Genomic DNA, 125,770 nt, shown 5'->3' with positions numbered 1-125,770 from the left:
GAGGGGAGAGGTGAATGGGAGTGCCTGGGACCTAAGTGATGCAGGGAGGTGTAGGGGTGGGGAGCAGCCGGATGAGGGGGAGGTAGTGGAAGCAGAGGGAAACTGACAGCTTAATTCTGCCCCTGGGGCTCATTTTATGGTTAATTAGGACATGCAAATAAGCTGGAAGCTCATTTAATACTCTCCCTGGCATGGAGCCCCGCCTCACACCTGGCCCACTTCCCTGGCAGGTACAGGGCCCCCCTGATTGGCCCAGGCATCTGCTCAGGCCTCCACCTGCTTCTCTGTGGCTCTGTGGCCAGAGCGTGTCTCTAGATGTTCCCTTAAGCAGGAGCTGGAAGAGTCTTTGCTGGGCCTGCCTGCTTTCCCTCCTTCTCTTCTCTTCCCAACCCTTCAGGGCTGGGATCCTCTTTCCCAGAGGGCCCCCTAAGCACATCCCCTGTACCCACCCCTCAGGTTGAGACCTGAACCCAGACTTCAGAGGAATAGAGACCTGGTTTGGCTCTGTCCCCATGACATCCCCCTGGCTCCCCGCTAGGGAGGGGGCACCCCATCTTTCCCAAGTCACCCATTTCCTACAGAGCTTCCATAAAAGCAAAATCACAGCTTGTGACTTTGGGGAGCAGGGGCCTATCTCCAGCTTTCAACGCACCTCAGGTCCCCCACACCCCCGCAAAGCAGTTAAGTCACTTCTGCCAGTACCTTGGAATAAGCACTGGATGAAGTGTCCAACAGGACAGGAGACCCATTTCTGTCCCTGTCAGCTTGAGGATGTCGCTTGATCTCTCTGATCCTCATTTGTCTTGTCGATGACATGGGGATAATGGAGGGCTGCTGCAGATTTAGAAAATGTAACACACCATCTAGAACACAGCAGAAGCTCTCACTGGACAGCCTGACCTTTGGTTTAGGCACTAACCATGTGAACCAGAGCTAAACCATTGAAAATAACAAAAACAAAAACTTTCACTGGGGCTTGGTTTCCTCTTCTGAGTGTACCCTGACCCTATTACCTCACCAGACTATAGCAAGGATCAGAGAAGACAGGTTTCTCTATTGTCTTCTCTACAATGTTTTTGTACGTGGTAAAAATACAAGCCAGGTGGGCTGTTATTTGCCAAAGGACAAGCAATTTACACTCTCTCATAGAGGATTGTGTGTGGGGGGTGTGTGTGGAGAGGGCAGCAGGCGGGGGGTAGGGGGGTGAGCACAGAAATGGTGCTTGAGGACCCCGATGCCTGAGGATGGGCTCTAGAGGACACTGACACCCCTCTGTCTTTCACAGTCCCTCTGTCCCCAGCTGTCCCTCACAGTCAACCCACAGGTCCTCACATTTCTGGCAAGCACTAGAGAGTTGAATGAGCCAAGTTCTGGAGGCTTTGAGAAGAATCCAGCCCCTGATCTGCTCTCTGCTCTTTAAGGCCTTGGTCCCTAGAGTCCCTGCCAAGCTCCACACCTCATCCCCTACCATCCCCCCAGTCACCCCGGGGGGACTAATGGCTTCAAGGGGCTAGTGGCTGTCCTGCTAAGGTCCACTCCCCTTGAGAGGGCCAGAGGTTCCCTGAAACCCTCTGTCACAGGAAGTCTCAAAGCTCGGGATGGTGCTCATGGAGGAAGGGCCTAGTAGATCCAGGGGATGGGGCAAGATAAGGACCTCAGACTGTAGTTACCCCCTTGGTACCATTTTTCTTTTTTTTTTTTACTTTTATTTTTAAACTAAGCTTTACACTCAATGTGGGGTTTGAACTCAGGACCCTGAGATCCAGAGTGGCACCGTCTATTGACTGAGCCAGCCAGGTGTCCCAGACAGCAGTCCCCCCACCCCTGTAGTAGTATTAGGATGTCCCTGCCCGCCTCTTGCTTCCTCTACCCAAGACTGTAAAACGAAGAGGATGAGAACTCTCCCAGATTCACTCTGAATTTGACAAAGGACTTCGTACCTGCTTTTCTCTCCCTGCCCGTCAAGCATCTGGACAGGCCCTCTGCCCACAGCCTCCAAGCTCCAGAAGAACTCCCCCCAAATCCTGCCGCATGCACACCCAGGGGTCACAGTGAAGTTAGTCTTGGCAGTGTCCCTGAAACATCTCAGAGTCTGCATTCTGTCCCCTCCTGAGCCCTCCTCTTTCTTCCTCCCCTTCTAGGTAGGGGCCCTGCCCCCCCTACCACCAGCTCTCTGAAGGAGAGAATCTGTATTTCTGGTCAGAGACAGGCCTCTGAGGAACTGTGAGGCAGGGAGCCCTTCTGGGGGTGCCTACCCCTCAATGCAGTGCTCGGGGCAATCACAGTCTGACAAGGGACTGCACTACTAGTTTTTGCTGCCTTTTGGCGGGGCCTGGGTGCAGGAGGGAGCAGGCTCTGCCTCCACGTACTGAGGCCACAGCTGCTGCCTTCCCTGGCTTCCACTCCACAGAATCCATTCTCCCTAGATCTGCCCCTCTGGGCACGGCGCCCCAGCTGACCGACTGCCCCATTCCAGGGATCTAGGAATCTCTGCCCCAAATCACCTCTGGTCTGCTTGGCCCCTCCACCCTCTCCTGACCACGACCCAGCTCTGGGCTGTCCTCTCTCCTCTTCCTGCCCTCTCCAGTCCCAGAAAGAAGCCCGCTGGCCGCCTCCAGCTGGTCAGGAAGGGCTGGTTCAGACACAGCAGGGGCCACCTACACCCTGCCCGAGGCTGCCTGGTGGCCCTCAGGGGCACCACTTGTTGGGGGGTGGGGTGTCTGACTCCCAGGGAAGACCGGAAGGACCGGTCCCAGGACTCCCAGGGAAGAGTCCTGGAAGAGTCCTGGGACGGGTGGCTGCGACCGCAGCCCATGGGCTGCCCATGGGAGGGGAGCACAGGGGAACAGAAGGAAATGTCTTCTTCCTCACCTGGCCTCCCCTTCCTAGGTGTCTGGAGACCCGGCCCTGCCCACTCAGACCCGGGGGGGTGGGGGACTTGCTCCTTGATCCCCTAGGGAGGTGTGCTACTCAGTGCTCCAAGTGTGGGCTCTTTGCCTCTAGGTCCTTCCATGGGCTGTTTAACGGGCACCACCTCTGTGAAGCCCTCCCCAGGCGCCGCATCTGTGCCTGTACACCCAACCACGGGACCCACTTTTCAATTGCTCTTGTGCATGTTCATCTTCCCCTCTGGATCGTGAGCCCCTCCAGGGTGGCAAGGACTCATTACTCATTTCTGTACCTCCAGGACCGAGCACAGGGCTCTCAGTTTGTTTGTGACCTCTGGACGTTGGGGTGAGCCCTCTGATGTGCCCGGCTGCTCCCAAGACTCACTTCCAGGACAGCTGACAAACTCCTTCCTAGCCCTGTCTCCAAGCTGGGGTGCAGTCCCCTCTGTGCCACCTGTTAGCTGCCTTGGCCAGTTCTGTTCTCCCGCAGGCTGCCTGGGGGACTGCCGTGCCACTGAGCTTCCCAGAGCTCGGGCCCTTCAGATGGCAACCACAGCCGCTTCTCTCCCAGGCCTGCTCCGGCCCCAGTGGGTCCCCCTTCCCGCCTGCGCCCTCTCCACCAGTCTTGCCAACCCGGCTCATCTCCTCATCCGTTTTGGCAACGACCTCTGGCCCCGGCCTTCCTCTGCCAGAGTTTTTCCCTAACTTGCCTCGCCAGGGATCCCCACCCCTCCTGGGGACATTGAGTCTGCTAGATTCTCCTTCACCCATTGTGATTATGGAGGGTCAGTCAGGGCGAGGCAACGGGGAAGGAAGTTGAGAGTTGGGCGTTCAGGCCTCCCTACCTCCAACCCTGCCACTGGCCACACTCCAGGCATTGTCTCCAGGGGACTGAGCTGCCCACAAGGCAGCATTTGTAGTCATTGGTGTAAAGTGGTGGGAAAGGGGAGGGTAGGAGGCATAAATTTTTTTTTAAGCAAACAAAACAAAACAAACAAACAAACAAACAAAAAACCCAAAAAACCAACAGAGATTCCTCCCAGTGGGCCAAGTGTAGCACCTGAAATTAGATGAACTCCACCTGGGAGCTTGGTCCCAGAAAGCCGGAAGGCCTGTGAGCACTCGCTTGAAGCCTGCTCTGCACACTGCAACAGTGCAGGAGCGGCCCAAGGAGCCGGCTCTTTATCAAAGGGAGCACCCAGCCAGACTGACTTAGGCAGGTGTTAGAATCTCTGGTCTGAGGTTCCAAGCATCTGTTAATGTAAGTCCATTTATATAGCAGGAAATAAGGGGTTAGGCCCTGCATCTGAGATTTCAAGGGCCTAAAAGAATCCCAGATCCTCTGGCCTTGGCTTCGGGACCCTGCTGGGAGTGTGGGGATCAGATACCTTCTTCAAACTTCTCCATTAAATGTATCCCCTCCTGGGAAAGGCAGGCAGAGCCCAGTGCCTGTGCCACAATTCCATGCCCCATTTTCTCAGCTGGGAAGGCTGCATGGTTATCACCCCCTTAATCCCGGTGGCTCCTTCAAATTCCCCAACCACCCAACTGGGGATACTGGTGATGCCAGGGAAGAGGTGGACGGGGGCTACAGTGTGGCCTGTGTCTTTCCTCTCAGCCACAAGGGGAGGCCTGGATGATGGGACCTGGCAGCTACCCATTAAGGAAAAGAGCCCCCTTCCTAGACTTCTCTGTCATTGGTGGATTCGGAGGGAAGGGCTGGGAGGGCCAGAGTCGGCTGTCTCCCACTGGGAGCTAAGAGCAGGGAGAGGAAAACTTGGGAGGGTGTGAGAGTGAGACTGAGAGTTGCTGCCTGCCCTTGAGAGACCAAAAGACCTAAAGGGAGCAGAATCGTGTAAGGTAGAGCAGAGCAATGGAGTTAATAAAGGACATTTTACTCTTCAATCCTGTTTAATATCTTTGCATGCCAGAGGATTAATGCTGGTTCCCTTCTAAGTTGAGCTTCTGTTTGCAAAGGATCATGAACATGACTCAGACCAGCTTCAGTAGAGATGGGGAAAAAGAATTGAGAAATGGAGACTGGAGAGACCATTTGCCCATGGGGAGTCACTCTTGCAACGCTGGCATTTTTGCCCACATCCCTTCTGAAATTTCCCCATCCCCACATTCTCTGTAACCACTGGATGAGCTGCCAGGCCCTATTTTCCTAGCTCACCCTACTAGATGGTCACCTTCTCCTTTCAAAGTCTGCCACAATATGGCTCCACTCTACTCCCCAGCCCATCACTTCCACATTAGTGCCAACTTCTCGCTCCCGTTTTCTGCATATCTGTCTGTGACACTACCCCCCGCTCTTACCTATTGAAGTGATACCCTTTAAGGCCTAGTTCAAACTCCCCTCCCTGAAGCATTTCGGCTCTCCCACAACAGAAAGCATCGGTCCCTTCTACTTCTTTATGGTACTTTTTATAAGTTCTTTGTGACCTCCCAGTCTCTGGCTGCTCACGCCGCTGTCCTGCTCAGCCCCTTTACTTGTTTGCTAGATTCCATCCTCGTGGCCCTATTCAGTTTGCCTCCTCTGTGGGCTATGCCCATTAGGGCACCAACATGTGCTGTTAGTCCACACCTGGTATCTCTAATGACCTTCACGTTCTCCTTGGCCAACCCCTCCTCATCTCCTGACCTCACGATGGAGTCCCTGAACTTCTCTATCTACAATCAATGCTAAGGTCCTAACGTTCTGTCCGTGTTCCTAAACATTCAACGTTGAATCTCCTGTCCAGGTCTCTTCATCTGAATTCCAGACACTGATCCAACTGCCTACGGTGCTACTCCAGGACCTGACCCATTCCTAACACTTAGTCTATTCAAATATGGAAATCCCAAACCTGATCCTGCCACAATCTTCACTATTTTGATTACTGGCAAGAAATCTGGGGGGTCATCTTTCACTCCTCTCAAGAGGTCTTGGTGGCTCCACTTTCTCCTAACTGCTCTTCACAGGCTATTGTCAACTCAGCAGCCAGAGTGTCCTGATGAGAGGCTGAGTCAGATCATGCTCTCTATAACTATTGCTAAAGTCCCTTCTGTGGTCCTCATGCAGCCAACGCTAGTACTTCGACACATAGGCACACGTCCACCTCATGGCATGTGAAGACCCTTCCTGACGCACGAAGGCCATTCTTTCCTCCCGGCAGCTGTGTGGGCTGCACATTTCACACATTTACAAAAAGAGGAGCTTCAGCAAGGATAGAAAGCTTCGACCCACCGCAACATTCTCTCTGCCTAGCACTCTGAAGCTCCTATCCCGTTAACTCTTCTCCACAGCACTCCTCATTGTGCGTACACACGCACGCACACGCATACACGTGTTCTGTCTCCTGCCAAAGATTCCACGAGGGAAAAGGTTGTGTTTTGTATTGTTCACCGCTGTATCCCCAACATGCAGATCGGAACCTAGCACAGAGTGGAAGCACCTAACTATTTGCTGATAGGCCCCTAAGGATCATCTGCTTTATATGTCCTACAAGAATTTTTAAATGGTTGAAAGTAAGCACAAGAACTTGCACATGGTTAAGCTTTACAAAAAGACAAAAAGACAAACACATTGAAAACAACAGCTCAAAATAAGAGTCACATCACTTCTTAAAACGGGAAGGTTTATTAAGGTTTTCCTCAAGAGGAACAGCCAAGCCCATGCTTCTTAAGAGAAGCAACTAGCAGGAAATGTATGTCACACCTTGAGCCCAGAACCACAGGAGGCTTCTTCTTAAAAAGCCAGAGCTATATCCCCCAATTCCCTTTTAAAGCTCTTCTTAATGTCTGCAAAACAGAATCCATGTCACCTCCCCAGAAAACAGAACTAGGCATCTAGTTCAAAATCTCCAACTGTTCTCAACAAGAATATTTAAGTTAAGACACGGCATTAAATAAATGGACTGTGCATTCAGCAAACCCAAGATGAAACTGCAGTAAAAAAAAAAAAAAATTTCATATTCAATGTAATATCTGTACTACATTTTCAAGAATACCTTGCATTTTTTACATTTTGGGGGAATAGAAGTACTAAAAGCTTGGTGGTTGTACTACCTCAAAGCTCACATTCATTTCCTTCCCTGCACAAGATGGGCTTTTTCCAGATCCTGGACAAGTACCCAAACCACTCTGACCTTTTATGTTTGGAGCCAAGCCAAGAGGGGCTATTTTAATACATATTTAAGTAGCACCTTAAATTAAGTACAAGACCCAAATAAAACAAAAGGTTATTTTACAAGCTATATTCTTCCTCCACATACCAATCTCTTCACACGCTGGTTTCATTACACACATACAACTTATAAGAGCATATTTTAGGTCTTCTAGCTTTCTACTGTGATTGCTTAACAAGGAAAATACTGAGGTAATCTTTCTTTCGTTTCTCAGTCCTAAAAACAAAAATCAGATACATGAACTGACAAATACGTGTACCTAATGAGAAAAAAGAGGCAAAAATATTTAAACCTGGGCAGGTCCAGGTAATGGAAAACGTTCCTATATAGAAAAAATAGCTCCAGACCAAGTAACCTGTCTTAATAATGCTGGTAATAAGGTAAAGATCAGTGCCTTCCCAAAGATTAATTTTTCTTAAGTACGTTCTAACTGCAAAGAAGCAGACTGTTTCACTGAGGGGTAAAAGGGGTCAGTTATGATGGCAGATCAAGATGCCAGAGAGATTACTTCAAAGCCGTGGGGGAAAGAGAGTAACATACCAACACCTATATTTCCCCAAACATTCCTAAGAGAATTCTGTGACCACAGTTTAATAAATTACAGCATTTTCATATCTTTGATGAATTTCTTACCTATCTTTCCTGCCCGGTAGATTGCAAATTCTTGAGGAAAGGCCTTTATGCCTTTTTGCGAAGCAAGCAGCTTTTTATATATAAGAACAAATGGACTGAATTCATACTATTCATTCAAGGCTTGTAGGATTTAGCTGATACTGAAGCTCCCCCTGGTGGAGGGTAGAATGATAGATTATGTATTTACTGTTTAAAACTAGATTGTTTGGGGACATACTAGTTAAGCCATTAGTCATTTGTTTTAATGGGAGAAAAATTATCAACTATGATATCAAGCCTCCTTTAAATTATATATGTTACTCATCTGCCAAAGGCAACGTACTTTAAGGAGTCACAAATACAAACGTCGTGTCGGTTCTTGGATACTTACGAGATTTATATATAATAGCCTTGAGGGCTTTTTGACTTTTCAGCTATAAAAAATACATCAACTACATCTTATTTTGGGGCTCTTTGCCCTCTGGAGAGAAGACTACAGAGTCCACAGGGACAAGATGAAAGCACATGCATCTCCCTTTCTGGCAGGCTACCTACCCTTATGCCTCACTCAGCAGCGGCAGGTTCCCTGGCAACAGTAACGCATGTCCCTGACTTCAGCAGGTCCTGCGGAGTGCTGCTGGGACATCTCCTCACAGTCCTATCGCATCCCGAGTGGACTGTGTAAGATGTGACCAAGGAATCCAGCACGCTTTCTCTCCCACGTTCTAAAACTGATGCTTTAATCTAGCAGATTCTAACTTGGGAGTTACTCTTACTTAATGATTTTGTACCTATCTGGCAAATAACATCACAACCTATGGAACAGGTAATATTTGGTGGTTTTTACTGATGTGTGAGATGTTTGTCTATGATTTTAAGTCCAAAGAAATGTCTGAGAGGTGAGTCTTTAAGGAGAATGGCTCCAAAGGACCTTAAAATATGCTACCTTGACCTGGACAAACTGGCCCTAATGATTCACTTATTTATTTTTAATTTGTTGCATTTATTAGATTTTTGGCCCCTTAATCCCAGGCATATGTGTAACTGGATCAGTAGATGGAAAGTATTAGTTAACTACATTTATTAGAAACTCAAAAGAATACAATTCCCCACCCCCCAATTTTTTAATTTTTATTATTTTTTCACAATATTTTAACATTTTCTCAGGTTGGTCAGAGTTTACATTTGAAATCTTATTCCTAAATCTGAATTTAGTAACCGATGGCCTGACCACATTCCTTGAAAGTCTCAGCAAGGTCTGAACACTACTTCACACCTGGTTGCAGCGAGACAATATCTAGATCCCTGAGCAGTGATGTAGACTTTCTAGGACTAGTCTTCTCCTCAGTAATCAGGGACAAGGCACAGGGTTTTCTCAGCTTGTTTCTTTCCTTCGCCAGCATAGAAATCAGTTATCCCAGCTGACAAGCTGTTCTGCTCTATCTCTATGGAGAACACGTAAATCATACTGATGCCCTAGATCCATGTCCTCATCGAGCGCCATCTTTGTAAAAACAGAAACAACTGGGAAGGAAAAGAAAAGCACCACTATATAGCCAGCTAAAATTTTAACTTAGCGATTTTTTCCATACAACGACTACTATGCTACCTCATATATAGTCGAAGCAAAAGCAACGGACACATTCTTTGTATGCCTTTTCACTTTTTCCTACTTTTCTCAAACTCTTCAATCTATTATAAAGCAAATCTGAAAATTTTTACATAACATTTCATTGGTGGGCTTATGCCCAACAAATTAACAATGACAAAAGGATTCCCTTGATGAAATTACAAGCTGTGGAAGATTTTAAATAGTAAAGTTAACCCCGGATACAGTATTAAACTTATTTTTACATATAAAAATAATACACAGTGGGATATCTTATTCAATAAGATACAATCTTTAAGATCAAGAGAGAATATACAAAACTATTCTATGTAGTCTGATGTAGTTTGCTGTATAGGAGGAATAAATACATCTAACAGAAAGTGTGAGGTCTGTTCTTAGAGAAATTACTAATGACTTAGGGGTTTAAAGCCAAGTGTTCTGTAGGTACAGGCAGAAAGGAACTACTGCATTTAAAACAATGTGGCCATTATAAAATAAAAGCCTTAAATCTATAAACAATAACAAAAACACACAAACCAAATGAAAATGTACTAAAATTTAATCATCCATAAAAGCTGTAATTTAATCTGACAGTAAAACACAAGAAGCAATATTAGAGTTGGTTTAGTATATTATATATTTTAGCTTTGAAAGCCATAGAAATCAGTTATCCCAGGTTTTTTTCCTATAAAAGACCCATTTTTCCAAAGCATTATGCACAAACAATTTTAATTAGAATATAATGACAGAATGATATTTCATAATTTTTAAATATAAAATGAAGTCAATGACTCAAAAAGTTATCTGCTGCAATGAGTTTGAGGGGAAATTTCATAATCTATATCATTACAGATATAAAGTATAATGGTTCAACTTTTAGTGCTTGACAGGGAAGAATCATGATAAAAAGGTCAATATGAAATCATCTGATTATAGTAGCAATATCTAACATTTGAAATGCATCCATGCTCTTTTGTATAATCATATTAGAGTCAAGTATATTTATTTTCACATCTGTTATAACTGCTATTGCAAAGGAGAAATACTATTGTCTTATTTTCCAAGAGATATACACAGAGCAATTTTTTTTTTCTCCAGGGAATTTGTGCAAACCAATATAAGATTTAAATTCTTCACATAATATATAAAACAGGAGAAGCCTCTTCAGATTTAATTTTTGAAGTCTGGAATGCTGGCACTTCCCAATTAGGCAACAGTTCTTCATTCCTGTAATCTAGAACATTGAACAGATATGTATTTATATATATACATACATATGGCTAACCTCTTAATGCCAGAAGATGGTAGTGAACAAGCAGATAATCATATAGAAAGCAACAGATATGGGCTGATTGTTACTAGACAACTAAATTATACTAAACAGCTACAGTAACGGGGCCATTTTAGTTTTATTAATTTCACCATATGACAGTCCTGTATGTAAAAAAGGAAAACAGTCATTATTTTATTTCTATCCTATTATCATCTTTTTTTTTTCCAAAAAGGAAATAACACCTAAGTATAAAATTTCTTTATCCAATCATTTCAGGACTATAGAGTATTAGGATTACCACGTTTTTTTTTTTTTTAAAAAGATTTTATTTATTTTAGAGAGTGAGGGAGCGAGTGTGCACACAGATGGGAGGAGGGGTGGGGAGGGAGAGAGAGAATCCCTTAAGCACACTCCATGCTGAGCATGGAGTGCCTGATGCTAGGGCTCGTCGGAGGGGCTCAATTTCATGACCCTGAGATCATGACCTGAGCTGAAACCAAGAGTCAGATGCTTAACCGACTGAGCCATGCAGGTGTCCCTAGGATTACCACTTCTAATACAGATTAGGACCAGAAGAGATGACACAGAAAGAGCTGACCCCCATATGCAAGGGCAGAAGGCTCCACATTAGTTGTACTGCTCAGCAGAAAAGAACTAGGTTAAAGGAAGAATTTCCTCTTCGTGTCTTTAGAAGTGGGACATACTAAAAAGAGATTAACATGTTTCAATACAATCTTGCTTAAAGGGCAAGGTCAGATACACTGCCCTTATGGTTCATGTACTCTTACTAAAAACATACACAGCTACTTAAATTTACCCCTTATCTTGGTACTTTTCAAGTGGAATCAACATGGCACTTCCAGTCTATAATCACTCTGTGATTTCTTTGCTCTGCCAAGTATTCTGACTGCTAACTGACCCATCATCTGGTATTTTCAAACACTCATGGAGATCTCAGGTGACTTATTAAATATATTGTTAGGCCGAGTTACATATCATAGCCTAAGAATTTATACAACCAGGATGAAAATCTTATTTCTAGATGTACAACAAGATTTCTCTTCTCTCAGGTAAAACACAATACACTGCAGGGTATATATGAATGAATTTTCGAAACAGGCCAGGAGATGGCACCTCTTCCTTTAAATATAAGCTAGAACATTTTTTAGAGAACTGGAAATTAAACTAGGGTCAGCTAAGGTAATGGCATCAGCAAGTCAATCAATTATAGTTGACTTAAGAGAGTTAGGTGAGGTGATAGAGCTCAGAATAGGAACTGGAGTCCTATTATCCTTACCTTTGCACCCTTACCTAAACAAACACCAGCAAAGTTTAAAATAATCACCTTCAGGGAGCTAATGATTTATAGTTATTGAGTCAAGATTTCACTTAAAGCGTAAAGCAAACACCTGACCAGAATCTGTCTTTCTTAAATCCAACCAGAAGCAATCCCATGCTGTTCCCTCCTTTCTCCCCATTTTCCTTGACCTTCATTTAGGAGGGGAGGGTACCAAGAAAATTAAACTAAATTAAAGGGGGGGTACAATTACACAGTGTTTCCCTGAAGAGAGAGATTCACCTAGGTCTCTAAGGAAGCACATATTCATTAATTTGGTGCTCTGGAATAGGTAATCTGCTTGATGGACCCAAGAGACTAACAAGACTAAGTGTAACCAACTCTCAAGTGAGAACAGTAGGCGTTCCTCTAACTGGACCTAGATTAGTAATGTGCACATAACCAGCATCAACTGACCTCACAAAATCACTTCATGAAAAACATTCCATTACGGTATAGTTTGTAGAGTTCGTGAAGATAAGTAGACACTGTTCAGGAGATTTCATATACATAATTAGAGAAAAACACATGGTTCCTGCAGGGCGTGGTTTTTCACTTGACAGGCAGCTTCAATGCTGGCACTAATTTCTCTCCATTGGGTTCACTTTAATGAAAACTTAAATGGTACTAAAGTCAACTATACTTAGAAGTCTACAGACAAAACATTTCAAAGAAGTCAACCTAGACCTGAGAGGAAATGACTACCAAAACACAGCATCAGACAGCCAGCAGAATGTCTTGAGTTAAAAAGACTGACAATACCAACTCTGGGGAGGACGTGGAACTCATCCGCTGCTAGCAAGTGTATAAATTGGTCTAATTGCCTTGAAAAACCTTTGAGCAGTATCTACTAAAGCTGGCCCTATACAGAAGTGTATAGTCTGGCCATTTTGTCCCTAGGTACACACCAAATAGAAATGATGCACGTGAGCATAAAGACTCAAGCAAGACTGCACAGAATTATCCATATAGTTCTCAAAAATGTAATTGTCCATCAATAGCAAAATACATAAACAGACTGCTAGTACAGTCACACAATAAAAATGAGCTACTGCCATACGGTACTGCAGTTGCATCTTTATTAAGATAATTTTCAAAAACATATTTTTGAGTAGAAGCAGCCATAGTACCTGTTTTTGTTAATGTTAAGTTCAAAGAGAGGCAAAACCAATGATGGTGTTGGGAATCAGGGAAGGGGTTACAGGGGGAGGAATGACTATTACTGATACACAAAGGTGTGTTCACTTTGAAATAACACATCAAATGTGCAATTAAGCATTTTGTTTCAGATAAACCACATTTGACTTTAATTTGCCAGGAACTCAGGAGGGACCCTGGAAGGAATTCTATTTTTGGAATACTCGTTCTGTAGCCAGCACTGGGGACACAGCAGTGAACAAAACATCTGTGGTCCTCGCCCTCAGTCAGCTTACAATCTCATAGGGAGAGAAACAAATTAGCAATAGATGAACACATCTACAAGCTATATATCACATTTACAAGATGCAGAAACCTGGAAATACCCTAACAAGTGAAATGGGAAGTGGTTAGGGTTGGGGAAAGCCCAAAGTTAAGAGCATGAGCAAGGCATTTGTTCTGTTTTCAGTATCTTACCTGGCTCAGAGCTGCTGCTTACTGTGGGTCTAAAGCAGCAGACATGATTTCTTTTTAGGCTTCTTCTTTTCCACTGGTGTTTTTCTATTTATCTGTCTGACCAGGTCATAAAATATCTAAAAAAACAAAAACAAACACACACACCCACACACACACACACACACACACACACACACACACGAAAAAAAGTCTTATTCAACAAACACTTGAGCTCTTGCTCTACAAAACCACCTTGGTTCTGTTAAATGTTATTCTGCTCTTGGATCTGTATTTTGCTGCTCTAACAGCAGGTTTCTTAAAACGTGGCTCTCGGTCAGGGTAAAGCAAGACTTATCAACTTACCATGAGGGAAAAAACTTGCTCTTAGATATTCAGTATCGACTTAAGAAAAAAAATTAGTAGTGAAAAACAAGGTAGTGAAAAACAAGGTTAAAAACTTGCTCTTAATTACTCAATATTAACAAGAAAAAAATTAGTAGTGAGAAACAAGGTAGTGACGTTTTATTCCTCATGGAATCTTACATGCTTCAAAACATAATGATTAAGGGAAGAGTTGATACTCAACTTGAATATGAACACATTTATTTTTTAAAAACTTCAAACTTGGGGTGCCTTGGTGGCTTAGCTGGTTAAGTGTCTGACTCTTGATTTCAGCTCAGGACAGGATCTCAATATCCTGGGATCAAGCCCCATGACTGGCTTCCTGCTCAGCACGAAGTCTGCTGGTCTCCCTCTCCCTCTGCTCCTCCCCTCGCTCTCATGTGTGCTTGCTTTCTCTCTCTTAAGTAAATCTTTAAATGAAAATAAAAAACTTCAAACTTACAGAGAAGTTGCAAGAATACTAAGGACTGGTTTATATTCTTTACCCAAATTCACCAATAGTAACATTAAGCCATATGTACTTTATCATTTTTCTCTAAATACATTCTTATTTTCTAAATCATCAGAGAGTAGTCTGCATACAACAGAGCCCTTAGTGGTTGAGTGTATATCTTCTAAGAGCAAGGATATTCTTCCATAACCATGTTACAGTTATACATTGAATACATTTAAGCACTGATATGTTACTTTGTGTCATCTACAGTGCAGACCTCAATTTTATCAGTTACCCCAATGATGTCCTCTATAGAATTCCTGCTCCCCACCCTCAAAGGATCCATCTAGGATCACATACTGCATTTAATTTTCGGTCACTTTAATCTCTTAAAATCTGGAATAGTTCTTCAGTCTTTGTCTTTCAGGACATTGTCATTTCTGAAAACAGATGGTTAGTAACTTTATATAATTTCCCTCAGTTTGGGTTTGTCTGATCTTTCCTCATGCTAAGATTTATGTATATTTTTGGCTAGAACAGGACAGAAGAGATACCATGTTCCTCTCAAGATACCACATGTAAAAGCATACGATTTCTGTTTGCTGTTTCTGGTGCTATTAATTTTGGCTAAAGTGAAAAAGAGAAAAAGTGTGTGACCCCATCTGAAGTGACAATCTCAATATATCTTTTTGATTCATTTTGGATGAAAAATCCAAGGCATCAAAGACACAAATACAATAGTATTTATTTCACAGAAGCAGATTATTTTAATTCTGACATGTTTATATGTTTCATAGTGCTAAGTATGCCCAAATATTGGAACAATTAAACAACAGATAAGATGAATTTGGTTCTTTGCTATGAAATGCAAATACTTACTTACTAATGACCTGAGAAGCAAATATCACAGAAACTCTTTACTATTACTCATCTGTAATAAATAGCGCTTTATAAAAGTATATCAAAAGTGGGGCGCCTGGGTGGCTCAGTAGGTTAAGCCGCTGCCTTCAGCTCAGGTCATGATCTCAGTGTCCTGGGATCAAGCCCCACATCGGGCTCCTTGCTCAGTGGGGAGCCTGCTTCCCTCTCTGCCTCTGCCTGCCTCTCTGCCTGCTTGTGATCTCTCTCTGTCAAATAAATAAATAAGTAAAATCTTAAAAAAAAAAAAAAAAGTATAACAAAAGTTATAGGGACAAACAACAAAATCTCAATATGCACTGAACAGGGACTGTGCAAATAACAATTTTCTTGATTTTAGTAACTGCGTTGCGGTTGCGTAAGAAAATGTCTTTATATAATGGTACATACACTAACATATTTGGGAGTAAAGGAATGTGATACATAAACACTGACAGAATGTTAACTGGTGAAATCTGAATGAAGAGTAAACAAACTCTTATTGTTCTTAAATACTTTCAGTAAATTTTAAAAGTAAAATAATTTTTAAAATCATTTTTTAAGATAATCCTCAGATAAAACCATTTCATGTATTTTTAAAAATGGTCCTAAGATTAAAAGGCTAATTATTAAAAAGGAAAAAAAAAAAAGCCACTATTGAGTGATTTGTCTCAAAGCTTCAAGTGATTCATTTATATTCCTTTCTTTCTGCTCTATCCTTCCACTGCCATCTTCTTCAAATCATTTAAGTTCTCTATTATGGTATTTATAAGAAAGCTGAAAACACTGGATTTGAAAACAAAACAGCAGTCTGTTTCACAATTCTGAAACCCTCTAAGAACTTAATATGCACAGCCACGAACAAGTTCTCTTTTGTTCCCCAGCCTTAATGCATAAACTGTAAGATAAAAAATTAAAAGGATAAACTAAAATAGTCAAAGAATCAAAGCCACATGTTTCTTCATGCCAGCCAGTTTGGGGTTTCTGTACTACACTGACTGATTTCGCAGTGATATCCTCAATGACTTCTTTGGCAAACGAGGCCTACCTCACTGCAACAGCTGGTTCAGTGATGAAGGCAAGTTCAAGCAATAGTAAGTATTTGGTTAGACATACTCAGAGGCCTCCACCTAGGTTCTTCCTCATCTCTCTGATTCACAGGAAAATCTAAAGGGAACAAAGAATACTTGCCCAATCCTTCTGCCATTACTCAACTGGGATGTCTTGATTCCAATTCTGATTCTAGCCTCAGCAAAGAATTGTGATTCTACTTTCAGAACACAGCAAAAATGGCATGCATAAGAGTTTAACATGTATATTCTGCTACAGGTAGCAGGAACTAGAGGGCTATTTAGCCAAGCAGTATGTCCCTGTGTGATCTGAAATTTGAATCCAACAGAAATCACATGTATATTCACAAAGCATTAGCTGTCTGAGGAACTATTAACTATCAAAGAAACTCTGTAGCTGGATTATCAGGCTAAAGAGAAACATTAAAAGAAACTCAAATATTATACGCTACTTTAAAGTTTGTATTTCCCTCACAAGAGTAAAGAGCCTTAAACAGCTAACTTATTCCATATTGTTTTACTGTTCTCCACATTTAATAAATCTTCACATCAAGGTTTAACAACACTGCTGTGAAAACAGAGCCCTGGGGCACTGGAAACTATAATCCAGGTGGCTTAGCAAGTAGCAGAGGAGTTCCCACAAACATAAAAGTAAGGAACACCACCAACCCATGGTGCTCAGTGGATCCTGACCCCACCCAGCTCCAGCAGAGCCATCTCCTGTGAACCTGGTGGGCAGGTACCAGTGAGGGTGAGAACAGGAATAGCAAGGAACCAGATCCCTAAGGTCAATCATCCTACAGTGGTGACCCTGCACTACTGTTTCCCTAGCCAACCTCATGCATCATCCTAATGCTTTTTCCCCCCAAGATTTATTTATTTGTGAGACAGCGAGCATGCAAAGATGCATAAGCCCCCTCCCAATGCTTTTTATCTCCATTTTCCTTTTCTTTTTCTTCCTTCCTTCCTTTTTTGAAAAAAGACTGTATGAAAACTTAAAATTTTAGAGGCTCAGTTGGTTGAGCATCTGCCTTCAGCTCAGGTCATGATCCTGGGGTCCTGGGATGGAGCCCTGTATCAGGCTCCCCGCTCAGAAGGGAGTCTGCTTCTCCCTCTCCCGCTGTCCCCCCACCTTGTATGAGCGCTCTCTCAAATAAATAAAATTAAAAAAAAAAAAACTTAAAATTTTGTCATTAGTCACATTTTTCAAAATAACATCTATAAAACTGTAATTTCACAACAGAGAAAGCTAAAGCTAAAAACATATCATACTTCCTTTCATTTACTTGGCAATGAAAAAGAAATGACTGCTGAAGATCTCAGTAGGACTTGTTCCCCACTAGGATGTAAACTTCTCTAGGGCAGAAACAGTGTCTATCTGGATCACTGTTACCCCAGTGCCCGACACACTGCCAGACACACAGGCACACAATTAGTATCTGCTGAATAATGAAATTTATGAATGTTTTATGTACTTACAAAAATTGGTTTTACCTAACAAAGCAAGCTTTAACATTCTTGGTTATTTAAAAAGAGAGGATGTGAAACAAGCTCAATTTTTTGCCTGTCAGATGTTTAAGATAACTTAATCATTTTGAAAGTCAAACAAAAGCCTACCACCATAATATTAAGTCAAGGAAAAGTGACCTACAGACCCAAAGGCCAGAGAGGAACAGCAAACAAAAACACAGGATGCTGATAACCTAAGGCCCTTGTAACTCTCACATATGTTATGAGTGAGCTGAGCTGACGGATTACCTGTGATGCCACAAATGACAAGCAAACAGGCCAGTGAAGACTTATGCATTACAGGGAAAGGAAAGAAGCCTCCTCTGATTGGTTGGTTCATTGTTTTAAAAAGGTTATGTTAAATATGTTAAAATTAACAAAAGCAAAGAGAACGTCTTGAGGTTTTGGTCGGTTGCTGGTGCTAGTTGGAACTGCACAGATCTTCAGGGATCCAGGAGGGTACTGGACTGACACTCAGGCAGTGGGCATGCTGATTACGCATGTCCTGTCAGAGCTACATTCTCAAGATGGTTGGAAGGCTTAAGTCAGAGATGAAAAAAGCCTTGAGCACCTGCCTCATCAGGCCTCAAAGAGTGGGTGAGTTCTAGTTCCACGTCTATGCTCAGATTCCTCCCATGAGTCAGAAACCAAAGGAAGGCCCGACTCAAAACACCAAATTCTGGGATACCCATGAGGTATTACCTCATATATCTTTCTATATAACCTAAGTTCATAAGCTCAATAACTACTTTGATTTTTGTATTTTCCTACTTGACTTTACAACCTATTTACACACATGTGCATAGGTAACTGTGCAAGGGTGATAGAACAATCTGCACACACTACCTTCCGGCATATCATTCAGAAGCTTAGCAGGACTTCAAACACATTCTTTAACTTAAACTTGCTCTTGCAGTAAGGTAAATATGAGGGTCTTCATCACAACCATCAAAGTGATTTTACGTAGTGAGGAAATATGGTTTCTAGGAGTTACTTAGTGTTCTCTGTATGCTGATAGATTCAAAACCAATTAGAAGAACAATTTTTTTTCTTCAAAAAATTTGGTTTTGGCTATTACCTTAAAAGAAAGATAACTAAAAAAGGCACTTATTTGTGCTGTCTAGCAGCTGTAGGTTACCTCATTAACGTTGATCTTTGACTTTGCAGAAGATTCTAAAAAGGCACAGTTACACCACTGTCTTGCTAAGTTCTGACCCTGTTCTTTGCCAACTACTCGTTCATCTTCCAGGTCACATTTATTGCCAACCAAAATCATTGGAACCTGTGGGAAGGAAAAAACACAATATGAGCACTAGCATACTTGTTCCTTAGTAACTTTTAAGTAAGTAACTACCTGTCATCAACTGAAATCTATTAGTTAGGACAATAAGCTTCACCAAGTGCTTAAAAAATTCTATGTATGCATATTGGGAGAAAGAAAGTAGATAGAACAGGAAGAGACAGAAAAAGTATGGAAGAGATGCTACTATGCTCAGTAGCTAAATTATTTTAAGGATATAATGGTATAATTCTCATGTGGACTACTAATAATATAGTTGAATTCCAAGTATAAAAATCTGAAGAAAAAGGAACCTCCTGCAATGCAGAGAAGAATGTATTCATTGGGCCTAACTGTGGTTTAAGTACTTCATCTCCCAGGTCCAACAGGTTCCAAAAGTAGTTGGCAAGACCAACAAGGCAACAAACTCTACTTCTATATTTGACATTAGATCTGAAGACCAGTTTAGGTGAGATATTAAGAAGCAATAACAATTAAAATAGAGCCACAAAGCAGCTATGCCCTCCCTTTTCCCCCGTATCAGAAATGCAGCCCCTATTTGCAATAAAACAAGTTGCTAACAAACTGTATAACATCCTTAGATAAAAGGTGTCCACAGAAGAGTCATTTGTGAGGTGATGGGCACTATACACAAAGAAAGGATTTAAGGGACATGGTGGATCTTGTACTTAAACCAGGCAATTATGTTAGATGGCATACTAGACATCTACAAGTCCATCTTTTTAAATTATGACACGAGATGAAGAGATTAACATTATCAGAGTTCAGTGATTTGCATGTAATTGCCTATGAAAACAGAAGTCTCTTTGATAAATTACTCATGAGAAGGAAAAGAAGTATTCACTAGGTTATGGATGATCTTGAGTCATTTGATAGAAATCTCTCCTGCCTACAGGATTACCCAAAGTTAAGGTCCTGAGCAGGTACATATGTTCCCATTAATAATGAGAAAAAACATGCAAAAACAGAAAGAAAGGTACAAATGAAATTTTATATCCCAATTTATACAACTGAAAAGGAACTCTGTAGTTCAAAAGTGAGGTAAACATATAAAATATAATTTCATCCTTGCAAAAAAGCACAACAGCAATGATGTTATTCATTAAATAAGACAAGAATTCTGCAACAAAAATAAAATTAAAAAATACAAAACCCAGTGAATTAAAATCTTCAAAATAATTCAAAGGAAAAAAACTGTAAGTACAAACTATACCAAGAGAATTATAGAAGTGGAAAATACCATTATGGCTCTTACTAATGTTCTTTGAACACTGTTTCTGAAACATAACTACCACCTTTCAAAGCTCAACTCAAGTCCCACTTCTACCAAGTACTCTGACTCCTCTTCCTTCCCTACTGCACTTATTAACAAACAGCACAATGAACACTTTATCATACATGCCCTCTATCTTAGCATATAATTTGTAGGTAAATTTAGAAAGTTGTAAAATTTTTTTGATCATGACTTTAGAGATGTGGTAGCTACCTTCCAAATCCTCTTAATAGAAAACGAGACACTTTTCATTTGGACACAGAGAGATATGTCTTACAGTGAGAAGAATAGGGGCACTTGGGTGGCTTGGTCGGTTGAGCATCTGCCTTTGGCTCAAGTTATAATCTTGGGGTCCTGGGATCGAACCCCATGGGCTCTCTGCTCAGCAGGGAGTCTGCTTTTTCCCTTTCCCCCTCTGCTCGTGCTCTTTCTCTCTCAAATAAATAAATACAATCTTTAAAACAAATAGAAAAATACTTACATCTTCTGTGTCCTTAACCCGTAAAATCTGTTCCCTCAGGTCCTGTAAGTCATTAAACGTGGACTGAGCTGTAATAGAATATACTAGTGCAAACCCTTGGCCATTCTTCATATACAAATCCCTCATTGCTGTAAATTGTTCCTGTAATAAAAAATGTACAATTATAAGTATGATTTCTTGAATGTACAATGGAACAATTTAAATCTGAATAATCATATATAAGCTACTGAATTTTTTCTTACATGTTCTTCTCATGACAAGAATATAAGACCTATTACACAGTTTTTAGAAACTTTGAGGTAGATGTTCCTGTTCCCTACTTAACACAACTAGAAGCAATGACAATGAACTAAGGAATTAGAAGGGAGATCTTAACCACCTTATCATGTTATACCATGGTTTCTCTGTGGTTTAGGAAACTGTATATAATTCCTTTTTACATATAGATCCTAATTAAATTATTCTGACGCTAATAAAGATGACCTCCAAGAAAGTACTGTTAGAAAAGAGAAGTCCAAGTACTGAATCCTGAGGCCCTCCAACATTAAGGGGTTGGAAAGATGAAGACAAATCAGGAAAGGAGATTTAGGAATAACCAATGATGGAGAAAACCAAGCAAATGTTGGTTCCTGGAAGCCAAAGGAATACAATTTTTATAGAGGATAGTGATCAACTGAATTGGAGGTTGCTGAAAAGTCCCAGGGAGTTGAGGATATATTCAGAGGACTGATCATAATGATCAGGCCATGGATTTGAAGCTATGTAAAGAGGGGGTCAGGATATGAGGACAATCAGAGATGGTGGGATACATGGACTGAAGGTTCCAGCGAAGCTTAAAGTATAAAAGGAAGTGAGATAAAACAACAAGAGGCGGAGAATAGCATACCTAAAAGTAAGATGAAGGTAGTATTCATACAGTCTGTTATTGGTAATCATATAGTCTACGTAAGACCATGGGCAGGAATGGCTGAAGCAGTATGGAGGTCAATAAACTGGTAGGCTGAGCAAATGGATCATCTATAATATCCATACAGATTTTATTTGAATTTTAAAATCGCCAAGAATTCTGACTGAAGCAGTGATGAAGAGAATGAGCAAAAATCTTCAAGGAATAAGGAGTGATCTGGGACACAATTAATGAGGATCAACTACTTTCCAAGCTTTATGGAAGGCCCTGGGGACACAGACAACTGAACAGGCAACTATGACCCAGTACATTGAGCACTGGGAGGGAGAATGACAAGATATTTAAAGGCCCAAAGAAAAGATCTCTATGGTAGGGAAGAAATTCCTTAATTTGGACAAGAAGAACAAAGACCTCCTTCACACTTGTGGAGATGATGAATGGAAAAAGGAGAAAAGTGCTCTTTAACTCTTAGCATATCTGGAAACGGAGGGGAATGACTGCTGATTCAGAAGCTAAGGAAATAGGGGGGTTGGAATGGCAAAAGGGGGAGATATTTTGGGTCAACAGATATAAGAAAGATGTAGTTCTAATGATCCCAAGCTTCCTACTGGAATCAAGATCTATTTTCCCACAAAAGAATGGAAAAATACAGTATCATTAGCACTACAACTGCTCCAGTCTACTTAAAGGGTTTTCCTAATGACATGAAACTTTCTCATTATTTTTTATAAAATTACATGGAAAATTTGTGCTAAATTTTAAACAACTTACAACATTAAAGAATACCATCTATTCTAAAGCTGAGAACTGCCCAATAGGTGAAGTCTACATATATGGAAAAAAAAGAAAAATCACTTAACATGTGCATTTATGGCAGTATAACAGGAAATCATCAGTAATTAATAACAAAATTATCAAGGAGATGACAAATGAAGGCAATGAAAACACCTGGAGCTCATATATATAACTATATATCACTTGTGCCAAGGGATTTATAATCACTATCTCATTTGATCATCAGAAGAACCCTATGAAATACTAATGTCATCATACAGCAGTCATTTAAAGTTGAGAAAAATGAGGCTCAAAATAATCCTAAAGATTTTTGTCAGAAAACATGTATCTGTCAACAGCCCCTTGAGATGTTAAAATACTAATAAAAGGCAAAACCAATTTTGATAAAAATTAATGACTACGGTGCCAAGAGACAAAATCTTATAGAAATTCAGAGAAATGCCTATTTTAACTAAAATTCTGGATTTAAAATACCCCTCCCCCTTTTTAAAAAAGCAGTGATAGGGTAATCCTTTACCTCAATATAGAGAGAAGATAAGCAATGTACACATTCTGTAGGCGAACTCGACACAATGTTAAGAGTAGTATGTGGGTATGAAGTACAGCACAGATGGCTGGAAGCACATAAGAAAATTTAAGAAACTCTACTTTTAGATAATTAGTTCTTAATCAGAACAATTACTTTTACTCAGAGGAATTATTCAGATGATAAAACCTGCTCACCAACTAAAATCTATCAGAAAAAGAGAAAACATCCTTACTGTTCCTGCTGTGTCCAGGATTTCAAGCATACACTGTTGGCAATCTACTTCAACTTGCTGTTGGGGAAGGAAGGAAAAATAAAGAGTAATATCAAAATCAAAACGTCAGTCTAATTTCCTGCCACCTCTTCACTCCAAGTACCTATTAACAACTACAAAGCCTTTTCTCTAGGAATTTGCTATACTGGCTGAGATTTAACTTGGTACTATAATAAAGAACAGGAGGTCTCAAGCATGTTCTATTAATACTACAGAAGCCAGGACTGTTAATGCTGAGTTTAGATATTTTCTGACCACTATAAACTGAGTAATGATTTTTGCTATTATAAGGCAATAGTCATATCCTCTCATTTAAGAAAAACTGCAACAGTTCTAATAGAAATTTTAAAATATAGAAAATTATGTATATATTATCTTCAAAGAAAACAAAGCACAAATGTATTAACTAGCTCAAAATGCAGACAAGATTTTAAAGAAAATTCTGCCAATTTATCACGTTCCAACTACTAAAGTTTTACCAAAATATGCCCCAGATTAAATACACAGAAAAATTTTAAGAGATAAGGGGAATGCAGAGGTGCTAAAATGAGTTAACACTGAACTCACACAGTCCTCAATGAGACTTTAAAAAAAAGGTATGCCTTTGGAAGAGCTATGTGCATTAGGTGAAATTTTATATTCTAAATTTATATTATAATGAAATTGTATCTCCTCAGTGTTTTATAAAGTAAGAGAAGGTTGGCCTAACGAAAGTATCAACTATGAACCTTGTTGAACATTTTAAATAAAGAAGTAACCAAGAAAAGTGTCCAATCTCCAACATTCTAGGTACAGATCCGTTTGTAGTTACAGCTTAGCCAGCAGCGTCTTGGGGGGCAATTTTAGTACTGAAACATTGCCTTCTAAAAATAAACATATTGACATAAGGCCTATTTTCAATGCTTCTGTGTCAGCTCAGGGATTGCTGAGAAGCACCATGAGCAGTGCTACAAAGCCACTGTGGCACCACTTACAGGACTCCTGTGGGGACCTGCGCAATCAATCAGGAAGTGCGCATGCTCAAATGAATAATGAGTTAGGTCTGTAGTTTTTCCATGTACCTAGAACACAATTTTATTTCCAATTTGCAGATAGCAAAACTGCTCTGCTAGTATGGCTAGATGAGCTTATATAATTTAACAAAACTTATGACACCACTAAAGGTAAATTCTACAACATCTAACAAAGTAATCCTTTCCTATTAGTTGAAAGGTTTAATTCTCTGCTTCCCTCCTTAACATACTTGGGAAATAAAATTATGAAAATTTCCCATAATGCTAGACTAAAATGAAATAAAATAGTATTTTTTGGTCAAGACTAATTTTTTTCCTTTGAATAATCTTTATGTTTTAGAACTCTGGCATTAGAGTCACAATAAAACTGAACAGAAAATACAGTGTTTCCATATACCCTTCTCCTACTCGCCACTAGCCTCTCCTACCATCAGCCTCCTACACCAGACTGGTACATGTATTACATTTAGCGAACCTACGTAGAAACATCATTATTATGCAAAGCCCATAGTCTACTTTATGGGTTTACTCTTGGTGTTGTATATTCTATGGGTTGGGAAAATGTGTAATGACATGTATCTACCATTATAGTATCATACAGAACTCAATATCAAATTTCTTATTGTCTTAAGATATATAGTCTAAAATCTCTTGAAGTTATTATGAAACTAAACCAAAATAAAAACTTTTGGTCACTGGTTAAATTCAAGCATAAAAACGATCTTAATTTTCACAAAAAGAGTTGTCAAAAATATACCTAGTCTACATTAAAAATACCCTCTACCAGGACAATGTGTACACTAAAGAACAGATTACTAATCAGTAACAGAACACAGAGCTCTCTGTAGCTAAGTAGTATTTTATGAGAAATATTCTGTCCTGGTAAAACTTTTAAAAACAGTTACAGAAGATTTATATCACTTTGCAAAAAAAGATTTTTAAAAAGCAATTCTGTGGATCAAGTTTTAAAGTCCTAAGGAACTATTTGTAAGCATGTGTACACAAGTTTCACATTTTACCTTTCTGTAAGAATCTTCTATCGTTGGGTCATATTTTTCAACAAAAATTCCCTGAACAAACTGAACTGTCTAGAAAAAAAAAAGAGCAAAGAAAAGTTAAGTACTTAAAAGAAAAATCAACTCTTCCATAATGATACTTATACCATTATAAAATGATAAAGACTAAATGAAATTACGTGAAAATTTTGGGTAAATATGCAGATGTATGGTCTCATTATTTTTCAATACAAGGATACACCCATACCTAAGTGGGCACATTGAGAAAGGAGATGGTCATGTTAAAGGCTGTCAGCAATGTTGCAGCCAACTCCCACTGTGAAATAATTACTATATTGTTTCAAAACACAACAAAGATACAAATAAGGTCACAGATCCTAATTAATGAAAAAAATGAAAATTTACTAGTATTTAAACTCCTAATACCTCTTTATGTATCCATAGTAACTTTTATTTCATGCTTTTAAAGGAATGAGACAAAAGGTTCTAAATCTTCCAAAATCTTAAAACAGTCTCATTGTGGGGGAAAAGAGAAAAGGAAATTTAAAAGTACCGAATTTACTAAATTTATAGTCATATCCAAGTTCTATGTTTTCCCTAGAAGTAGTTATTTTTCCCATCTGCCAGCTGAGATTCCAAATATACAACCTTTTTGCTTCCGAAGCCTTACTTTTTTCATTGGAAATACTGCTTACTCATCTTTTCCAGATTACCTACTTCTCCCTCTAAGATTTCTAAAAACACAGACTTCACACTAGGTATCTTATCATTTGGTAAATAAAAAGAAGTACTGAAGATGGTTGTGAAATACTGCCTGGACAACTTTAAAATAGGGTCTGGTACACTGCCACATAAAAGGAAGGAAGGGTAAGAATGTGGCCTGAGGTCACCAACACTTAAATTATGCACTATTTTAGCTTGAGCTAAACACATTAACTGGAATATAGTAAACTTCAAACTTCTTCCTCTTACTAAGCTCCTGTTCTTCAAAGGGGACTCAGGATATAATTATACCAAAAACTTTATTCATTATTTTTATCAAGCATTTTATCACCTCATCATCTTAGTACTATGTAGAATTCGATCGTAGAAAATTTCCTAATATGCTTATACCAGAACAGAGGTTTTCAAAATGTGGTCCAGAGCAGATATTTAGGGAAAAACCTACTGTCTTCATTATACCTTGACATAGTTGCTTTCCTCATAAATTTACTGTGTTTTTCCAAAGGGTATATAACATATGCTATAGCTAGACACTAGATGCAGAAGCTGGTATGAGAATCTCAGTGCTTTCTATAAGCCCGTTGTTAGAGACTAGCACAAATAAAAAACAATCTCCCACCTTTCACTTCCTTCTTCATAAAGCAAGCTTTCATTATTTCTCTGAATCTCATCTCAGTTCTCAGGGACATCTCATTCAATGATACCGACTTTTATTTTATAAAAGTCCTCCTTTACCTTCTTTACCTACTGGTCCTTTCCGTGTTAAAATCAAAATCAGAGACAAGTCTGAAAATTCCCTGAGCAGATAAAACCAGTTTAGTCATGTAAACAAAGCTTAATTTAGCTTATTTAGCAAAGCTAAATTGATCTGGAGGTCATTTCTTGCTTATGCCTCTGGAAATCAAAAGCAAAACATACAGTTTGCCAAGGTTGATAAGAGGTAACCACTAACCAATTCTCTATCATTTAAAGAAAATTCTATCATGATAACCAGTCACTGAAGAGTCACTGCTTTCTCACTCTATAAGCTGCTTTATTATAACAATATACCCCTGAGACTCATTCCATGTTCTGGTTTGAAGTTTCCCGGTTTGCAAACTGTCTTTTTGGTGTGTGCACAATGAACTTACTGATTGTTACTTCAATGACTCTTTAATTTTACTTCTGTTATTTCTTGAACTTTTGACAACTGTAACAATTACTCCCTTCCTCTCCAATATCACCATTGCCCTTTCCAGGGGATTACTGCCTCCAGCACACAAACATTTGCTCTACCATCTCCCACTGAGAAATAAAAATTTCCCTTAACTCCACTACTCCTCCAGCTTCACCCCCCTCTCTCTGCTCCCTCTGATAATCAGACTTCACCTGTCTCCAATCATGGTTCTGTTTCTTCAGCACTCACTCACTACACAACCTACCCCAGCACAGTTATGGCACTATTGCCTTACTGAAGCTTGCTTTGATCAAATCCAGCTACCTCTGTGTTTCTGTATCATCTCTTTCCTCTCTCCTTTACCTGACTCCTGGGGAGTCAAGTAAAGATGCTTTCCTTACATTCAAGTATAAGATGTACTCTTCTATGCTGGATCCTTCAATCCTATCTACTCTTTAAAGGTTGAGAGGTATTCAGAGCTCAGTCCTGAGTTGTTCTTTCTCTAATCTCTCCCTTGACAACTTCACTTATTCCTATGGCTTTTTTTTTTTTTTTTTTTAAAGTTAATACCATAGGCACAGGATAAAATACAAAAGACACAAAAGAGTATGCAGTGGTAACCAACCCTATCTATCACCTTTGTTCCCAATTATCCAATTCTACCCCCAAGTAACCAGTATAGTTTATTTAACCTTGCAGAGATGGTCTGTATCTACATTTTATACTATCTTACTTCTCACCCTCCCTTTTTCTTTGTTATCAAATGATCATCTGCACTGTGTGGTACCTTCTTGCCTCCTAAGTAATACATCTTAGATATCACTATATATCAGTATATACAGAGCTGCTGCATTCTTTTTAATAGTTATATATTATTCTACTCAAAATATGCATTAAAAACTTACTTTTAACCAACCCTTACTGGTAGACATTTAGGTTGTTTCCAAACTCTTACCACTGTAAGGAATGTTGCAATCGATAATCTTGACCATGTTATTCTGTATATATGAACTTTTATGTGAAATTTCAAGAGACTTGCTGAATTAAAGTTATATACATTTAGTTTTTTAAGTTTTTGTTTTTGTTTTTTAAATTTAAGTAATCTGTACACCCAGTGTGGGGCTCAAACTCAAAACCCCACGATCAAGAGTCACATGCTCTTCCAACTGAGCCAGCCAGGTGCCCTGAATATATGCATCTAAAATGACAGATATTCTCATTCACCACAGAGGTACTAATTTACAGGTACTAAATTTAAAAGTAACATAATTCTCATGAAATTAAATACTGCTGATATATACATGGTGCCCCAAATCATTTAAGTCCCTTTTAAGGTTATTATCTTGAGGAACTAATGACTTATTTGATGTATTTACTTTAACATCTCACATAACCAAATTTGACAAGACTTTTGATTTTTACTTTCAGATCTACTCATTCTCCAGTATTTCGCTTTTACTTAAATGATCCATCCATAAAATTAGTAGTTCAACAACTAGAACTTTGGGAATCATCCTCAACAATTCCTTCTCTCCTGGTCCTCACACCAATCCAGCACCAAGTTATTTAATTCTCAAAACATCTACTCTTCTCTCCTTCACTGCCACAGGCCCAATATAAGGTTCCACAAATAATCTGGGGTTCAGCATTAACTCCCAACTGGTCTCGCGTGTCCACTCAGTTTCTCTTCTAAATCACTCCACATTGAACAAAGTATTCTCTTTAAAACATGTGTCTAATCCTGTCAACACCCCTCCCACCTCTCAGCCCCTGAAAAAAAACAAAAACAAAAACACTTTCAATGGGTTCTCACAACATTAGGAGTAAGTGTCAAGTTTTTATATGGCCTTCAAGTCATGATGTGGTCCCCGCTTCTCACTTCATTTCCCTCTACTTGCCTTCCAGTTCACTCATGCCACAGCACCTGGGACCCATTCTTAGTTGTTCAAATGCGAACTGAGGTTCATTTGTCATAGCAGTCTCTCTTAACAGTCTGTACTTTTCTTTCAAAGTATCTCTTTCACAATTATAATGAGGTAGTTCTTCATTTAACTTTGTAATTACTATATCTCTTCCACTACATGGTAAGCTCTGAGGGACTGTGACTGTTTTTGTTCATTATTGTCACCCTAAAGTCTGACAGTATAGAAGCTCAATGAATATCTACTAAATAAATACAGCATGTCTACAAAAAATAACTTCATTTCACTTAAGTCTAGGGTGGAAGTAGGGTAGGACTTACTTCACTAGTATCTGAAATAATCAGTATTCCCCCACTGGAATATAAGTTCCTTAAAAAATGAGAACAATCTTATTCCTCTTTGAATTACAGTCATAGAGTGCTAAGCACATGGTAGGCAGTCAGTAAATATTTGCTTAAGGGAAAGACTGAATGAGGCACCATTGTAAGCTACACATCTGTGGTTACTGAATGAATCTTTGTCCCCTGTGGGCCAAATACTAGGCATATAAAAAATACTGCCACCTTTTCTCACTAATGACTAAAAGTCCAAGACAAGCAAATATCAATGTTCTTCTTATATTATACTAATTAAGTTAGAGTTAAGTGGCTAACTTACCAGAGCAGACTTCCCCACGCCTCCTGAACCAAGGACCACTAGCTTGTACTCACGCATGATGTGGTCTGTTTAAATACTGACAATCTGGGGAAAAAAAACAAAAATCTAAAGATTAATAAACTTGCCAAGAATAGCCTAAGAATGTGCAACTGTTACATGAAATATATAATGTATTTTGTTTTTTGTTTGTTTTTTCCCTTAAGGCTATTAAGGGGAACAGAGGAATACAGTAAAACCATGCAGATTCTAAGCTAAGTTTACAGAACCACTGCCAGGCATTTTAATTCATTAAAGATCACCTTTGACTAGGCATCAGTCATCCTTAGGGCCTTTTCATGTTACTTGTCAGAGTGTTTGACCAGAAAATAAGGTGATTAAAACTAGTAGTTGTCTTGGGGTGCCTGGGTGGCTCAGTGGGTTAAAACTAGTAGCTGTCTTATAACAACAATCACAAACCTAATTCTTTACAAAGCTGTTGTTTAAATGACTTAACACACTTTTTTGAAAAGTTCACTCATTAGCATTAATGTATATGCTATTTTATTTACTTAAAATAACATATAGTAATTATATATTACTTTGTTCATTATTCTATTATAGCTGAACCATGTAAAATGTTACTTGAAAATTATTAGGATATGAAAGGGATATTAATGAAACTGCTAAAACTCTATAAGTAGGGATTAGCAATATGCTCCATAAGGCCCAAATTGCTAGAAAGGCAAAAAAAAAAGAAAGAAAGAAATATAAACTTTATTTTTTATCTCCATAGTTATCTTAAAAGCTAATATGGCAGGTAAGAATTTCCAAAGGCCATGATGGAATAAGTAAGAATGGACTTTCTATTCCACAGTAAACAGCTAAAACACCAGAAAAAAATACGTGAAACAACTGTTTTCAGACATCTGACAATAAGCAGTATAGGAGGACTATGATCTCTGAGTGTTGTAACAAGATGAAGTGAGGCCTACATCTGCCGTGCCTTTATGTTTAGAGGAACTTTTCAGACTGTGGTATAGGGAGGAAGAACTCAAGCAGAGACCAAAATGTGCATCAGAGAAGAGGCAGTTAAGCACAGAAAATTCCAGAAATCTGCACAGACGTTCACTTGAGTCTCTGGCCAAACATTAAGCAGAACATGCAGGATGAGACTCCATGACATAAAGGCAAAGACTAAGTAGGGATCTATAAGCTGAACAATTCTAGGGTGCTGAGAAATATTGGAAATTTGGTCAAGAAAGTTCCCCTTGTTGAAAAACAGGCAATTTTCTAGAAATCCCAGAAGATTCAGACTTCTTGAGAAGCTATGCAAGACAGAAGGAAATGGAGTATCTTTAATGCTTAAAGAAGGGGTGCCTGCGTGGCTCAGTTGGCTAAGCATCAGACTCCCGATTTCTGTTAAGGTCATGATCTCAGGGTCTTAAGATTGAGCCCTGTGTTGGGCTCTGTGCTCACTGTGGAGTCTGTTCCTCCCTTTCCTTCTGCTCCACCCGCCCCCCACCTCTTATGCATGCTCGTGCATGCTCTCTCTCATAAATAAAATTTTTCCCCAAAAAAATGCTTAAAGAAAAAAATGGTCAATCTAGAATGCTAAATACAATGAATCTATCCTTCCAAAATGAAAGTGAAATAAAGCTTTCTTTCAGATAGAAAAGAAAGGGAGGGAGGAAGGAAAAGGAAATGAAACAGAAGAAGGAATGAAGGGAGGAAGACAGAAAAGCTAGAAAAAAATTTCATCAGTACCATTTAAAAAAAACAAAGTAAGTTCTTCAGGTGGAAGAAAATGATAACAGATGGAAACTTGGATCTACATAAAGGAATGACGATTATAAAAGGAATAAAAAGTACCAGAAATGGTAAATGAGAGTAAATCTTCAAGAGCTTTTGACTACTTAAAGCCAAACTAATAATAATGTTCTACAAGGTTTTACACCACAAACAGAAGTAACAGCACAATAATAGCACAGAAAAGGAAGGGGACTGGAAGCCTGTTGCTCAAGGTTCTTACAGTGTATTTGGAGTAGTATAATATTATTTGAAGATAAACTGTCAGATGCTGAAGATGCATGGTATAAAACCCAGAGCAGCCAGTGAAAAAAGACTGATTCATCAAAAAACCAAAAACAAAAAAAAAAAAACAAGCAAAAACACCCCCAAAAAACCAAAAACAAACCAGCAGAAAAAATAGAAAAGCAAAGCAAAAAAGAAGAAAGAGCAGGGGAGCAGAATTAAAAGGCAACCACACCATCACATTAAATGTAAACCATCTATTACAATATTCCAACATTTCAATTCAATGCAATCCTAATCAGAAGGATTCCTTTTTGTAAAAATTGACAAGATGACTAACATTTTTTGAAAATGCAAATAACTTAGTATAGAGTTCTGAAAAAGAAAAAGTGTTACACTACCTGATTTTAAGACATAAAACTACAGTAATAAAGATATATTTTTTTAAGAATTTATTTTTTTATTTGACAGAGAGAGATCACAAGTAGGCAGAAGGCAGGCAGAAAGAGAGAGAGGAGGAAGCAGGCTCCCTGCCGAGCAGAGAGCCTGATGCGGGGCTAGATCCCATGACCCTGAGATCATGACCTGAGCCAAAGGCAGAGGTTTAAACCCACTGAGCCACCCAAGTGCCCTACAGTAATAAAGATACTGTTATACTGTCAAAAAGGCAAACAGATCAGTGACACCAAATTAAATCCAGAAATAAAACCACATATATATCTTTGGTTCAATTTTGATAAAGCAACTGTCATACCCATCCTTCAAGATAACCCCCCAAGGATCCTGATCTCCTGGTATTCATAACTTATACTGTTCACTCTCAGTTTTCATATATCTTGTGTAGTTTCTTCCTAAGATTGGGTGTGTGACCACATATCCCAATAGAATATGGCAAAGTGACCATATGTGACCTCCTTTAAAAGGCACTGCAGCTTGTACCATGGTTTCTGGTATCACTCGGCCACTCCCCATGTCATGAGAACATCTAAACAGCAGCCCTTCAGAGAGGCCCAACTGGGGAGGAACTGAGGACTCCTACCAACAGCTGGCACACTTTACCAAACATGTGAATAAGCCCCCTTCAGAAGTATATTAGTTAAGCTTTTTTTTTTTTATTTTTTTTAAAGATTTTATTTACTTATTTGAGAAAGAGAGTGAGAGAGAGCATGAAAGGAGAGAAGGTCAGAGGGAGAAGCAGACTCCCCATGGAGCTGGGAGCCCAATGTGGGACCCGATCCTGGGACTCCAGGATCATGACCTGAGCTGAAGGCAGTCGCTTAACCAACTGAGGCTACCCAGGCGCCCATTAGTCAAGCTTTTAATTCAGAGGACTACAGTCTCCTGGGACCATGAGCCAGAACCTTCCAGGCAAGCCACTCCCAAAAGGCTGGTCCACAGAAGCTGACAATAAATGATGAATGTTGCTTTAAATCCAGAAAGAGTTGTGTTAATCTGTTACACAGGAATGGACTGTTTAAGAGAGGGCAAAAGTAATTCAGTATGTAAAAGACAGGTTTTTTTTAACAACTCAATCGAGAAGAAAAATGAACTCTTATTTTTGTTCATAACAGCCAAAATTTAAAAACAACCCAAGTATCCACCAAGAAATGAATGGATAAATTGTGGTATACGCAATCAAGGGACTAATACTCATTAATTTAAAGAAAAAGAATAAACTACTGACAGATTCAACAAGATAATACATCCCCAAAAACCACTCAGCAAAATACACAAAAGAGGGAGCACTATATGATTCCACTTATATAATATAACTCTAGAAAAGACAAAACTAAGTTACAGTGCCAGAAAGTTACTTGGGGCCAGTGGTGAGGCAGGGATGACTACAGAGGAGCAGAAAGGAATTTTTCTGGGTGATGGAAGTGATCTGTACTTTGACTATGGTGTTGGTTACATGGGTATTTCCATTTATCAAATTTTACTGAATTGTATATTTTTTGGGAGATTTTTCATTTTTTTACTTGAGAGAGAGAGAGAGCACACAAGCAGGGGGTGGGCAGGGGACAGACAGAGGGAGAAGCAGACTCCCCACTGATCAATGAGCCAGACGCGGTACTCCATCACAGGACCCTGAGAACATGACTTGAGCTGAAGGCAGATGCTTCACTGACCAAGTCTCCCAGGAGCCTCCTTTATGAATTGCACATTTAAAATAAGTACATTTTAGGAATCCTCATGTACTTTCAGTGGGAATGAAAACTGGTGCAGTCACTCTGGAAAACAACATGGAGGTTCTTCAAAAAAATTAAAAACAAAATTACCATAATTCCATTACTGGGTATTTACCCAAAGAATATGAAAACACCAACGCAAAAAGATACGTGCACCCTCATGTTTATGGCAGCATTATTTACAACAACCAAATTATGGAAGCAATTGAAGTGTCCATCAACAGATAAATGGATACAGAAGATGTGGTATATGTAGAGAATGGAATATTAGTCTTAAAAAAGAATGAAATCTTGCCATTTCCAACAACATGAATGGATCTAGAAAGTATAATGCTAAGTGAAATAAGTCAGTCAGAGAAAGAGAAATACCATATGATTTCACTCATATGTAGAATTTAAGAAAACAAAATAAATGAACAAAGGAAAAAAAACAAAGTAGACTCTTAAATACAGATAACTGGTGTTTCCAAGGGGAGGTGGGTGGGAGGATGGGGGAAATAGGGAAAGGAGATTAAGAGTACACTTATCAAAATAGCACAGAATGTACAGAATTGTTGAATCATTGCATTATACACCTGGAAACTAATACAGCTCTGTATGTTATACTGGAATTAAAATTTAAAAATAAATAAAATTTTAAAGCTTAAGAAGGAAAAAGGGACATTTTATTACATGTAAACTGTAGTTCAATAGAATTAATTTAAGAAAATCCAATGGGGGAAAAAGGGAAATTTCTTAGAATACCAGTTACATATATAATCTTATAAACTGATTGTGTTCCCTCAGTGTGATGATATTAATAGGTGGGGCCTGTGGGAGATAATTAGGATTAGTTGAAGATTAGATGACTGGATTAGTGCCCTTGTAAGAGTTCAAGAGCTTACTTCTCTCACTCTCCACCAAGTAAAGATATAGACACCTACTTATAAGTCAAGAAGCAGGTCCTTCTCAGACCCCTGATTTTCCAGTGCTTGATCTTGGACTTTCCAGCCTCTAGAACTATGAGAAGTCAGTCTGTTGTTTAAGCCACCCAGTCTATGGTAATTTGTTCCAGCAGCATTTATTGGCTAAGAAACATAGTAAGGATGAATTATAGCAGACTATCCAACAGACATGGCTGCAGGTATGACTGGTATTCTGAATCAAAAAACAATTACAGGGGCGCCTGGGTGGCTCAGTGGGTTAAAGCCTCTGCCTTTGGCTCAGGTCATGATCCTAGAGTCCTGGGATCGAGCCCCGCATCGGGCTCTCTGCTCGGCAGGGAGCCTGCTTCCTCCTCTCTCTCTGCCTGCCTCTCTGCCTACTTGTGTCTGTCGAATAAATAAATAAAATCTTGTTAAAAATAAATAAATAAAACCAAACCGAAATAAAACAAAAACAATTACAAAGTATCTCCCAGGTACCAGTTCTGTATTAGGTGCAAGGGACACAAAAATGGAAAGTATGTTTCCCATCTTCCCAGAGCTCCAGTTGGAGGCAAAACTAAGTAATTACAATATTATGTGAACAAAGCTTTTACAGAGCAGAGATTAAAGGGTTGGGGAAGGAAGAAGAAACAGAGGAGAGAGCAGATTTAGTTTTTCATGGAGGTTACCTAAGAACTAAATGAAAAACTGAACAGGAATTTTCCAGGTAAGGAGGAAAAGGCATGAAACAGAGAAAACAGCTTGAAGAAATACTCTAGATCATTAAATTCACAAGATCAAGGGACTACCACAAAGCCGGGTGTGGCCAGAAAACAGGGTTTAAAAAGCAAGGTATGGAAAAACAGAGCAGGGTTCGGAGACTGGGTTATGCCTGCAAAGGCACTTACCATGTAAAAGAGTCTATAATTGATCTAGTAAGCAATGGGGGAGAAAACAGTGACTTTTTAAAAAGATTTTATGTATTTATTTGACAGAGAGAGATAGCACAAGCAGGGGGAGTAGCAGGCAAGGGAGAGGGAGAAGCAGGTTCCCCACTAAGCAGAGAGCCGGATAAAGGTCTTTCCTGGGATCGTGACCTGAGCCAAAGACAGACACTTAATCAACTAAACCACCCAGGAGTTCTGAAAACAGTGTTCTTTTTGTTTGTTTTTTTGTTTTTTAAGTCAGGTGTATATTCTGGAAAGACAACTGTTCATAGTATATAAAATGGACTGGAGGAGAGACCAGAGGCTGGGAGAATAGTCAGGAAGCTACTGAAAGAGCTCGGGTGGAAAATGACACAGGCCTGTGCAGCAGCACTAGGACTGATTAGGGGACTGTGGTTTTCTGAAGGTAAAACTGACAGGCCTCTGTAGCTAGTTACAGATTATTATTTAGGGGAATGAAGAGGAATAAAGGATAACTCCTAAGTATCTACTCAGGGCAAATTAGGTGGCTAAAAGGAGGCTTAAAAAGAAAGTCAATCAGGGAAATACAAATCAAAACCACAATGAGATACCACCTCACACCAGTCAGAATGGCTAAAATAAACAAGTCAGGAAATGACAGATGCTGGCGAGGATGTGGAGAAAGGGGAACTCTCTTACACTGTTGGTGGGAATGCAAGCTGGTGCAACCACTCTGGAGGTTCCTCAAAAAGTTGAAAATAGAGCTACCCTATGACCCAGCAGTCTCACTACTGGGTATTTACCCTAAAGATACAAATGTAGTGATCCGAAGGGGCAGGTGCACCCGAATGTTTATAGCAGCAATGTCTACAATAGCCAAACTATAGAAAGAACCTAGACGTCCATCAAAGATGAATGGATAAAGAAGATGTGGTGTGTGTGTGTGTGTGTGTGTGTGTGTGTGTATAATGGAATACTATGCAGCCATCAAAAGAAATGAAACCTTGCCATTTGCGACGACATGGATGGAACTAGAGGATATTATGCTTAGCGAAATAAGTCAATCAGAGAAAGACAACTATCATATGATCTCCCTGATATGAGGAAGTGGAGATGCAACGTGGGGGGTTTGGGGGTAGGAAAAGAATAAATGAAACAAGATGGGATCGGGAGGAAGACAAACCGTAAGAGACTCTTAATCTCACAAAACAAACTGAGGGTTGCCAGGGGGAGGGGGGTAGGGAGAGGGTGGTGGGGTTATGGACACTGGGGAAGTTATGTGCTATGGTGAGTGCTGTGAAGTGTGTAAACCTGGCAATTCACAGACCTTGACCCATGGGGCTAATAATACATTATGTTAATAAAAAATTAAAAAAAAAATAAAGTTAATTTTCTTGCCCAAAATTAAGTCTGAAATTCCTATGGGAAAAGTAGGTAGTATGCGTATTTAAAACTCTTTAAGTCTGGAAGCTCAGCAGAAACCAAAGGGCTAGAGGGTACAGACTTAGGAGTTGTTGTAAGAAGTGTTAGGAGTTGGAACCACAGCAGATGAGATCAACCAAGAATTTATTCAGTGAAAACAGAAGAAAGCTAAGAATCGAGCCCTGAGAAAAGACCACATTTTTGCAATGTAGATGGACAGGAAAACAGAGGAAAATGTGACTTGGGAGAGATTTGTGCTGGACACTATACCTCTATCTGTATCAGGTGGTTCTCTTATTTCCACGGAAACAAAATAAAAACAAACACACACCTTGATTATTAAACACAAGAGCATACATACACACACACATATAGACAGATCTATGCCATCTGTAATCTTGTTCTCAGGTCCCTGGTGATTCTCAGCTGGGGACCACTGTCATTTTAACAAGATGTAAATGTATCATCTGATCCAAAAATGTGTATCTTTCATGAGGGAATCCTAATATAGCAAGGCTCATTTATATTCCCCAAATTGCCTCTTTGGTCAAAGGAATTTGGGAAAAGCACTCAGATACAGCCAAATTATTTTAGGTATTCTGCAACAACAAACTATTTGGCCCCTGTTCCTCAACTCAAGTAGTAAGATATTCAAATCTCAAAGCTTTTTCATATATACTATATGTACAGAAAATTATTTTCTTCATAACTGATAAATACCATTGGGTCATGAATGTATACACATACAGATACATGCAAATATAAAAATAATATAGCTCAGATAAGAAAACACACACACACACACACACAAATACCCAAAAAGGAATAATGTGGATTAATATTTTCTTTTGAAAGGAGTTAGTTCTAACTCATTACTGCCAAGTTAGAAAACCACTATGTTCTTCCAAGCAAATCCCATGCCTTTTTATGGAAATCTCTTATGCCCTGCACTCCCAACACAGCACCAGAAAATTTCTCACTCTGGTTAAGATTCCCTGACAAATAGGGAGGACAAGAATAAACATTACACTATGTTTAAATTTTAAGTCAATCTTCAGTTCCTAACATTATAGTCCGAGCTATAATACAATTTTTTCATTCTTCCTTCAAGGAAAACTACTTCTAAATTTCACAAAATAACACAATTGCCTTTATGACACAAATCAATCCCAATTTTGTTGTTTCAGTTTTTAAATATGTAAACTAATTAATTACAAGATGAATTAGTTTCTCCTACACAAGTGAACCTACAAAACAAAATTCATTTAAGGAAATTTGGTGGTGATGAGAAATTTCGGAGAAAAAATTTTTTACATTAAGGAACACTGAAGGTAGTTTCTTAACAAGCAGTTATACTGTTGATTATACTTACAGAAGCCATAAATATTTTATTTTGTCTTAAAGAGTTATTTACACATTTTAGAGAAGGAGGGAGGGAGAGAGGAGGCAGACTCCCCTCTGAACTTGAAGCCCAACAGAGCTCTATTTCATGACCCCAAGATCAGGACCTAAGCTGAAACCAAAAGTCAGACACTCAAACAACTAAGCCACCCAGCACCCCAGAAGCCATGAATATTTTAAAACTGATAACTGACCATACATGCTGATGTGGTGGTTCAGTAAATACAGAAATAATGGTAAGATTTAATCTTTTAAAATAAAGAACAAAAGGGGCACCTGGGTGGCTCAGTGGGTTAAAGCCTTTGCCTTAGGCTCAGGTCATGATCCCAGGGTCTGGGATGGAGCCCCAGAGCCCCACATCGGGCTCTCTGCTTAGCAGGGAGTCTGCTTCCTCCTCTCTCTGCCTGCCTCTCTGCCTACTTGTGATCTCTGTCTGTCCAATAAATAAATAAAATCTTTTAAAATAAAATAAAGAACAGTGTTCTCATAATACATCATAATAGAAATTCAACTTTTTAAAGATTATTTATTTGACAGAGAGAGAGAGAAAGATATCACAAGTAGGCAGAGAGCCAGGGAGAAAAGTGGGGGGAAAGCAGGCTCCCTGCTGAGCAAAGAGCCAGATATGGGGCTAGATCCCAGGACCCTGATTCAATTTTTTTTGTCACATGAAATCATATTATTATCTCATTGCAAGAATCTCTTCCTTGACACTTTCTTCTTTTGTTCTTCTCAAGATTAGCACTTGTTCTTCTCAAGATATACTTTAGGATGTATATAAAGTGATCAGACATCACATCCTTGCAAATGAAGTTTATAAATTAGTCTTCACAGTCTAAAACAAGGCACATTCTGCCCAACAGCATTCCTACGCCTTCCCATAATGAAAGGAGATAAGTTCTTAAACATGTAAGAGGTCAACAGGGATTCTCAAGAAGAACTACCACAGATTTGAGGAAAACAATTTGACAGAAGCAATGAATTCAACAAACAGAAGAACAAAACCCAAAGAAAACCGTTAAGAGGACCTATAAAGCACTGGAAAATAAATTAATATCCCTAAAGAAATGTATGAAGTTATCAAGTCTATGCAAAAGATACACTAGAAATTTAGAAAATAAAATATATGATCACCAGAAAAGAAATCAGTGTATGGGGTGAAGTAAAAAATGGATATAGCTAAAAAGCAAGTCAGTGAAGCAATATACTGAACCTATCCGAAGAGTACAGAACAAAAGGACAGAGAGATGGAAATGTATGAAAGAAAGAAGGACAAATCTCAGCTATCTGACAGGATATCTAGAAACAGAAAAATTGAAGAAATAATAAATAGAAAAGAAATAATAGAAAAAATAAAAATAATAGAAAAATAACCAAATAACAGAAAGACATTTCCCAAGGTAAACTAAAAAAATTAGTAATCTTCAGATTTAAAGTGCTCAATGAATGCCACACATAATGACAACAACAAAAGATATTCACGACTGGACATAGAGGAGCTGAAATTTCAAACAACTGAAAGTAAAGGCAAAAATCCTAAAAAGCTTCTAGAGAGAAAAATATATTCCCCTCCCTCTGAATATGGGTAAGATTATTATTTTTTAATTTTAAATTCAACAATTAACTAACAGTGTATTATTAGTTTCAGATGCAGAGTTCAGTGATTCATTGGTTGCGTATTAATACCCAGTGTTCATGACATCAGGGGCAGATTTATTAAACATATTATAGCAGAAGTGATGTTGTCTGACTTCTGATGCTAGGAAGGGTGGCCAGAACCTCCTTCTGGATCTCTCTTTTGGGAGCCATGCCATGGGGCCCAGAGCTGTCAGAATGCCCTGAAGCCACCACTCTGGAGAGACCAATGGGAGAGAAAGAATTATGTGAGAAGCCCTCACAGTTTCAGTACCCACAGATCTGTGAATAAGAAAGATTTAAGATGATCACAAACAGCCACCATCTGACTGCAATACCTTGAGAAGAAACCTTAGGCCAGATCCACCCAGCGGAGCCACTCCTTACTTCCACACTCTAGAAAACTGATGGGTGATAATACATGGTTACTGCTTTAAGCCACTATAGTTTGAAATGGTTTAATAACAAAATATAGCAGGAAGAAAATACGATATAAAGGAACAAAGAACAGATGGAAAAACTGAAAATAAATGGAAAGATGTCAGACAATGCAAATGTATCAGTAATTACATTAATAAATATTCAATAGGGAAGAAAATTAAAACACAAAGCAAAATAGATAATGTAAAAGTGACACAACTAAAGGGAAAACTAGAGAAATGCACAGCCATGATTAGATTTTAACACAACTTCCAGCAACTGACAGAAAAGGAAGAAAAAATCAGTAATAATACATATAAGATTTGACCAAATAATGAATCAACTTAACCTGAGTCATATATATATAGAACACTATACCTAACAACTGCAAATGACACATTTTTTTTTTCTTTCTTTTTTTTCTTTAAAGATTTTGTTTATTTATTTGACAGGAGAGATCACAAGCAGGCAGTGATGCAGGCAGAGAGAGGCAGAAGCAGGCTCCTGTTGAATACAGAGACCCATGTGGGGCTCGATCTCAGGACCCTGAGACCACAACCTGAGCCAAAGGCAGAGGCTTAATCCACTGAGCCACCCAGGTGCCCCAACACATGTTTCAAGTGTACGTGGATCATTTATTTTTATTTTTTAATTTTTCAAAAAGGTCTATTTATTTTAGAGACAGAGAGTGCATGCATCCGTGAGCAGCAGGAGGGGCAGAAGGAGAGGGAGAGAATCCTCAAAAAGGCTCCCTGCTGAGCCCGGAAGCAGGGCTCAATCCAGGACCCTGAGATCATGACCTGAGCCGAAACCAAGAGTGAAATGCTTAACCAAATGAGCCACCCAGGCACCCCATATTTTTTATTTTTTATTTTCCTAAGATTTTATTTTTAAGTAGTCTCCACACCCAATGTGGGGCTCCAACTTATAACCCCAAGATCAAGAGTCACACACTCTACCGTCTGAGCCAGCCTGGTGTCCCTGGACCATTTACTAGTAAGGCCATGCTGGGCTCAACTAATTTCAAAGAACTGAAACCACACAGAGTATTCTAACCATAATGCAATCAAACTAGAAATCAATATAAAAATATAACTACATAAACACAGAATATTTGTAAGTTAAATACAATTCTAAATAATACACTGGTCAAAGAAGAAATCAAAATGGAAAGTAAGCAATTAGAACTAAATGACAAAAAAAAATCAAAACTTATTTAGGTATGCCAACAAAAAAAGGGAAAATGATTCAAGAAAAGGTATAAGAATAAGAAATCATGCCAAGCAGATAAATGATTAAAAATTGTGGCTAGAAATCTAATTATTGCTGTAAAACAAGTACAAAAACTTGGAAATAAAAGTCTGTGATTATCTCCACATTGGTTTGAGAGGAGTTAGGAAGGAAAGTAAAGGCATGTTGAAGTTTTTCCCTTACTTAGGGGGAAAAAATAAAAGATACCAAATCTCTTTATACATCGAAAAAATGTAAATCGAGACAGGTGAAAAATGCAATGTAAACAATGAGATTACATACAATTTAAAAATCACTAGAGGAAAAACAGGCAAAGAACACTTGACCAATTCAACCAAGAGTTAGAAAATGAAAAATAAACAATAGGAAAGGTAAACAAAAGATAACAGGAATAAAACAAAACAGATTAGCAGTCCTAAAACAATAAAAAGAAGTCCTAAATCCTAAATCTGCAAACCACAAATGATAAAAGCTTATTTTATGAAGTCTAGGATGACAAATATAAAAGACTTGTTAAAAAGATACACTTAACTTCCATGTAGCAAATCTTATGTCATGTTGTACAAATAGCTGGGTTTGTCTTGTCTTGTTTTAAATAGTGAAGTCAGTATTCAACAACAGATACCTGAATTGTAGTAGGTGTTTCTTTTCTGGAAATTCAGTGTAAAAATATCTCTAGATATGGTCATCTAAGCTCTTTGAACTTCACCTTCACAAAATAGTCCATTCCATTTCTGGGTAACCTAATCGTTACAATGTTCTTTACACCGCTCTATTTCTTTGTAGTGGACACTTACTGGGTCTGTCCTCTGATGCTAAACAGAATAAAAAGAATTCCTCTTTGTAAGTCTATATCCCTCAAATATTTGAAGACAGTTATTCCATCCCCCATCCTCTTTTTCAATAAGCAGTCCTATTTCCTTTTTCAAATGGTAAAGTTCCAAATTCTATAATCATTTTGGTCTCTTCTGCAAAAGCTTTAATTCTTACTCTTTCTTAAAAGTAGTATGTGCTAGTTAGTACTATTAGCAGGCATTACTAAAGAGCTTAAAATTAAAAAAAAAAAAAAAAAAGGCAGTCACTGTATCTCTTTAACTTACAACAGCTATTTCAAACTTCTAGCTTGAGTGTTCTCTTCCATATTTCTTTTCTTTTTAAAAAATGATTTATTTGAGAGAGAAAAAGCACATGATTGAGTTGGGAGGTGGTTGTGGTGGTACTGTGCAGCAGAGGAAGAAAATCTCAAGCAGACTCCCTACTGAGTGAGGAAGCCACCATGGGGCTCAACCTCAGGACCCATGAGATCATGACCTAAGCCAAAATCATAAGTTAGAGGCATAACCAACTGAGCCACCCAGGCGCCCCAGTAACACTTAAAAAAAAAAAAACAAAAAAAAAAACAATTTTAAGAACACAAGGCTTCTACAGTTTCTTACGTTCTTGCATTTCCTTACTGAGTGACACGTCCCCATTTTTTTTATATATTAGAAAGGGAGACAAATTCTACTGTTTTAAAAAAAGTTCATCTGTCAATTATCCCCAAACAAATCTTTACCAAAATCTTAATACTGTACGACTTAAGTTTGACTAAGGCAATCATCCCATTCACTGCACCCTTGAAATTTTCCAAAAATTCAAGTGAAGGATTAAAATATTTAATCCAGGGGTGCCTGGGTGGCTCAGTGGGTTAAGCCGCTGCCTTCGGCTCAGGTCATGATCTCAGGGTCCTGGGATCGAGTCCCACATCGGATCGGGCTCTCTGCTCAGCAGGGAGCCTGCTTCTCTCTCTCTCTCTCTCTCTCTGCCAGCCTCTCTACCTACCTGTGATCTCTGTCAAATAAATAAATAAAATCTTTAAAATAAGATAAAATAAAATATTTAATCCAAACCTCTTATTCAGGAAAGCAAATTTGACAAGTGGTCTTTCTTTTTTTTTTTAAAGATTTTATTTATTTATTTGACAGAGAGAGATCACAGTAGACAGAGAGGCAGGCAGAGAGAGAGAGAGGGGGGAAGCAGGCTCCCCGCTGAGCAGAGAGCCGGCATGGGACTCCATCCCAGGACCCTGAGATCATGACCCGAGCCGAAGGCAGCAGCTTAACCCACTGAGCCACCCAGGCGCCCCTTGACAAGTGGTCTTAAAAAGCTTAATATACTCTTATGGCAATGCATGCAATAATCTGTCATTTGAAATTATTCCTTAAACAAAAAGTTACTTAGGTATACTTTTTTATAATAATCCTATAGCATCTGTGGTTGTGGCTCCTTTTTCATTCTTATTGTTTATGTCTGGGTTTTGGGTTTTGTTTTATTTTGTTTTTTGATTGATCTTACCAGGTTTGTCTTTTTCAGGGAATCAACTTTGGTTTTGTTGATCCTTTACTATAAACTTGTTTTTTTATTTCTTTAATATCGGCTTTTATGTCTACTTCTTCATCCCCTTCTTTATTCTGTTCTTTTTCCAATTTAGCTTGGATGCTTGGCTCTTTAATTTTCAGCCTTTCTTCTTTTCTTTTCTTTTTTTTTTTTTTTTTAAAGATTTTATTTATTTATTTGACAGAGAGAAATTACAAGTAAGCAGAGAGGCAGGCAGAGAGAGGAGGAAGCAGGCTCCCTGCTGAGCAGAGAGCCCGATGCGGGACTCGATCCCAGGACCCTGAGATCATGACCTGAGCTGAAGGCAGCGGCCCAACCCACTGAGCCACCCAGGCGCCCGCCTTTCTTCTTTTCTAATTAATATCTCAAACCCTCCATCAGGGATCATTTTCCTTCTACCTAAAGTATGCCTTTTTGAAGTTGTCTTAGATGTTCTATTGGTAGTAAAGTCTCTCAGTTATTATTAACTGAAAACTTTAAACTACCTATACTCTTAAAGGTATTAACTACAGATCTTTTAAAAACAATCTATTTTCTCTCTCTGGTTATTTTTGAGATCACTCATTGTGTGCAAATTAGATTTTTATTTATCTTTTATTTGACTTCTTGAATTTGTCTTTTTGCAGTTTTAGAAATTCTCAATCATAATCTCCTCAGACATTCTTTCTATTTCATTTTTCTTCCTATCTAGATTCTGCTTAGATTTGTTAGATTTTTCTCATGCTCCTCTTATATTAGTTAGGACACAGACTAGGCTACTATAATAAGAGACCCTACTGTAATAAGAGGGCTTAAACAAAATTCAAGTTTTTTCCCTCTCTCGTATGACAGTCAGAAGGGATATAGTCCAGGGGGCAGCTTAGCAGTCAGAGAGCTAAGTTCTTACATCTCATTGCTCTGTTGTCTTTGGAATACTGCCCTCTTCCACAAGCTAAAAATAGTTCACTACCATGTACGCATTCCAGTCCACAGGAAGGAAAAGGTATATCTCTTTCCTTTTATAGGTATAATCTATAAGGTTAAAACCTAGGCATGCATACCTTCCATTTCCATCTAAACTGCCCAAACCCTGTCATGTAGTCAAACTTCAATATCAGAAATGAAGTGAGGTGGAAGCTGTAGTGGCACAGCAAAGCATCCAACCAATCCATCCATTACTTAGAGATAGTAATTAAAGAAAACTAGAAATTACTATTTCTCTTTTCTTCTCTTACCTACCTCCCACCCGTCTCTTTATTATGGTTAATTTAGTTTTCAGATGGTCTCTGACTTCTAATTCTTTAAGCTAATCTGTTGTTAAAGCTATCCATTAAGCCTACCATTTTTAAAAATTTATATTATTTCTAGAAATCTCCCCCTCCCTTTATCTACTAGTAATTTTTTGTAATCTCATTTTCATAAGCAATACAGGGAAATGTTTAAAGCCTGAACTCAGGTTCCATATTGCCTGGCTAGAATTCTGCTCTACCTACTACTGACCTGACTACATTTTTTTTCTCCTAAACACTGGATATTGGAAATGCCTCTCATTAAGAAAGGAAGGGAGAATATCAAAGTACTCAAAAATATGCCATTCTCTGTGTCTTTGGGTGCTGATATACACTGTGGAATCCAGGATTTATTAAAAAAAAAAAAGGTGAATGCCCTTTAACAACAGCATAAATCATCAAAAAAAAAAAAAAATGCATCAAAGGGAACCTCTTTTTACATGTATGACCATCTACTTAGTAAAATGAATATTCTTCAGCAACTGTTATCACCACAGGCAAATAACACAATTGCAAACCATGAAAAAAAAAATGTTACAGGCCGTGACTAATATTTTCTAGGTTGACAAAAAATTTTTTCCTTAAAGATAAGGTTTACCAAATTGGGTTTACTAATTTATGCTAAGTATAGCTAATTATACCAACTCTGAAATATTGATACAGTTGCACAAATAGACAAATTTACTCTAACATTTTCCCCTTAATGGCACTGACATATAAATTATATAATCATAATTTAAGATGTAAGACTAATATGAAAACAAACCACAGCTAATAAAAAAGTATGAATTTAGAATAATTTGTAAAGCAAAACAGCGTAACTTTCACGAAATTTCTGATATCTCTATCCTTTAAAGATTATTTCACTTCTTAGCATCAGCTGAAATGTTGTGACCTTTCCTAGAAAACAAGATGATGTGACCAATAGCAACTAAACTTTATACACCATTTTATTATTTACAAAGCTCTTTCTTTTTATTGTTGAGTTCACCAAATCAAAACTGTGTATCATTATCCTAATTATGAAAATGAGGAAATCATGCAAGGTTTAACTCCGGTTAAATGACTCAGGCACAAAATAACTAAGAGGTTATATTCAAACTGATGTCTCCTGATTTTAAATGCCATTCTCTTTCAATATATTGTGCTCTGTTATAAAACAACAACACAACAATAATATAATAGCATACATTTACTGACAGCTTAGCACATGCCATGCACTGTTGTAAGAAATCCTCACAAAGAGCTTATGAGGTAGTACTTTGCCCAAACCATAAACCTAGGAAGAGCTGCCATCATTCAACCTTAGGCAGCCTGGTTCCAGAGTTCACATTCTCTAATAAACTTGCAAACTTCCTTCTAACTCATGCATGTACACGGAAACTTGTAAATGCACAGACTACCTTTAGAAGAAAATTGAGGAATAAGGGGACATGGAAAGAAGGGAGATTTTTCACTGCATGCCCTGCATGTTATTTCTTGAAGGTGAGGCAGAGGAAGAGGGTAGAGACATAAGCAGTATTATAAACATGGAATACCATATAAAAAGGCAGACTTAATAAAATGAAGAGTCTAATAGAAAAAACGATTTAGAAAAAAGGCTGGGTGGCTTGAATATTTTCAATGAAAGGCAATGGGAAAGGAATGAGTACAGACATTAAACAGTAAGCTAGCAAGCTACCGAAGGCCCTGTTTGATATTCTAAGAACTTGAACCTTTCCTAACAGTGGGGGAAAGCCACCTAAGGCTTTTGAGAACAGAATTTGAGAAAAGAAAAAAAAAAAAGCTCTATGAGAACTGTGTAGGTTGGAACAAAGGAATGAGAAATTGGAGCAGAGAGATCAGTTAGGAAAGCAGGGAATAGGGTTGGGATTTGAAACAGAAAGAGGGTTAATCTTAAAGTAAAGGACATAGCTCAGCAATGGTGCTGTGGACACCAAATAAGATAATATATATTCAGCCCTTAGTATAATGCCTGGCAAATATTATCCACTAAAAAATAACTACCATCACTGCTTTATTACTGTATCTAGAGTGTTACCGGTATTTTGACAAGAATTGTGGAAAGGTAATAGAGGCCAAGAGTGGATAGCACTGTCAGATTAGGAATCCCAAATCAGGAGACAGATTAATAAAATTTATTGATTCTGAACCTTTGAATTCAGGGTCCCACAGCTCTTTCAAAACCATAAATACATAAGGGTAGTAGAGCCGAAGGAACCCAAATTAACACACCTGACTGAAATGAAAGATCTTTCTGCTGGCATATCTGGATCCAAAACCAACTCTATAAAAATTGCATGAGACTGGACAAATTAACTGCCCTCATTAATATGCAATTTTCTTATTAACAAAACAAAGCTGGATTCAGATGGCTTGTTCCTGCTAATTAAACAATACAACATATTTCAGGCACATATAAAATAAAATGCCTTGCATGGGAGAAGTTAAATGCTTTTCCCTCTTAAAAGTGGAACAAATATAGGACCAACATTTTGGTTGATGAAAATACTGCCACATTAGAAAACTACTGTTAGGATCCTGGTTTGCTAGTTTGCTTGCTTAAAGATCTTTAAATCTATCTTAGCACGGCTAGAGTTGTCCTGAGTTTCTGATTTTCATAAACTCTGAAGTTCTACTCAGGTTCCTGTTGCCAGAGGTGACTGGATTCATGACAAGAAATACCACAGACAATCATCCTATTCTCTTAAAAATCCCATTGAGAACAATCTTAGTCCTAATCAGCTTCTTGATTTTTGAGATGAGAAGTGGTCAGAAAAAATATAATAAAATTACTTAAAGCCTTGTTTTCATGACAGAGAAATCAATTTGATTGGGTCTAGAAATCGGCCATTAAAATAGGAATAAATAACTTAATTAGAGATCTTTGATTTTGTGCCTACCACAAAGAAATACATAAAAAGATATAAAACTATTGATTTTCTAGGATCTACTTAAAGAGTTACATTGGGTGAACAATTTTATTTTCTCATAATGGAATCCAATGGAGATCATGTAAACGGGAGCTGTTAAATCCGCCAATCAGGAGTTATAAACTGCTGACCAAATATGTTTGTAAGTAGATTCTTTCATAAGAATCAAACAATTCCAAACATTCTTTTCCATATGGCCACCAGCCCCGGTCAGATGAGCTACCATCAGCTTATACCTGGATTACTGTGACAGCCTCTCATCTGGTTTCCCCACATCCAGTTTTCTCCCTCCAATCTTTTCTCCACAATGAAGCCGGAATGATCATTACAAAAAGACAAATTTAATCATGTTATTGACCCTCCTCCCAAATCCCTCCAGTTAAGGTATTTCAGTGCTTTCCCCACTATTTTTAAATAAAGATCAACAATGTTAAGATGGCCTACAAGGGTCTGCACAATTTGGTCCCTAACTCCTACTCCAGTTTCACCTCACAATCTGTCTCTCTCATTCTCAGTGCTATAGCCAACTGGTTTTCTTTAATTTTCTCTAATGTGCCACGTTCTCTCCTGTCAAACACACAGGTCAGCTGGTAAAAGTGTTCTGGAAAAAAATTAGGCAGGAAAGGAAGACGGAGTTCATGGGGCATGGAGACTTATAAGCTGAAAAACTGGTATTTGAATGAGCACCTAACAGCAATGGGAAGTTAGACAAGAGTTATGCAACCTCTGAGATGTATGCTGACTTCCACAGGGCACCCTAACTGGAGTACGGTGTGATAGTCGAAGATAAGGTAAGAGACAGCTAAATGCAGGCTTTCAAGCCATGGTAAGTTTCAGCTTTTACTTGGTCTGAGATGGTAAGTGACTGGACCATTGTGAGCAAAGGATGACAGGTTCCCACTGAAATTTTAAACAGATATCCCACTGTTCTGTGGTCAAAGGAAGGAGGAAGTGAAGGGCAGAGGTAAGGAGAACTATGTGAAAGCAAATGAAACAATTCAAAAGATGGTAACATGGACCAAAGTAGTAGTGGTGGAGTGGTTAAGAATTAGTTATCTTCCAGATATACTTTGAATTCAGGGCCAAAGGGAATGAGGAGTTGGGAGGAAAAAAATAATTGGTAATTAATAAATAATAATCAAAAGACAATAATAATAAACAGAAGGTACCAAATCACAGAACCATGATGTTCAGAGAACATCAAGCAGAATAATACCAAAAAATCTACACCTAGGCATATATTCAAGCTGCAGAAAATCAAAAACAGAGAGAAAATGTTGAAAGAAGCCAGAGGGAAACAACACCCTACTTACAGAGGAGTAAGGAGGAGAATTACATCCAAGTTCTCTTCAGAAGTTACACAAGCGTAACGAGAGGGAAGTGAAATATTTAAGGTGTTGAAAGAAAAAGTCCACTAAGATACAGTTCTGTATTCAGTAGAATTATCCTTCAGAAGAAAGATAAATACAGACTTTCTCACACAAAAATTCGGAGAATTTGTTGCCAGTAGACCTGCCCTGCAAGAAGTGTTAGAAGTTCTTTAGAAAGAAGGAAAATGATTTAAGGCTGGTCCTTGGACTTAAATATGAATGTATAGAAGGTAAAATAAAAACTTTTATTTTTCTTATCATTAACAGATCTAACAGATAGTAGTTTGTTTGGAATAATAATAATAACAGTCTATGACCATTCTACCCAGAATGTGCCTGATCTCGTTCTGGAATAATATTAACAATGTATTAGGCGACTATAGCTTATGGATAAGTGAAATGAATGACAGCAAAGTTGTAAGAGACTGGTGGGAGGAACTGGGAATACTGTTATGATGTACATGTACAACCTTGTAAGGTGGTATGGTGTTGTACGAAAGTGGACTTGGGTTAGCTGTAAAGGTATATTTTAAATTCAAAGGCGACTACTAAAAAAAGTATAATTGATGTGGTAAGAGAGGAGAAAAATGAAAGTATATAAAAGTTCAGTTAAAACCAGAAGGCAGCAGAAAAAGGAGCAGATGACAAAAAAGAAATAATAAGGGCAATGAATAGAAAACAGTAACAACTATGGTAGCTATTAATTCAACGTGTCAAAAATCACTTTAAATATCGTCTAAATACACCAATTAAAAGAAAGACTGCCTAGTGGACCAAGACCCAAAATCCAACTATATGTTGTCTATATGATACCCATTTTGAATATAAAAACAGATAGATTAAAAGTAAAGGAGCAAGTAAATGGAGTAAAATATACCATGCTAACGCTTAAAAAAAAAAAAAAAAAGTTGAAGTAGCTCTACAATTTCAGATAAAGCAGATTTCAGAGCAAGGAAAATTATCAGGGGTAAAGAGTGACATTATATAACGATAAAGGAGTCGATTCTCCAAGACCTAACAATCCTTAATGTGTATGTGCTTGACAACAGAGCATCAAAATACACGAGACAAAAAATAGAACAGCAAGGAGAAATAGATTAATGTGCTATTATAGCTGGAGACTTCAACACCCCTTTATCAGTAACTGACAGATCCAGTCATTGACAGATCTGACATATCTGAGCTGAACAATACAGTCAATCAATTGGATCAAACTGGTACTTATAAAATACTTCAACAACAAAATACACATTCTTTTCAAGGGCATATGGAACATTTACGAAAATAGACTATAATCTATAATCTAGACTATACGTCTCAATAAATCTAAAGGAATTTAAACCATTTACAGTATGTTTTCTGACCACAATGGAATTAGCCTAGAAATCAGAAAAGGACATCAAGAAAATCCCCAAATATTTGGAAACAAAATAACATGTCTCTAAAAATCCATGATTCAAAGAAACAAAAATGGAAATTAGTATTTTGAAGAGAACGAAAATGAAAATACAATGTAACAAAATTCGTAGGATAGAGAGCCCAGAAATACACCCTTAAATAAATGGTCAAATGACATGAAGAAGGGTGCTAGCTAGTGCCATTCAATGAGGAAAGGACAGTCTTTTCAACAAACTGGAACTGGGTATTCACATGCAAAAGAATTAAGGTGAATCCTTACCTTACAGTTTATACAAAATTAATTCAAAATGAGTCAAAGACCTAAATGTAAGAACAAAAGTATAAAACTCTTAAAAGAAAACATAAGGGAAAGCTTCATGTCATTAGACTTGGCAATGATCTCCTGGATAGGACATTAAAAGCACAAGCTCCAAAAGAAAAAATAGATAAATTAGACTACATCAAAACTGAAAACTTCTGTGAATCAAAGGACACAACCAATAATGTAAAATGGCAACTGATGGAATGGGAGAAAATATTTACAAGTCATACATCTGACAAGGGGTTAATATCCAGAATATATAAAGAACTCCTACAACAACAAAAAAACCAAACAACACAATTTTAAAATGGGCAAAGGACTTGAATAGACATTTTTTCAAAGAAAATATGAAAATCACAAATGGCCAATAATGGTTTCAATGGTAAATTTATGTGTATTTTACCACATGGAAAAGATACTGAACATCATTAATCATCAGTGAAATGCAAATCAAAGCCCTAATTAGATACCACTTCACATCACTGCTAAAACAAAACAAACGAAACAAACAAATGAGGAAACCAGCAAATAACAAGTACTGGTAAGAATGTGGAGGAATTAGAACGCTTGTGCACGGCTAATGAGAACGTGGAAAACAGTATGGCAGTTCCTCAAAAGATTACTTACAGAATTACCACATGATCCAGCAGTTCTACTTCTGGGTATATACCCAAGAGAACTGAAAGCGAGACCCAAACATGTATTTGTAGTATATCTGTGTTTATAGCAGCATTATCCACAGTAGTCAAAAGTGGAAGCAACTCAAGTGTCCATCAATAGATGAACAGACAAAATGTGGTATATACATAAATGGAATATTCAGCCTTAAAAGGCAGGAAATTCTTACACAGGCCACAACATGGATGAGTCCTGAAAATACTATATTAACTGAAATAAGCCAGTCATAAAAAGGCAAATACTGTATGATTCCAAGGTACATAAAATACCTAGAGTAGTCGATAGTCAAATTCATAAGACAGGAAGTAGAATGGTGGCTGTTAGGGCCTTGGAAGAGAGGGGGAATGGGAAGTTAAATGTTTAATGTATAGAGAGTTTCAGTTGGGGAAGATGAAACAAATTCTAGACATGTATGGTGGAAAGAGTTTCACAAAAATGTAAAAGTACTTAATTCCACTGAATTATATATTTAAAAATGGTTCAATGGTGAATTTATGTGTATTTTACCACAATTTTTAAAAATATATATTTCATCATATTAATTTTTAAAAAATCATAGGTAGAGCAGTCGGCAAAGGAGGATAAGAAGCAGGTGAGGAAGGGAGAAAACGATGTGCGTGGCTTCTTGGAAGACAGAGAAGAAAACATCTGAAATAAGTGATCAACTGCTAAATGCTCCAGATGACCAATAACAGGTGGACTGGAAATTGACCACTGGGGGTCACTGGAGACTTGAGGAGCCCATTTCAGTGGACTAACCTAGAGACAAAAGCCTGACTGAATTCAGGAAAGAGTGAGAAAGTGGAAACAGAATGGTAGAAAATTTTTTGAGGAGATTACTTAAAGAACAGAGGAAAGAGTGTTTACTACTACAATGGAAAGAGGTTTGGGGTTCAAGAGGTATTTTGTGCTATTTACTCTTTTTATAATGGGTAGATATTCAGTACATTAAACATTTAAGAGCTACTCAATAAATGTTTGTCCAGGGGCGCCTGGGTGGCTCAGTGGGTTAAAGCCTCTCTGCCTTCAGCTCAGGTCGTGATCTCAAGGTCCTGGGATAGAGCCCCGCATCGGGCCCTCTGCTCAGCAGGGAGCCTGCTTCCCCCTCTCTCTCTGCCTGCTGCCTACCTGTGATCTCTGTCTGTCAAATAAATAAAATCTTAAAAAAAAAAAAATTTTTGTCCCGAATGAACTACTGCTTCTCAAGACTTCGGTTAACCACCTGACACAGATGTTAGTGCTGTAATTTTGAATCTTGCTTCCATCCCCCAAACATTATCTCATCTTTTCTCACGGGCATTAAAATTTTTAATGAAAACTGTTCAACAAATAATACTGCAATAAATGTACAATAATTTAACTATTCTTTTGGCCAGATATGTCCAGATGTTCTCTATTATAGATAATGCTGTAATAAATCTTTGTATATAAATTACTATCCAAAGTTATCATTTTTTTCTGGGTTACATTCTCAGATGGATCATTACTAGGTCTAAGAGTAGGATCATTCTTAAGGTTTTTCATGGAGACTACTAGGTTTATTAATTTATATTCTTATCAGGAATATATGGTCCTGTTTCACTATATCCCTAACAGCACAGAGTTTCAACTTAAATTTATTTATTTATTTATTTATTAGGATTTTATTTATTTATTTGACAGAGAGAGATCACAAGTAGGCAGAGAGGCAGGCAGAGACAGAGGAGGAAGCAGGCTCCCTGCTGAGCAGAGAGCCCAATGCGGGACTCGATTCCAGGACCCTGGGATCATGACCTGAATCGAAGCAGAGGCTTTAACCCACTGAGCCACCCAGGCGCCCCTCAACTTAAATTTTTTAAATTATAACTTAAATATCCTTGGTTTAATTGTATCATCAAAACTGTATTATTCTAAACTTAAATTTCTCTGACTAACTTGTGAAGTTAAACTGTTTCTCAGGTATTTATCAGTCATATCTTTTCTCTTTTGCAAACTGCCTACTCTTTTCTCACTCGTCTTTAAAAAAAAGTTGTTTTTCTTATCAATCAGTCTTTTCTGCTTATTTATTAAGGACAGCCATCCTTTTGATTATCCCAGGTATCTTTCCTTGGTATTATTTGTTTTTAATTGTACATTTTATCATATTCAAGTTAACTGTTAACTGTGATTAAATCTATTATTTTGCTTTATCAATTTCCCTCCAAGGTTCATAATTTGGTTTATAACAGCTAAGGACTGGATATCAGTGGATTAAAGCAAAAAACTGGGTTTAGGAATGAAAGTTCTATTGTAAAGAGGATAGAAAATCTCCTGTGTTATTAATATTCCATTTATTGTCTGGTTTCCATGAAATGGAAATTTTAGAAAGTTTATAAATGTATGGCTAATAAATAAGTATATAATAAAATCTGGTAAAAGCAACTAAAAAAAAACAGACTTGGATTAAGAATACCTGTAATTAAATGCTAGCTCTACTGCTTATTAGCTGGAAGACTTTGGACTTTTTATTCTCACTCAATTCTTATGATCTATAAATAATAGCAGAACACTGAGGGCTAACTCTATGCATCAAGCAAGCATGATTCTAAGAGTTTTACTTCTATAAGTTATTTAAATACAACTTACGATATTATAATCACCATTTTGCATAAAACTTATAACCTACAGAGGTTAGAGTAACTCAAAACTCATACATAATTAGTAAATGGCAAAACCAGTATTCCCACCTAGGCATTGTGACTCCAGTGGCCCCATCCTACCTCAAATCACTTTATCATATGGCCTCTTGCACCTTTAAAATGGGAACAATACCATCTATCTCACAGGTGTGGTGAGAGGATTAAATGAGGCAATATACAAGAAAACTTTACAAAGTGTACAGTGGCAAGTATAATGAACCATATTATTAAGGATTTTTGTTCTGAATAACAACAAAAAAAATCAGAAAATACTTGTATGACTTAAAATTGGTTAAATAAAAAAACAAAGCAAAAAAGGAGAAGCCTCTTTACACTGTTGGTAGGAACGCAAACTGGTGTGGCCACTCTGGAAAACCGTATGGTGTTTCCTTAAAAAGTTAAAAATAGAACTACCCTGCAACCCAGCAACTGCATGACTAGGCATTCATCCTAAGGATACAAATAAAACTAATTCAAAGAGATACATGCACCTGATGCTGATATTTATAGCAGCATTATCAACAATAGCCAAAAGTATGAAGAGCCCAAATGTTTATCCACTGAAGGATGGGTAAAGATGTAGTGTGTATAAACACACACCGGAATATTACTCAGCCATCAAAAAGAATGAAATCTTGCCATTTGCAATGACGTGGACAGAGCTAGAGTATTATGTAAAGGGCAACAGAGAAAAACAAATACCATATGATTTCACTCCTATGTGGAATTTAAGAAACAAAAAGGATGAACATAAAGGAAAAAAGAAAAAAAGAGGGCAAATCAGAAAACAGAGTCTTAACAAGAGAGAACAAACTGAATGTTGCGGGAGGGGAGGTTAAGGGCGGGGGTAGGCTAAACAGGTGATGGGTATTAAGGAGGGCATTTGTGATGAGCATTGGGTGTTATATTTAAGTGATGAATCACTGATTTCTACATCTGAAACTAATATTACATTATATGTTAGCTAATTGGAATTCAAGTAAAAACTTAAAAAAGAAGAAAAAAGATGGTAGCAAATTCCTCAAAGCATATACTGAGAACTAAAATCCTTACAATAACCTGTTAAAAGTACGTGGCTCTTGCTTTCTGGCTGGAATAAAAAATTCCTGCTTTGGCCTAGAATACACAATTTATTCCATAAAAATGGTAGTGCAAAGCATGATTCCCTAGCAGGACAAATCCGTTAAATATGCCAGTTTAGGTATCTCATGGAAATAAATTCAGCTTGTCTTTCTTCCTTAGTCCTGCCACTTCTTCCTCTCCTGTGAAGTGCCAAAATTTTAGTTTATACCCACTCCTAAGATCTGTAATGCTATACCTACCTACTTCCTCTTTTTCTATCCAAATTCTCCAGGCCCTCTGAGGTACATTTCAAGCCCCAAATAAGTCTGTATCAATCAATGCATGCCTTCTTTACCTGACCTCTCATTACTTCTTTTATAAAACTACTTAGTCTCTGGTTACATTTTCTTTTGTTGAGACATAATTCACATTCCATAAAGTTCATCATTTTAAAGTGTATAATCCAGTGGTTTATATTATACTCACAAAGCTAGCTGTACAATCACCACCACTAATTCCAGAATATTTTCATTGCCCTAAAAAGAAACCCTACAGGGCGCCTGGGTGGCTCAGTGGGTTAAGCCGCTGCCTTCGGCTCAGGTCATGATCTCAGGGTCCTGGGATCGAGTCCCGCATAGGGCTCTCTGCTCAGCAGGGAGCCTGCTTCCCTTCCTCTCTCTCTACCTGCCTCTCCGTCTGCTTGTGATTTCTCTCTGTCAAATAAATAAATAAGATCTTAAAAAAAAAAAAAAAAAAAGAAACCCTACATCCAATACTAGTCACTCCCAATTTCACCTCCCCAGCCTCTGGCAACCACTAATCTACTTTCTGTCTCTATAGACTTGCCTATTCTAGATAGACATTTTTATAAATGGAATAACAGAATTTGTGGTCCTTAGTGTCTGGCTTCTTTCACACATAATGCAAGGCCCACCTATGTTGTAGCATGTATTAGTGCTTCATTTCTTTTTATGGATGAGTAATATTCCATTGCATGGCTGTACCACATATTGGTTATTCATTTATCAGCTGATGGACTCATCGACTATTGTGACTAATAATATTATGAACAAGTTTTTAATGGAACACATGTTTCTATCTAATTCTCTTGGGTTTATACCTACAATGGAATTGCTGGGTCATATGGTAACCATGTTTAACTTTTTTGAGGAACTTCCAGACTATTTTCTACAGTGGATTTATCATTTTACATTCCCACCAGCAGTGCATGAGAATTCCAATCTCTCCACATCCTTGTCAACACTTGTTACTGTCCATTTTTAAATTACAGCTATCCCAATGGGTATGAAATGGTATCTCATTGTGTTTTTGGCTTGCATTCCTTAATGTTTCTAGCTATACTTTATCTTATGTGATACACATGCCTCTAATTCACAGTCAACAAACCTTTTCTGTAAAGAGCCAGTTAATATCTTTTTGCTTTGCAGACCATATATGGTCTATGTTACATATTCTCCCGTTTGTTTTCTTAAAACAACAAAAGCAAATACCATCTTCGCTTAATTGCCATATAAAATCAGGCCTTCTATTATAGTATTGCGGCCTCTACTTTGTGTCATAATTAGCTTTGCCTTCTCTATCAATGCTTCAACTTTGTTAAAGCAAGGTAAGGACTATTTCACATTCCTTCATAGTGATGTGCATAGAGCCCATGAATACAAGAGCAAAGGATCTAAAAATACTTTAGCTGAACTTCTCAAAGAATGTCCCCAGTCAAAAGAAATATGCATCTCCCCATTGGTATTTACACAATATAAAGTGTACTACTAGTTTTTAAAATGATCGCTGAAAGTAAAAAGTCATTTTTCTTTTGAAACTGGGCAACTTGACTAAGAATATTGTTAAGAATCTGAGAAAAAAAACCTTTCACAATCCCCTCAGAATCAAAATTATATTGAGAGTTAATTAACTTATTAAAATAACTTTCCAGCACCAAATGCAGTTTAAGGATATACTTCCACATCAAGTATCTCTAAATCCTACAGCTTAAATAAGATTAAAATTATAGTAATTTATATATATATATATATAGTAAATTATATATAATAAATATATATATAGTAAATTATGGCAGAACTTGATATTTATTATTCTAACTTGATATATAGCCAACAAAACAAAAAAACAAAACAAAAGGTACATACTTCTGGCAAATGTGAAAATCCAGTAATTTCAACAATTCGAGTTTTACATTCTATAAATTATAGATTGCTCATACAGAAGGAATTGGTTCTGCAAAGAAACTCTTTGATATAGCAGAATGAAAACTAATGTAAGAGACAGCAGACATCACTATCTCTGGGCAAGTCACTGAACTTCTCTGAAGTCCAGATTTCTCATCTTTAAAAGTAGGAGTGATTCCATTTGTCCTACCTTTTCCACAAAATTGTGAAGATCAAATGAGACAAACTTTATGAAAGTCTATAAAAATCACTCTACTAATAACATTATTAATAGACTGTTAGAAGAAATAACCAAAACCAAGCTTTCATTATTAAGGTAAGTATGAATATGAGTTCTCTGGATCTTCATAGTTATAACAGGTATTTTTCCTAATGGTCCTAATGACATCATTGAACATTTTGGTGATTCGTGTTTTAAGACTAACAGAGGAATGGAAATTGGCACAAACTGGTCTCACATTCTGAATGGCATAAAGGTTAACCAAGTGCGTAAAAGTATTCAGACCGGTTCTCCAGGTCTTAGGAATCTAAGACAACATTCAATCTTTTGCATCTTTAGCTTATTCCATTTAAAAGGAGAAATGTACTAAACAGTCCTTTAAACACTAAACTGCCTGGTAAAAATTCAATGGGAATCAAAGAGTAACCTCAAAAATCAAGTCAGAGTCCATAGTAAAGTTTTGATCAACAAAAAGGCATAATAAAACAATGATAATATCTAATATTCAATGCTAAGTGCTTCATATGGACCATACCATTTGATTTTCATGACTATAAAGCAGGGCTATTGTTACAATTGTCCCATTACAGCTAAAGAAGATGAGGCTAAGAAAAATATCTTAATCAAAGATTGCACACAGTAATTTGCACTGCTGGAATCAGAATTCAGGTAATATGACGCCAGTGCCCACATTCTTAACCAAAACTCTATGCTCTCTTCCTAAATTGTTTATCAGATTTTATTTTCTACAGTAAAAGCAAAACAACATAAAAAAGAAAGAAAATTTCTAGCTATGTGTTTCATCCCATTTTCTTTCCTCGTCCAACTATTACAAAACTGATTAAAAGTAGTTAATGGCCCAGAAGCCTATAAGACAAAATAGGGTGATGAATGAAGGGCTGAGATAACAATTCTATATATACTTATTTTAATATTGGCTTCTATTTAGTTTTTTTTTTAATTCAAAATTAAGCCTTGTTTAATGGTTTAATGGATTACATTGCTCACAGTGGCTACATTCTTTTAAGAAAACCCATTCCAATGACTGTAAGTCTAAGTTACTGTGGCTGAAATATGCTAGACTACCTGCCTCAGAAAACAGTACTTCAAATACTATTTGTCGACCGAAAGGATCACCAGGAAATACTTGTCATCATCCAGGTCCACCTACATTCCATCAGCATAACCAACAAATCCCAATTCCTCTTTCCCTACTCCCATTTTAACTTACATATACATCAATGTAAGGTCTGGTACCTAATGAGTCTGCATGTTTTAAGAAACCACTATTTACAACTGAACATGCAATTCTGACTAATGTTTTAAAATACTTTCCACTCTGAAAATTACAACATTTTTGCCAGGAAAATTCTAACTAGAAAGAATATTAATCCTGCAAAATACCTGCTCAATAACAGTATCTAATTCTATTTTTTAAAGTTATGTCTGAATGAATTGTTGTTTTTTTAAAAGATTTTATTTAGTTATTTGACAGACAGAGCTCACAAGTAGGCAGAGAGGCAGGCAGAGGGGGGTGGGGAGCAGGCTCCCTGCTGAGCAGAGGGCCCGATGCAGGGCTCGATCCCAGGACCCTGAGATCACGATCCCAGCCAAAGGCAGAGACTCAACCCACTGAGCCACCCAGGCATCCCTGTCTGAATGAACTGTATCTTTCTTCTATCTAAAAAACATCGTATAAGGGGTAAATAATCCCCAAACTTGTATTTGAAATCAGAATGTTAAAAGACAGTGACCAGGGGTCACAAACCTGGAAACATTTAAGGAGATTAAAAGAACTGCCCAACTCCCCCCAACATTTAATAAAATAATTAAAAATACAAAAATAAAATATAGGGGTATGAGAGCAATCTTTAAATTGTCACAAAAGAAATATTTCCATGATAGATGATAAAATTTCCAAGTAACCACATACACAAAATACCACAAAAAAATTACACAGCACAGGTGAGCAGTAATTCTGTTATAAAACACCTGAAAATATTATTACAGAGGAATTTCTATGTAGAATTCTTGACAACCAGTATACCAGCTATTTTCACTCAAGAATAAATTCTCAATATAGTACAAACTAAAAGATTGATAGGTTATCTACAACATTCATACACATTCACATTGATTAGAAATTTTTCAGTTTCTAGACGTATCTCAATCCTTTGGTATGTATGAAAGTATCAAATAACAGCATATGTAAACTGTGAAATCTGAACAATGCTACATACAAATTAATTATGAAGTAACCTACTCTTAACACTGTGCCTTCAGTCTAATACTTTTGGACTCACATAATCCTCAAATTCTACAAAAATGAATTACTACAATATTTTGTTGATCACAATTTACCAATTTAAATAACTGCACATAAGTTAAAAGATACCAATCAATAATAACTATCAAAATTCTCTGTAAGTATAAAGATTGATTGATTGATTGATTGATTGATTTAACTTGACAGAGAGAGAGAGAGAGCACGCGCGCGCACAAGTAGGCAGAGTGGCAGGCAGAGAGAGAAAGGGAGAAGCAGGCTCTCCACTGAGCAGGGAACTGGATGTGGGGCTGGATCCCAGGACCCTAGGTTCATGACCTGAGCTGAATGAAGGCAGACACTTAACGAACTGAGCCACCCAGGCACCCCAAATTCCCCCACAATTCTCTGTAAGTATAAAGAGTTTACTTTGAGGCCTAGATTTGAACTAAGCTTGTTAAATGGGAAAAAGTATTTACAGTCAAATTGAAAGCCACCTGACTACAGGAAAAACTTGATTACTAAAGCCTTGAGGGTCAGGGTTCAAAGGCCAATACTACAATTAACCATATATGATTAAATTTTCTAGAGGCTAAAATCTCAACATCTAGATCTAGTCCTGTTTTTAACAATGACTTTCATTGGCTAGAAGCAAATAATTGAAATTATTAGCCCAAATCAATCTGTAAAGCATACCAAACACCAAACATTAAATTTAACTCGGTATCTAGATTAACACAGGGGAAAAAAACAACAGCATTACAGAGGTCCCTAATGCCACAAATACCCATTATGTTGATCTACTAAGAATATAAGGCAGTGAGAGATAAAGGAAAATAAAACCAGTTGCTCATATTTTGTAAGATAAAAATATTATAATGTCTTTCCTCAAAGTGTTAATTTGATTAATTTATCACTTACTTATATCGCTTTTAGGTAACAACACCATTGGAAAAAGCCAAACATTTTTTGAAAAAGGAAACTAGTTCTATGTTGAAAATGTACTCCCCTCTGAGGGATGCATTCATTTTTTATTCCTTTAGTCTGCATTTGCAGAACTGTATTTACAAACTGGGTACCAAGTTAAAAGAGGGGAAAAAAAGGAAAGATAAGGAAATCTGATGGAGAACTTAAAGATAGAGAGACACATGCTGTCTCTCCAAATTAGAACAAAACATCTCTAGCTTTAACTGGCAGGGCTCCCCTACCTAAGAAGCAGTACAGTGGATATAAATACACTAAACTGAAAAAGCCTGCCAAATTAATGTTATGAGAGCAAAGAGAAAGAGTTGAAAAAAATCTGGTCATTTACTAAGGTTCTGTCAAAACCGGGGTGATGAAGCATACAAAAGGCAACAGAGAGGTTTACTTTTACAAGAATATCTTACTATCAGCACGTAAAAACGAAGCAAAGAACTGTGCGGTCCAAATATAATTCATGAAAAAGGCTCCTGATCATTAAGAATTACTAGTAAATGTCTAAATTAATTTCCTTTTTTGCAATACCTGGCCTAGTATAAATGGTGTGTGTTTGTATCCGTAATCTGAGGAAAACCCTAAGCACAAGTTTTCCGCTGCACTAAAATTTCAGACACTGATCCCTTTACCATCTTCCCGCCTATCATCTCTCTTCTCCCAAACCTGGATTCCAAGAGTGAGCATCAGTGTACCTTGCTAGCTAAGCATAGACTTTGGAAACTAAATTTTGAGTCTGAAGTCCAGCTCCATTACTAACTTGCTCTGTAATCCCAGGCAATGTCTTAACCTCTCTGTGTTTCAGTTTCATCTCTCCCACTAAGCACAGAGCCTGATGCAGGGATCAATCTCAGACCCTGATTATGACCTGAGACGAAATCAAGAGTCAGATGCTTCATCGACTGAGCCACCCATGTGCCCCAACCACGAATGGATCTTAAAAGTCTCTCTTTATTGCTGGAGAAAAGACCACTAGGTAACTCAAGTCACTACTACAAACTCCTGGTCTGAAATCTCACTTGGACCTTCGGTACTGCACAACATGTTTTTACCAATCATTGCTTTACTTCCTCCCTCATTCCCTCCACCTCAATGGTAAACTTATCAAGTCCAGTCATTACATCTTTTTCTTTTAAATAAACATATAATGTATTTTTATCCCCAGGGGTACAGGTCTGTGAATTGCCAGGTTTACACACTTCACAGCACTCACCATAGCACATACCCTCCCCAATGTCCATAACCCCAACAACCCTCAGTTTGTTTTGTGAGATTAAGAGTCACTTATGGTTTGTCTCCTCCCAATCCCATCTTGTTTCATTCATTCTTCTCCTACTCCTTAACCCCCCATGTTGCATCTCCACTTCCTCATATCAGGGAGATCATATGATAGTTGTCTTTCTCCGCGACTTATTTCGCTAAGCATGATACCCTCTAGTTCCATCCACGTCGCTACAAATGGCAAGATTTCATTTCTTTTGATGGCTGCATAGTATTCCATTGTGTATATATACCACATCTTCTTGATCCATTCATCTGTTGATGGATATCTAGGTTCTTTCCGTAGTTTGGCTATTGTAGATACTGCTGCTATAAACATTTGGGTGCACATGCCCCTTCGGATCACTACGTTTGTATCTTTAGGGTAAATACCCAGTAGTGCAATTGCTGGGTCATAGGGTAGTTCTATTTTGAACATTTTGAGGAACCTCCATGTTGTTTTCCAGAGTGGTAGCACCAGCTTGCATTCCCACCAACAGTGCAGGAGGGTTCCTTTTTCTCCACATCCTCGCCAGCATCTGTCATTTCCTGACTTGTTCATTTTAGCCATTCTGACTGGTGTGAGGTGATATCTCATTGTGGTTTTGATTTGTATTTCCCTGATGCCGAGTGATGTGGAGCACTTTTTCATGTGTCTGTTGGCCATCTGGATGTCTTCTTTGCAGAAATGTCTGTTCATGTCTTCTGCCCATTTCTTGATTGGATTATTTGTTCCTTGGGTGTTGAGTTTGCTAAGTTCTTTATAGATTTTGGACACTAGCCCTTTATCTGATATGTTGTTTGCAAATATCTTCTCCTATTCTGTCAGTTGTCTTTTGATTTTGTTAACTGTTTCCTTTGCTGTGCAAAAGCTTTTGATCTTGATAAAATCCCAATAGTTCATTTTTGCCCTTGCTTCCCTTGCCTTTGGCGATGTTCCTAGGAAGATGTTGGTGCAGCTGAGGTCGAAAAGGTTGCTGCCTGTGTTCTCCTCAAGGATTTTGATGGATTCCTTTCTCACAGTGAGGTCCTTCATCCATTTTGAGTCTATTTTTGTGTGTGGTGTAAGGAAATGGTCCAATTTCATTTTTCTGCATGTGGCTGTCCAATTTTCCCAACACCATTTGTTGAAGAGGCTGTCTTTTTTCCATTGGACATTCTTTCCTGCTTTGTCGAAGATTAGTTGACCATAGAGTTGAGGGTCTATTTCTGGGTTCTCTATTCTGTTCCATTGACCTATGTGTCTGTTTTTGGGCCAGTACCATGCTGTCTTGATGATGACAGCTTTGTAATAGAGCTTGAAGTCCGGAATTGTGATGCCACCAACTTTGGCTTTCTTTTTCAATATTCCTTTGGCCATTCAAGGTCTTTTTTTGGTTCCACAGTCATCTTTTTTCCTCAAGTCCCATTCAGGGGATAAAGCCCCTCCTCACATTTAAGGTCAATCCCTCTATCTGCTTTCTACTAATTCTCTCAGCAATTTTCTGTCATGCAAGCCAAAAACATACATGGCCACAGACAATCAGTTTCCCAAATATGATCAATAGCTAAGTCCTGCAAATTTTATCTCCTAAATATTTCTTAAAATTGTTTCCCTTTCATCCCCATTATGTCTTTATTAATTGAAACCCTCAACATCCCTTAACCAAATCTTTCCATGAGCAATCAGAGATTAAGGAGAATAGAAAAAATTGCAACTACTGGTAGCTGAGGGAAGAAAGGTAATTTTCTGATTGCTTTTCAGCCTCCACCCAGCCTTATACCCCTCGAATCCACCCTCCAATTCAAGCCTGTATGATTTATTTAAAATGCAACTCTACTGTGCTTCCCATGCCTAAAATCCTTATGCAGTATATACCACCCTCTCCCTATTAGTTCTTAACCATTCAGGTTAAGAGACTGGCCCTTCTTCCCACCAACCACAGTAGGAGAATCTTTTGAAATGCTATGCAAAACAAAAAACAAAAACAACCCCCCCCCCCAACCTTTTCTTAGAGAGAGAGAACAAGTGCAAGGGGCGGGGAGGGGGGAGACAGAGGGAGAGAGAAAATCTTGAGCAGGTTCCACACCGAGCACATAGCCCAATGTGGGGCTCCATCTTACAACCCTGAGTTCGTCATCGGAGCTGAAATCAAGAGTCAGATGCTTAACCAACTGAGCCACCCAGGTGCTCAAAAAACAAACCTTTCTTGGGTCCTAAGTATAATTTTCTGAAGAAAGGAAGATGGTCCAAAATTTGGCCCCAAAATTTCAAATTCTCTCTAGAGTAGACTCCAGAAAAATTCCTTCTTCTACAGGATTAAGGCCCAAGTGGATTCCTAAGGCCTATAAAGTTTTCCATGATCTGGCCCCAGTCCGTGCCAGCCTTACCAGCTGTCCTTCTATGTGGGCAGATATAAAGAATTGGTGAAGTAGACATCTGGTATTTTTGCATTAGTCTAGTATCCCTTCCTCCTCCTTTTGTTAACAGCATCCTGACTCTCTGTTGGGAAATAACCTCATCCCCTCACTGTAGTTTTGGTGGAAATGTCAATCAAGATGTCCCACCCTCTACTGGGCAAAGAAGATCTCTTACCCAAACTCAAGACAGGCCAATCAGGCAGAATCTCTTAAGAAGCTGAATCTTGAGCAGAACGACATGAGGATGGGAAATGGTTAGTGCAGATTCATTCTGAATGTGCTAAACTAAAGACACTGTCTATTCCTGCTACCTAGGTCTCAACCCCTTTAAACTCTCCCAGTGCTTCCTGGGGCTTCCTTCGGCCTGAATGCTTATTTCCTTTTTTTTTTTTTTTTTTAAAGATTTTGTTTATTTATTTGACAGAGATCACAAGTAGGCAGAGAGGCAGGCACAGAGAGAGGGGGAAGCAGCCTCCCTGCTGAGCAGAGAGAGGGATGCAGGGCTTGATCCCAGGACCCTGGGATCATGACCTGAGCCGAAGGCAGAGGCTTTAACCCACTGAGCCACCCAGGTGCCCCTGAATGCTTACTTCTTAAATTCTGTTATTCAACATCCTTCAAATACTGTCTTCTTCTGCTTCAATTAACCATCTTAGCCATTTGTTCAACCTTTTAATGGAAAAATATTTATTGAACTATGTGATGGTTAGTTGTATGTCACTTGGCTAGGATATAGTAGTACCCAGTTATTCAAACACAAAAATCTAGGTGTTGCTATGAAGGTATTATGTAAATGTGGTTAACACCTATCATCAATCCACTTTAAGTGAAGGAGATTATCAATAATGTGGGGGAGGCTCCATCCAATCAGCTGAAGGCCCTTAAGAGCCAAACTGAGGTTTCATGAAGAAGAAATTCTACACAAGGCTGCCAGAGAGTTTCCAGCAGCCCTGCCCTATCAATTTTGGACTTGGTAGGCCCCAAAACAATTTAAGCCAATTTCTTGAAATAAATCTCTCACTATACACACATACATACAAATTGTGTATGTACACTAGTTGTGTGTGTATGTATCCTACTGATCTGTTTCTTTGGAGAACCCTAATATAAACACCTACTATGGTGCTGAGAACAATACAAAATCTGTTTCTGTTGCCTGCAACCCAAGAACCCTAAGTACTATTATATGTGTCACTGAGGAGAGGAAAGCTCACAAAGAGGTCCCCCCTTCACACATGTACTTATCGTTTAAGATCAGAGCTCAAAATAGAATTTTTCAATTCTAAACCTGATGGCAATAAAAATAATTTTCTAGACTCCTAGTACAGGGAAATTAAAGAATGAAGGCATGCTTAAGAAAGAAAGGGTGTCTAAAATAGTCAGAATGTTGGGCGCCTGGGTGGCTCAGTGGGTTAAGCCGCTGCCTTCGGCTCAGGTCATGATCTCAGGGTCCTGGGATCGAGTCCCGCGTCGGGCTCTCTGCTCAGCAGGGAGCCTGCTTCCTCCTCTCTCTGCCTGCCTCTCTGCTTACTTGTGATTTCTCTCTGTCAAATAAATAAATAAATAAAATCTTTTTTAAAAATAATAAATAAATAAATAAAATAGTCAGAATGTGTGGATTCCTTTACTCTAGTTCAGGAATCAGCAAACTATGACCTATATGCCAAAAAGGGCCCACTGCCTATTTCTGTGTGACCTGTATACTAAAAACGGTTTTTACGATCTTAAATGTCTTTTCTTTAAATCAAAAGAAAATCAGTACTTCATGACATGTGAAAATTAGATGAAATGCAAACTTTAGTGTCCCTAAATAAAGTAGACACAGCCCTGCTCATTTGTTTACACATGGTCAATGGGCTGCTTTTGCCCTGCAGTACTGCAACAGAGACCATATGGCCCTACAAACCAAAAACATTTCTTATCTGGCCCTTTACAGAAAAAAATTTGCTGACCCCTGCTCTAGTTTACTAAAGAAAGCATTAATTTATCTCCAGGAGTGGGCAAGAAAAGGGTAACCTTGTTAGAAAAGAAGACACAAGAAAAGGAATACATTAATTGTACTATTAATTGAGTAGTTACCATATAAAATACTGTTTTAAGTACTTTATATATTAATATTTCTAATATTCACAGTATCCCTATGAGGTATAAACTATTATTCCCATTTTATCGATGAGTCAGAGAGGCTAAAACAAACTCGCCTAAGCTCAGCAGATACAAATTACAGAACCGGGATTAAAACTCTATCATCTGTGCACTTACCCACAACACTACACTGCTTCACCACTAACCTTGTCTACCTCATCTTCGCTGCATTAATGAGTTGATTTTCCTTAGAATTCAAGTATTACAAACTGTAGATGAACCAGTACTGGAATAAGTGAAGAAGTTTGGGCAGTGCATTCCTCTGAGAACTTAGGGATTATAAAGATCAATGCCTATCACCCTTCTTAAAGACAGGAAACTGAGGAGGACACTCCTTGGACTCAATCATTGCTTTCCCCGCTCCCAAACTGGAACTCAAAAACTCCAGCAAGCTTCCATATGCAGACTAAGATAAAACACATTCTCCTCCCACACGTCTTGCCTCATCATGACCAATTAAATAAGAATCTTTGCATAGTGGAGTCAGGATGTGGTTATTTCTCAAAGCTCCTCTTTTAATTTTAATGTACAGCCCAGCCAGAATGGAGACACACCACATCAGTATACCACTCTCCTTTCAAGAAGAGTGATGATGAAAAAAGAATCCAGGTGAGGGGAAGAGCAAGGGCAGAGATGGGGAACTTGACAAAACCTGTCTCTGAAGAATGGAATTTTTATTTAGTATCACAGCATCATGGTAAAGAACATTTCTAGTCTTCATGTTTCACCTCTCTATCTGAAAATTTAAAAAAAAAAAAAAGCAGATAGGAAAACCAAACACTATTCATACATGAACATGTTTACACAGGAATTTTAGCAAACTGGTAACTATTATTTTTGCCCTATCTATATTTTTTACTTGAGCTGTATTTTTTTATGTGACCTGTTATTTCTTTTTATAATGTATTACTTGTTTAGTTAAAAACAAGGAGTTCTTTTTTTTTTTTTTAAAGATTTTATTTATTTGACAGAGATCACAAGTAGGCAGAGAGAGAGAGATGGGGGGGGAGGGAGGAGAAAGCAGGTTCCCTCCTTAGCAGAGAGCCTGACGGGGGGCTTGGTTCCAGTACGCTGGGATCATGACCCAAGCTGAAGGCAGAGGCTTCAACCCACTGAGCCACCCAGGCACCCCAAAACAATGAGCTTTTTAAAAACAGCATGACTAGAAAGATATTCAAGGATTACTTTAATTATATTTTGAATAGAAAAATAATTATATAAAAAACTAGTAAAAATTACTTAATGCTTTCCTGAAAAGCAGTTTACTTTCTGTCAGGGCACAAAACTAGAATCTCCCTACTTCTCTCTTCAGTGGAGATCTATATCCTGACAAATCTATTGACAAATCTTTTCCACCAGATGGTTATTACTAATTAAAGTCTTACTGGTACTAATTTATCACAATACTTAGTGTGAGGAGAAAATAGTTTAAATAAGAATAAAATGGAAATATTTTGAAGTTTTACAAACACAAAAGTCTATCACACTCTAATTTTTACAATCATTTATAGTAATCTCATATAACATTTAATTAAAACAAAATATCCTCCTTAGAAGGACTATACATTTAAATTAATTCTAAGTTTTTCATATGGCTTCAGGGTTCAGAAAACAAAGCAGTAGGCAGGGTGGGTGGTAAGGCAGTACCCAAGCCATTATACAGCTTGACCAAAGGTCTAAGGTCATAATGAGTTAATGCTCAAACACATGTTGTCATATGTTTGCTGCTGTGATTCTGAGTAAAGAACACAGTTTCGTGTATATTCAGAAAGTGTTTAAATTCTGTACCACAGAATAAAATTTCCAACCTGGTTAAATGGTAAGCCTCAACAGACAAAATCACATTTGAGATGCTAATTTTTCAAAACATACCATCCAAAGAAAAAAAAAGAATATTACCATGAGGGAAAGCAAATGGTTTTTCAAATCACTAAAGAAAAAACCACGACCCAAAGCACAGGGAACCTCTGCAATGAGCCTAAGTTAACTGTGGGGACTACTCAACTCCAAGAGAGGCCACTCCTAGAAAACAGACCTGTTTGAACTGCCTAGGTAGAGTACTGTTTATTATATTTATTATGATTAGCCTTCACCCTAGTGGTGAGTGTAGTACTCTCAGGAGGGATTTTTCATTACAAAGGTAAATAAACTCTTCCAGAACACTTAGAGCATTTGAAAGTCTCACTCAAGAGTGTGTCTTAAAAAAGAAAACTAGCTCATATAATTATAGTAGGGTCAGAATCAACATTTAAAGATTTTTAGTAATGGTGTGAGCACTTAAATTTAAAGGTGAAACTACCTAAGAAAAGCTAGCCCTATTTTTTTTTTTAAAGAGTTTATTTATTTGTGAGAGAAAGAGGGCACAAACAGAGGGAACAGCAGGCAGAGGGAGAAACAGGCTCCCCGCCAAGAAAGGAGCCCAATGAGGGATTGGTTCCCAGGATCCTGGGATCATGACCTGAGCCGAAGGCAGACATTTAACTAACTGAACCTTCCAGGCATCCCAAAATTAGCTCTGTTTTTAAAAAACAAAAATATTTCTACTTTGAAAACCAAAGCACAATTCTTTTGCAATGTTTAATGGTTTTCCATAAGGAAACCTGCTTCAATCTAGCAAAAACACTAGATTAAGATTCTGTAAAAATCAGGTGCTAATTCACAGATATGGCCTAATATAATAACTATTCTGATATATTTTGAACTTTATGAGATTCTAAGACTCAGAAAAATGTATAAATAACTCTAAAGACAATATATAAAGGAATTCTATAAAAACAAGCAGAAACAACATAGTAGAGCATACCTAAAATAAGTACTTAACAGAAACGTAAAAAAAGAGAAGGAGAATATATTTTAAAAGGACAAAAAGTTAGATTGCAAACAGAGTGTATGTCCAAGATACTGCAATCAATAAGCCAAAGATTAAAAGGCATACTTGACAGAAATGTTGTGGTTCCAAATATTCCAGAAAGCTCACAGCCCAATAGCTTTTTTTCTTTACTTTGCAACTGTGAAGTGCTTTTAGAGTTCTGAATCACTCCTAGGCACTAAAAGTTCTCAAGCCTAAAATTGTAACTCCTCAAAAATCTGTATTATTCTAGTCTAGTTAAAATACCTATGCTTGTCTTCTAAAAAACAAAGAAAAAAAAAAAACAGCCAAACTTAACTGTAACTTGTAATCGGAAAAATATACAGACACACTTACTTACTTAATGGAACATTTTATATTTCCAGATATAAAAGCACAACAGTACAAAGTTACAGTACCAAAATATAGTAGCAACATCAGAATAGGCAAATAGGGAAAGCCTTAAAAAAAAAAAAAAAAAGCATGTAAAGTATTCCAATTCTTTTTTTTTTTTTTTTTTTTTTTTTTAAAGATTTTATTTATTTGACAGAGAGAGATCACAAGTAGGCAGAGAAATAGAGGAGGAAGCAGGCTCCCCGCTGAGCAGAGAGCCCGATACGGGACTCGATCCCAGGACCCTGAGATCATGACCTGAGCCGAAGGCAGCGGCTTAACCCACTGAGCCACCCAGGCGCCCCATTCCAATTCTTTTTTTAATTTTATTTTCTTTTAAAGATTTTATTTATTTATTTGAGAGTGAGTGAGTGAGAGCATGAGGGGGGAAGGTCAGAGGAAGATGCAGACTCCCCATGTATGAGGGAGCCCGATGCGGGACTCGATCCCAGGACTCCAGGATCATGACCTGAGCTGAAGGCAGTTGCCCAACCAAATGAGCCACCAGGTGCCCTACTATTCCAATTCTTAAATGACCCCAACAATTCTCACACAAACAGAAATTTACGATACAGAAAAATACAAGCAAACAAAGATGTATGCCAAAAGCAAAAAACCAAAAACCAGGAAACAAAAGGTCTTTCAATAGAAGAATGGATAAATTACTGCACATCATTAATGGTGGTTGTCCTTGGAAAAGGGGCTTTCATACTCTAAGCTATACATGCCAAAAAATATTTAAATGTACAGAATAATATAATTCTATTTCTTGGAATTTACCCTAAGAAAATAACTGAGAATGCATGGAACAATTCAACTGCAATGATAAATCAGAGCTTTGGTAATTAAAAAAAAAAAAAATCCGTAAAAGTACAAGTAATCACTTAAAGAAATGATGGCAAATTCATGTAATAGGAGACGCACTGATAATTATCTTTAAATATTATTAAAGTATGCTCATTTTCACAAAAAATTCACAATATATTTTTTCAAAGGGAGATGAAATATTATGCATCTGATCTCATTTTTTAAAAGAAAAAACAAGTATGCATTGAAAACCCCTGTGAAGGTTGTATACCAAAATATTAATAGGCTAAGGGGTAAAAAGAATTTTTTTAAGCTTATTGCATATATTCTCATCAGGGCAATGTTACCCCCATGCGGGTGAAAATTGGCTGAGGGGCAAAAAAAAAAAAAAGAAGAAGAAGAAGAAAGAAAGAAAAAAAGAAAATGAAAACTCTTAGCATATAAAGCACAAATTAACAAACAATGCCTAAACATAGAGTATATCTGTGCTATTAAAATTTCACAGGGGTACAATTAAGAAAAAATTACTAAAGACTGGGGCAGGGTAAGCAGGCAATAATGCTAAAAGTTTGACAAACATTTCTTCATTAGTACTCTCAATTTTTCTACAATGAACTTGATATTACTTGAGTTTTTTTTTTTTTTTAAGATTCTATTTATTTGTCAGAGAGAGAGCAAAAGAGAGAGAGAAAGAGAGCAAGAGTACGAGCAAGCACAGCAGCAGGGGACATGGGAGCACAATAATGGAGGAGTGGCAGGCAGAGGTAGAAGTAGGCTCCCTGCTGAGCAAGGAGCCAGATATGGGACTCCGGATCAAGCCCTGAGCTGAAGGCAGGTGCTTAACCAACTGAGTCACCCAGGTGTCCCAGTATTATGTGAGTTTGGATAGTTATATATATACAATGAACTAATTATAAAGGAATATACAATGAAAGTTAAGACACAGCATTAATTTTCATTTTTAAATATCAAATTTATTCTATAGTCCTTTAAATCTTTAAAAACACAATGCAGACTATTTGTTAAATATAATACTAAAATGAAAATATAAAGAAAATGAGAACGTACTGCATCAGAATCATCTGGGATCACTTGGAGAAGTAAACTACAGATTCTGCAGTAAACTAAATCAACTGACAAGTAAACTACCTTTACTAAAAAGTAATCTACATTACTACAGACCTAATAAAATCAATATTTCTATGAATGGGGCTAGTGGCTTTTATCCAATGAGGCATACTTGTATCATCATACTGCTCCCATGGAAATATGTAATACCGATACATTTTAACTTGGCCTAAGGGATTTTTAAAATTATGTACTGAAGTGATAAAATTAAAATAAACTAAGAGCCTGGAAATCTAGGAATCCCTACTAAACTCTTTTCCTATAAGGAACTTGGAAGATTCACATTTCTTCACAAACTATCAAACACCCTATTACTCACTGTCTCTACTGGGTACAAAGCACTGTGAAGAATATAAAAGAAAAAAGTAGTATTTGTAAATTTTGCCACTAAAATAAACTCACTTTAGTTGATTCTGCAAAAACCAGCATTAACCACTGGCTTTCTCAAGGCACCATCAGTCACAAAGAAACAGTTTCTAATCTTATGATGCAAATTAAACCAATAAGGAACAAAAGTCACTGTTGGATAATAATAACTAGGATGCAGTCAGCTACACTCAATTCTCTAGTTAATATACTTTGTTGGCACATCAGCCTTGAAATACCCAGAATTCAAAATTTTGCCGGGACCAAATTAAACATCTCCCATGTTAAATATATGGCTTAAAACATTAAGCCACCAATACCAAGATTTATTGCATACATAAATAATGAAACTACCTAAGTGCATAGCTAATAGTTCTATTTAAGGAAAGGAGAATACACAGAGAATATAGTCAAAGCAGTGGATACAAAGTGTCAGATACTGCTCCAGGCCATAGCAATCTTCTCCAAATTCTTCTGGTCATCAATGCCACCTTTTGGTGGTGGTAATAATCCTGATAGTGGAAGCAATAATATTTAAGCACTTTTGGTATGCCACATACACTTATTTAGTCCTCAAATATGTCTAAGAAATAGGTACTGTTCTTTTTCCATTTTACAGATGAAAAGACTGAGAAATAAGAGTAGGAACTAGTAGGTACTATGGGCTATCTTTCACTGAGTGTTTTGCCAAATATTCTGTGAGATTTGGCACATCATCTGTATGAATAAATTAAAATCTTATAATTAAATAACTATCCATAAAAGAGCATAAAAATGAATATAACTGAAGCAAACCTGAGTTAGAAGAATGGAACAAAAATTTTCTAAGTCATCATATCAAATAGTACAATGCTTTTCCAGTTTTTTTTCTTACTCCTTACACCCAAAAAATGACAACTTAATTTTGCTTGTTTTAAAGTACAGATTTTATCATTATACACAATTCCATCTCAGAATGCATCCTGTTTATTAATTTATTTGTAAAGCCTTTAAACTAATTTTATCCCTTAAGACTCTTCATCTTTAAAAATTTCATTAAATTTCGGGGCGCCTGGGTGGCTCAGATGGTTGAGCATCTCCTTTGGCTCAGGGTCCTGGGATCAAGCCCCACATTGGGCTCCCTGACAGGGAGGCTTCTCCCTCTCCCTCTGTGGCTCCCCCTGCTTGTGCTCTCTGTCTCTGTCAAGTAAATAAATAAAATCTTTAAAAAATAAAAAATAAATAAAAAAATAAAAATTTCATTTCACATTTATAATGAATTCATTTAAATTATAAAATATATGAATGATATATAAAAATTCAGAAAATAAAGATCACCTATAATCCCAAATTCAAGGTAACAACTTTAGTCTTTCGGTATTTCCTTTTAGCCTATATATGAATAAGCATTCTGTAAAACTAAGAAGTGATATTATATAAACATTAGTAATGTTTATTTCTCTCTTAACAATACAGCACTTCTTAAAAATAGTACAGACAAATACAGTTATGATTGATTTTCTACAAAACATTTGGGCTTACTGGACTTAAAAAGTAGTTTGTTATACTGAGAAAATTAACCGTGGTGGAGAGGAAATGGCTAGTCCTTGATAGAAAGAGCTCTCTCTCTTCCAAGTATTTGATTATTTTTAAAAAATCATTTTTAAATTTCACTGATTAAATAAGCATTTTCTTTTCGTTACTGAAAAACTTCACACATCCATCTTCAGCACATCAAAACATCAAAAACATGGTTATGGAAGTGTTATGGCTACAAAAGAACAAAACCCAGTACATGGAACCTAAGCAGAGCCAGCTAAAAACACAACGACAAAGCGATGATTCTTTATATCCAGTGTTGAAGGCCTATTGCTTACATACCCATGCAAGCAGATGGTACTGAGTAGTGACACAATCTCAAGCTTGTTCTGCTGACGACAGTAGTCCAAGTCTAAAGCATAATGGGAATAGCAGAATGAATACATCATCTAAAACCCCTCTACTCATGGTTTCACTTGCAGATTTGGTTGGTTCTTACAATTATAATGCTGTCATATTCCAGTGTGAAAATTATGACACTGGAGTACTATAAGAAGTCAATGTATATTTATTTAAAATTCAAAGGGATGTTTTACAATGGCATTTGTCCTAAATGTGAAACTCTACTCAAAAGACACAAAATGTTTTCTAAAAGAGAATACTATTTGACCAATTTTGAGTTACTCAAATTTCAACCTTACCATTTGAATGTAAAAGAGACAGCATCAAAATAACCTACCATCTGAAATTCTAAACAAAGGTGGGTCTGAGACATAAGATTCACTTTCTAAGCTCATTTGCCCATTGTTTTTCTTAACCTTATATTCTCAAATAATTAAATTAATAAATGTTTCACCCATAATTTTCAGATATACACATCTATAGATCTGTTACTTGACTTTATACGCAAAACAATTTCCTAAAGCATGAAAATATCAGTCCAGGAGTCATGTATACCCTTACTAAACCAACTATATGACTGGATTAAAGAGCAGCAGAATGTACAGTAAAGCAGTCTAAAAGTTGTCATATAGGAATCTAGCAAAAAAAATTCCAAAATAACAAAAAGCATTTCAAGGATACCAAGAAGCAAAATATCATACAAACTTACCTTTTATACACCTTTCACAACCTTAGTCTCAGACAACTGGAAACATATTTTAAAATATGTTCCTTCTTCACAAAAACAACCCTGTTCATTCTATTTAGATTTACTGTACTGTACTCCCAACCCAAACCAACAGACAGAGATCCCATATCCCATGAAATAATGATACTGCCACACATGGTAAGATTCATCATATACTCTCTGAAGGTCCTGTAGGCCACCATATCTGACCCAAGTGTTCTTTTTACTTGTTCAACATTAATTTATCTCATAGCCCATACTTCATCAATTTCATTTGCTTTTGTGAAAATAAGTTTCTTTTCCAGTCTATATAGCAACTTCCATGTATTACCCATTCTCCTACAGTTAATCCTGTATCATAATCCTTTCCCTTTTGAAACCTTCCACTAAAATAGCTTCTTTTACTCTTTAGATTTCCTGCATCTGCTTTCAACCCTTAGGCATCCATTCTTATTAGGTATGCATTTGAAAGAACTCTAAACTTAAATTTATTAGGATATTAATTCATTTGAAGGATTAGAAGAACCTTTATAAATAAGTAATTCAGAGATCTCATACTGCCTAAGTATGCCCTCCCACATCACTGAAACAGTCCGAGATTAGGTGGACAACTTATGTTGGCTACATAAACATTTTCACTACTGTTTTTCCACCACCTCAGTACAGAAAACCATTATAAATTTTTAAGTTAAAAAAAAAATTAAGAGACACAGAACCAAAAGATGGTATCTTGAATGTGAATACAAGAGATGGTATCTCGACTGCTTAAAAATCTAAAAACATTACAAACTGTCAGTTAATATCTAACTGAAAATTACACTTTCCAAGTTTGTGGTCTTTTATTTCCCTCAGGATTTGTACTCTGTGATTGATTTAAATGACTTACACCTCATGGGTGGTAGAGGGGTGAATTTTACAGGGGAAAAAAAGTGAAGCCAATCATTTCTGAGTAATTTTCTAGACACATTTAGAAGAAAAATGATGTGTTACATTGAAGAAATGATTATAAGGATATAGGGATTTCAGCTACTCATTCATGTTTGGATATAAGCAAGATACAAATATTTATTGACCACCTATTGTGTGCTTTGTAATGCGGCAGTCCCTTCTGGAAGTTTGGTGTCAGCATTATCTTTTACCATTAGAGTTTGTTGATTTTTTTAAATTATACTTTGAGTTTTATCATCTGCAAAAAATGAACAATATCTATTTTTCTGATTTGCTGTACAGATTAAATGAGATGTAGTAACTTCATTTTCAAAAAAATATTACTTCCCTTCTCTCTGTAGGTCCCTCTACAGATTAGGACACTGATCAGTGGTTTTCAACCTTACTATGAAAAATCTCTTTTCTCCACAGATTCCACATCTTTATAGACTTTTGTCTATTAGTTGCACTGACATTTAATTAACTGGATAAGAAGAGCTAATCAGAAGTCTCAAAACTGTCAGACATAGATATTAATGAAAATGTTAGGTTCTTGAGGTACCAGTGTGATGTCTTATTTCATTAATAGCTTGCAAATCACAATATATGATAATGATTTGTGATAATTAGCCACAAAGATCTGAGTTGATATAATTATTGGTCAAAGCAAAGATATATAGTATTTTACCTGTTTAAATCTATTGTGAGAACATATATAATTTTCATTAGGCTTTTTACAATACTGAGAATAATTAATTCCTTTCTCTGCAGACCACTGAGAGAAACATAATTTATATATCATGTTAGTGATTTTCTATGTCTAGAGAAACTACTGGTTACCCTACTGATTTAAGCCAGTATCACCAGTAACACCAACTTTAAATTCAAAAGTTAGACATTATTTATCCATAAAGGTAAGTATGTAGTGATATCCTGTGTCTTCCTTTTGTATGTATAAGAACAAAATCCAAGTGCTTCACCAAAGACCTATGTTGATTTGTCTCCAGGCAACCCCATTTACCAGTCTCTCAGCTTATCAGGATGGCTTTCTCAACTATACCGTGGGGCTTCTCACTTAAGGGCTTTTGTACTAACTGGGCCCACTGCCTGGTTCACTCTTCCTGCAGATCATCACATCTAGCTTTTTGTCATTCAGGTCTCAAAATAAGTATTAACAGCTGAGTCTTCCCTCAACACTCAATCTAAAGCTTCTTCATGGCATTTGTAACCTCTGAAATTATCTTGCTCACTTATTTACCATCTCTCTACCACCACCAAACTCCACTTGTATAAAGAGTTCCATGACAGCAAGTCTTATTCATTGCTCTATCTTTAGTTCCTAAAACGGTACGAGGCACCCAATAATCAAGCAATAACTATTTGTTGGATCACTAACCAAAATGTTTTAAGAATGTTTTGGGGAAAAACCGATTTCTTAGTCAACAACTTATATTTAGCATTCAAAATTGCTAACCCAAAGGAAGTAAGAAAAAATGTTTTTGACTAAAAGAATTAGAAAAATGTATATAACATTCTATTCAACAAGTGAACTTCACTTTCTTTTATTTCTATCCTTTTGGATAGACTATGAAAATCTATTAATGTTTCACACACTTCACGTGTCACCTCATATAAAAAGAAAATGAATTTTTTATTTCAGCTTTACTGAAGTATGTAATGTATAAAATCGTGAATTTTCTTATAATCGTATGCCATGGACTAACAGCCACTCAATCTAATAACTTATTTTTCCTGCCAAGATGCAAGCAGGACAGCTTCTAAGAATGTAAAACATACAGACTGGGAAGGCCAGAGTTGCAGTAACAGTGACAGTGCCAGAATGGCCCAAACCAGGGAAGCTCTTGCTCTCAGCTATGAGGGGAATGAGGGAACAACAGAATGATCAGACCTAGGGGAATAACTGTAGCTCTGATTCCTGTTAACAAACAGAAATATCTTCAAACCAAATCAAAAGAGATTCAACTAGAATCTTATAATTCAAGACATTAAATAACTGTTTTGAATACCTGAGGTCTCTTTAGCAAATGAAATAGCATTCAGTTGACAAGAGAGGGGCTTTTGCAGTTTCACATAAGAAAAGCACAGTATTTGTAGTAAGTAACACACACAACCCCAATACTATGTGCTACATTTGCTTACGAACTTAAAAATATTTCTAAGAATACTTTTAAAAGAAGAGATTTAAATGAAAATAACTAATAATAAAGCTTTTATTTCTGAGTTTGGAAAATAATTGAAAACTAAAAGAAACATTAAAGAAAGATAAAACAACTCACTAGTTTAAATAATGCAAATACCTTGAAAGTATCACAAACCCACGTATACTTTTTAAAAATCGGGTGTTAATTCTTTTCTCAACTGGTAATTAAAGGAAGACAGCAACCAGAAAATTCACAGCCCATGTGAGTTTACTTACCAGGCACAAAGAAACATTAATATCAGTCTGTAGAGTAACCTGCTTACTTATTATTCAGCCAAGTGGAAAGTACAATTTAGCACAGAGCTAGAGCCAGGTACCAAAATGACTAAGAATGGCACATGTAAACTTCTTTTTTTAATTAAGAAATTAAAGAAGAGAGAAGTATTAAACATAGGATTTCCTCTAAAGATCACATACTCAATTTTCTATTTTTCATTGCTCCACATTTCACTGGCAATATTCTAAGCTGCTTAACAAGAAGCCTATATTTCACTTTTCATCACTTCTGCTCACATAACTGATGCTTCCGAAGTCCAGTGCATGGACAAATGCTCAAAAAGACATGCAGAATTTAACCTTACAGTGAAGTATTTTAAGATAATACCTCCAGAAATAGAATGTCTAAAACTGAGGAGTCTTTGTTAACTAGCGACTCAAAATGCTAAATAAATAACATTTCTGCAGACTATGCATTTGTCGAAGAGCATAAGCACACATTTTTCACAGATCAAATAATGGGAATTTTTTACCCTTCAATTAAAAAAAAAGTAGCAACAACCAAAGGACAGCTATTCCTATTCTCTCAGTGGTTCCTAACTCCATGTAGCCTATCCCTTACGCTCAGATTATTTCTTTTGAATTTCATCTCCAAACTGAGTACACTTAAAGACCCAGAGACTTTGACAATGACTCCCAGAAACTCTCCCCAAAACCTACCCTCTTGTTTTCCATTAAACCTCAGATTTGCTTTACCTTTGTTATTAAGCCAGCCTCCTTGCCCTCAGTCTCTTTCTTCCTCAATTCACTCAGTACTTTGTAGCCAAATTCATCTTCAAAAAGATGAATGCTCTGACTGGGTCATTTTCCTCATGTCAAAACTTCTTGTGCTCTTGAATAAAAGTCTATACTTCTCAACCTAGCATTCAATGACTTCTACAGTCTAGCCCAACAAATCTTTATAGTCTTATCACCGTATTTTCTAATTATACAAGTTCAGGCTTCTGTCAAATCAATCCCCTGTCCTCCAACTTGTCCTGAACTTTCTATCTTGGCTCATGCCATTCCCACCATAAAGAATGTCTACCACTCCCCTCCAGCTGCCACTGTTCATTGCCTTTTGCATCTCTGCATTTATTCATGTAAACAAGGACACACAAATGATATCTGCCCTACCCCCCAATAAGGGCAATCCCCACCCAAATTTACAATAACTGGCTCTTATTAAATGCCTACTATGTGCCAAGCAGTCAGTTTTACATATTATTTCTAACCCTCTCAACAAAATCATGAAGTAGGTATTATTATTCTCTTTGTAAAGATGAGAAAGCCAAAGTTCAGAAACATCAAATATTATATTTAGAAAGTCATCTCACATTATATACTCAGTATGTTGCCTCAAATCATAGACTTAGTAAATGGCAAACATGGATTTGAACCTAGGCTGCCTAAGTCCAGAGCCATTGCTCTAAACCCTATGTTGGTTGGTTTTGTTTTGTTTTGTTTTGGTCTGAACTATGTGACTACCCCCTTCATCTACCTGAAATCATTTAGTTTTACACGATATCTCCACTTACCACATACTAAACAATAAGCTTTCTCATGTTTGCCAGTTTAGTAAAGGGAGAACATTAAAATTCTACTTCTTTCCAATAAAAGAACAGTGCTCAAATTGCAACTTCAAGGAATGTCTTTTTTTGTCACAAAGATTATTTTCACCTAAAAGATTTTCAAAGAAATTCATTCCAACCAACTTTTTCAAAGATGACTGCAAATTACCAATCATACACTATGATGGTTTTACAGATTATTAATAATAAGAGAATTTTGCGATTACCACCCATGTATTGTAACAGATATCTATCAAATTGGCAAAGATTGTAAAAACTGACCTACTCAATGCCATTGAAGGTGCAGTGAGACACACACTCTTATACACAGGGTAACCACCCTCTGATCCAGTTATCCCACTTCTGGGAATCTATCCTAAAGGAAGAAAAAAAAAACAGAGATGCAATCAAAGATAAATGTACAAAAATGTTTGCCCCAGTGTTATTTAAAATAGCAATTTATAAAGAATCAACCTAAAAGTCCCAAACTAGGAGACCAATATCCTGTTTAGAGAAAAACGCAGGCACAAAACAGTATATATAAAAGTACAATTCCATTAAAAAAAAATTTGTACATGCAAGGAAACAACTAGAAAATGTACATTAAGATGTCAGTAGTAATTATTTCTGGGTGATAGGTTTATAGATGATTTTCAATTTCTTCTTTACATTTATGTTCTTTTCAAAATTTGCCACAATGGAACATGAATTACTTTAAACAAGAAAAAAAAAAATGTAAGCAGCTATAGTCACTGAAAATGATCCTGAACCTATAAAGGCATGTTACTTGGAAAAGAAACATTTCCCAGTGCAAAGAAAATGTCAAACCTGTTTCATTTCCACAACCTGTTAGCTCACACTTACTTTTAGACTGTGTAAAGAATGTTACCCAAAATTCAGTGGTATTCATGAAATTGCACAATGCTCACTATCTAAAAGTCAGCCAATGCTTCAAAAGAAAGCACCACAGTTAAATGAATTGTTTTATTGTATGTCTATTGAGAATAATAAATATCAATTAATCCTAACTCAAAACATGCAAAGGGGAAAAACCAGAAAAACTATTCTTGTTCTGCAAATTAACTATGTATACTGTTGTTGCCTTATAAGCCCAGCATAGTTAGGTCTGGAGTGGGGAGTAACTTGAAAATAAAGCTGGCAAGCTACCAATATTCACTAAAAATGCACATAGATGCATTTTTTTCTACATGCACATTTCTGTTCTAGGGCAGAGTTAACTTTAGTGGCAAAAGATGATTTTTATCAGCGTAGAAAAAAAAGATTAAGCTGTTCTATGAAAAAACAAAAGCACAACAACGAAACCTTCTTATATTAAACACAGAACTAAAATTGCCAGCTGAACCAGGTGGGGGGAAAAAATCCCTACCTTTGGCATATATGCAGAACAGCAATTTGCCAAGCAAAAACAAGTCTCGAAGTCAAACGAGCATTAAGCAAAAAATTCTTATTTTACTGTATTTTAAACCGGGAAACTTGTTTGCTTGTAATACTAAAATGCTGTTAGAAAATAAAGCCGTGGGGGGTGGGGGTGAGAAAATAGTATCACAGAAATAGTCGTTGAGTAACTAAGAGAAAATTTAAAGTATTACATTGATGTTACTTAGAAAATGAGTATCATTCTATTTCCATTCTACCATGAAAATACAACATTTATTTATAAAACATATGTCAGGTTCTGGCAAACAAAATAAATTACTAGACTCTAAATTCCTTATAATAGAAGCTGCAGTCTCACATCTCAGTTTCCATCAAAGAACCTAATATTGGGTCATGCGAACATCTGTTCAATGACTGAATCTGAAATCTATTAATAAAATCATGCAAAGTCTTTACATGCATTCAATGAAATGGAAAAGGTAGATCAAAAGACATCAAAGATTTGGGATAGATACTGAAAACTACATAAAATCCAAAGATTAGTGTTAAATTTCAACTGCTAAAACAATAAAAGTTATGGTTGCTTGCTTAATGTTTTATAATACAGCCAACTTGTCTAGAACAGAATGATCCCATTTATAAATGCATTTTTAAATATCACTGAAAATACAGTGTATGCATTTACTCTTCAGATTATACATCTGACTGATTTGAAATGGTCAGTCTGCAATAGGAGATAATTTCCTACTTCTAACTTAGAATCTTACAAGCCGCATTTGGGATTTGGCCAAAGAAACAACTGCACCCAGTTCTTTGTGCCTCTCTTACTTTTACACTTCTGTGGTTGATAACTAAGCCACAGTTCTATCCTGAGCAAAGCTATTTCTCATAACCAGAATAAATGTGTATAGCACAGCACTGCAAACAACCATGAATGTTACAGGTATATATACTTGTGAATTCAAATTAAGTTACTTCATGCTTTACTTAATAGAACAGTATCTTTTACCAATTACAGTGTATAGTTTAGCATATTCTATTCTTATAAAACATGGACTAACTTAAATATATTCTAAAACCAAACACAGAGTTATGTATTTAATTCCAAATTTGGTTGACTTTATCATTCTACACTTTGAACCAATCTCTAGCAATGGAGACTACATAGGCTAGAGACAGAAAAGTGGGTATGCAAGAAATTTTTTTCCATATTTATCTGGAATTAGCCTAAATAAATAAGTCATCTGTACCTTTATTAAAAAAAAAATTAACTTGTCTACTAACTGAAGTTTATTTCACGAAACACACTTAATCCTCTCTGCGCATATCATGTATTTCTGAAAAGCATATTAAAACCATTAAGACCATTTACAAAAGTACATTATCTTTTGTTTCAACTCCACCTTAATCATCACACACAATTTTCCTTTTCTTATTGGTGCATGCACGTACCTTCTACGTCTAAAAGGCCTATTTTCAAGTGTAAATGAGAGCATGGCATAGTTCTCTGCTGAACTGCTTTGTTGATCAGTACATCATAAGCTAAGCTTATAGGTCCAATATTCTTCTGGATCATTTTTACTTTGAAACAAACTGGCCTCTTAACCACTCATCTCAAAACTGTGAGAAGGGGACTGTAAAGAGTATATGAATCATTCAGTGTCCTTAATCACTATTAAAAAAAATTCATAACCCGAATGGGGCAACATTATCTTTGTACATGAAAGACTGAAAAGCATAAGAAAACTACCACTTGTAATTCCCAAATTTCATGCACAGAAAAAGGGGGTGGGGGGTAAAGGATGCTTCATCTCAGCAACATAAGAAAGCTTAAATATATTTATGTTTAACACTAATCACTTCCATAGGATGTGAATTTGGCATTAAGTCATGCAGCAATATATGACATCAGAACGGACAGAAAATACTTGGAAATATGCCATAACTCTTTTTAAAATTAATGAGTTTTAATCTGAAAAGGAACATCAGGAGGAAGTACAATGATGTTCACAAATTTAAACTCACCACAACATTAATATATAAACGCTTTATACAAATTTTTAAACTGAATTTCTAAAATAAGAGAATTTTACAACTGGGAACTTAGAGGTTATTTGAGGTTCAGTGAACATCTGCTGGATCCCTAGCATGTGTCAGACACAGTGCTAGGTGCTTGCAGGTAACTCAATTATTCAACTCACTCACTTTAGAGATGGTGGAGTTCCCTGCTCCTGCCAAATCAAGCCATCTAAATTTCAGAACCAGAAATGCTGAGCAATGCCCTCACAGTAGTGAAATTTCTATCAAAACAGATCTATATCATTCTCCCTTATAAACTTAATAAAATGTCAAAGATGCAATGCTAACCTTATTTAACAAGAGTCCCCGTGTTTTGAATAATTATAAAGAATTACAACAAAATTCAACTAAGTACTTAGTTGCATAATTTATTCCAAAGAACAAAACATGGGTCTGTTAGTTGTAAGATTCTAAAGACATACAAAACAGAAATAAAATAAATTACAAATATGATTTTAAAATTCCTTTGTAAAAAAAAGAAAAGTAATTATCAATATGAAAAATTAGATGCTTGATTGGAATGTCTATTTTATACAAAAGATCATCAGTCATATAATAACAAAGTTCATGGATGGTAGTAAACTTGGGCAAGGTTGTAAAGTTATTTGACTATTAGATTCTGAATTAGGACAGAATGTAAAAGTTCCTGAGGACAAAAAGCCTGTCTAATTCATCTCTGTATCCCCAACAATTAGCACTCTATTTTTATATGTTGGAGAGGTGAACTAACATATGAACTCTAAATTCAAGTAACTGGAAAATTCAACCTAACAATCTAGAAGGTTTTTCTTTTATAACTCAAATAATTTCTTCAACTATTAAATAATACTCAAGTCACACTGCCTTAAGCTAGATCAAAAACTGTGGCTATCACTTTAACTAGTAAAACATACCTCATTGAAGGAATTCACAGATACATCAAGAAGACAAGTAAATTCATACACTTTGATTCAGCAGTCCTTCCTCTGGAAATCAATCCCAAGAAAATATGCCAAAACATTATGTTGCATACACAAAAGTATTCATTTCATTGTAATTTTAGTAGGGGATACAGAAGCTACCTAAAAGCCCAGCAACAGGTAGACTATTTTGCAACATCCGAAAATGGCTTACTTAACATAAAGATTAGCTCCTAATTGGTCTTCCTGCTTACACTCTTGCCCACCCCAACTCCCCACCAAGTTGATTTCTACAGAGCAGCCAGAAGGATTCTCACAAACTCTTCTACTTAAAATCTTCCAATAGTTGATTGGTAATTTCATTTGAAGTAAAATTCAAAGTTCTTACCATGACCTACGAGGCTCGGTGACTTCTCTAACCTTCTCTCACTTCTTCTTGCTTACTATCTTCTCAAAAGGCAAAGTACTCGGAGGGGATCTTTGCACTTGCAGTCCCCTCTGCCTTTAATCTTTCCCAAGAGAGCACACCTAACTCACCTTCTGCAGAGACATACGCCTAACTCACTTCCTTCAGGTCCCTGCTCCAGTCACATGTCTTCGCAGCCACTGCTTTTCTCTTTCCCCTCACCCTACTTTATCATCTAACATATTCTGCATTTATTTGGTTATGGCTCACCTCTCCTGATGAGAATATAAGCTCTCTGACAAGAACTTGATTTTATTCACACAATAGGCATTCAAAAAGCATTTGTTGAATTAGTATTAAATGCTGATACAATAATTATTAACTACATGAAAAATCATGCATATAAACAAGCTCAGAAGAGAACAGGAAAAATGAATAGTTTGATTTGTGAATGTTTTCAAGCTGATCATATTACTAAGGAGTTTGTACAATAAAAATTCTAAGTCTGTTGTGATTATGATTTTGGGCTGCCAAAAGTAACTACAACAATTTTATTTCCTTGAAAGCCATTAGTATATTAGCTTAAAACTGGCTGGTAGTAGTTATTAGTGACAAGTTTTCCTCATTAAATTGTAGTAACAATTATTCTTAAATCTTGTTCCTAAAGACCCAAAGTTTAGTCTGTTAAGTATTGACACTGTTATTCTTGAGGTCACACAGAAAGTGAACAAAGGCTTTTAAACAGTTTTAATATGGAACTGAATAATACTCAGGGATTCCAGTTTCCTTTTGAAACAGGTATCTATGCTTGGCTTCAGAGCGATCCTGAAACTGAATGCAAAATTTCGTGCATAAAAGTCTATTACTTTTTTTTTTCCTGAGGAGAGAGACTACATATTTCATCATAATCTCAAAGGTGTCAGTGGCCTAGAAAAGGTTAAGAATTACTATTTTATATTGGAAGTAAAGTAGAATATTCTAATATAAGCCACCTCTCAAAAGGACAGAAGATACATAGTATCTAGCCACATCTTCGTAATCACTCAATTCATCCACAAAATATCAACTGCCTACCTTGTGCCAGGCAGGTGTGATCCTCAATACCTTACATCTAATCATATTTTGCAGTACATAATTGAAAATACCAAGGAAACAAGGTTCAGTGAAACACCAGACTAAAATGTAATTTCAACCAAGGCAAATATAATTTCGAAACAGAAAGTGTTACAAGAAATCATAGTAAAGACAGAAAGGGGCTCCAGGCCTCATTTAGTGTTTATTATGTCAAAATACTGCAGATCTCAATTACATCAAAAGGAAAGAAAAACTACACATACGCATGCCCGCCTCCACACACTGACAGGAAACCAGAAGAAAGTTTCCAAATCCTGTTTCCAGCAGCATCCCTTCTGAGACTGGGCCTGCAGAATGCTTTTGAAGGTAGGCGCCCCACGTTAAAACTATGAGCTGCTACTTTACTCTTACTGTGATAAAAACAGAAAGAATCATCATCCCACACCCAGGAAGCAGAAAACTGTGGCCACCTGTAAGGCTGTGGCCCATTAACCTCCTGCCCTGATATCCCTTTTTTCTCCTCCCTTCAAAGCAGTGACAAAACCATCTTCCCTCCCAAAAAAGGAATACATAACTCAGCGTTAGTTCTTTTTTCCAAGAGGTTAAAAGGTCGTCCAAACTCCTGGCACTTAGCCCTGTGAGAAGATCCCATTTTTTCGGGCACAAGTGTCTTCCCTCACCTTCTCCCGGTAGCAGTAGATTACACAATTCCGCCGAAGACACGGTCCTTAACTTCCTGAGGGGACAAGCGACACTCCTACCAGCCCCGGTCTGAAGGAAGCCAAGAATCACACGGTGACCCCTTCCCTAACAAAATTCAGGGAAGCAGCAGAGACCCAAGAAGAGCAACGCTGAAAAGGCGAACACATGGCAAGCTACGGAAGACGTGAGGGAAAGAGGGCGGGAAAGGGGCTGGGAGGTGGAGTGGTATGTAGAGATGTCAGCCCTCTGCACCGGGGGAATAAAGGAAGGAGAGGGAGACCCTGACCCTGACAGAAGTGAACGCAGAGAGAGCAACCCTCCCGTCTACCCGCACCTTCTCTAGCGCAGGAGGGCAGAAAATTCACCCAACCCTCCAACCCCCTCTTCGCGTGACCCCCAAGGGGAGAGCTGGGTTTGCGGGAAGGTCTGACCCTAGTCTGGGGACATGCAAGAAGGGGGAAAAGGCAGCAATGTCCAGTCCTCTGCATCTCTCGGGCAGTGAGTGGCGAGGGCACTGTGTCCGAGGAGACGGCGAGGGAAACGGGCTTGTGCCATGACACCTCGGGGAGTTGGAGGGTGGGGGGACACAATGTCCTCTTTCTCTCCCACACCCGGCCCGGGCCCCTCCCGTCCGTCTCCCGCAGGCCCAGCCACAGTCGACCGGCTCGGTCCGCGGGCGTGGTTGGCTCTGGCCCTGGCGGCGGCGACAGGGCCTCCCGGAGCCCCGGCCCCTCCCGCCGGCCAGGCCCCCGGGCCGCCGCCCCGGACACCGAGGGAACGCGGAGGAGGAAGGGGGAGCCAGGGGACTGACCGGCGACATGAGCCGCCTCAACCCTGGCTCGGCCGACCTGCGCCCCCAGCTCCCTCTGGGGCCGACTCGGGCTCCCCGCCCCTCACTCACCCCCCCGGTCCGGCGCCTCCTCCACCTCCTCCTCCACCTCCTCCCGCCTCTCGGCCGTGGCTCCTGCTCCGGCTCTGCGCGGCGACGGCGGCGGCAGCGGCTGCGGCGGCCTCGAGAGCGGCGGCGGCGGCGGCGGCGCCTCCAGAACGCGCACGCACGCAGCACGCAGGCTCCGCCTCCAGCTCCGCCCCGCCCCTTCGAGTCCGCGCTGGCGAGCCTTCGGCCCCGCCTTCCCTGCGGCTTTCCGGAGTCCGCTTAAAGGAGCCGCGCAAAAGAGGGTGGTGAGAGCTGAGAACGTTGTAGGAGAAGCGGGGTTTGGGGGCCTTGCGGAGGGCTGGGTGGGAGCCTGCCTAAGGCGAGAAACGAAATGAGGAAGGTTCCGAAAATTCTGGAGGAATAAAATTTTGGAGGGAATGAAATCATTCAACAAGTGCTAATTGAGCACCTAGTAAGTGCCAGACGCAGTTCTAGGTTCAGGGGATAACCCCATAGGCAAGCAGAGGTCCTCCTGACGCTTGTATTCTGGTGGGGTGGGAGAGAAGAGACAGAGAACAAACAAGTAAACAAGAATTTCAGGTAGTGATAAGTTGTGTGAAGAAAAATAAAGCCAGGAATGGGGTGACTTTATAGCTGGTCAGATACTGCCCCGCAGAGGAGACCTTTCAGCACCTATCAAATACATACGATAGGAAGGAATGAGCCTAGCAAATACCTAGGGTGTGTGTGTTGGTGACGGGACAGATAGTAGGGGGGTGATTGGTGGGGACAGCCTTTCCAAGCTGAAAGATAATCACCCATAAACTGAGTGGTGAGAATAATACATGTGCTAGATTGCAGGAACAGCAAAAGGCCAGTATGGCAGAATGGAACCAGCTAGCCAGAGAGCAGCGGTAGTGAAGCTGAGAGGTGTGGAAGGACTAAATCCTGTGGAGCCTCGTGGCCTGTCCTAAGAGCCACTGAAAGCCGTGGGAGGGTGAGCACAGGAATGACCACATCTGATTCACATTTTTAGAAGTTATTCTTGCTAATATGTGTAAAGTACACAATAGGGAAGCACAAATATCCACAAGAAGACCACAAAGGATGTTGTTGGTGGTAATTTGGAATAGGATGGCACTAAAGGAGTGAGGCGGCTATTCAGATACATTTTGAATTGGAATGGATTTGGCAGAAAGCGTGGGAAGGAACAAACATCATGTGTGATTCTTAGATTCAGGTCCTGAAGGATGGGTTAATGGTGGTGCTGTTACAAAAGATGGGGAAGACTCAAACAGAAATTTGGGGATGGGGAAATCAGGAGTTCTGTTTTGTACATGTTATACATCTACATGGAATGTTGAGTACAACGTTTTATATCCAACGATAGTTGGGTATAAATTTGGGATTCATCCGCCCATAGATGCTTTTTAAGCCTGAAGTCTACATAAAAGCTCTTAAGGACGGAGAGTAGCTGGAGGAGAGGACTAAGAGGAATCCAACACTCGGGAGATTAAGTAGAAAAGGAGGAGGAGGAGCTACCAGTCAGATCAAAGGACTACTAGGAAAGGGTGAGTGACTGAAGATAAGAGAATTGTTTCTGGATGGTGGGAGTCATCACTCTTATCAAATACTGCCGAAACTACTAAGCTGAGGACAGTTTGAACACTGGATTTGGCCAAATGAAGGTGACCGATGTCCTTGATGAAAGCAGTTTCAATGGTGTCGTCGGGGAGAAAGTCTGATTAGGGTGTGTTAACAAGAGCATGGGAAGTGAGGAAGAGAGAGTGTTTATAGCAAGTCTAAACATCTCTTGAGATTTGCTGTAAAGAGCAACTGAGAAAAGGGTAGTAGTCCCAGGAGTATTTGGGATCGAGAGAGAGTATTTTATTTCTTTTATTTTTTGAAGACTTTATTTATCTATTTGAGAGAGAGAGACAATGAGAAAGAGAGCATGAGAGGGAAGAGGTCAGAGGGAGAAGAAGATTCCCCGCCAACCAGGGAGCCCGATGCGGGACTCGATTCCGGGACCCCAGGATCATGACCTGAGCTGAAGGCAGAGGCTTAACCAATTGAGCCACCCAGGCACCCCAAGGGAGAGTATTTTAAAATGGGAGATGTTCCTTTGTTGGTATGTTGGACCAATTTAGAGTGGTAAATGTGTTGGAACAGAAGGCAAGAGGAAACGAGTGGAGAAAGATTGTCCTCAAGAAGATGAGAAACAGTGATACCTAGCATATAAGTGAAGGGGGTGACCTTGGATAGGAGCCAAGGACAGTATGTTCACACACTATTTGGGAGCAGAAGGCAAAGTCTGAGGGTGCAAAAGGAGGTAGGTCAGGTGGTGCATTTGGTGACGGCATGCTCAGGCCACTGTGGAGCAGAAGGGGACAGACAGGTGGGAGCTAAAATCCATCCCCTGTTCTCCCCACCCAGCTGTGAGCTACATCCACCTGGAGGAAGGGGGGGGACCTTTTGTAATTACTCACTGGAGGAGTGGTGCCTTTTAGCCATCCTCCCAACCCTCCTACACATACACACACTGCACATTTTCCCAGATTGTACAAAGTACTGTATGTGCTGACTACCTCACTGGGTCTGAGGAGACAGAGCTGGGCTGTGTGCTTTCCTGTACTCTATGCATGAAGAACTGTGAATGGGGAGGGGCTGTTGGCTATTTAAGGAGCTAGAAGCAGTTGAGCAAGAATTCCCCTGAAAAGTGGAAGAGTTACTAGAGAAGTACAGTATGGACAGCACTGAGGGCCTTCTTCAGCTGGTGGTCCTATGTTAAAAGTGAGACCATTCAGTAAGGTTGTGTGCTATTCTCCAGCCACATGCTGTTTCTTGGGGGACTGTAGGAGGGTTGGACTTGACCAGGGCTAGGTTTGCTGATGAAAGTCAATGAGGGGGTAAGGGAGTCTACACCAGGGAGTGGTTATCGTGGCAGACCTTGGAATCTCAACTGGGAGGGGAGAGAGGCAAGTAAAAAAGCAATGGGGGGTCAATGGTTTGGTGTTGCCTGTGAGAAAGAATAGTTCAGGAGGAAGAAGTCAAATAAGTGGGGAAAGGGGACTTTCCAAGGATCAAGCATGGGGAAGGGTGAGTGAGGTGGTTGGGAAAGAGGAAGCCAAGGCATCTATGAGAAAAGTGGGTTCAGGGAGGAGCCGTGGAACTGAGGAACCAGCGGGGCCTTCGGGCTCTTGCCCTTGTCACAGCATTCTTGAGCCGTTGGTCTGGGGGAGGTTGAGGGAGCTGCATGAGCTGGAGAGAAACTAAATGCAGCAGGGGATAAGCCAACTGGACCCTACTAGGGCCTCTCTACAAGCCTTAGGAGAGCCCACTGAGGCTTTTACTTTACCTTTCTTTTTTTCCTCCCACCAAGAACACCCATGCATTTGTGTCCACCCTTTATTCTACCTGGTGTTTGACAGAAACTAAATGACATCTTTGCTCCTAAATCCTTCTCCTGATTTCCCCTTTTCTCATCATGACACTACCTTTCTCAGTTACTCAGCCACCTGCAGCCTCAACCGCCTGCAATCTTCCCCATCCCTGTGCCCCATCAGTCCCCAAAGTGTAACAGTCTGCACCATCCTATGGAACATTCTGCCATGCTCTTTATGTAGTCTGGTGCACTAGCTCCATGGCTATGGAGCCCTTGAAATGGGGCTAACATAACTGAGGAAATGGATCTTCAATCTTTTTTTTTTTTTTAAGATTTTATTTATTTATTTGACAGAGAGAGATCACAAGTAGGCAGAGAGGCAGGCGGTGGGGGGGGGGGGGGGCGGGGAGGCAGACTCTCTGCTGAGCAGAGAGCCCGATATGGGGCTCAATCCCAGGACCCAGGGATCATGGCCTGAGCTGAAGGCAGAGGCTTTAACCCACTGAGCCACCCAGGTACCCCTGGATCTTCAATCTTATTTAACTTGAACAAATTTAAATTAGACTGAAATAGGCACATATGACTGGGGGCTCCTGTATTGGACAGATGGGTAAAGGTCCTTCCTATACAACGTCTCTTCCACCTCCCGCTCCTCTCTCCCTCTGCTGCCATGACTGATTACCCCCCAGTCCAGACTTCTCCTGTAGTCTCCTCTTTGGCCTCCTGCTTAGTTCCTTCCCCCTACATCCATCCTGTGTTCTTGCCAAAACCACCTTTCTAAAGCAGTGGCCAAATCAGGACTCCACCCTATTTTTAAAATTATCCCCGTTTCACCATCAATTTCAAACTGGCGTTTGCCCAGGAATGTGGCTCCATCCCACTTTTCTGGCCTCACCTTGCTGGACACCCTTATTTAGAAAGAGCTGGTTCTCAAGCAAACTTGAACTACTGGCTGTAGTTCCTACAGACTTCTCACAAAGGAGCCAACCCTTTGGCCTAGATTGTCTCTACCTGGAGCAATGCCTTCCCCACACCCCTTCTTGCAGACCCCAACTCTGTTGAAATCCTGGAACCTTTTCTGATTTTCCTTCTCCTCTGAAATCCCATAGTTTGTTTTTTCACCTCACCTGTGACACTGACATGCTGCCTTGCCCTATGTTTTGTGCAGCCATTTTATACCCATTACTAAATATCCCTTCTTGTAGATTACTGTATGTTAATTACATTAGTGCTCCGGTCAGCCTTGCAGCTCATACATATGAGATACTCCTCAACCAGCCAGTGGATTGAGTTGTACACTTTCATGGAATCTGAAGAGCATTTATGCCTCTATCTCTGAGTGCCATCACCAATCTCAAAGAGAATGTCCTTGTATCCTGGGAGAAACAAAAAAGGGCAAGAAGCAGAAGAAACTGAAAAACAATTATTTCATGGCACTCCTGTTACAATTGAGAATTTCTTAAGTCGCAACGCCAGGTTTGGGGCAGCGCTCTTAGAAATTTAGAAGCAATGAATGAAAGAAGAAGAATCAACAGGGAAAAAGTGAAGTGGGGAACAGCTTTTGAAACAGATCATAATCATGACACAACTGATAGGCAGTTCTTGGAGGATGCTAGAAATAGCATGGAGGTAGAGGAGTCTTTGCTCCGGGAGATGGATGTCCCTGGAGCTGCATGTGACAACGATCTCACCTACGATCCCGCTGACCCGAAGAGTGACTGGACTGGTGAATGGATCTTTCTGTTTCCAGAGTTGGACTGCCACAGTGTCTTTGGCGATGCTGTGCTGAGAGGGTGCTGATTTGCCTTTCTTTTTTTCTAAGAAAAAATCATTTTCAGGGGAATTTTTTTTTGAGATTTTATTTTATTTATTTGACACAGAGAGATATAGCGAGAGAGGGAACACAAGCAGGAGCAGCAGAAGGAAAGGGAGAAGCAGGCTTCCTGCAAAGCAGGGAGCCGGATGTGGGGCTCGATCCCAGGACCCTGGGATCTTGACCTGAGCCAAAGGCAGACCCTTAATGGCTTAGCCACCAAGATACCCTAGGAGCAAATTCTTTTGATAGTTTTCATCATTGGGCTTAATGAACTTACTTTAAAATTCAAACAACAATATATCCATGACATTTCCTACCATAAAATTCAAACTTTTGAAGAAACAGACGAGCTATACTTCTTTTCATGCTAGGTTTGCTGAGAAGTTCTTCCAAAGGCTTCCCAGACTTAGAGCACTTTTCCAACCCGGTTCTATCTCGTAATCCTAGACAGCTCAGGCATGCTTAGAACTAGCAGGACTAACATAGCTCGCTACTCCGACAGTCAGTTTATGAACAGGGCCCTTAAAGCATTCAGGTTGTGATACAAATCCATAAAAAGAAGCTTCCATCCAATCAGTGTTTGGAAAATGTGTTTTTAGACTAGGATTCCTGGAAACGTGTAACTGAAGAGTAGTATGCCCCATAATACCTAATACACTTTTCCTGTTGGTGCAGTGGTTTTAAGGATTTGAAGAGCTGGCATATTTTACACAAAAAATATACCTCACACATAGAGGCCCTTACACACATTTAGTCACAAATCTTAACTGAGTGTTTGCTTCTTTATGCTGTTGCAAAAGATACAAAGGACCTGGTATTGGTTTACCATTTTACAGTTTCCAGAATGACTCCACAGGACCTAATTTAATCCTACCAACAGTATCATTAAAGTAGCTATAAGTCTCATTTTGCAGAGGGGAAAACTTGCTCAAAGGAATTAAATGAATTGCACAGAAGCACAGAGCTATTAATTGGCAAGATCTCAAAGTGGAACCCAGACCTTTGTGTGTCAAAACATTGGATGGGAAAAAAAAAAAAAAACAAAACATTGGTTGGATTAGAATATAAGTTCCTTGAGGGCACAGACTTGATCTGTTTTGTTCATTACTATAGTCTCAGAACCTGAAATACACGAGACATATTGTAGGTTTTCAATAAATATTTCAGGAATATGTGTGTGTGTGTGTGTGTGTGTTGTAGAGGGAGGGCTAGGAAGAGAATATAAGCCAACCATCCAATTCGTTAACATATTTGTATTTTAATTAATTATATGCTAAGCTGATCCTTTCTTTATTAGTGCTATTTAAGTATGGTTCACAAACTGGTCCACAGGATTTTTTTATTACCAATTGTCTTAGTTCATTCAGGCTGTTGTCACAAGATACTACAGACTGGGTAGCTTGTCCACAACAGAAATTTATTTCTCAAGTTCCAGAGGCTGAAAGGCTTGAGATCAAAGCATCAGCAAGGTCATATTCTGGTTAGGGCCTGCTTTCTGGTTTGCAGTGGTGCCTTCTTGTTGTGTCCTTACCTCGTGGAAGGGGCTAAAGATCTCTCTGGAACCTTTTTTATAAGGGCCCCTGTCCCATTCATGAGAACTCTATCCTTTTGACCTAAGCCCCTCCCAAGTCCCCACCTCCTAATACCATCATCTTTGGGGATGAGGATTTCAACATATGAATTGTACGGGGATACAAACATTCAGATCATAGCAGCAGGTGACATTAAGTACAGCAAAAACAAGAGTAAGCATTTAGAATCCTTTGTGGCGACTTGAGATCGCTGTGACATACAACCGAGTGAGTGATTGATCAGTAGACTTGTCCTGTTGCGCAGGGCAGAAACCAGTACAGGTGTTGCCTGACTGACTCGTGTGGTGAGTCACGTGTGCTGTGAGTTGGGTACTAGTCATACAGCATCCAGTTTGCTTTTTAACCTTCTGACCCTCTTCACCTGCTTCTACTCTCCTACCCCCACCTCTGGCAATCACCAATTTGTTCTCTGTATCTATGAGCTTGGGTTTTGTTTTGTTTTTTTTAGATTCCAAATATGAGAGATTTTATAGTATTTGTATTTCTCTGACTTATTTCATGAGTGTGTGTGTGTGTGTGTGTGTGTGTGTGTGTGTAAATTTCTTTAAATGTCCATCCACGGACATTTAAGTTGCTTCCATATCTTGGCTATTGTGAATAATGCTGCAGTGACCATGGGGTTGCAGGTATCTTCTGAGGCAGGTTTCCATTGACTTTGGATTAATAGTCTTGGAATTACTGGATCATATGATAGTTGTGTTTTTCATTTTTGAGGAACCTCCATACTGTTTCCCATAGTGTCTGCACCAGTAGACATTCCCACCGACAGGGCACAGGGTTCCCTTTTCTCCATATCCTCATCAACACTTGTTTCTTCTTGTTTTTGTTCTAATAGCCATTCTGACAGGTGTGAGATGATATCTCATTGTGGTTCTAGCATGTATTTTCCTGATGATGAGTGATGTTGAACATCTTTCATGTACCTGTTGGTCATCTGTCTGTCTTGTCATTGTTCTTTGGAACAATGTCTATTTAGATCTTCTGTCCATTTTTTAATCAGATTGTTTGGTTTGTTGTTGTTGTTTTGCTATTGAGTTGCTTGAGTTCTTTATATAGTCTGGATAATAACCCCTTTCAGATGTAGGATTTGCAAATCTTTTCTCTGAGTAAGTAGTTTGCCTTCTTATTTTGTTGATGGTTTCCCTTTATGTGCAGAAATATTTTAGTTCAATGGAATCCCACTTGTTTATTTTTGCTTTTGTTGCTTTTATCTTTGGTGTCAGATTGAGAAAAATCATCACCAGACCTCTGTGAAGGAGCTCACCTTCTATGTTTTTTCCTTTTTGGAGGCGGGGTGAAATTGTAAATGGGACTTTTTTCTTAATTTCTCTTTCTTATAGTTTATTATAAGTATAGAGATTTTTGTGGGTGTGTATTGATTTTGTATTCTGCAACATTACTGGATTCAATTATCCTAATAATTTTTCGATTGTACTCTTTAGGGTTTTCTATATGTAATATCATGTCATCTGCAAATACTGATAATTTTACTTCTTCCTTTTCAACTTGGTTACCTTTTTTCCATTTCTTGCCTAATTGCTCTACCTAGGACTTCCAAACTGTATTAAATAAAATTGATGAAAGTGGGCATCCTTGTTTTCTTACTGGTTTTAGAGGAAGAGCTTTCAGATTTTTCACCACTGGGTATGATACTAGCCGTGGAATTGTCCTATGTAGCCTTTATGTTAAGGTCCTTTCCTTCTCTATCCTCTTTGTTTTTATCATAAATGGGTGTTGAATACTGTCAAGGACTTTCCTGCATCTATTGATTTTGTCAATGTGGTGTATTATTTTGACGGATTTCTAGACGTTGAACCAGCTTCGCATCCCTAGAACAAATCCTACTTGATCATGGCGTGTGATCCTTTTAATGTGTTGTTGAATTCAGTTTGCTGATGTTTTATTGAGAATTTTTACATCTATATTCTTCGGGAATATTGGCTTGTCATTTTCTTTTCCTGTGGCTTCCTTGTCTGATCTCGGTATCAGGGTAATGCCTTCCTGGTAAAATGAGTTTGGAAGTGTTCCTCCCTCTTCTTTTTTTTTTTTTGGAAGAATTTGAGAAGGATTGGTATTAATTCTTTGTATAGTTTGGTAGAGTTCACCAGGGTAGCCCTCTGGTCTTGGACTTTTGTTCATTGGGAGGTTTTTGATTACTGATGCAGTCTCCTTACTAGTAATTGGTCTGTTCAGATTTGCTGTTTCTTCATGATTCAGTATTAGTAGGTTGTATGTTTCTATGGATGTAGTCATCTAATTTAATCCTAACCAGCTTGGCTACTTTCCCCCCACCTTCTTCTCCTCCTGGATATCTTTTACTTTTTCAGAAAGAGAACCTCTGGAATGAAAGAGTTAACAACAGATTTGAAATTAAAAACTAAACCCAAACTGCTTTTTCACCACTGAAGCTATAGTTACTGATCTTATGTCATGGAGGCATTATTGCTCAGTAATTAAGCATATGGTCTCTGGAGTGAGACTTCATGGGTTTAAATGCAGGTTCTGTCATTGACCAATAACAAGGTTCTGTGCAACCTTGGGCAAATTGCTTAACCTCTTGCAGCCTCTTGTGTTCTTATCTGTAATATAATAAAAGTACAGAATTTCACAGGGTTTTGGTAAAAATTATCTGATTGGGCATGTACAGTGCTGTCACGGAGCCTGTCGACATAATAACAAGATGTTATAATAAATATTATCTATCAGTATTTCATCCTGGGCTCATAAAAATTCACACCATTTGAAAGATTTTAAAAACCTGGATGATCAGGGTGGTTTCTGTATCTATCCAAGTTTGTAAATATGTGGGTCACTTTTCAATTATTCACATTATTAAAAGATTTTAAAAATGAGCTAATTCCAAAGCCCTTTATATTTGTTTTTTAATGCATTTTTGATCTGAAGAACAATCCCTGTGTCTCCTAAGTGGCCATTAAAGCAATTTCTATTTCTGCAGCTCAGGTCATTTGGGTGGTAACAGGAGTCAGTCAGGTGTTTGTCGTGCATTGCAGGAAACTACTCTGGAGAGGAGAGTGAACACACAGATAAGCAAGAGTTGTTTATTTGGGGATGTGTGCACTACCTATTTGCATGTTTTATATGACAGACTTTATATGCAGGGCCCGTTTCTGCTAAACTGTAGCCAGCTCCTTCTTTTCCATTACCTTCTGGGAACACTATCATCAGGAAGGGAGCAGCTACACAGCCACGCGGCACTGTAACTCCTAGAAAGAATCAAGGATTTCTGCCGCAGGGAAGTTGGATAAGGATGAGCCCAGAGAGGACACTGCTGGCCACTGGAGGAAAGCCCAATGTAGGCAGGAGGCCAGAATGCGCCAACAGTAAGCAAAATTTTTTCTTATCAGAAGAGGAAAGCTTGCGCTGAACTGCCATATCAAGGAGACGGCTGTCCCCAGCCGTCAGTAAATGGAGGGAAAAGGAATCCAAGAGGGCTTGCCACAACTTTGGGGATATGAGTTGATGTTATTTATTCTGTAATAAAATTCAAGCGTATGTAAAGCTCTGAATTAAGCAGCCTGGATATAGATAGAAATTTATAGAAGGCAGAAGAGTGTGCTTACGTTCACTAGATTTACTGAGCAAAAAGAAAAGATGTCCAGCTAAATTTGAATTTCAGATAAACAACAGATATGCTTTTAGTATAAATATGCTCCATGAAATATTTGGAGTTTGTTTATCTGAAATTCAGGACATTCTGTATTTTATCTGGCAACTCGAAGTGTGATTAAACATGTAGGCTCTGGAATCATCCTGTGTGAGTGAGTTCAAATTCTAGTCCTGCCACTCTTTCAGCTCTGTGACCTTGGTCATGTTACTTAACCTCTCTGAGCCCGAGTTTCTCTGACTATAACATTTACCTCATTGAATTGTTGTGAAGATGAAATAATATGTAAAAATTCACAATGGTAATTACACGTAGTCAATGCTAAGGAACATATTCATTTGCTGCTTTTGTAGGACACATAAATGGTTATTTACTACCTCCCGGTTTTTCTTGAGTTGACATTATGATTCCAGGTACCTTTTTAAAGGTACTATTTTCATAGTACTTTCATGGTACTTTCAATTTTGTTTACAACCAATTAAGTGAGGATAACTTTTAGAATCTATTAGCCTAAAGGAGCATGCAACCAGCATCTTACTATCAGGCTTCCTGTTCCTTTGCCTGACACTTGGACCCAATCTTAAAGATGTCCTAAATGCCAAATTTCCACTAAGAAATTTGTATTAACTTTTCATGAAGTATCACTTGAGTATTTACTAGATGAAAGCCAGGAGCCAGTGCCAGCTCTGGAATGGGGTTGTGTCAGAATGGTATTTGCCATAAATGGATTTTGGTATTTTGTGGGTTCCTTAAGAGCCACCATCTTGTACAGATTCCAGTTCTTGCATATTGGATTCTTCTTTTTTTTATTTAGATTTTATTTATTTGACAACCTGAGATCACAAATAGGGAGAGAGGCAGGCAGAGAGAGAGGGGGAAGCAGGTTCCCCACTGAGCAGAGAGCCCGATGGGGGGACTCAATCCCAGGACCCTGAGATCATGACCTGAGCCAAAGGCAGAGGCTTTAACCCACTAAGCCACCCAGGTGCCCCTGCATATAGGATTCTATTAGCATATAGTTAGGGAGCAAACAAAAGGAAACATGATGAAATGCAAAGAACAGTAGACCTTGTATCCAAAAATCTGGTTCTACCACTCAACACAAGTCACCTTCGTAGCACTTCGAAACATTTGCTTCCTCATTTATAAAATGAAAACATCAATTATTACCTGAAAGGGCAAGAATTAAGTTAAACGAGATTATATAATGGACAATACAGTACTGGGAACAACAGAAGTGCCTGATAAATATTTGTTAACATTCGCTGGGCATGGGCTTGAACTCAGGACCCTGAGATTAAGACCTGAGCTGAGATCAAGAGTCAGATGCTCAACTGACTGAGCCAGCCAGGTGGCCCTTGCTACCTTATATGGCTGAGCTAAAACAGTAACTCCTTGCTTTGTCCCTGTATGCTTCTGGATGAGAACCAATAACTTCCAAACAATGATACAACCTAAGGGGAATTCAAGCCAGGACTGCATCTTTCCCTTCGCTAGTAACTCCACATGGGAGAGGGTGGGGGAGTGGGGGGTGTGGGAAGTGGGCAGTGGTGAGATAGGGAAAGGCCAGGGAAGGAGTTAGAAATTTCTTTTTCATTTAATAAATAAGTTGAGGAGTGTCTGGGTGGCTCAGTAGTTAAGCATCTGCCTTTGGCTTAGGTCATGATCCCAGGGTCCTGGAATCAAGCCCCACATCCAGCTCCCTGCTCAGGGGGAAGCCTGCTTCTCCCTCCCCCACTCCCCCTGCTTGTATTCCTTCTCTGCTCTCTCTCTCTCTCTCTCTCTCTGTGTCAAATAAATAAAATCTTAAAAAAAAAAAAAAGTTGAACCAGATACCAATCTTTGTGTGTAAAAAATACTAGTTTGAGGCCAGAAAGTAGGAAACATGCTTCCAGTAAATTTATAATATTAATTTTGACTTGCAGGAGCAAATCCCAAATTCAAACCAGATTCAGAAGCTATGACCTCAGCTTTTCCAGAGTTTGTACTGATTAGGGTTGTTACAGATTAACCAGAGGTAGAAAGTATTAGGGGAAAACCTAGGAGAGAAAAATAAAATTCATGAGACCATCCAAGCTCAGAGAATGAAATTTCCTGTCGGTGAGACTACAGTGAAGGAGTATAGAATTTTCTAAGGAGGAGTAAGGGGGTGAGCATTAGGATTTTGCCAAGGGGAGTACCAAGGGAGTCAGTTGTTCTGGACTGGAAGGTCATTAAGAATAATACCAGGATGATGGTAAACCAGGGGGATAGAGCTGGTAGTTGTAGAATGAGCTCGATGACTATTTTGAAAGTCAACTAATCAATATTTATATGTTAAGTATCAACTATTTGTTCAATAGCCTAATAAGCTTTCAGGGGTACAGTGACACGTAAAGCACAGACAGGTGAGACCTAAAGAGGAAGAAGATAAAAGGAAGGCTCTAGAACCAGCAGGTTAAAAAATCTTCAATGAAGGATGTCTGGGTGGCTCAGTCATTAAGCATCTGCCTTTAGCTCACGTCCTGATCCTGGGGTTCTGAGATTAAGCCCCACATCGGGCTCCTTACTCAGTGGGAAACCTGCTTCTCCCTCTCTCCCTCCCCTATGTGTGCTCTCTCTCTCTCTGTCCTATAAATATATAAAATCTTAAAAAATAAAAAATAAATATTTTACTGACTAACAATTTGCTACCAAGGAACAGGATGCCTGACAAAATTCCTGACGTGTCAGGTGGTGGGGGTTGGGGGAGGCATGATTGGAGGCCTTTCTGAACTTTGTACTCCTTCGATGGCTTTTCCCTATCTCAAGGCCTTCCCTTGCCTCCTGTAGAACTGAAGTGAATGGTTGCAAGGAAGGAAAAGCCAGAGCATGTGCATCTCTGGACAGGCGTCTGAAACAAATCATAATCTTGCTGGGGGGGGGGGGGCGGTTATAGGGTCCTGCCACCCCTCTCTTCATCCCCCGAACTGTCACTACCAAAATGAACAGATTATCACAATCTCAGCCTACACAAACTCTCCCTAATGCTCATTTGCTGACTTTAATGAGTTCCCAAACCAATCTGTGATCTTACAGTTGGCTCAGGTTCACCCCTGAGAGAAAGGGCTGTGAGTCTCGTTAGGGAAGCCAGCTCTGCGGAATGCAGATACACTGACAGGAAAGTATAAACTCAAATGAATGCTCGTAGGCATTGTAAGGCCTTCCAGTTCCGTGATACCGTTCAGCGCAAACATGTTCGGTGTTGGATGTCCTGAGGAGCCGTCAGGTGGCCCAAAGCTGTCTTGCGAACTGCATTCATCTCCTTTTGTTCTCTCTTCACATTTCACAGCTTCCTCTGCTCTGCCTAAAAAGGAAAACTCACATCTTCGAGCTGTTACAATAAAACTATTGGCAGTGTGTAAAGTGAGAACAGAGCCTTGCCTTAATTTATGGCACCATGTAGATTTATTATTACACATCAGGGTAATAATAACAACACCACGACTTGCTGCCTGATAATCTCTGATGCTCCAATAGGGGTGCAGGGGTCGGGGGAGCTAGCAGGCCCCGAGCAGCCCCTGTATGGGCTAGGCCCTTTGGGCATGCTCCTGGCCCCATGCCACCAGATGAGGAGACACATCTAGATGAGTTTCAAGATGGGATGCAGAGCTGGGGAGGAGATGTAGTGTTTGGACAGAATACCCTGGAGGCCATTTGCCAGGTCTGTGAGTGGTGTTTCCATAGTAGCTCACTGCCAGCAGAGGAAGGGTCCCCAGCTACTTTCTCATATGTCAGAGGCTCCCCTACCTGAAATCTGAGGGGAACCCAGACTGAGAACCTTTGTGGGCATTTTACCCGCCTTCAGTTGGTACCACACTGAGAATCTGGGACCTTCCAAGTTAAATTTGTTCAGTGTCTGAGGAAGAGTTAAAGATATGCAGGGTTAAAGACAATCACCCCTCAGGCCCAGGGGTCTCCTTCGGGGTGTTGGCCTCGCTTCTGGGTGCTTCTCTATCTGTTCATGGCTTCTGAGTTGGGGGTGGAGAGGGGCCCAATCCATCCTGGCTGCTTCCTGGGAAACTGCTCTGAGGAGCTCCGGCCCTCAGCCTGCCCACCGTGCCAGTGACATCCTCACAGAAGACAGCATTCATCAGAGGTGCCCTCCTGCTGCTCCACTCGCTCTGGAAGCCTCTCATTAGGGTTTCTAATTTTTAAGATAATGGGAACTTAATGGGGATTATTTTGATTTTCTCTCACCAGCCGAGGCTTTTGTCCCCGAAGCCCTGCTGCCCCCAGCTGTACTGTCTGAACAAATTGCATTCTGAGCAGGCAAAAGCCGAGGCCCAGGAGACTGTTGACATGACCTCAGAAACACACAGTCCAATGCTATGGCCCAGTTTTCTTTGCTCTTAGGCCAAGACTTTTGCCCGTAACAGTTTTTGGGTTTCTGGCCATCTTGGCGACTACTTTGGACCCACCTGCCTCTCCCCACCAATTTTTAGAGGGAAATATCTTTAAAAATCATCAGTGGACTAATCAGTTAATTAATTCTAAGCATTGGAGAGGCTCAGGCTCCTACTGCTCTTCTTCCTCTCCTTCCATGTTTTATAAAAACTGGGAATTTAGTCTGCCCACGATCTATTACCTGGCTGTACTCCAGGACAGAGATTTACCCTCCAAGGACCGTGCTGAAACTGAAAGGATTGGAAAATCACATATGATTAACCCTCAGAATAATCAAATGACCTCAATAAATATATTTTGAGACCATGAGGTCCTGGGGATCCGAAGACATTGTCCCTGTCCTCTGCCAAAGCTTTGGTTTTCTTCTCAGTAAAGAAAACTTGTTTGTTTTTGCACGGGTAGGTGGTGGCCAGTTGGGTAAATTGGTCCTTAGAGATTTTTATCCTGCCAAAACGATGGCAAAACCATAAAAATGTGCAAGCCACCATGCTTAGCAGACCAACCGTGCCCAACACATTATAGAATAGCCTCATTTGGGGTATCCCCTTTCCCCTGGAGGTTGCTAGCTATGACAGCCACCTAGCAAATCCCAAATCTTGGAAATCACTTCTGTGCTGTGGTTACTGATGACTGGCAGGTAAGAAACCATGTCAGCCTTCTGTCTGAGGTTTAATGGAGTATTATCACTGCTAACTTGAACCTCTGTCAGTAAGTCTTCCTCTCACAACTAACCCCACGGCAAACCTCACAGCATGGAGACCAGAGTTAGAGAGGATGATGAGTCACAGAACGAGATGAAGATGGCCCGAGGTCTGTTCAGAGAGGCAACAGGTCTGGATGTTTCAACACACACTGCTGCTCACTTTTGACATAGGGCCCAAGATTGTTGCAACTAAACTTGTTTTAAGGCTAAGTTTCTCAGACCAGAAGCTCACTGCTCAACCATTTTGTGGAATGGTCATGCACGGGTCGGCCCAAAGGGAGGAAGAAGGAAAAGGATACCAAAGAGAGCGAGCAACAATGCAAGATGGGGATGTAGGAAGAGTGATGCTGTAAACAAGTCAAAAAATCAAAATGACTTAAGGGTAGAGGCTAAACGGTGGACATCCTGACCCCTAGGGAACAGCATGTACCAGGGACCCAAAGAAGACTATGGATCCAAGCGCTGCATTGAGGGGGAGCACGGAATAGAGAACGAGGCAGAGATTTCAGACCCATGAGAACCGACTTCTGACCCCAAGTGTCTGGGGACGTTCTGACAGTGTCCAGGACTGCAGACAGCGTGCAGAAATTCGGTTCGTTGGCCCCTGATGCTGACTGCTGTGGCAGTTTCCCTGTGGGGCACCAGGCACACGCTTCTTGGCTGTCCTCAGCCGCCTGTAGGTGCTGACTTGGCTGATAGTCTCCACCGCAGCCACCGGGTCTCTTCCCACTTCCTCTTCTTAGCGCGGCTCTTGGGAGCCCAGCACCCAAGGCCTCCTCTCGCCTGCTTCCCCTTCTCGGACCCACACCCAGCTTTGGGATGGCCGACGGCAAATGATCGCTGCCTTCTTTTCCGTTGTGCTCTTGAAGTTTGAGCGGAGAGGCAGCCAAGGGGCCCCCTAGCAAACAAACGGCCACATTTCCGAAATGAGCGTGAAAGAGCCCAGCTGAGAAAAGCAAAGGCAACTTTCAGGCCAGAAGGTGAGGAGAGTCTCAACCCCGCAAATTTTACTAGTTTCATTAAAAAGAGAAGGCCAGAAAAGAAAGAAGCTAGATACTCTCTCTCCCCTTAGTCGGTAGGCATGGGATGAAGACGGGTCGAGAAGATGTTCACTGTGTTCTGCATTCGCAGTCCTCAACAGTTCAACTGGGAGGAGCGGGCTTTGTATTCCAACACAGCTGTTCACGCCCCCAACTTGGAAGGAGTGAGGTGGAGGTATTTCACAGAGGATCGAAGAAGATAATTGTTATCTAAAATATTCTACCTAGACAAGAATTTTAAGTTCGATCGACCAGATAAAGGAACAGTCTGTCAAATCTTCACGGCTCTCCAGCTAACATCCTATGGCTTGCCTCAGCCCTACGAGGTAATTTCGTCACCTTTTATCTCAGAATACACGGGAAATACTCTTTAATCTCCACAGCATTCTGAAGTTGGTCAAGTCAGTCACACTTAAGAGTGATGACAGGTGGGGTAGTAGGTAGCAATTTTCCTTTGCTATCATTATCCTTCCCACATGCTGGGAAACAGGCATGGAAGGCTTCCAGGTTCTGGGCCAGATCAGTGGTAGTCCAGGATCCCAGCATTGGGTACCTCTGTCCTCTCTGGGAAGTGGCTTCTGCACTCAGCAGCTGTTACTTTTCCATGTCAGGTCCTGCGTGTGTCGGCAGCTGAGATGACTCTTGTCCCAGGTGTCCCGGGTTTTTGGCCTCTGCTCCACCTCAGAAAAATTCTCCGGTGGTTGAAGAAAATGGAGCAGGTGGGGAAATAGGGTGGAACGCTAGTGAGTTTGGTGATTGGGTGCTTGAATGGATCCGAGGAGGGACAAAGGGCTCTATGATTGTGAATTAATGCAGCTGGAGGGGACTAGTGACCCACTCAGCTTTGTCCTCAAACTCTTGGAAGAAGCTAGCAGGCCATGTATGACCTCTTCCCTTGATAAGGAAGCATCATGGTGCTGAGGCCGAGACTGACCCCTGGCCTCACCTGTCCAGGCCTCTTGGATTTGTGCATATCCTGCAGAATTTGGGAGGGGCCGTACTGGGGTAGATTTTCTTGAGGCCTTATTTGTTTCCACCTTAATGGAGAGCCACAGGACACTTTTGCACAGGATGATCTTAGAGTAGCTAGATAAATTCAGTATCAGCTGGACTTGGATTTTTTTTTTTAAGTACTGGAAGAGAAAGGTGGACAATTTTCACCAGATAGAGAAGATTAGAAGCATGGGTGCTTGTCTCCTCCCATCTTCATGATCTCTTGCCGCAGCAAAGTGGGAGGAAAATAAACTGACGCATTATTTGATGACTGCCCCCTCCCCACGTAGTAGGCTGACTGTATCTCAGCAGGAAGTGGAAGAAGAGGAAGTGGGAACTGACATTGAGTGCCAGCTCTATGCTGGTTACTTTATAGAAATCATTTCATTCTCCCTCACCGTAGCCTACTATGTAGCTATTATTAGCCCCACATTGTTAAAATTTTGTTTAATTTAAATTCAATTAATTAACATATAGTATATTATTAGTTTTGGAGGTAGAATTTAGTGATTCATCAATTGCATAAAACACCCAGGGCTCATTCCATCAAGTGCCCTCCTTTTTGCTTTTTTAAAAAAAGATTTTATTTCTTTATTTGATACAGAGATAGAGAGAACAAGTAGGCAGAGTGGCAGGCAGAGGAAGAGAGAAAAGCAGGCTCCCCACCCAGCAGGGATTCTGACGCAGGGCTCCATCCCATGGCCTGGGATCATGACCTGAGCCGAAGGTAGATGCTTAAAGGACTGAGCCACCCAGGTGCCCCTCAAATGCCTTCCTTAATGCCCATCACCCAGCTACCCCATCCCCCAACCCTACCCCCCTATTTTTTTTTTTTAAGATTTTATTTATTTATTTGACAGAGATCACAAGTAGGCAGAGAGGCAGGCAGAGAGAGCGAGAGGGAAGCAGGCTCCCCGCCGAGCAGAGAGCCCAATGCGGGGCTCCATCCCAGGACTCTGAGATCATGATCTGAGCCGAAGGCAGTGGCTTAACCCACTGAGCCACCCAGGTGCCTGCCCTCCTACCCCCCTATTTTTTAAAGACAGCCCTCTTCCACTCTTGTTAGGAAGCCAAGAGACCAACATTTAAAACCCAGCATTTAAAACTGACTCCACATTCCTTCTGTAAGTACTGTTGTCTTGCTGATGCGCCCATTTTGAATGAAGACTGGCCTGGTCCTGAACTCAGCCTTCAGCAGGAAAAGGACAATCATCCTATACCCTCTTCTGACACAATAGGGTTATCAGAACGTCCAATGACATGAATGGTCAGGATGTCAAACTCATTTTGAAACCCTCTTTCACTGAAGGGTCTCAATGAACACCTTTTTTTCCAGGGTATGGGCTGCAGGTCCCTGCAAAGGTCATTGGCCTATGGAGGGAGATAGTCTACGACTTGTTTGTTGAAAAATCCTCTTAGAGTTTACCCACATCACTTGTCGATAAAGAGAGGGATGCCCTAAACTAGATGAACCTGCAAAATCATACTAGTTTTACCCTTGCCAGAAAAGTAATCATCGCCAAATTGAATGAGAGCCTACTCTGTGCCAAGAACTGTTCTTTAGGCTTTATAAGTATTGTTTATTTCTCTAACAATCCTATGAGGAAGGTACTATTAGTTTCTCCATTCTATAGATGAAAGTACACATGTACTTGTAAGGTGTTCAGAGAGGTTAAGTAACTGGCCCAAGGTTACACAGGAAGGAAGTGACAAAACTGGGATTTGAACTTCCCAACCTGGGGGTCTATCAACTACACTTTCTGCTGCCTATCATCAGGGAAGATGGGCAGAGATAGGAAGGCTCATTCTGGAACCTGGAGAAGAAGAGACTTTTTTTCACATTTTTCATGTATAGAGTAACGGCAGACTTCTTGCACAAAGAGCACTAGGTCCTTCTACCCGCTAGATGTGTTAACCCTCGAGAGGCCAACTGAGACTAACTCTTCAGCCATTCACGACAGCTTTGCTCCTCTCTTTCCTCCTCCTCAGGGGGGTCTTCAGCACCTTCCTCTTGTGATGGGAACGAGGGGCACTTCAAACCTCGGGTCTTCATTCTCAGTTGGGGGTTTTACCCCTGTGGTAGCCACAAAGTGGCTGCCATTCTATTCCTTTTGGACCCAGAGGATGCCACCATCACCGCTGACCTCACCAGAAACGGACAGGCAGTTTACCCACACTGAACATGGTGGTTGAGGTTAGTGAATGTGCTCTTCCCCCCCCACCACCACCCCCAGGAATCTCTGCACTCAACGTGGGCTCAAACCCATGACCCTGTGGTCAAGAGTAGAATGCTCTACCAACTGAGACAGCCAGGCACCCCATCGAACGTGTTCTTTTATTGCCTAAATATAAGTACATGGACCTCACTGGGGAGAGACCAGACCTTCAAAGAAAGGTCTCGGGGATCCCACCCCGCTCCGCTATGGAGAAGGGAGGGAATGAAGCCATAGGAGCCTCTCTGCTTTTGATTTTGACTGCTGAAACTCACATCTGCTTACCCTTTCATGTGTAAACCAGGATTCGCAATTACTCACTCCACTCAGATGTGTAAAGAACACATAGTTTCTTTTCTCTCTGAATCACTCTGATATCTCTTACGAGCCTGCACCTGCTGGGTATCAAGAGGGAAAAAACTAATTTTAGTTCAATAGGTTTTAAAATGTAGTCATTCAGTGATTTAAACAGTTTCTTTAGGCCTAACTCTGTGTCTTTGGGTTAAGGTGCAGTCTTTCAGTTTCTTCCCATCTTGTGCTTGCTTCTCTCTAAGTGGGGTTTGTGGTTGGGAGACCAGACCCCAGGCTTGCTCTAGTGGCTGCTACCCTATTTTAAACATGGTGTCCTAACAAGGGATTTCACAGGGAATGGGGAAGAGCTGTCTTGCTTTGATTCTCCTAATTTATTTCATTCTCCTTCAGGCAGAGATCTGGATGGGAGAGGTCAGGAAAGGGTAAGGGGACTCCAGGCCTGGCATGCGGCCTGCCACTCCTCCTGGCATCTGGTGGCTGGAAGAGGAGGCCTGCCAGCTTCTATCACAAGCAGAGGAATCTGTTTTTGTACTAGGAGGGAAACTCTGAAGTCAGAGTGCTTGGTTCTTGAACTCCTCAAGAGTGTAGAAGACCGAGGTTGTTTTTCAAGTTTGTAGTAACAGTCCTGACCAGCCTGAGGCATGACGCCTCCAGGCAGGCCTCTGGGATGTGAGCTGTAAGAGGGATTAAGAGGGATTGAAATGCTGTGTTTGCTGGATATTATCTGTAATATATCAATGTAAGCTTGGGGTGGTGAAGGGGAGAGTGGGATTCTAGAATGTGCTTAGAAGGGCTCCTCAAAGGAGGGGCAGTGTAGTCCAGTGTTTATAAATGTATAGACTTGGGGTCCAGACTGGGTTCTGCTATTTCCTTCTAATTTGGACAAGTTTATTTGTTTGGAAACTCAGTTTCCCCATCCTTAAAATGGAGGATTAGATAATAGCAACATCTACCTCATAGGATGGTTACAAAGTTACCATTTATGAAGAACTCTGACTTTCGCCTATCTCCTAATGCTAGCTATTTATTTTTTTAAAGATTTTATTTATTTGAGAGAGTGTGTGCACAAGCAGAGGTGGGGGAGCTGTAGGCCGAATGGCAGAGGGTTAGAGAGCCCAACACAGGGCTCGATCCCAGGACTCTGGGACCATGGTCGTTGCTGAATGTAGACCCTCAACTGACTGAGCCACGGAGGCCCCCCCAAAAAAAATGCTAAGTATTTAGATAACAAACACCTATAATAGATTTTAAGCCGTAGAAGCTTCTTATGTATGATATAGGGAAAGAGGTTGGATTTTCAAAATAACCTGAATTATATGATATCAAGCTAATTATTTGGCCACCGTGATACTGGTTCTGAAAAACGAGGATAATCGTATCATAAGAACTGTCAGAAGGGTGCTTGGGTGGCTCAGTGGGTTAAACCTCTGCCTTCGGCTCAGGTTATGGTCTCAGGGTCCTGGGATCAAGCCCTGCATCGGGTTCTCTGCTCAGCGGGGAGCCTGCTTCCCCTCTCTCTCTGCCTGCCTCTCTGCCTACTTGGGCTCTCTCTCTGTCAAATAAATAAATAAAATCTTTTTTAAAAAGATAAAGAAAGAAAAAAGAAAGCTGTCGGAATTAAATGAAATAATGTGCCTGAAACACTTAGCAAAAATTTTGGCATGGAGCACCTGGGTGGCTCAGTGGGTTAAGCCTCTGCCTTCAGTTCAGGTCATGATTCCAGGGTCCTGGGATCAAGCCCCGCATCGGGCTCTCTGCTCAGCGGGGAGCCTGCTTCCCCTTCTCTCTCTGCCTGTCTCTCTGCCTACTTGTGATCTCTTTCTGTCAAATAAATAAATAAAATCTTTAAAAAAAAAAAGTTTGGCACACAATTGAGGCTCAACCGAAGTTTCTTCCCCTTTCTCCTCATGTCAGTGACATGTTCTCTTATAATTATTTACTGTTACATCCTCAATCAGGAATTTTAAGCTTTTATAATCTCCTAACTTCCAGCACAGAGAAGCTCTGTGGACTCACTGACAGATTCAAATGAGCCTTCAGATCTAGGGCTGAAGACCCAAGGTTTCTCCCCATTGAGTGTGGCCGCTCAGAGGACAGTGGCTGTCTTCTGATCTTTAACTCTTACAGGTATTTTTCTCTTCTCTTTATTAAAGTGACACTATGGTCCCTTGGAGGCATTTACGTCTGCTCCACTCACATTGCTCAACCCACACTTGGAGAGAAATGTGTTTGCATAAATACTAGCAGATGAATTTTTTAAATATCACTTTTTCTTTCCTGGCACTCTGTGAGAGAAATGAGCAAATATAAACAGAAGAGTATCACACCAGAAATACAGCAGATGGATTCCTGCTGGAGATCTGGACTTTCCTGGAGTTTACACATTTGGGAGATGCAGGATTATGACAAAATCCACTTGTGATGTTCTTGCTTTTTGTTTCTTGGGCACAATATTACTTGCTTAATGAAGACACTTAATATATACGTTCAGCCCAAATTTCCCCTCTGGGGAGGAAGCAGGATGCTGTAAGCACTCTCTGCAGGAGAGATTCTCTTCCTCAGCCTAGCATAGATCCAGTTTGATTGAGGAGTCAAGGACAAGAGAAGAGGACAATGTTCATCTTCACTCCATGCTGCAAGAGCAGGGGCGAAAGCAAACTCCTCACTTCCCAAATCAGGTAGCTACATGCTTCCCAGCCAAGACTTTATTATGAATATTTAAAAAAATAGAAGCTGATTGCACACCCTCTCTGATCAATCCACCTCAATTCAGATGATACATACTAAGAAACGCATCTATACCTGGGGAGTTGATCATGAAACATCCTGAACTCCGGTCAACACCTTTGACACAGACTTGGTGAGATATTATATTCATTCATCCATTTAGTAAATTTTATTGAGAATTTACTGTGGTTGAAGCACTGTATTAGGAGTGAGAATATAGCAGTGAAGATGACAGGTATGGTCCTTGACTTTACAAAACTCAAGTCTAGTGGGAAAATACATTATGATCTAATCATTCTGTTAGAAAGGTATTAAAAAGCACAGTAAATCAATTGTTTCCATTTCTGTCAACATAATAAGTCTCAAGGACCGGCCTGGGAAAAAATATGGGAGGAAGAAGCTCCCTGTGGGCTCCCGTTGTCAGAGGCCCCAAGGGTCATTAAAACCATCCTTATGCCTGGATGGCTCAGTCAGTTAAGTGTCTGCCTTCTGCTCAGGTCATGATCTCAGGTCACGATCTCAGGATTGAGCCCCGCATCAGCTTTCCTACTCAGTGGGAGATTGTAAGCCTTAGAAGCTTCTTATGTATGATAGAGGAGAAAGAGCGTAGATTTTCAAAATAGGCTAAGTTATATGATGTCAAGCAAATTATTTGGCCACTGTGATACTGGTTCTGAAAAACAACCATGATCATATCATAAGAGAGCTGTCGGAGTTAAATAAAATAATGTGTGTAAAACAGCAGTCATGCCCGCACTCTCTGTCTCTCAAATAAATACATAAAATCTTAAAAAAACAAAAATAAAATCCCCTGATGGATGAACTCCTAATCCACGGTTGATTTGGCTGACCCCTGGTCTTCATGGGTTGTCCTTGGGGTCTCAAGAAAATGCTAGGAAGGATCCTACCCGTCCATAATGATGACTTCCGGAACTCAGGGAAAGCCCCATCTTTAATCAATGAGTGTGAACTCATCTTTCATGTTTATCTATTAGGTTTAACAAGGGAGGTGGCATGATATAATGCACAGGCCACAGACTCTGAAGTTAGCCCTGGGTTCTAATCTTGGCTCAAACATTTATTAGCCATTTTCCCTTGGGACGATTATTTCACTTTTTTGCGGTTTATTTGCCTCATGCAAAATGGGGAAAATAGCACTTAGCTGGGGATTGTTCACATTCCTAAGTGAAATAATCACTAGGAAGTGCTTGCTATGCAGCATGTTCTCCTCCATGATGCTCGGGAACTATATTCTATATGACACAGGTCTTGCCTTTGAAAGAATACAGCATTTGCGTGAAATATTTAATGACAACCATACACAAGCGTGAGCTATTTGGTAAATGGTAAATTAGACCCACAGCTGACTCTGTCCATCCCGAATGCTGCCAACTCTTTCTGCTTCTGTCGCCCCAACTCTGGTGCTCAAACCGTACCTCTCCAGGAAGTGGCCCCACCAGGAAAGCCCCAAAGAAATCAGAATGCTCCAGTAAGAAGTTAGAATAAGAGACAGACACTCTGTGTTTTTTTAAACGAGATCCTCAGCTTTGTCACACCAAGTGTAGCCCCCATCCTCCATTTTACTCTTCTTTCCATTTACTGGAAGTATTTTTTGTTATTGCCAAGATGCAGGAAAATATGGAGCTGGAGATGGAACCGTGGCCACATCTGGCAGGGAAATATACAGCTAGATGCTAGTGACATTGCCTGAAGCAATTTCTACATCCTTCAAGACCCCTGTACCAGAAATCCATGAACCTTACAGCTCAAGACAGGGGAGATCTGCCATCGAGTCTGACGGGCAGCTCCTACAGGTTGTCTTGTCCTACAGGGACCTCCTCAAGCTCTCAGGTGACAGAGCCAGAGACTGGAAGAATTTACTGCATGGCTAAGTGATGGGCTGATGGGGAAATCTCTAAATTATGTACATTAATTAAATAAACACTCAGTCCTAAAAACAGGAAATAAATAGAATGTCCTAAACAGAGCGGGTGATTAAGTTAACTCTATGGGTTAATATAATTTTATATATACAAGGAAAGTTATGTAACCATAATTAATAATTTTAATAATAACAGAGTTATTATGTATATTACATCTATATAACAGAGTTACATATGTATATAACAGAGTTATATATATATATAATAGTAATTAATAATAACATAATTTTCCATATGAAAGCAGGAAAAAAGCCAGTAAGATATATTTAGCAAACAGCGGTGTACAAAATTCTATATACGGAATGAGAGTGACTGTGTTAAAAGAATAAATCTATGCCTGTAAAAAAGCTGGAAGGAAGCACTTTAGCATTTGAGTGTTGGAACTGTGGCTAATTTTTTGTGTCTATGTTTATTTTTATAATGAGCATATATTGTTTATATTATAGCATCTTAAAAAAGCGTTTTGAAGTGAAGACTTCTGAGGCCAAGAATATGGACTTCGCGGAGGCGATTTGCCTGCATCATTTCCAAGAAGGATATTCAGTAATTCACCCCTTGCCTCAGCTGGTTGAAGGTCAAAGTGAGCAGAGATCACACTTTTTAGGAACTTAAAGGGAATCAGAAAGTTTGCCCTGATCAACCCTTGAGTTCTGGTCTTTTTTTACAGGGACTGCGTTTGTTTTCTCTTTGGCTGCCAAGCGTCCCTAGCTTTAAGTCTCCCTACTTCCTCTGAGATCAGGCTTTGCTCTTTCCAAGTCCTGGCATCTGGTTGTGCACTTATGCGGGATAGGGGCAGGAGTGCTGCGGGAGATGAAACCCAAGGCCGAGGCAGGCCCCCCAGCAGGGTCAACTGAAGCGGAACTTGGCTGCAGGCATTAAAAAACCCAAATCAACTTAATTTGTTTTCCTCTGTTCTTCAGCTAGTCTCCACAAACTTCCTGGTTTTGTCCTAAAACGAGAACCAGACAACTTGTGAGCAAATCCTGTCACCCCCTAATCTGAGACAGCCTATCTCAGAGGACATTTTATACATTTTTTTTTCTTTTTCCAAAAGAGTCTTCTAGAGTCCCACATTAGCGGTACTGCGTGCTTCTTGGCCCTTGTTCCTTGTGCACGTGGCTTTTCTTTCTGGCTTCTTGAGACAGTTTGAGAGTCTTCGAGAAGGATTATGGGCTGGCCAGCCAGATCCCTGTGAAATCAGACCATTAGACATGTTCCGAGGGCTCAGCCTCCTCTCCTTTTTTTCCACTTAGATAAGTGTCAAAAAGTAGGAGTCATGTCCTAACCAGGACACATGCCCCTGTGGCTTCTTAGCGAAGCCCATCCTGGTGGAGCAGCGTCTGCCAGCGTCGGGCGTCGGCCATCGTGGTCACCCCCATCCTGCTCGCCGCCTTAGCCTTGGGCCGGCATCCAGTTCCACTCTTACACTTCAAGATCAGGGCTTAGGAAAATAATGCATTCTAAAAAATCCCGACCGACTAAAAAGTACCAAGAAGTCAATTGGGTTACACCCTGACTCTTGTCACCCAGATACCACATGACCAGAAAGAGAATGTCCCTGGAGCAACATCATTGTGTCCCTGATTAGCAGCCTTGCAGCAACCTGAACAAAGAATTCCAAGCCCCAGGACCCAGAACTTGTAAACAGAAGAGGAGAGCAGTCAGGTGACTTATCCAGCTGAGTTATACCAGACAGCCCAGTATTAGCAGTTCCTGAGGGGCCTGCTCTGAGCCTGAGTCAGCCAGGGTGTGACAAGCCACAGGGCTGATCTCACCTTTGCAAGCCAACCAAGTTCCCCGCCCCCTCCACCCACTCAGCGGCTGTCAGCCACCTCTGCCAACTTGTTCCTTTAGTTTCTATTTTTCTCCCTCTCTTTCTCTGGGCAGCCACCCCCTCTGCTATTTATCTCCTAACATATCCAGCCGATCTTCAGAGCTCTGCGGGTTCAAGTGTGGTGACTCATTTGTTACTTAAGGTATTTTGGGTTTGTTACTTCTCAGCCACTTTACCAAGAACCACACTGAGCCAAAACAGAGAAGGGAGGAAATGGGGGCGTGCAGATGGGGGTGGGGGGTGGGGCAGAAATCCAAAGCTGCTATGGAAAAATTCAGCTGAGGTGCTGTGGTCAAAGCCTGGACTCAGAGAACGAGGCCATTCCAAAAGCAACAACGGGAAGGAAACAGTGCTTTGATTAGAACTTCATTGAGAGGCCTGAACACACACCCGGTAGTTCTCCCACAACAGAGATGGTGTGGTCAGGAATCCAAAAGAATCGTCATTGCTCTTTGGGAATATCTATGAACAACCACACCCAAACTGTGTCCACTTGGCCAGTGCAAGGTGGAAGGGGGCAGCTGGGGGACAGCCAAACACCACCTGCAAAATATAATCGAATCATTTGCCCCAAGCCTCAGTCTCCCCCTCCCCAATACCCATGTGCCTTTGGCTCAATCATCTAGATCTACTTTGTGGACAATAGCCGTGGGGAGTTGCTGGTGTCCTGAGTAGGCGAGGCTGATGTGAACAATGGAGAAATCACATGGGGCAGGTCAGCCGGAAGATCCATGAATGTATATGTTGAGAGACTTCCAGAAAGTCGTTGTTTAGAAATTAATTGTCTCCCTGGCCTCAGCCCATGCCGTACACAACGCTTCTGCCTGGACTGTAAGTCACTCGTGTTCTAGTCCCTGCAGCTTCAGTAAGACTATTGAATTGCTGTTTGCAACATTTGCCAACCGTTTCTGGTTTGGGGCTTGCAAGAGGAGCCTGCTGAGTGTTCTCATTCCTTTTTAATTATTCATTTTTGACTTTGACAAATATTGCCTAAATGCTTAATGTTGGAGGCAGGCCTTGAGGTCCAGAGCTGGGGCATGAGAGCCCAAGCTTCCGAACTCCAGCTGGGAGGAAGAAGCTGATGAGCAGAGGGAGAGGACAGCTTCATGGATTTCATGACAAATCTCATGATTGTTCAGTCTGGGCTGTCGAGTCTTTCTTATGCAACAACGGTACGTTGTACCACAGCTGCTACGTGCAAACCATCTTCCTGGAAACAGTGAGAAGTACAAAGAAGCTATGTGATGGAAGTGCTGTATCAGGACAACAGAGAAAGACGGAAGGATGCTGATCTCCGACGGCATCGTGAAGCCATCTTGTTTCAGCCCAGATGACAGCAAATCAGTGTCATATAGATCACATCCTCTGAACTACAAGAAAACTTACTTTAAAAGTTACTCTTTAAAAACCCTTACTTTCATTTTCATAAATTGGGAAATTTTACAATACTTTTTAAAAACATTAGGAATAAATCATAACTAATGGTTTAAAGAAATACATATTTATAGCATCTTATATATAACTAAGATTAGGTAATACAGAAGCAAAATAAAATATATTTCAAGACTTGTTTGATGCAGGAAAAGCTACAGAGCAATTACAGAGAGAAACTACAAAAGCTTTAAAAAGCTTACTTAGAAAAGAAAAAAGTCTAGAATTAATGAGCCATGGGTCCAACTCAGGACATTGGTAAAAGGAACAATAGCATGCACACAAAGGAAGTAGAAGAAAAGAAATAATATGGAGGAGAAATTTATTAAATAGGAAACAGAGACACCTGGGTGGCTCAGACAGTTGAATGTCTGCCTTTGGCTCAGGTCACGATCCCAGAGTCCTGGGATAGGGTCCTGAGTCAGATTCTTTGCTCAGTGGGGAGTCTACTTCTCCCTCTGACCACCCCCCCCCCTTCTTGTGCTCTCTCTCTTTCAAATAAATAAATAAAATCTTTCAAAAAAATTAAATAGAAAACTAAGTTAAAATGGAAATGATCAAGAAAACAGAAAGCTATTGCTTTGAAGGACACTGGGGTGGTACAGTCAGTTAAGCGTCTGACTTTTGGTTTTGGCAGTGCAGAGTCTGCTTAAGATTCTCTCCCTCTGGGGCACTTGGGTGGTTCAGTGGGTTAAGCCTCTGCCTTTGGCTCAGGTCATGATCTCAGAGTCCTGGGATTGAGTCCTGTATCGGGTTCCCTGCTCAGCAGTAAGCCTGCTTCCTCCTCTCTCTCTGCTGCTTCCGCTGCTTGTGCTCTCTCTCCTTCTCTCACTCTCTGTCAAATAAATAAATTCTTAAAAAAAAAAAAAAAAAAGATTCTCTCCCTCTGCCCCTCCCCAAATGCTTGTACTCTCTGTCCCTCTCTTAAATAAATAAACGTTAAAAAAAAGAAAGCTAGTGCTTTGAAAGACTAATAAAATTGACATATTAAAAGGGGGAAAATCACTACATATGTAGTAGAAATTTTTTTTTAAAAAAGAGAATGTTAAGGGGCGCCTGGGTGGCTCAGTGGGTTGAGCCGCTGCCTTCGGCTCGGGTCGTGATCTCAGGGTCCTGGGATCGAGTCCCGCGTCGGGCTCTCTGCTCGGCGGGGAGCCTGCTTCTCTCTCTCTCTCTCTGCCTGCCTCTGTCTACTTGTGAACTCTCTCTGTCAGATAAATAAATAAAATCTTAAAAAAAGTAATCCTGTTAAAAAAAAAAAGAGAGAATGTTAAAATGTCATTCAACTAAATTTGAACAATTAGATGAAATGTCCAGTTCTCTACAAAAATGAAACTGACCAGAACTGACTCAAGAAGAAATAGAAAATCTAATTAGAGAGCTATAGCTATTTTTTAACAGTTGAAATGGTGGTTTAAAATCTACCTACAAAAGTGAAACAAAATACAAAAGGGCTAGAGCAGTTTATAAGCAAATCTGACAGAGATTTGTCACTTATGAAAAAGAGAAGCATAATCCCAGGCAATGTGTTTCAGAGAACAGAAAAAGAAAAGATGACTACAACTCATTATAGAATGCTGACAGAATTTTGATATCAAAACCAGACAAGGATAGATAGAGAAGGAAAATAATCGACCTATCTCTCATAAATACAGATGTAAAAATCCTAATTATCTAGTAGAAAATTAAATTCAGCAACACACTGGAATTAATATTTATGATCTGTTTGGGTATATCCCAGAATACAATACTAGAACATTAGAAAAGTATTAATAGGGGCGCCTGGGTGGCTCAGTTTAAGCTTCTGCCTTCAGCTCAGGTTATGATCCCAGAGTCCTGGGATTAAGCTTCTCTTCCCAGGGAGCATTCTTATCCCTCTCCTTCTGCCTGCTGCTCCCCATGCTCGTGCTCTCTCTTTCTGTCAAATAAATAAATAAAAATCCTTAAATATAAATAAATTGCTCTAAAGGCATTAGAAGAAGGTAAAATCGCTCTCTGTGTCAAATAAATAAATAGTATCTTTAAAAAAGTTTTCACTGTAATTAGCTACATTTATATATTAAACCAAATTATCATCATAATGGAGGCAGAGAAAACATTTGGTAACATTTAATTCATGGTAGAAATTCTTAACCAATTCATTATGGAAGGAACTTCTTTAACTTGATAAAAGGTGTCCACCCAAAATTTATTGCAAACAATAATGTTTGTTAGAAGCATTCCCTTTAAAGTCAGAAATGAAACAAGCATGTCTACCATCACTACTTCTATTAAATTGAGTACTGGGGAAAAAAATTGAGTACTGGAGAGCCTAGCAAGCAACCTTAAGATAAAAAGAAATTAAATGTGTAAGGATTTGAAAAGAAAAACAAACCATTGTTACTCCCAATATATGTATTATACAGGAAATGTGAGATAATCTACAAACTATTAAAATAAGAGAATCCAGGGGCGCCTGGGTGGCTCAGTGGGTTAAGCCGCTGCCTTCAGCTCAGGTCATGATCTCAGCGTCCTGGGATCGAGTCCCGCATCGGGCTCCTTGCTCAGCAGGGAGCCTGCTTCTCCCTCTGCCCTTCCCCTGTTCCTGCTCTCTCTCATAGTCAAATAAATAAAATCTTAAAACAAACAAAAGAAACAAACCTGCCCATTCAAAGGATATAATTCTTAGGAAGGCATTGTAGGAAACCCCTTTTATGTGTGGTCAGGAGATCATGGCCAAGTACGCCTCTTGTTTCAAAGTAGCAGCAAGTCGGAAGACGACAGATGAATCGGTTGTAGAATGTTTATACAGTGGAATAACGTATGCCAGTAAACATGCATGAGTTAGAACAGTCATGTATCAGTACATCATATGAATCTCTGTATTAAAATATATTTGTTTGGAATATGTCATTAAAAGAGTCATATTTGGACTGTCTTCGAAGGGCGGAAACATGTTAAATAAAAATTTTAACATAAAGTCACATATGATAACTTATTGTAATTTTTGCTATACGAAAGTTTAAAAAGTTAAATTCGATATGCTAGCAGGTACAAAATGGCATGAGAGTCCCGAGAAAGAAGACATTAATCTCTCCAAAAGGAATCAGAGAAGTGCTCACACCTGAAGCTGCTCTTAGTATTTAAGTAGTTGGAAATGGAGGGAAGGAATGATGGAAGGAACAAGGCCGAGGTGGGGGAAATACAGCGCCAAGAAAATGTGGAGCGTTGAAATTTAGAAGAGCAATTTGATTGGAATATAGGCTGAGTACAGGGGAGTGGTGAGAAACAGTTTGGGAGAAGATCCTGGAGATATTTAAATCGAAGTTAAAGTGCTGGGCAAGAAAACCAAAATGTCTGAGATGTCTTGTGGTGCCTGGATTTCTGCTCTGTACTTAGGCCTCCCTTGGATTTATTCCCTTGGGTGATCAGGTTAAGGTATTCTAATGATTTAGGTTTTGTTTTTGTTTTTTTCACTTAAAAATGAGAATATCAGTAAGACCTTAAAACATTAATAGCAACTGTTTTAACACATATTTAAGGGAATAATATATCCTATTTGTTTATTTTTAAAGATTATTTATTTATTTGAGAGAGAGAGAACGAGCAGGGCAAGAGGAGGGGTAGAAGAAGGAGAAGCAGACTGCCCCACTGAGCACGGAGTCTGACTCGGACCTTGGTCCTAGGACTCCCGGCATCATGACCTAAGCCGAAGGCAGATGCTTAACCAACTGAGCCACCCAGGCACCCTGGGAATGATACATCTTAGGGAAAGATGTTAAGTGTGTGAAGATCTCTAATTTAATGCGTTGCTTTTTTCGTACTTCTTCCACTGTTGTCACTACTTAATTTATCCACACTCTGCCCCCGTCTTGAGTATAAAACAACTTTTTATTCACTTGGACTTGTTTTTGAAGGCTCAGTGACTCATTTGTTCATTCATTTCCTTCTACTAATATTTATAACAGCTTAAGCCAAATAATACCTGGTCTTGGCTTTCTTGGAGCATATTTTCTAGTACCAGACATATGAATCCATTAGCTATGATGACAGTGGTGATAAAGGTGTGCATAGGAGGGCCTCGTGGAACAGAGGAGAGGCAGTTAATCGGGGAGGTAAGGAAGGCTTCCTAGAGGAAGAGATGTTTGAGGAGGATACTTAGCAGTTAGTCAGCTGGACCACTGAGAGAGATTAGGAGAGCGTCCGAGGAGGAGGCCCAGGGGCATGAAACAGCCCATGCATGTGGTAAGTATGACTAGAAAAAGGAAAGTGTTGGGGTGCTTAGTGGAATAAAGGCCAGACATGTAGGCAGGGGCACATTATGAAGGATTAGGTGTTTAAGGGGTTTTAATTTTATCTTGAAAGCTACTGGGGAGCCATCAAAGTATTTTAAGCAGGGAAATAACATGATCTGATTTGCATTTTAGAAAGATTATTCTGGCAATAATGTGGGAGGTAGATTGGAGAAGAAGAAATTAGCAGACCACTCTAATGATCCTGGTGATGGATGACGAAGCCCTCACTAAAGTAAAAGCGGTGGAATTGGATTCATGAGAAGGTAGGAGAAGGTTCTAGAAGCCTAAGTAACTGATCAGCGGGACAGGCAAGAAAGGGATGAGAACATGGGGGTAGCCACATCTCTAGCTTGACAATTGTGTGGATGGCGATACTCATCACTAAGGCAGGAGGAGGACCAGGTTTATGGCGGGTTTAATGGAGCCCCATTCTCATCTCTCCAGAGAGAAGTTTGAGTTCAACAGATTTGGAACAGATTTGGGGCTGAGGTCATAGGTGGGAGCTGCAGCTGGATGTTGGATTGAAGACCACCAAAGAGAGGTCATATGTAGACTGGGAGAACCAAGGGCTGAAGAGAGAGCTTGCTTCTGTCTGGTCAAAGAATACAGAGAATGATGTGCAAAAGGACACAGTGGGAAAAAGGGAAGCCGTATCAAGGAGGGAGATTCGATAGCATTGCGTGCCATCTGGAGATGAAGGGAAATGCCCACTGGCTACGTGGAAGTCACTAGTGACCTTGGAGAACAATTTTCTTGGCCTGCTGAGGATGTTGCCAGATTGCAGTAGACCTTCAGGTGAATGGGAACTGAAAGCAGAGACAACGGGAATGGGTAAACTTTACAAACTTGGCTTTGGAGGAGAGGGAAGGGGCTATTGCTAGGAGAGAGCATACTGTGGAGGGGAGGAGGCTGTTTTTTAAGAGAGCAGAGATGAAAATATTTACATGCTGTCAGGAAAGATCAAGTGGAGGGAAGCTCGGAGTGAAGGAGGTAGATGGGATGATTAATAGAGCAAGCGTTTCCTGAGGAGGAGGCAGAGGCCACATGGAGGGATTAGCCTTGACCTGGAGAAAAAGTCACCGTGGAACAGGCGAGGAGGGAAAGATGGAATCAGAGGTTTCCATGTTTAGGTGCGGGGAAGGGAGCCCAGGGGCTTCCAATCGGGGGGCTTTCCTTTTCTCATGTAGAAAGGAAGACAGTTTTGCTGAAAGTGGAGATGTTGGGGGTTGGAGGGAAGAGGGGAGGGGTGGACGGGCTGCTGGGAATGGCAGAAGAACAGGTTAGCACAGCCTGAGTGCCACCTGAACCTGGGACACATGAATGTGTGGGATGGCTGGTAGCAACCGGGGGGCCCAAACCCAAAAGGCAGGACTGTCCAAGATCAAGGCCAGAATGTTATAGTGACTAAACTACAAGGTCAAGGGGGAATAGGGTTGGTGGGGGCCACTGCAGAGAAGAGAGCCAGGCCACTGGCCTTGAGGAACCAGGGGACTGTAAGACCACGGGACACGAGTCTTCCATGTGGATATTGGCGTGACTGGTACAGGCCTCAGAGGTAGTGAGGAAGGACAGGTGGGAAAAGGAAGGCAGACTGGATGCCAAGTCCTCCACGACGTCTGGGAGCCTTGGGATTCCAGCCTACTCCGGTGGTCCAAGACTGCAGGTTAGGTCACCACCCAACAGGAAAGCCTGACAGAAGGCAGAGAGCTGGCCCTCCTGCCTTCCCAGTTAGCTGCTTGTTGCTTTGTTCACGCGTGACTTCACCTCCACTTCCCTTCCGGTCCTTGGACAACCTGGAAGTGCTTCCTGAACATTCACTCTGTGCCAGACTCCCATGGCTGGAGGGGAGCAAGGCCTGTCTCCATCCATCAGTTCTGGAATGCGCACCCCACGCCAGCCCAAAATTGTTTCACGTCTCTGAACTCAGCTGGGATGCTTGTTTCTGCTGAGGTCAGCCAGGCTGCCGTCAAGGTGTGGTTGTCGTGGTCTGCCCGGGCTCAAAGGTCGTCGTAGCTCTTCATGTGGTCAGGACTTCAGTCGAGTTAAGCACACCATTCGTAATAACACGTTGAGCTCTCTTGTTGTTGAAATTGCAAAACTTACACTATCATTTGGCATTGAAATGAAAAGTTATTGTACTTGTGGAGGGCGTGGAAATAGTGGGGCATGAATCTGATATTAGAGAAGCAAATACTTATTTTGGAGAAATGATCACAGTTCCATATATTCTCGTGAACAACAACAAAAACACAACAGCCAAGTGTTTTAGGGGACCCACAGACAAATAAAAATTGCTTTACGTTTTGTTACTGATATATACACAAAGTAATTGCCTAAGAAAAGCCAAGCAATGCAACTGAAGGCAAGGAGAATTGTCCCACATTTTAAAACTGTGAGAGGCTGATGTGACTAACTCTGTGTCCCGGTGTTATGTGTAAGGCATTGAGTCATAATTTAGTTGGTGGGATTTTTTTCCCCCTATCTTAGTGATAAATAAAATAATGGTGTGTCTTGCAATTAAATGTGGCTTAGAATGGATGATATATGATGATTCATGTCCTAAAACTCTTCAAATAGTTTCTTTTGAAGAAACATAGATGTCAGACCCGTAAAAACCAAGTCCCTCCTTTCCAAATAAGGAAACTGAGTCCCAAGAGATAGCAGCTGACCCAGAATTGCACCTGACAGCACGTTGGAGGCAGAAGAAATTAATTTACTATAGAGGATATTGCTGTGCCTTCTGGCAAAAGGAACCAGAAAAGATAACAATTACATAATGGCTTAATGGCCCAGACCTCCATTAAAAATCCTATGATCACTTATTTCCCCCCATTGGAAGGACACTAAACAGGTTTAGTAACTACTAATCTTTGACAACATGCTTTCAATTTACACCCACCATCAATATCCATTTCATCTCCTTTATCACAAGCCTTGCAGGCCTTATAGTTTCAATGCTTCATAGAGCATATAGTTTCGGGGTCCTCTTTATTTCTCTCAAGATGTTTTCAAGACACATAAGGTAGTCTTAAAAATGATATGGACAGGGGCACCTAAGTGGCTCTGTGGGTTAAAGCCTCTGCCTTCGGCTCAGGTCATGGTCTCAGGGTCCTGGGTTCGAGCCCCACATGGGGCTCTCTGCTTGGCGGGGAGCCTGCTTCCTCCTCTCTCTCTGCCGGCCTCTCTGCCTACTTGTGATCTCCCTTTCTCTCTGTCAAATAAATAGATGTCTTTTTAAAAAAATTATGGACAGCAATCTATTATTTGATGGGATATGTTTTCAGTACTGAAGATTCAACGTCGCTTCACTGTTAGTCCTTCCCCAGCTCTGGGATCGATAAAGAAAGCAGATGTCCCAACTTGAAAGGGGGGATTAAAGCAAGGACAGTGGTGGGGTAACCAGAGAGGGGTAGCTCCTCCTACCCCTGTCCTCCTGGCTCATGATATCATAGGAGTAATCTCTTTTTTCTGCTGTCCGCAGCTCCTAATATTAGTAACCAAGTACAGCAAAGTGTGAACATAAGGATGAAGGATACTTCATTCTCTAGTTTGCAGCAGAAAGCTGCAGACTCTCAGGGTGAGATTTTATGGTGAGCAGTTCATTTTCTTAGGTCCAGTATCTCAACTGAAAAAGACTCAAATTTGTTTTTTGTTTTTTTAATTTTGGTTATATTAGCTGCTACTGTTTCTACTCTTACTATATAATGGCATTCTGGTCAGTAGCCACACTAGTCAATTAATGCCTATTTAGAAATAAATTGGTCTGGGAGGCCTGGGTGGCTCAGTGAGTTAAGCATCTGCCTTCACTCAGGTCATGATCTCAGGGTCCAGGGATCAAGCCCCGCATCAGACTCTTGCTCAGCAGGAAGCCTGCTTCTCCCTCTGCCTGCCATTTTCTATGTTTGTCCCCTCTTTCCTTGTCAAATAACTAAATAAAAATCCTTTCCAAAATTTTTTTCCAATAAAACAATGAACTGTAAACAGCTGATGGCTGGTTATGGCTTCAGAAGATGTGATTAGATTAATCCATTAATGGTGGCTTCAAGTTTTTCCCTATTAGTTCCAGAAAATTCACCCACCTCTTGTCCCTTTTTAAAACACTGGAAGGTTGGCATCCATTGACTTGATACTCTGAAGCAATGTCCAGACGGTCATCCATATCTCCTTCAACTTTAAGGAATTCCCAACGTTTTAGAGGGAATGACAGAAAGCAGGGTGGAGAAGCCCACTGCTGAGAAGCACTGCTGTGAGTATACCTCATGCACTGCTCAAGGCCTCTTGGTAACCGGCAGGTGTAAGAACTGATGGAAATGGATCCAAAGGACGGCATGAAGCTTGCAGATCCCTTGTCTGTACATGTTCTTCCCAGTTCAAGTATCTGTCATATATATAATCATGTAGCTTATTTTACTTGTTCAGCATTATCACATAAGCATTTTCTTATGATATTCCTTTTTTTTTTTTTTTTTTAAATAGGCTTCATGCCCAGTGTGGAGCCCTATGCAGGGCTTGAACTCACGATCTGAGATCGGGACCTGAGCTGAGATCAAGAGTCCAATGCTTAACTGACTGAGCCACCCAGGTGCTGCTGTTTGTTACTGACTCTCTTAAGTGTAAGTATTTGCATAATATTCCACTGTGAAAATATCACACTTTTAAAATTTGGTCCATTCTCCCGTGATTATACAGTTAGTGTGTTTTTGGGTTTTTGCTATTGCAGATTAATGATGTGATGAACATCTTTTTGCATTCGTCTCTTTCTGTGTGAAATGACAGTCACCTCTTTCAGGTTGGCTGGGTATTTCTTAATATACTGAAATGTTAATTTGTGAATTAGTGGCCTAAAAGTGATCAATTGTGTTTAACTTGCTTGTATTTAAGAAGAAGGTTTTTTGTTTGTTTTATAAGCCTGTACATTTTCTTATCACTGTCAGGGGTGGACCCCTTGTCCCAGAGAATAATTGGGCATACATCCAGCAGCCTGGGACATAGTCCGCCCTTTTGCCCTTTTCCAGAACAAGGAAATACACTGGGAGTAGTTTAGAGGGAAGAATAGAGAAAATCAGCAGTGATCTGGCCCTGGTTACCTCTGCTCTGTCACCAAGAAGAACAGGAATCTCTGCAAAATCCTTTGTGAACATCGCTCTGTCCTGCCTTTCTAATGGAATGATCCGTTCCGTGGGAGCACAGTGGACGCCAGGCCTCCAAGCACCCTTCCTCCTGTAGTCATGACAGGACTGTATGGACGGAGGAGTTGGGAAACCGAACAGCCAGGATCAGGGCCAGGAGACCCAGCTCTGGCCTGGGTGGGAGTAATCCCCTCGTAGCTTCAAAGGACGAGTGGATCCAAAAG

The 125,770-nt window shown here is 39.5% G+C and overlaps 1 protein-coding gene across 7 annotated transcripts; it reads right to left on the bottom strand.

Moving 5' to 3' along the window:
• Positions 1 to 9,819: 9,819 nt before the first annotated feature.
• Positions 9,820 to 88,265, bottom strand: RAP1A (RAP1A, member of RAS oncogene family). Of its 7 annotated transcripts, none has more exons than XM_059137676.1 (10): positions 88,129 to 88,262; positions 80,952 to 81,045; positions 74,909 to 74,978; positions 29,835 to 29,918; positions 25,380 to 25,448; positions 23,309 to 23,365; positions 20,846 to 20,986; positions 18,930 to 19,073; positions 13,502 to 13,617; positions 9,820 to 10,512 (listed from the first exon to the last, which is right to left on the bottom strand). In XM_059137676.1, the coding sequence occupies exons 4-9, from the start codon at positions 29,889 to 29,891 to the stop codon at positions 13,531 to 13,533; spliced, it is 555 nt and encodes a 184-aa protein (XP_058993659.1). In that variant the 5' UTR covers positions 29,892 to 29,918; positions 74,909 to 74,978; positions 80,952 to 81,045; positions 88,129 to 88,262; the 3' UTR covers positions 9,820 to 10,512; positions 13,502 to 13,530. The 7 variants fall into 7 exon arrangements, with proteins under 7 accessions (XP_058993659.1, XP_058993661.1, XP_058993656.1 ...); XM_059137678.1 differs by lacking the exon at positions 88,129 to 88,262 and adding an exon at positions 87,206 to 87,222; XM_059137673.1 differs by lacking the exon at positions 74,909 to 74,978.
• Positions 88,266 to 125,770: the final 37,505 nt, after the last annotated feature.

The sequence above is a fragment of the Mustela lutreola genome, chromosome 10 (genome assembly GCF_030435805.1).
Source record: "Mustela lutreola isolate mMusLut2 chromosome 10, mMusLut2.pri, whole genome shotgun sequence".
Taxonomy (NCBI): Eukaryota; Metazoa; Chordata; class Mammalia; order Carnivora; family Mustelidae; genus Mustela; species Mustela lutreola.
This window is presented reverse-complemented; position numbering and strand designations above follow the sequence as displayed.

What these genes read in the sequence shown, in the direction of transcription:
- RAP1A (XM_059137675.1), bottom strand. Translation starts at nt 29,891, where the DNA reads ATGCGTGAGTACAAGCTAGTGGTCCTTGGTTCAGGAGGCGTGGGGAAG. An exon ending in GCGTGGGGAAGTCTGCTCTG is followed by an intron (nt 25,449 to 29,834) that starts GTAAGTTAGCCA and finishes TTTTTTTTCTAG; the next exon opens with ACAGTTCAGTTTGTTCAGGG. An exon ending in CAAAGATCAACGTTAATGAG is followed by an intron (nt 13,618 to 18,929) that starts GTAACCTACAGC and finishes TTGTTTTTTTAG; the next exon opens with ATATTTTATGACCTGGTCAG.